This window comes from Diadema setosum, chromosome 20, assembly GCF_964275005.1.
Source record: "Diadema setosum chromosome 20, eeDiaSeto1, whole genome shotgun sequence".
Taxonomy (NCBI): Eukaryota; Metazoa; Echinodermata; class Echinoidea; order Diadematoida; family Diadematidae; genus Diadema; species Diadema setosum.
Window position 1 is genome coordinate 30224162 of NC_092704.1, and position 105524 is coordinate 30329685.

Below are 105524 nucleotides of genomic sequence, written 5' to 3' on the forward strand. Positions count from 1 at the left end.
TTAGTACCATGTGACAATGAATTACTGCCACTGTGGGTGAAAAGAGTCAAACAAATTTGAACGTCAATCACTATTAGATCAATAAAGTAATCAAACAATATACAACATGGAACTGATTGACAAATTGCTCTACATCGACGTAGTACAGTCATTCAAATACTACACACAGCAATCTTTCGAACACGGGACTTTCTAGACACGATTGTTCGTCTTCTCCTTCCATATCAGTCTCTGATATGATAAAGGAGAGGATTTATTTTTAGACGATGGTTGACTGAAGTTGATGGATATTTGGATGGTGTGACATAGCTTCGAAATGTTGCATTATTGTCTTAGAAGCATAAAAAGGTCCCCTGTATTGTCTTCCTTTGTAATCTTCGGTAATACCATGTTAGGAGTGGTGTGTGTGTGTGTGTGGGGGGGGGGGGGGGGGGGGCAATGCTATTTTCTCAACTCCTACCCCTTACCCGTCTTTTGATCATGCAGTATAAACAATATAGTGCACAGCGTCACTGACAACAAACATTACTTCCGCATCAAGTTTTAGCTGTCGTTTTGTCAGTTAATCTCCTTAAAACTATCACTTTTATCATGTATGAGGATGTATTTAGGGTACCTAAAACTAATATCATCTTCAAGGAAGTCTAATTTGCGAATGTTTTAACAAAAACACAGATGATACTTGGTAATGCGATAATTAAAAACGAAAGTATTATTTCAATTCAAATGGGAATGTTCTATTTTCAAGAAAAAAAAAATGGAGAGAAAACAATAAATGGTAAATGACCCCCCCCCCCCCCAAAAAAAAAAACAACAACAACAACAAAAATATATATATATATTCATTCCATTCTCAGATTGTTCAAGATTTGCTGTGATTTTGCAGTCTTGGAGAGAGCAATTTAAGGGCAGAGCAAAAGTCGAAAGGATGCAATGGCCACACACAAGTATATCAAAAAACAAATTCTTCTGTGAAAGGAAGATGAGAGCTTTGTATGACCTTATCAATGTCTATAGACCAGTGCATGACTGCAAATTATGGAACACTTTGAGTACCTGAGAAGGAAGACCATTTGAGAAGCTATTCTTCTTTGCTGCTTGTTCCAAAAAAATGTGCATGAATTCAACAATCTGTGTACAGCACTGGGTGCAGCACAAGCAGGGATTGGAGAGTATTTTATAATCAGCATCAACTGTAAAAAAGAAAAAAAAAGAAAGATTAACACAAATGATTTGGCTATGGCGTGGAAAAGATTGAGATATGAAGTCCAAGTTTGGTCCAATAGATCGTTACATACATAGCATTGGTAGAGGGATATATATATATATATATATATATATATATATATATATATATATATATATATATATATATATAAAGAAAAACACACACAAAAAAGAAGAACTTGACTGTTGGCCATTATCGTGCAGGCACAGGTGGCAGAGGATTTTTCTCGTGAATTAGGGTTAGAATTCCCATAGCAAAACTGGCAATGTCATCAAAACAAAATCAATTCTTTTTATTTTTTAAAGTACACACATAAGCTATCATAATAAACAAGGCCAATTTAGAGTAGCACTACTTTTCATTACAAAACTGGTTTCATGATATCAACCATTCAACCAAACCAGTCCATAACAGGTCAAATAACTGACCACTGGATATCAAACAACATTCATTTTAATGCCCAAACCCACCCCTTTGACGTGAGCGTGTTTGTTTGTTTGTTTGTTTTTAAGAAAAAAATAATATCTATTAAGGGCTTTTTACACTAGCAAATTTTTGCTTAGTCCCGTTTTCTTTAGCCCACTTTCTGTTTACACTTGTTTTTGCGAAAGTGGGCTAGCCCCACCTATAATCCCGTACTATCTGGCCCTGCAAAATAGCAGGGTTAGCACCGCAATTGCGGTGCTAACCTCGCAATTGCGGTGCCAAGCAAGCGAATGTAAACAGAACGAAAAAATAATCCGGGGCTAAGCGACGGAGACGAAGTTCGACCCCCCACTGACCAATCAGAAACGAGGTAATCAAGTGCTGCCGGTGCGTGCGTGTACTTGTATAGTGCACAGCGTAATCATGAATATTCATGTGGTTTGGAAAGTACGTGGCTAAGAAATATGAGTGTAAAAAGGTCAGTTTTTTCCTTAGCCCAGGACAAGAGCTTAGTACGGGATTTATTGGCGAGTGTAAAAAGCTGAAAAAATTGGTACGGGACTAACGATAGTCCTGGGTCAGAGAATGTACGGGGTTAAGAAACACAAGTGTATAGATCTCTATACATATCAAACGAGTAACAAAATAAAAAACAAAAACAAAAAACTAGCTAACGGTTAACTATAGTTAGATCTAGAGCTTAGAGGTTAGATTTTGTTAATATTAACATAAAAAATCAAATGCATATGACCTTCATGTATAGTTCACATCGAATGATCTGCTACATAATTTGCTTCTACAGAACATAGAAAATTGGAAAGTGCAGCATATACAGTTATAACGCCCTTTCCTTCAATTTCAACAGCCCGACGGAGCGGCCGGCCACCTTGGCCGGCCGCTTGGCTGGCTGCTCCCTGCCGCCCGCGCCACGCCGAGCTGGCATGGCGCTGCTCAGCTCTGCCACTGTGAGCAAGCCGATGGCGAGACCGGTGCGGATACGGCAAGTTTGAATCATGCGAACAATTATCAAACATTTCATCAAACATGCCCAAAATTAGACTTCCTCGAAGAGGAAATTAGTTTTAGGTACCCATACACCTTCATACAAGGGTCATGATAAAAGTAATAGTTTTATGGAGATTTACGGACAAAACTACAGCTAAAATTTACTGGGCCCAGTTCGTACACCGCGCAGAACGTCATTACACCCACCCAAACGTTGTGAAATATCTTTAAAAGAACTGACTGAAGACAATTCCATCAAAATTACTGTTAAAAAGGACGTCATAAAGACAAAATGAACACAAACACAGACAAACGATTACAATACTACCAGCGGGACACAACTCGGCCCACCTTTGACGGGTGGTCCGAGTTGTCCCGTGGGCCGAGTTAGCCCGCATCCGTTGTAAATACCCATCCCTCATTCTGACATGACCAAACGACACAATGTAAATAATTGGACTGTCCGAATTATGACATGACCAAACGACACAATGTAAATAATTGGACTGTCCGAATTACGACATGACGTCAATTCATGTTGCAATTCGAAATACCGCATGACATAGATATTTGCTAGATGTTGTAATTCAAATTACAACATGACGTCAATTCGGGGTCATGTCGCAATTTTGTGCAGAGGCAAAGTTACATTTAGCGTTGTGTGGTAATTCGAATAGCTACGAGACCCTGGAATTAACTTCATGTTGTAATTTGAATTACCACATGTAGTAAATATTTATGTCATGTTTTAATTCGAATTGCAACGTGACCCAGGAATTAAAGGGATGGAATAGTATTGGCGGAAATAAAAATTGGGCTTTCAACTTCTTGTGATATACCGAAAAAAAAAATCTGTGAAATAGAACAGACCATATCATTCTAAGAGGAATTCAAAGTTTATTAGAATGATATCAGTGTAGCAATGGCTGCGCCATCTAAAAACAAAGTAAACAAAGCGATCGTAATAAAAGGTGGGTCCCAACTATTATTAGATCGGCTCTGTTTTGGATATCTCAACCATTTCAAAACCAATGTTCATAAAATCAAACATTGAATTCCTCTTGGAATTACATGCTCTTTCATATTTCATAGGAGGCTTCTCCTTATCTCACCAAAAGATGTGAGAAACGTGAAGTTAGATCTTTAACCAAAGCTATAGATCCCTTTAACGTCATGTTGTTATTGTAATTGCAACCTGTAGCATAGGAAGTGGAATTGCAATATGTCGGAAAGTGATGTCTTTGACGGGTTCCTGCTTCCATAGTGGAGCGCCCAATGTTCGCGTGATTGTTATACCTACAGACTTCAATATACGTTTGTATCCTCACAACGTTCACAACGTACTACTTATGGAAGGCCGTTGCGGACATAATTCGTTTGGGGCATACGTATGGAAACGAGCATACGTATGCAACTGCCTTTAGCAAACGTTTGCTAATTGACCAATCAGCGAGTGTTGTTTGGCAAACGTTTGCACGGTGCGATAGCATCACTGAACTCTATAGTGGAAGGGGCGCTGTACGCACTTTGCGCGCACTACACACCGAAAAGCCACTACGCTCGTGTTGCACTGTGGGTAAAAGCTTGAAGCCATTGGAAGTGCTGGCCGGTGGCGGCCATTTTGGGACTTCGTTATGGGGCACAAATAAGGTGCCAAGAATCACATGACTTTTTCGTTAGTAATTTGAGTAAATGAGTAATTTTGTTCACAGAATTGCGTTTTGAAATCAGTTATTTCGTTGAAGAAATGCTCATTTTGTCAAAACACAGTTGTTTTGTTAGGACATGTTCATTTTGTCGACTAAATAGCCATTTCGTAATGAAATAGCCCATGCCATACTTGGCGCCCCATAATTTACACCAGAGTGACTTTCCACCAAAGAGATTTTCCCCAGTGACTGCTTTCCACTGAGGATCGCGCGCTTCTTTTGCGTACCATCTGCACAACAATAGTGTCAATAGCGTAATGTAAAGTGGGCGGGGCCTAAAGGGGGAGTCCTAAAATGGCAGCGCCAACTAAAGCCTTTCCGGTGGCTTCGAGCACTGCGCGTAACGTCACTTCCAATATAGAGTTCAGTGGATAGCATACGTTTACAAGTTTTTCTTTGGCAAACGTATGCCTTTTATACGTATGCGCAGAATGCCAGTAAATTGATTTTCAAGGCAACCAATGAAGTTAGCTGTCAGAAGGTATGGTGTGAGATTTCCACGTACACTTATACGTACACTTAGTACCTCCTTGCTCAGATCGGGCGTGAGTACCTACAGCGCGCACTAGTATACACACACGCAACACACACACACACACACATACACACACATACAAACGCATATTAAATGAAGTACTTGATTGGTCATCAATTGCATAAATGCGCACTGAATTAACATACGTATCGAAACCCAACGGGGCATACATATAATAAATAACATGCAAACGTTTGCTAAACTACGTACAAACGTATGTAATCACTGTACAAACGTTTGCCAAACAACACTTGCTAATTGGTCAATTAGCAAACGTTTGCAAAAGGCAGTTCCATACGTATGCCCGTTTCCATACGTATGCCCCAAACGAATTATGTCCGCAACGGCCTTCCATAACTACTAGGAAGACGCATTGCATGAGATCTAAACCAATTCTGCTGTTTTAACGCCGAGTGACAGCAACTCTTTAGTCAATTCCAGTGTTCTAAAGATCGCCTCTTCTGTGATGACGCCCAAGTCGATAAAGACGGTACTTTCCACAATCGGCAGGTTTTGGGTACTTGTCGTTTTTGTGCTTCCACTGGAATTTCATAGTGCTGGTAAGAACGTAATGAATTTCGGGGGCATTTTTTGCGAGATTTGCACATCAAAGGAGATGGGGAATACCCAGAAGACAATTTGTTTGTTAAGCTATTTTTCAGTGTTTCAACGAAAGTTAGCTTTGGCTGACATTGTATGCGATAAAATGACTTCTATTACGTTTCAAAAAATGTAATGTTACAGAGGAATCTTAAAAACTAGAAGCTTAATTATCAACATCATCAACATTTCCATTATCCATGCACCTTGATATTCACACACTGTCAGATTCGAAAGTCAGATGTTATAGTTTCGTTTAAAAAAGGGAAGCATTCAGCTTCCAAACCTGTTTACCTTTCAGTTGAATGAATATTCTACTCAGCCATTTGCAAATAGTTCCAAAACTGCTTTAAAGTCTCGAAATAAAGCTTTGCTATAGAGGTAGGACGCAGTTTAATACTAGAAGATTACAAACAAGTATACCATATCTTCTTCTAAAGGGGAAATGCAGTCTAAGAATAAGTTAGTCTGATACAAAAGAGTAAAATCTTATAATTTCAAATATAAACAGAATCGGATGAAAATAAGAAAGCTATGAAATTTTGAGCTTTTACTTATCTCTGCACAACAGTTCTTGTACAGTGGATATGAATATGCAAATGAGTGAGCAGACCATGTCATAACCTCGCAATATTCCATTGATCGCGTACAAAAAAATGCCGAAAATTCTATGTTTCTGCCATTGGAGTCTAAAACGTGATGTTATTAGTGGTTGAATAACTTTAGAATAGCGATCAGTTAGATATATCAGGATTTGAGCCTCGGGCATAATTGCGTTTGAATGAAAAACTGGAGTAGTATTATCACCTACCAGTAGACACATTAAATCCTGCCGTTAACACGGGAGTCTATGGCAGGATTCAGGATCGTGACGTCATTAGTCCTACCGTTAACACGCGAGTCTATGGCAGGATCACAGAGGTTCTATAATATATGTAATAGACCGCGCGCTCGCATATAGAAGCGGGGCCAGTTGAACGACCCGCCGCCATTTTCAAAGAGGTCGACTACCACAAGCCTGAACCCGGAAGTGCCTATAGTAATACACGTAAAGTACAGCTTCGAAGATGGGGTTGGGTTGGAAAAATCATTCTCATTTTAAGGAAAATCAATATTTGTCCATATGCCTCCGGATTTTATCAGAGAGATATATTCTTAACACAGTATACGTGTTTTGATGAAAAAAGGACTTACTCTAATGTGTCAAATATGTGCCTTAAGATGAAGCCAAATGGCCAAATAGGCATTCATGCATTCATACTACATATAAAGATTGCAGAAAGGTACAGTGTATACTCTTTGGTATACAGTCAACACCATGAAAAGCCTTCGCATTTATCGTACGCGTATGCATGGACCTCACGGACATGAATACGTAATGAGCTGGAAAACCATATTTTTAGAGTCCCTGTAAATCTAAACGACATTACCAATCTACATGATTTATACATTGATAAAAAACTGAAAAATTGTACTTTGATGACATCCGACCACTTGAAAGGTTGTGACATATAAGATATACTGAACAAGGAAAATATAAAACATAAAATTTGCATATTTTCCATTTTTCTTAGGGGGAACATTAGAACAATGAAATAAACGTGGACCAAAATGAAAGAGGAATGAATAAAAGAGGAAATATCATACTATGAAAAATAATGACTTCATGTGGACTGATTCTTGGAACGGGTCAGGTGATCGAATAACTCATTGCGTTGTACAATTAATTTTTGACGAGATTTCAGTTTGCCGCGAATACGCGTTTCTGATTGGTTAATTCCCTCTGAGTGGAGAGTTGAACGGCGCGGAAGGACAGTAAACGTGTACTGTACATACAGTATTACTCTGTGTGTAGATGAAAGAGTAGGACCCTATGTGTGTGTGTGTGTGTGTGTGTGGTGTGTGCGCGCGCGCGAACAATGTATGTATACGCGCTCGGGCTCAGGCAACTGCAACTAAGATCTCCACGTAAACAACAAGAACAACACTCCACTCTGATCGACAGCTCAACTTTGGCTTGGATTTTATTTACTCAACTAGATACTGTAACTGTTGCATTAATGAAAAGCTTATCATTAATCAAAAATAAAAGATCTAACACTTACTTTGCACACATAGTTCTTTGGGGCTCTCTATTGTTTATTACAATAATTATTTCATATCAATCCACTGTATACATCGCTGAGTAATTTAACTAATGATACCCTGGGAGCGCATGATCCTGCATGTATCTCAAATTGCCACACCACGATTTTTACTCGACGAGACTTTCAATTTTTATAGCTTTCTAAGCGAGGGACCAATTCAGTTCTTACTGTGCTATTATAACAAAAATCTCTAGAACGTTGGGTATCAGTAATGAGGTGATTCAACCTTGGAACGGGTCGGGTGATCAATAAATAGAAAGCCTCGTCATAATCTGTCTTAGGATCGTTTTAAAAATGTCAGTAGGATGCTGTGATGATAATGATGGTATCATAAGTTCATTTTACATGATGTAAGCATTAAAAGGTGTGGTTTATATCAAATATTCACAAATCATGTCAATTAGTCACGGAGAGTAGATCTTAACGTCGTCCTAAGTGAATCTCGTCGACCATGCACTTCGTCTCTGAATATCTCGCAGAATCTCGGGTGCCGAGAACGACATGCGCAAAAACCTGCGCGTACGATACATTTTTATTTGAGCTCATTAACAGCGGGCCGCATTGCGGTCTGATTGTATAGGAGTACTATGTCACTTAGAAACATCAGACACACATACAACACACACTCCACACACACCCACACACACACAACAAACACACACACTCACAACAAACACACACATACGCACACACATGTACACACCAAACCACATTTTTTCCCAAATTCCAGCACACACACACACACACACACACATAACACACTGTGTGTTGTGTGTGTGTGTGTGTGTGTGTGTGTTGGAATTTGAAAAAAAAATGTGGCTTGGTGTGTACATGTGTGTGCGTATGTGTGTGTTTGTTGTGAGTGTGTGTGTTTGTGGTGGGTGTGTGTGGGATTGTGTGTTGTATGTGTGTGAGAGTGTGTGCTGTATGTGTGTCTGATGTTTCTAACTGACATAGCTTGAAATCAGTACTCCCACACCAAAGAGTATACACTGTACCTTTCTGCAATCTTATATGTAGTATGAATGCATGAATGCCTGTTTGGCAATTTTGGCTTCATGTTAAGGCACATATTTGACACATTAGAGCGCTAGTCTTTTTTTCATAAAAACACGTATACTGTGTTGAGAATGTATCTCTCTTATAAAATCAGGAGGCATATGGACAAATATTGATTTTCCTTAAAATTAGAATGATTTTCCAACTCAACCCCATCTTCGAAGCTGTACTTTACGTGTATTACTATAGGCACTTCCGGGTTCAGGCTTCTGGTAGTCGACCTCTTTCGTGCGCGCGCGCCACCGTTCAATGGCCCCGTTTTCATTTGTACGCACCAAAGAGATTATACCACAAGAGGGCGTAGTCCAGTAGAGAGGCAGCCGCGCGAGGGAGCTGCCATTTTGCGTTGTGGGAGCCGCAAAGAGATTTTCTGGGGAAAATCCACCGAACTAAAACATAGTGGAATGCGTGTTCACCCAGGAAATGCGCAGCCACCAAAACTTGCTACCACCGCCATTTTGTTAGGTCAATTTTTCCTTAGTGATGGAGTGCGGGCTGTGTCTCCGAAGCGCAAGACCATTGTCATGTACAAACGTGCATTGTTATGTCATAATCACTAGCCACTGGACGGCGTACTCTTGCTTGCGCGCGTACCGGTGGCCCAGTCTGACCGCGCCTAAGCGTGCACTCCATATAAGGAAAAATTGCCCTAACAAGATGGCGACGCAACACGTTAATTTGGCTGCACGGTCTCGTGTATGTTGGGAATAGGGACACGCATTCCACTATGTTTTAGTTCGGTGGGAAAATCTCTTTGGGGAGCCGCCATTGCACGGATTCTGTTCAGAAGATGGCAGCGCACTGTTAAATGCGCTCGACTTGAATATTCGGCACAGTGACCTTGCGTTGTTTTATTGTGACGTCACAATGGTCATGTTTAAGCGTCATAATGGTGCTGATGTTGTTTGATTTTATGGCGTGAGTGGGAATGTACGCGAAACAAACGTCATAGTGCTCAACTACTGTCTAGTCTACACCCAAGTTCCCACTGTTAATTTTGCGAACAACAAAAACGTCTGGACTCTACTAAATGGTTCAAATGATATGGTATCATCGCAGAAACTAATATTTAAACAATTAACCACATTGCGATTCTGAAAATGAAAATGTGTAATGAAGAATAACATATCACTCCAGATATGATATGAGAAGATATGACTTGAACGTAGACTTAGATCCAGTGCCAGGAGCTGAGTGTGCGCTCCCCAAAGAGATTTTTCTCCTCCCCACCACTAGAGGGCGGACTCTACAATGGAGTCAGTGATTTCATGGGGGCCGCCATAGCTCACTTAACAATGGCGGACTTTGCGTACTATGTATACATTTCTACAGCGCGTATTACGCAAACTTCTGAACTTTTACGCGAGTACGCACTTGATTTTGGCTGCTCCTCGGTTGCTCCTTTGCTAGCGTGTTAGCACGAGGGGTGAGCCTACGTTGTACCGCCTCGTTGTCATCCAATGCTCCCCTTGCGCTCACAAAACAATAGTACAGGGCGTATGAAGACTCCGCACTCTAGCAGTCACTGGGGAAAATCCAAAGAGATTATACCTATAGAGTAAGTAGTCGCCATACGCGTGCGTACAAATAGTGCGTCCAAAATTGAAGAGGGAGCGCACACTCAGCTCCTGGCACTGGATCTAAGTCTACGTTCAAGTCATATCTTCTCATATCATATCTGGAGTGATATGTTGTTCTTCATTACACATTTTCATTTTCAGAATCACAATGTGGGTAATTGTTTAAATAGTACTTTCTACGATGATATCATATCATTTGAACCATTTGGGAGAGTCCAGACCTTTTTCTTGTTCGCAAAATAAACAGTGGGAACTTGGGTGTAGACTAGACAGTAGTTGAGCATTATGACGTTTGTTTCGCGTACATTCCCAATCACGCCATAAAAATCAAACAACATCAGCACCATTATGACGCTTTAACATGACAATTGTGACGTCACAATAAAACAACGCAAGGTCACTGCGCCGAATATTTAAGTCGAGCGCATTAAACAGTGCGCTGCCATCTACTGATTAATAACTGTACAGGATCCGTGCAATGGCGGCTCCCACAGCGCGAAATGGCAGCTCCCTCGCGCGGCTGCCTCCCCACTGGACTACGCCCTCTTGTGTTATAATCTCTTTGGGAAAATCTCTTTGGCGCTCCCTCTTCAATTTTGGACGCACTATTTTTACGCACGCGTATGGCGACTACTTACTCTATAGGTATAATCTCTTTGGTACGCACTGAATGGTGAGCGCTTACCACCGAACTAAATGGCGCTTACTCTATTACATATTGACCAAAGAGATTATACCTATAGAGTAAGTAGTCGCCATACGCGTGCGTACAAATAGTGCGTCCACAATTGAAGAGGGAGCGCACACTCAGCTCCTGGCACTGGATCTAAGTCTACGTTCAAGTCATATCTTCTCATATCATATCTGGAATTATATGTTATTCTTCATTACACATTTTCATTTCCAGAATCACAATGTGGTTAATTGTTTAAATATTAGTTTCTACGATGATATCATATCATTTGAACCATTTGGTAGAATCCAGACCTTTTTGTTATTCCCAAAATAAACAGTGGGAACTTGGGTGTAGACTAGACAGTACTTGAGCATTATGACGTTTGTTTCGCGTACATTCCCACTCACGCCATAAAATCAAACAACATCAGCACCATTATGACGCTTCAACATGACCATTGTGACGTCACAATAAAACAACGCAAGGTCACTGCGCCGAATATTGAAGTCGAGCGCATTACACAGTGCGCTGCCACCTACTGATTAATAACTGTACAGGATCCGTGCAATGGCGGCTCCCACAACGCAAAATGGCAGCTCCCTCGCGCGGCTGCCTCCCCCACTGGACTACGCCCTCTTGTGGTATAATCTCTTTGATATTGACCGATTCGGGTTCGTTGAGGGCAGCAGACAATTTGCGGCAGAGCGGGTTGATAGATATCTATCAACTCGCTCTGATTTGCGGCACTGGGCGCAGCCATGAACTCATTTTGCGGTATCTCAGCCGACCCCCCCCCCCCCCCCCCCTGCTCTCCCCGACCCCCGGGCAACATGTTTATCGCGCACTTGTAACAAATGTTCGCGCACTAAGCAAGCATTCGCGCACTCAGTACGACACGCCCATTGGCTAAAACAACCATGCATCAGTTTTTCATTCTGCGCGCGTGCTAATGTACGGAGGGGGGGGGGGGGGTGGGGGAGTGGGAGGGTGGGGGGGGGGGGTCGGCTGAGACACCGCGTAATGGCGCTGCCCATGCCAAAAATACACACAGCGCGTCACAGAATCGGTCAATAGAACTTGTTTGGCGCTTACTCTATTACATAGAACCTCTTTGTGCTAGACACGTTTGTCAGGCATCCCTTTGCATCGTGTTTTCAATGTACTTTATGATTATCATATTTGTTCATACATGTATGTATATATGTTAACATCATGTTTGTTGTATTTTACTGTTACAAAGACATTGTAAATTTCTCATACTCCGACAGGGGTCGCTAGAAATTGTTCAAATAAACTTCAAACTTCAAACTTCATGTGCGGGTCGTCCGCGGGGGGGGGGGGGGGGACCTCCGGGCAGTAAAAAATCGTTCTTTGCAAGTCGCACGCAAAGCTAGCCCCGGAAAGGTGTGACACGGCCTTTCGCAAGGTCACCTGTGTAGAATTTATGCATGCCTTCTTATGTTCTGCTTCCTTGAGCCGCAACTAGTGTATTCTTACAGTCTTATGATGAGGCTGCCATGTCGATCATCCTTGTTCATCCTTGTATAAATTTAGAAAACATTCATATTCCTCATCCCAATCACTATTGCCGAAACTCTGTGCTCAGTATAACTAATTTATAGTCGTTCAAATGTAATGAAAGTTTGAAAATCACCCGGAGGTCTCCTTTTTTGCACGATCTGTGTAAAATAGGTTCATAAAGTTTGATGTAGACATGGTAGATGCAAATTTTATGCAGGTGTATTACGCAAATAAAAATGTCAGAGTCACAGTAAGGTTAATTTCGTACCTCGGCCAATATCCATTTCAAGCATTAATCTATTTCTTTCTCTTTAGCCACATAAATCATCACACGGAGTCGTGGTACATGTACAGTATTGAAAGTCCACCGCAGTAAACCTCAAAACGTAATCCTTTGCTTTCGCGTCTTTTGAAATGATTGTTCTGTCAAGTCGTGTCATGCTTTTGTGTTCCTCCTGTTTTGTTCCGTCCTGTTTTGAGTAATATTTGTGCTAATTATTTGCACATTAGTACTTCATAATTTTTTTTTGAGTGGTTCACAACATACAAGTTTGCTTTTTAGTGGACCTCTCAATCCCTTTTTTTTTTATCAACTAAAGCATAAGTTTGTATTTTCGCCAGTATGCATGCATATCTACATGTATATCTGTATCATTTATCCTTTGCAAAGTCGAATGTTAACAATATGATTTTCATCACCATTGTACTGGGTTCTTTACTTCCGTAATTTCAATGAATCAAAGTGACATAAGAAACATCAGACACCAAATAAAGAGAAATGTAGGTACATGATATATTCACGCGAATTTGGTGGGAAATGACCCTACAAAGTTTAATCTATATAGCTGTTCAGTATATATATGGGATGGTACAGAATTCATGGATGCAGTAACTAGAGATGATTTCAATTACCATTACAAAAAGGTTGAAAATACATCTATAACAATAATATGTAGGGTTATCTCATTGTCCCTTTCATTTGGATTTACTCTTATATGCAAATGAAGGCATGTTTCTCTCCCAACTTCTGTTATCTTCCTTGTTTATTTTCATGTTTATTTCGCTTTTTGTTGGCTATTTGTTTAATCCTTTTTTGTCACTCCAAATTTGTTCTACCCCAACATTACAAATCTTTTCACTTGTGGGAATGGAGCCCAATAGATCAAATGGTAATGGCTGACACAGAAATCTTGGTGAAATGGTATAAAATCTAACTGACAAAAGAGGCACATTTATCGTTATTGGTAATTGCATATTTTGACATAAATTCTGCTTCTTTAACCAGGCGCAACAAGTCCAAAATTCACGAATTGTGTCGGAAACATCGGGAAGCAGTACACCATATCTACCTGTCATTTTGTGAGCTGGGTTGAACCAATTGCAGTGGACAACGATCAATTCATTCCTGTCAGGTTTGGATACCACATTTGGGCATTCTCTTGTTTCCTCCTTCGGTTCTTTTCCATTCTACGAATATTGTAATTATTATGATTAAGATGATCATGAATATCGACATTGTCTTTATCACTGGTATCTTCACTTCCACAAATGACTTCCATTATCTCTGGAGGACACCTACGTAACATAGCATACTAGTTACACCAAACTTGCTTAAGGTTTTTTTTTTTTTTTAACTGTTAAGGCCATGTTGAGCAACTGTTGAGCACTTTTCCATAACTTGGGGACATTGTCGTAAATTCGCTACAATCGGGTAAGCTGTCAAGGCTTAGTGTGAGGAAGTTGTAAAGAGAAAAACGATTAGATGGAACAGTCCCTTGTATCTAGCCTAACCCCTCAGCAAAATCTAACGTGCAAAATGTTGCTCAATAGGATACAAAGAACATCAAATCAAGTTGCTCTCCGCCCAGTCTCAAGAGGAGCGTACAACCTAAACTTTTTTCATTGTTATTCTTTCTTTAATGATTTTTTAAGACAATGTTGCCCGTGACAGGCCATCCCATCCGATTCGCTCCGTCAATTGGAATCTTTATTGATATAATTGAAAAAAAACAACATAATCGTAATTTAAGTGTTGTTTCGAAGCGTTATTATTATTCGGCTATGCTGCGTGTATTTTATTAAGAATTTAATGTTTCTCTTTAACCGTTTCAGTAGCGGATCCAGGCGGTGGCGCATCGGGCGCGCCCCCTTAATCTTTTTTTTTTTAACAAAAGAAATAAAAAAGAAAGAAATGGGGGAAGGGAGGGGCGAGTGTGCCCCTTTAATTCCGTTAAGGCGCCTCTTACAGAATTCCTGGATCCATCCCTGCGTTTGGCAGCAAAGTTGGTGACACGATGTCAACTAAAAGTCATTGTTGAAATGTTAGTGTCATTTTCATGCTTTGCTGACTATCATAGTATTTTTTTTTGTATGTTTGTTTGTGTGTTGTTGGTTTTTTTTTTGTTTGCCGTAAACTGAACAACAATCCTGTTTTTATACCTGCAACAGTCGAGTGTCCGGGGAAGGTCCCGGTTCTACATTCCCTGAGGGCTCGCACAAAATTGAGTACCTTGCTACTGATGACGAAGGAAACTATGCAAGCTGCACTATTCGTTTTGAGGTGGTCAGTAAGTGTAATAACTGCTTCCATTACATGTCATTGTTTATGACAATGATGGCATTTCAATGAATAAAAAGACGCCTTATTCCTTCATACATACGGAACAGAGGGGAGTTAGTAATCAACTTGATATGATAAAAAAGTTAAATCCACATCTTCACATGGGACCAAAACCTAAAGTAAAATTGAACAGTCAGCCTATATACGAAGGCTTGAAGTCGGTGAGTATAACCGTCAAGACCGTTGCACCTTCATTGCGCCGCCTGCTTTTCGATAGGGTGTTTCACCTTAAATATTTGGAGCCTATTTTCTGCATTGTTTATGGGATCTTGAGACTTGGATGAGATTACATTCGCGTGTATGCAAACATGACGTAGGGTCCCCAGGTATAAAAGCTGAATTGACGAATATGATTAAAAACTAAAGTCTAATGGAAAGCTGTAGAAATCACAGCCCGTTGGCCATGCGGTGATATTTTCTAGCCTTTTCTGCCGATTGCGGATGGTCTTTCCCCAGGAACCTTATCCATTTGTGACAGGAGAGTGATATGTTGTCGGCCAATGTTTTTTGTTTGTTTGTTTGTTTTTACGAATCCAGTCAAAGCTATGGAAGCTCCGTCTGTCTTTTTTTTTCCGCACGACGTGTTCCAAAAAAAATCTCATCCTCCAAAACACGGTTGGAGTTAATTTTTATTCACACTGTCGTTTCGTTGCTTAATTACAATCGTGTTTTAAACTTAGAGCAATCTCTGTACATGCGAATGCTCGTATGATATTTTCACCTTTTTCTGGATGTTTTCCCCGTCTATTGCTCAGTCTCCAACATCCTGTCTTTTTTCGTGTCATTTTTTGGTTCATTTGTTTTGGTATTTGTTTGTTTATTATTTCCTTGAAAGTGATTCGTTGTCCATCTCTGCTGGCACCATATAATGGACACGTGGCGTGCTCCGACATCAATAATGTGGATTCAGTTTGTACGTACATGTGCTTCACCGGTCTTTATCTCCATAACGGATCACCGTCTAGGACCTGTCAGCTGACGGAAAACAAGACCACGGCCAGTTGGACAGGATCAGCGCCGGCCTGCTCAGGTGAGAATGGGAGGGCACTATTGCGTACGCCAAGTTCAATATTCTCTGAAAACAAAGTGCCCAAAGTCCAACAATCAAGGATATGAAAGTGTCTTCTGAATATTAAACCAAAACCCAAAGAGAAAAGTGGATTGAGTAAAAGCAGCAGCAACTTAAAGTAGAACACATCAGTTAAAGTTTGAGGAAAATTCGATGCGTAAGTTATGACTTTTCAAAGTTTTGATGTTGGAACTGCTGGATGAGGAGACTACTAGAGGTTATGGCGTATGAGTGAACAAAATTTATAAAGAAAATATAAAGAGAATTCCACATAATTTCACTTTTGAGCACTTGACTTACCGCTGTCAGATAACATGGGAAATAATTGCTACCCTTAAGATTAACTTTCACCATTTGTTTTTTCTAATCGATAAATCGAATTAGGGACTTTTTTTGGTCCCTTTCTTTATTTTTAATGCAACCAAAATACAAACAAAATATACAATGTAGAAATGACCAGCCTATAGCAATAAAAAGGGTTTTGTTAGAATAAGTCACCTTAAACTATCTGCCATAATGGAATAACAAAATAACTTTGATGTCTGTGATATATATAAAAGTAGAGGATCAACCATTACAAAAGAATGGACCACTTCTTCAAATGACATTGCAATTTACCTTTCTTTTGTGCTATAACATATTCAGTTTTCTGTTTATACTTATCTGAAGCCATGAATGCGTCAAATACAGAGTTGAAAATTGAAATCTACATCTATAAATATAAAACTTAAGACAAAGAAACTAGAAAAGCACTCTGAGAGTGCAGACCTCCGCCAAGCAGCTACTTTCCACCGATGATCTTGCTCTTCCCTAAGAGATTTTCTCCTCTTCACCACTGGGGAAAGGCTCTTTGTTTGGCTGTTTCAAATTCACTTTCTTATTCACCATTAGTATAATCCTGTAAATGAAAATATGAAAGACCAAGGTCTTTCACAATACCTTCTCTATAAATGTACCATACTTTTAAGGTTTCAATTAACTGAGAGTTCTTAAGCTTTCTTCAAAACACAACCTGGGGCGTTTGCTCTCCAGAAAACTTAGAGCTATGTTAATGAAAATTCAGAATGCCATTATCTGCTCAATGTGTTTTCATGTATTTGAATAATTAGGATGTAAGGATCTTGCAACCCATGCCATCTTCTGAGCCTGTGCATAAACAGAAGGATCAATCAATCGCAAACCGCCTGAATCATAATCATTACACATTAACTCTTTCTTCACTCTATCTCTACCCCTTTTCCATATTAATTTAAAGAGTATACTTTTCAGTCGTTTGAAGAACGACTGAGGTATATTTAAACAAAGCACAGTGAACATAAAAGTCAGCTGAGGTAAGAGCAGTGCTTTGACCACAGCTATCTTTCCTGAAAGTATTTTTTTTTTTTTGTTTCCAACAATCATAATTTTGTATGCTCTATTTGTAGTAATTTGGGTACATAATTTAATTCACACAGAGACTTTGTATTCAGCGAAAAGAGAACACCCATGCTTTAAATGAATTCTCCTTCCATTGTTAACTTTCCAACTGAAGAGGATGAAAGGTAGACCCTTTTAAGGATACAATCTGTGCAGCTTCAGATTTTGATAAAATTATTTTACATCCTGAGAATATTGCAAATTTGTGTAACAACTCAAATAAATTTTGGAAAGACTAAGCATCACCATTCAAAAATACTGTTGTATCATCTGCATACATACTCAACCTTTTTTTTTTTCATAATTCCCAATGGGTATACCTTTACTATGTCTACTGCTACGAATAGCAATACCAGAACTTATGGCTAAAATGAAAAGTCGTGAGGATATTGGGCAACCTTGGAAAATACCTCTAGACATGGAAATTTAATTGTTGAAAAAAAAAAACCCAAACAAACCATAGTTCTTCACAAAACTACTCCTCTCATTATAAAAAGTTTTTATCTACTGAATGAAGTTGTTTCCAAGGTTAAATTTCTGAAGTATTTCGAATAAATAATTGTGTTCAACCATGTCAAATGCCTTTTCAAAATCTAAAAGCAAAATCGTTCCTGGTATCTTCAATACGTCAGTATATTCAATCATGTCCACAATGGTCCGAATATTAGCACTTATATTTCTACCTGGCATGAAGCTAATTGTTGATCTTCCTTAATTATGGTATGTGAACTCAATCGTAATCTATTTGCAAAAAAATATATATGTATATATATATATATATATATATATATATATATTGCTATCATTTTATAATCCTCATTCAGTAGTGATAAAGGTCTTTAATTTCTCACTAAATAAGGATCCTTATCTTTCTTTGGTAGCAACGTTATGATACCATGTCTCAGAGATTGCGTTAACAAAGAATTTGTAAATGAGAAGTTATACATATCTAACAATAAATCAATAATGTCGTTAAAGGACACCTTCATAGACATGTGGGTTGAGTGAATGCAGCAACAGTAGTAGAACATATCAGTAAGAGTTTGAGGAACATCGGACAATCCGTGCAATTGTAATGATTTTTTTTAAAAGTTTCTGCTCAGTCACAGCTGGATAAGAAGACTACTATAGCTTGTGATATATGTCATATGTGTACAACGATATAAAGAAAGTATAAGGAAAATTCAACATATTCTAACTCTTCTCGCATTATAAAAGGTCACTCGACTTCTCTCTTTTAGAAGGCAGGGGTAATAATATTACCCTTAATATACGTCAGTAACAAGTTGAGAAAATATGCACTTTATTCAAAAAGGTGAATTTTGTGAAATTCTCTTTTTTATTTTCCTTATATCGTTGTACGCATCTGACATCATACACTGTAGTACAGTCTTCTCATCCAGCAGTGATTGCGCAGACACTTAAAAATTCATAAATTTTGAACAGATTGTCGGATTATTTTCCCCAAACTTTCACTTATGTGTTCTACAGATATTGCTGCATTCACTCAACTCACATGTCTATGCAGGTGAACTTGTCCTTTACAGAAAACAATATAAAATTCGACCGGAAGCCCATCCAGTCCTGGTGTTTTATTGGACCTCATTGCTTTCAAAATAGCCCAAATTTCTGATTTTATCACTGGGGCATTTAGTTTAGTTTTATCTGCTATCTGGAGAATATCTATATTGTTCAAAAATTCTGATATCTTTTCAAAGGAGTTCTGATCATTTTCAGAAGTGTAGAGACGAGAATGAAAATTTTGTAATTCTAACAATACCTCATCTTTTTCCTCTATTGTTTTGTAGTTTTGTTACCTTAGTTTACGAATTACTTTTTCACCAACCCTTTTCTCCGAATTAGAGAAGTATTTTGTGCTGCGTTCTCCTTCCTCTATATACCCCCTCACTCTTGATCTCACTATAAGACCTGCTGTTTCTTTATCTTCCATTTCAGTGATAACATTTTCATAACTCGCCAATTCTTTAGTTAATTCTACTAATTGATCTAGAGCTCCATCCCCATGAATGGTTATAATGTCTGATTTTTTTTTCACATATTCAAATTTATCTTTACTTCCTTTTTGACTTTATATTTTGACTTTTTCTTTCTATCACTATGATAATAATAATAATAATAATAATAATAATGATAATAATAATAATAATAATAATAATAATACAGGGTACTTATAATGCGCCAGTTCCACATAGTTAATGGTCATGAACAAATGGTCATGAACAAATAAGTCTTGAGGGCAACTTTAAAGGAGTCAACATTCGAAATGTGACGGATAGTTTGAGGCGACTGATTCCACAGGTAAGGTCCAGCATGTGCAAATGACCGATCCCCCCATGATTTCTTCGTTTTTGGAACAACAAGCAATCTACAATCGGATGACCTTAAACATCTGGAAGGATTATAAAATGTCAGTAGATTAACATTGTACTCTGGGGCAGATCACGTGTATGCAATGAAAAACAAATAGTAATAGTTTAAATACAATGCGAGATTCAACAGGTAACCAATGTAATGAGGACAAAACAGGGGTAATGTCAGTATTTCTCCTGGTAAGGGTAACAATGCGGGCTGCTGAATTTTGCAATTTTTGTAACCGTGAAAGTTGAGATTGTGGTAGCTGAAATAGGAGTGCATTACCAAAGTCAAGTCTTGATGATATAAGAGCATTTAATACATTTCATTCATTTAAATGCTTCCCAAATATCATTTTGATTGCAATCCGAGTCTTTATGGTTTTCTTTAAGTTCTTTAATTCTTTCCTTTATAAACAAACCAAAATCCGAGTCATGTTTAAGGAGCATAGTATTACACTTTCAATATCCTTTACCACGAATATACTCATTACACAATAATTGCAAGGAAACCACTGAATGGTCTGACCCTACACCAGAAACAATATCACTACTCTTAGCATTGTTAATAAAATCTGTAGAAATTAGCATATTATAATCCAAACGTGAGGAAGCAACAGGGTTTGACTGGTATCGAGTAAAAGTCCTCTCGTTTAGGTGGTCTTTCCGCCATAATATATCTACCAAATGAGAGTCTTCCATGAAGAGCCTACAGGCTCTTTGAGACTGAATATTAGAGTGGTGTGGTTAAGAACCATAATAATCTAATGAGCCTAATACCAGATTCGTGTCTCCTGCTACTACCAGGTGTGAAGATCCTACCTCTTCTAGTTTTCCATGTAATTTCCCCCCCCCCAAAAAAAAAAAAAAACCAAACAAACAAACCAAAACAAAACAAAAACAATCTTATCACAACCTATATAACAAAAAATCTCCCCTCTGGGTCCTCCCAAGAATAATTTATAGTTTAACTAATTTTCCTTCTCCCCTGCGTTGGAGGTGTAACTCGCAAACCATGCATTACCTCCCCATTGTGTAGACCAAATATTTTCATCTTTTTTATGAGAATGAGTCTCTTGTAAAAAAATATAATATCATCACCTCTCTTATGAAAATGATTAAATTTTCACTTTAAAAAAATCATGGATTCCTCTACATGTAAAAGAATTATGACGACATAAGACAATCCATAATAATTCAAAAGTATGCGAAAGTCTGGCTTCTATCTCTTGACACATAAGAACCAAAGTACCAAAATACGAAATGAGAAAAATTAGTGGCTGGTTGCAACATGAACAATAAATAACAGACACGTGACAAAAAAAAAAATCCTACAATCGGTCATAGACAGCGACTAATTTTCAAATAAATACCGAATCAGTGACTTTATGTACCGTTCCTGCTGCTTTCGTCACTATATGTGACGAAAGAGGGGGAATATGAACAAAAATATAGGAGGACAAAAGCTTTGATATCCTGCACAGCTCATGTCTCTTACATCTATACTGTTTAAAGATAAAATGGTTATAATAATGAAGCACCTCTCATTACGCCAAGGTAATCAATGATTTAACAAATATGTATCCCGTGTAAAAAAAAAAAAAATTACTTCGAGGCCAACCACAGTTATACACTCAGCAAAAAGAAAGTAAACACTTTTCAAGTTTATCTTTCTCATAGACTATCTAGCTAAAAATGGTGTTTTATATACCATGCTAAATGCAATTCAATTAGCTATCAACCTAGTAGGTCAATAGAAATGTCTACTTTTACCCATGAGTGAACACATTCGTTTTTCTCTTCCAAGGCACAAAAGTAAAAAATTTGCAAAATGGACAAGGTGTTATTCAAGCGTATTGGCTCTTCCTAATAATAATGAGAACAGAAGACAAATTCAACACAATAGAAATGCAAATTAAATTACAAAAATCAACCTATGATCTTTATTATGTCTCTGTAACCCTCCAAAGACAATGAAAGGCAAACAAAAATAATGGAAGAAAATGAAGAATCTTCTATCAAATTATTAGTCAAAAGAAATGAGAAAATAAATTGTGGTAACAAGGAAATTAAATTTGAAACGATATTCCAAATTAAGCATATTTGAAATGATTTGAAATGATTCGAAATGAGTTTTTGACTTTTTCTCATGCATTCTTATATATCTTAATTAAAAGTTAAAATGAAGAAATGCTGTTATCTCCTTTACGACTTACTCATTCTCTGACATTTAAAGTTTGAATTGATGGAAAATACTTATGTTCCACCTTTAGTTTCCCCACTATGTTTTTGTTTTGAATACAAAGGGAAACAAGGGAACGGAAACTTATTTCTGCTGTTTCATTCATGTCTCTCATTCCTTGTAATTGGTCTTTCGTTATCAATGCTATCTTGGAGGGCATTGTCAGATGAATTTCACTATGTCCAATTCTGCAGTTGTTACTTTTCTGCCTTAGGGTGGGATTTCACGGAGCACGCGAACGATTTGCGAAGGACGCGAATGGCAAAATCCAGCATTCGTATTTTGGTCTGCAAAAGATCGCCAAACGAACGTGAGGGTTCGGAAGCGTCGTCAATTGTTCGCGAACGTCGTTTTTACTTCGGCGAGAATTTCAAAAAAGTTTGAAATTTTCTGCGAACCTTTTCCGCACATGCACTTGGTCGTGATTTGCTCGTGAATTGTTCTCGAAAGTGTCTTTAAAGCCTCGTCATATGCGCAAGACCTTCGCAAGACACGCGCGATGTTCGCAAAATGTTCTTTTTCCCCAAACAGACTCCGAAACTTTGGAGAATGTCTCGCGTATGTTTCGCGAAATCTGCGAAGTTTTTCCGATCATTTTACGACGTAATCGCAAACTGTTTGCGTACCTTTTGAGACATTCTCGCGAACGTTTAGCGCACGTTTGGGGGATGTATGACCTATACGTTTTCTACAAATAAAAATCGTAGCATACATCAAACAATTATTAACAACTATAGTAACAAAAGAAATTAAAGACTAGCAAAGAGAAAGAAATGTTTGATATACAAAAAAAAAAATCGCAAATACACTTAGAATTAATCTTAAGTATGTAAAATTTCATTTGAAGTATAGAGATTATGTGTTGGAGGAACTGCAAAAAAAAAAAAAAGGAAGAAGATCAAATGCTTTACTAGTGGAGATACGTCCTAGGGAAAAAATGTAGGCAAGCACACGATAGAGAGATGAGAGAAAAAGAAAGGAGAAATAGAGGAAAGAAAAAAAAAAGTCAACTCAAGACAGCTTCCACCTCTCCTTGGGCACATTTTTTCCCATGATTATTGAAAATTTTTCGTTGTTCGCATTTCCGTCGCGTGTTCTTCGTGTACGTAACATGCTGTACTTTAGCAATGATACACACGACATTCGCACAATTACGTCGTGGAAACTTCGCACAAATTGCGCAAGAATAGTTTTCGGCTTCATTGTCGGAAAACATTCGGAGAAAAACTTTTCCGAATGTTGGATTTTGTCATTCGCGTCCTTCGCAAATTGTTCGCGTGCTCCGTGAAATCCCACCCTTAGATGACAAAACGATTGTGTTCACTCATGCGTAAAATTTCCCTTTGTATGAACCTACCAGCTTGATAGTCAATTAAATAATCTTTGATATGGTATATAACACATCGATTTTTATCAAAATCTTCTATGAAAAATATTAACTGGAAAAAGTGTTTACTTTCTTCTTTTGCTGAGTGTATTTTACATCGGCTTTACACTGTAAAGACAATGATAATAATAATGATGATAATAATCACATTAAATTGCGGGGGGGGGGCGCTCTTTCCATTTACACCGGCAGTAGTGTGTGTGTGTGTGTGTGTGTGTGTGCGTGCGTGTATTTATGTGTATGTGTGGTGCTTAGGAATACGTTGGTATGTGAAAGGCATATTTCCAGTCACGTAACAAAATGCGTCGTAACCCTCCCCCCCACCCCTCCCCCCCCCCCCCACACACACACACACATCCAATTACTGGGGGTAAACGATCGGATGTATCGGGATACTAGAATAACGAAGAAAACCAGTGTGGAATGATGCATAAATTAGTAATGATTTCATTCTTTCAATAGATTTGGATACCTGAAATTGATAGATTAGCAGTAACAGGCTATGTCTTTTAGTCTATAGACTAATAGACATAGCTCAACAAACGTATTTGGGCAATTCCATGATTTAGGAGTTAACCCTGGAAAAACTGTAATGTAACTAACCATAACGTGACTAATATGCTTTTTAGGTCTAGGCACACTGCTTAAAATTAATATTGGGTGGAACATTTGTCAGGATTCTGAAGTTGAATAAGTGTGACAATTTGAAGCATCTCACATTACTTCAGCAAACTTTTGTCTGAAGATAATTATATTTTTTTCTCATGTCCTTTTTTTTAAACGTTACTAACCGACCTTTCAGGTTACCATGATAACTCTGATATTTGTTTGATGAGTTGATAGCGTTCATTCTTTTCTTTATCAGATTATATAAATTAATTATATAAACTATACAATTCTTTGTTGTTCCTTGTTCTGAATAAAAAACTGTCCTACTAAAGCCATGGTTCAGTCACTCAATATACCACGTTGAAGCATCATGTTCAAAAGTTAACCCTATGATAATCAAGACCAACATTGATTCATTTTGTCATGCAAATAGATTTAGTATTGATGCTCTAAAAACTATGGTCTTGAGAAGGTCTTCCAATTTTTGTGAGCATAACGTGTGCAAGTTTGTAACGTCACAAGATCTAGGGGACATGACACCTTTCTTGTATTTATAAATTATGAAACTGTATTCGAAAGTGGGAAGAGCAAAGTATTGTAAGTTAACTAGTGATGATCAAGGTTGCAAACCAAAACAGTCAACAATATTTCCTGAAATGTAAGTGTAAAGTGACACTGAATTTGTCACAAGTTGCATAATAGTGGAAAATTGAGCAAAGAAAATGGGATTCCATCGGGTTTCGAACCCGAGACCTCCGGATTGCTACCCCGGTGCTCCACCGACTAGTCACGACTGAGCTATAGAAAGCCCTAGTTCAGCGTTCGTCCCAGAGACCCTAACTTCTCAATGCTCGAATGGTCAGAAGATATGAAGAGTTTGTTCGCAAAAACCGATAAGTCCATATTTGCCAAATGGAGATATTTGCGATTAAAGGTCAAGAAAAATAAAGAGAATAATAAGAACATTTTTGCTTCTTTTGACCATAACTGCAAAAATGTACCTTCATATGTAGTGACCAATATATCATTCAAAAGGTATTATTTTGTACTTTATGACAGAGATCTTACTTCAAAATCTTCAAAAATGGACTTATCGGTTTTTGCGAACAAACTCTTCATTGAATAGCAGTGTGTTTTGTGTATGACACACACGAACGCACTTGAACCTGGCATAAGCCCGAAGGATAATGCGAGGGATCACCAAAGTGATGCAGCTTTTTGAGTATGTAACGAACGCAAACAGAATTTTTCCACTAATAGATAATATTCATTCTGGTCGGTTTTTCTGTTTGCGTAAGTTGCACAATAGTCTTAAACTTTACGCATGAATGAACACATTAGTTTTTGTCCTCCAAGGAACAAAGGTAAGAACTGTAGAAATTGACATCTCGTCTCTCAATCAGAAATGCCTTTTAACAATGAAAACAAAAGACCAGTTTAACACAAGGAGAGACATGAATGAAATAGGTTCGAATCCTGCTCGAGTTTGTGCGCCAATAAGTTTTTTTTTTTTTTTTTTTTTTTTTTTAATCATGGTTACTACTAAAACACTGGTCAATTCAGTGCTTACTTATACGTCGATGTAGGGCAATTTGTCAATCAGTTGCAATGAAAACATCTCGACTGAAGAATTTCATGAATTTGAATAATTACGCAGTACCCACTGCATGCTATAAGGATTAGAACCGATTAACACTTGCTGTCGGTCGAAAGTTCGGTGGTCCAGTGGAGATGACGCCTGTCCGGTGATCAGGAAGTCGTAGGTTCGAATCTTACTTGAGTATGTACGCCCTTGATTTTTTTTTTTATCATGGCTACTACTAAATCACTGATCAATTCAGTGCTTATTGACATCTATGTAGGGCAATTTGTCAATCAGTTGCAATGAAAACATCTCGACGGAAGAATTTCATAAATTTGAATAATTTGGATGTGATTTGATTTGATTTGATTCATTAGTTTCTGTATCATCATTGTACATACACATTCATGTATAAACATAAATATATTTGAAATAAGTCTCTTCATTTTCCTCCAATGATTTTAACTTTTAAGAAATTCATCTTATGTGCTTCAAGGAATATTATCGAGTAAATAGATTTATTTTTATTGACTTAATTCAGTTTTTTTTTGCTAAATTTATCGTTTGTTCTTATAGTTACATGGAAGAGTATTTACGCATGAATGAGAACTTGCTCAGTTTTGCAATATTTACTTATATGTCTTGAAAGAGAAATATAAACGTGTTCACTTATGCGTAAAGTTTCCCTTTTTATTGACCTACCTGGTTGATAGCAAGTTAAATTACCTTTCATATAGTAACTTTTAGCCAAATATTTATGAGAAAAATAAACTTGCAAAAGTGTTTACTTTCTTTTTTGCTGCATATATATATATATATATATATAATGTGTGTGTGGGTGTGTGTGGGTGTGTGTGTGTGTGTGCGTGTATACATATCTCTGCTTCATCAGATTTATGCAATCACTGTCGATAACTCACAAGAATTATTTTCGTCATTGCTGTTGCATGCTAGTATGTTATCTTGGAATTGCATTTCTCTGGATACACGACAGTATGTAGAATGCAAACATATTCTATATACTGTCATAATTGCATCTTGATTTTGGTTGTTTATAACATTAATAAAGTAAGTTACATGTCAGAAAACACTTCACACAATAAGCAGTTGTATATACATACTTAAAAAGTTATCTATTTCATGTCTGCCACATGCCTTTGTATTTCCATTAGACCCGATCGCACCCAGTGTCAACCCAACTCCTGCCGAAACAATTAATGTGGACCGCATTTTGCGTATCGTGTTTGGAGTTTTTGGAGGGATCGTACTTGTAGGGATTTTGATTTGCATCTGTTGCTGCTGCTGCTGTACCGATTAAAGCAGTTGTTCATATGAATCTAGATAACAGTGGTTTGTATAGATTTTCCCACGATTCGATGATGCTTTTTGTAGTCGACGAGTTCAAGTACGAATTTTAAAAGAGAACTTCTTCAGATATCGTGTGGAAAAACTGTCGGGACAGTTCATGCGTTATTGTATTAGCTTGAGCTTTAGTTTATAGTATTTGCCATTTACAGGCAATATGAACTGTCTTCATATTGGCTGTAAAATAAAGAGTATAGGATATAAAGATCGTGAATGTAATGCTGTTTTTCGTAACTTCTAGTCCCAATAATTTTTCTGCGGTAATGACATACACAACGTCATTACTAGAAAGCATCATCAGCTGATCATACTGTATTTTTACAAAACGCAAAAACTGCAACTTTGGTCGATATTTTGTATTTAAGTTGCTCGAGGTGCTAAGAAGTGGAGTTTACTCTTATTCCTATTTTTATATAAACATCAATATAGAAAACATAATTTCTGGTCAGTTTGGACAAACTCATCACTGCCTAAATTTCTTTTCAAATATATGACCTTATATCATTCTATGCGTAAGAAAAAAAATGGTAATTCATGTCATCACTGTCTTGACGTGCTGTGAACAAACAAAAAATTAGATTTAATGACTCTTGTTTGTTAACAATAAACCTTAATGAGAAGAAATGCAAATGAGACAAAGTGATCCTTATTTCAAGGGAATAAGTATTCTTTTCAGCATTAGAAAACAAAATATATTTTCAGCTCAAGTAGACAATAATGTCTGGGAAGGTTCACTTGCGGCATTTATCAGTATGCAAGTTTCCCATTGGAATAAAATAATCATTACTTATTTCTGTTTACTTTATTGCAATTCAATATATTCCAGAATTTCTTTGGTCACCAGTTTAATCTTTATTCAGCAAAGTGTTTTCACTGATGCTGACCATGGGTATATTGAGATATATCAATTCTTCGTTTAGACAGATCTGATGATGGTAGACAAACTCTCAGGTAAGGCTACGCTACAACGAATTGGTTTTCATTATAGGTCAGAGAAAGAAATTTCTAGATCACACATGGAATGAATTGTGTCATAGAGCACTGAGATGAAAAGATCTTCGTTTAACCTGTAATCTTTCGCATGAGTAGTGAGAAGATAAGAGGTAACATAGAACAGAGTCAATTCCGCACTGTTTTAACAGTATTGACACGTATTCACATTTCATTCAATGCAAAAACATCACTTGTGCATGTGTGTATATGTGCTGGAGATCAAATCATTTAGAACAGCCGTTCTATTGAAGCGTAAAATGGCAATCAATGTATGATCTGTACATATTTTGGGAACATTTTCTGTGGAAAATGTGGGAGTTTATGATTTTGATGGACTATCTCGATAACTAACAAATACATACCTTTAATCAGCTGTTCAACAAATTCAGTATGATGTACGTGATTTTTGATATGTTAGAGCACTTGAAAAGTGTACTGTATCTGATGCAAGGAACTTGTACTATTTGTCTGGTTTGTCTTAGATCTGTGAGTGTTTAAACGAATCTCTTTCATGTTGCTTCAAGATTATCTATCTAAGCACTGCAAAAACCTGTATTACATTCGTGAAAAGTGTCTTTGTGTTTGTACGGTTTATATAGGTGAGACATTGTTTGGAAGCGAAACGTTTAGAAATATTATTCTTTTCCTTTCTTGCATTCCTGTCCTTAATTGCTAAGATCATGCGAGACAGATTTATTGGGTTTAAGCTATATCATATCAAGACTTAGTAATGATAATTGAAATGTTTTGCTGTGTGCAATTCGTCAGCTGTGTTTAATACGCCAGCTCAAGTGCCCTTATGTACAATTTATTGTTGTGTTTTCCCTGTCTTTTTTTTTGGGGGGGGGGGGACAATTAAAAATGAAAGGTAACTGATATTCTCGGTTTGTGTTTGTGTGTTTTGATAAAAAGCATTATGCCGATGGATGTGTGTATCAAGATATGATATAACAGTCAGTCCGCAGCGCGTGCGATAATGGGCCGGATGCATAAACGCCAGCAATTGCTTGTGCTAGCCTTTTACTCGAATCCGTATGCATAAAAACAAGCAATTGCTTGCGAGCAGAAGCTCTTGCTAGCAAGTACAAGCAATTGCTTGCTGTCCGCAAGCAATTGCTTAGAGACCAAGCATTTGCTTAAAAACGTATGCATAAAACATACCTTTTGCTAGTTCTTGCTAGCAATTGCTGACGATTTTCCAAGCTCTGTAAAATGAACTTGAGCTTTTGCTTATCTGGGACGTTCCCTTGTAAGTATCATTTTCATATTCATGGAAGAAAGAAAACAATTGTGAAGGAGTGGTATAAATCTACAAGAAATTACTCTTAAGTAGAGTAAGAAATTTTTCATTTCAAGAACGGGAATGTCCAGTGGTTAGCACGCAAAATTTGATGAAAAACGGGTAGGATGTCTCACTTCGATGGAGAGCAAGGAGACGTCTCTCCACGTGCGATCTGGCAGATGCGGGCTATTGTAAGCAGTGGTGGGAATCAGCCAGTAATACGAGCGTGTGTACAGTTGTGTGTGTGTGTGTGCGCGTCTGTGTGTGCATTTATGAGTGTCATTTCATAGCTCTTCTGCTATGTCAGGAAATGTTTCTGTACACACATGCCCTTTCAAATGCATGCTGCCACACTCGCCTTTGTTCTTGTGTTCGCACAGGCGTGACGTCCCTTTTGTTGAAAACGCAAGCAATTGCTTGTGCGGGACAAGCAAAAGGTACAAGCACTAGCAAAAGGTTATGCATATGGATTTAAGCAATTGCTTGAGCTAGACCTTTTGCTAGACAAGCTTGTGCTTTTGCTGGAAGCAATTGCTTACAAGCAATTGCTTGTTTTATGCATTCGGCCCAATGAGGCACGAACGACAATTTTGTTCAGAATCACGTTTGCGCAGTTTGTGCCCTTGACACTGACGAGATTTCGCGATACTTTGCGAGAGTTTTTGCAGAGGTCGCAACAACAGCTTTCATAGCTTTCGCAGTGCATTGTTTGACCCAGGATGGTTGGTAAGTTATAGAGCTGATTATGCTCATTAATTTGATACCTAGTTTCCCTATTTTTGAGCTCAATATAGTAGTACCATTTTAGCATCAAATTAAACGATTATTTTGCCAGTGTTCAAGAAGCTTTTAGATCATAGTTTGATGTTTTGCTAGTTCCTGACTGGTATTGAAAAAAGATCTCCGTAATTTCTTCGATTTCACAATCGTGAAACTTGAGCGAGTATGATCAACTAAAAAACGAAGAGGGGCACCAATTTTAAGGTTGTGAATTTTCCTGTTGAAAACAAGGCAAATTATGTTTTCTTACCGGAAGTTGGGTAGTGAATGAACACGCGTGGAGTGTTTTGTTGATACCCAGACAATGGTCGTGGACAATGACCAGGATTGGAATGCTTCATGAGGAATTCCACTATCGCAGCTAGTCTTTGTTCATTCTGAAATGTGGTGTGTGCAAGCACATGGAAACATGTGCTTACTTCTTTCATGTGCATGCATTTGTGTCAAGAATTCAGACTAGCAGTGCTCAGGGCAATCCACATGAATAATTGATAAAGCATTCATGTGCCTTGCAGCAGATCTCGGGACAGATGGTAGCCAGGTCCGTTGTTCAGGGTCATCGTAAGTGCACACTCACATACACATCATTGGTTTCTGTGTAAAGTTCAAGTTTTGTATAGAGAGTGAAAATTCGATCACAATCTGGAACCTAACATTTAAAAAAATTATGGATTTCATGAAACAATGATATAGGCTTTCATTTTCAAATTACCTCCAACTCAATTGTACACTATTCAGCTATTACTCATATCAATGACACTTTTATCTGATAAATATTTTTTGAACTCACAGCATTGAGTCAGCAGCCAATGGATACTACGCAATGCGACAGATTTCGACCAATCACAGACCCGGAATTCCGGTTTGAACGGAAGGATAATCTTTTTTAAACTCGACGCTTGACATGTCTCTGAATTTTGCTAGTTCCTGACCCGTATTGAAATGAAGATGAGAAAACGCGCCCTTATTGTGATACTATATACTTTAGCGGACATAGTCTTCACCATATTTTAGAGGGGCATGAAAGATTTCAGGTTAGTTTTTTGGCGTCAAACGTGAAGGAATATTTTTGAATACAATACCGAACTTCGAGAGAGATTTTGATATTCTATATTCTTTTTTTTACGTTTTATTTTGATCATGAGCATATTTGCTAATGTTTTCTCTTTCAGTCTATACTAAAAGTGTCGAAAACTGACAAGAAATACTCGTTCTACACGGATTTATTCATGACCATGTATCTGGGGCCCGTTGCATAAAACTCCAACCGGACTTTTTTCCGGTTGAAATCACAAAATTCCGGTTGGAAGCTCCCAACCAGAGTTTTTATGCAACGGATTTTACATTCTTAGATTAGCAACCTTAAAAAATTCAGGTTGGGCAAATCCCACCCTGAATTTTTTAAGGTTGCTAAAAAAGTTTTATGCAACGGGACCCTGCTCATTACGTATGTAAGCACCGCTCAGCCGTGCATACGACTTGAATAAATACGTGCGTTTTCGCTCGCGCTGCGGACTGACTGATAATACAGCGTGACGAGACACAACTGTACACGAGTTCGCACGTTATTCTTATTAGGTAGTCTTTCGGAGGGGACTTAACCCAGTCGGTTCAGCAGAAGCTTGCTCCTAAGTGTCTCCTTAATTACACACATAAAATAAAACAAACGAAGCGAACACACACACATATTTTAACACATTTACAATTCGAACGATGCATGATAAAGACACCGTAACATGCGATGAATTGACCTAGGGAGGCGTCATAAAAAAACCTATTACAAGCGTTAAAGTTGTCACGAAAGGTAAGCAAAATTTATAGTTGACAAGGTCGCACGTCATAAGCATTCCAAAGCGGAAGGCAGCAGTCGAACCTGGATACAACGTTTGATTGATGACCATCGGCGCCAGGCCAAGGATCAAATCGATTTGTTTGGTTCGCAACTGAAGAAGTGGGTCATCAAAATCTGGAGATAAAAACAGTTCTTCTCCATACGAAAATGTAAAAAGTGAGTTGATGATGGCATTTCTTCACAACTTGCATATGCAGTTTTTGCACATCTTGAACTGTTAATGCAGTATTTCGTTAAAGTGCTATTATGCCAAATTCACAATTACTAGATATCAAACTATTCATTACTTTGAAGTTATTCGGCCACGAATGATATTACATTTAACATTTTTGTAGCAGAAAATTTGAATTTTCTTCAATATTCGACCAAGAACTGTTTTACAAAAGTTAGCGAAGTCTAAAGTTTCATAACTTTCTAACAACTTTCACGACAACTCAAGAAATGAAATTCAGTTCAAGATACGTTACGATCATGCTAATATGTGACATAAACTGTGACAGGGCAATAGACAAGAGGAGACTTTAGAAAAAAATAAGATGGAGGATGGCTTGGCCAGCTGTAGCTACGTGTCGTAAATTTGCCCAAATGACAACATGTAATTACATCATGTGAAATTTTCCCTACAGCTTTTCAATCCTGTGATATCATCAAGATTTTCGCCGTGTTTCCTTCAATTATGATAACAACTAGTTCGAATGGCTAAAAGCTCCCTCAGTGAATATGAGGAATGCTAACATTACACGAAAATGGATACTAGTAAACGAGAAAGAGAAAACAAGCAGATGCAGTTATGAAGAAAACCAAGGGTATGCTTAATGCAGCTGAGTCGTGCAAAAGAAATACGCGTGAAAGAGCGTTGTTGTTGTTGTTTTTTTTTCTGTATTAAAATGGGGTATTTCTTTATGTGAACTTTTTTTATGTTTCGCTACATCATTAACCTGCTGTAAGACCGACTTGGAATTACCACACTCTGATGTTCAGCCTGTTACGTCAACATTCCACACAAGCACACACACACACTTTTTTTGAAAGATATTTTTTATTGGAATTGCGTTTGATGTCACCATTGTTTTCACAATGAAAGGAATACTAATTTTCAACGTAATCAACGTAATTAAACTAAAGAATACTAAAAATTTTAATCGCACAAGATGTGCAAATGAAATCACAGCATGACATGCAGGCCTGCTTAAAGAGACATTCCAGACGATTTTCATAATTTCACATCATGTAGTACATAAATCGACAACTCCATGTACAGATTTGTGGAATTTATTGTGGTTCTTATTTAGCAGAGAAACAATACTTTGAAAAACCTTAAACAAATTACACTGAACAAGGATGATGACATAGGAGGTTCACATATTTCAGAAATGTAGCAGTGTAATTCCATTACAATACCGCTTGCTTGCGAGTTCACCTGTGCATAATCTATGCATGTCTTCTTCTTTTGTTCTGTTTCCTTGAGCCCCAACTCATGCATTCTTATGGTGACTCTGCCATGTCATCATCCTTGTTCATTGCAATGTGTTCTAAATGTTGAAAATATTCTTATTCTTCATCCAAATTATTACAAATTCTGAAACTCTGTCCTCAGTATAACTAATCCATAGTTGTTCAAATGAAAAATCTGAAAGACAGATGAAAGGATAGCATGGCATGAGAACCTCAGTAAACTAAAATCTTGTGAAACATCCTTGAATTTATCAAACTGATTTTTTTTTATTACATCAAAATCATAACCTATGTCCCTAAATCAACCCTAACCACCAATCCCCCAACCATCACCCTGCCTACGTAAAACTCATCGCTGTCCACACATAGTCACACGCATACACACACTAACACACACACACACACACACACACTCACGAATACACACATTTTCCCTCTCTCTCACACACACACGCACATACGCACAATATCTAAAATAATACTACACCAACACTATGCATATTACAGTATATCTACATTCCGAATATCCTTTTTATTCCTTATATCCCCTCATGCACATACATACACTCGTACCCTTAAGGCCCAGTCCCACTGCACTTACGGATGCAAAGAGGATGTAAAGCGTAGAAAAGATCTCGCCATCCGTTGGAAAACGCTACGCATCCGCTGTATACTCATCGCATACCTGTTCCATACGCTCTATCCATCGAGCATCCGTCCATGGTGATTTCATCCGCGCAAAAAGTTTTAAGCTGCTCAAAACTTTTAGAACGGATGAACTTTCCGCCGTGTACAATGTAAATCCGCGACATATACGAGCAACAAACGTTGTACGTCCGTTATCATCCGTTAGACGTCCGCTGTGCATCCTCGCAACTCACATCCGCTGCAGCTGAAAACGGAAAGAGGGAGGAAAGATATGGTACATGGAACGTCTCTACATCGTTAATGGCACGGAAATAGAAAGGATGTAAGCGTATGCATCTCGTATATAAAGTATTTAAGACGGACAAAGCGTCTGTATCTGGGATGTATCTCGTATATTTAGGATGTCTTGAGTATGTCTTGAGTATGTAGAAGGACAACTAGCCAACAACCGATATTTTGTATAAAAAGGGGGAGAACAATCATCTGGATCTCAGTATGAGTCGTGCAGCCGTGGTGTACAGGCCTCATCACCCTTGGTCTCGGTCTTCAACATCATCAATTGTTTTCCATCATGGATGATCAAAGAGTCCATATGATAGCTGCACTCATTCAACAGCAGAACCACAAACTGTTCAGACTGTATCAAGTTTTAGACAGAAGGAGAAGAAGGAGAAGAAGGAGACGTCCAAGAGCTGTGTGGGTCCGAGGATGGATCGTGAGAAGAATGGAGTTTGGACTGTATGACCAGTTGATGGTGGAGCTGAGGAATGGAGACCCTCGTGCATTCCATTACTTCATGAGGATGCCACCAGCCATGTTTAACGAACTTGTAGAGCGTCTAAGACCCAGGTTGACCAAGCCTAGCATCAACTTCCCTCCCAACCTGGACCCTGGACTGAAGGTGGCCCTGACTCTGCGGCACCTGGCCTCTGGAACCACATACAGAAACATGCAGTATGCATGGAGGGTGCCACACAACAGCATCAGCAAAGTCGTCAGAGAAGTGGTAGAGGCCATCGTTGAAGAATACGTTGACGAGCTCCTCAGGTGCCCCGCCACTGAACAAGGCTGGAAACAACCTGCAGAAGATTGGTATCAGAGGTGGAACTTTCCTCACACCGTAGGAGACATAGATGGGAAGCACGTGGCCTGCAAAGCTCCAGCCAACTCAGGGTCCATACTACAAGGGCTTCTTCAGTAGCATCCTCTTTGCCATAGTTGATGCTGACTACAAGTTCATCTACATCGATGCTTCAGGCAACGGTTCGCTTCAGATGCCCAGATATACAACGCAAATGACCTCAAGGATGGACTGGAACGCAACCTCATCATGGGTTTTCCTGGTTCAGACCCCCTTCCACATGACAGACATGATGTGCCCTACTTCATCGTTGGTGATGACGCGTTCTCCCTCAGAACCTACCTCATGAAGCCGTACAGTTCAAGATACCTCACCCGTGAAGAGAGGATCTTCAACTACAGGCTGTCCAGGGCAAGATGGGTGGTGGAGAACGCCTTCGGTATCCTGGCTAACAGGTTCCAGATACTTCTCACCACCATGCAGCATGACCCAGAGACTGTGAGGAGCATCGTGGAAGCTTGCTGCATCCTGCACAATCTCATGCGCACCCGCTACCCAGTGTTGCAGCACAGACTTGTCGACCGTCAACAGGGGAATGGGGACATGGATCCTGGTAAATGGAGGCAAGGACTTAGCCTGATTGACACTGTGGATGTACAAGGCCACAACAGAGCTTCACGTGAAGCGAAGAAGCAGCGCAACCTCCTGAGACACTGGTGCAACTCCCCAGCTGGATCAGTGGAGTGGCAAGACAGGATGATAGATGATTAGAATGGATGCTTCCTTGAGACTGTTGCATAAGACTGATGAGATTGTGCCATAAGAACACAGCGCTACAATGTTGTATACTTGCAGCTGTTTATTGTTGAATGTACGTTGTGGGGTCCTACAATGAATAGGGCATTAATAAACGGCTTTGTTTAATTCAAAATGTGTTGATGGCTGAATAAATTGTATTGATAATAAAGGTTCATAATATGTGTGGCAGCTGGGATGGTGGACCATACTGTCCCAGTATAGTTACACTGCCAGCGTAAGTCCGGAGGCTTCCCTATCCCACAATTTTCCAGAAGTCCAAAAGTCCTTTATTCCCCAGATAATAGTAAAGTACAACATCACTTCAATCATAGTTTATTTCCAATCAACGAAAATCAAAACGTAGTACAAAGTATACATGTCATGAAATGATATTGTTCAAACATTTGCAAAAGATTCATGTAGTATACGAGATAAATTATATAAAAACATATATAAGAGGAACAATTGTTTGAACAATATCATTTCATGACATGTATACTTTGTACTATGTTTTCATTTTCGTTGATTGGAAATAAACTATGATTGAATTGAATTAAATTGAACATCACTTGTGTAAACGTCCCTTTTTGCCCATCAATAAAAAAAATAAAAACCAAACTGTGGCCAACTGATCCCAGGCCAGACTATGTTGGTGGACCATAGCATGCTGTCATGGTTGCACTGTTAGTCAGAATTCCCTGTGTCCAATTATTCACAGATAGTATATGACTTAACTGTTTTGATAAATAAGGTAACGGAAAACAACAACAACAACAACAACATTATAATCTTTGGCCACATAACTAAAGTATCGTGCAACGTAGATGGGAATCAGCTCATCAGAGGTGCCTCGTCGATGGGGTGAATGAGCGTCTGCATACCGCTGCCTATGAACGGAGCTGGGGTTTCATTGACAACAGCAGCATCGGTGATAGGCATCTTGGGCGAGATGGGGTTCACATCAACAAGGCTGGGCAAGCTGTTCTTGCTTCGAATATGCGAAATTTCATCAGGCGACCCAGAGAGCAACTGAGAGCAACCCACTGCATCTTCTCAACAGAGATCGTATGCTGAAGTGATGGGATCCTCAACACGAAATTTCAGGATGATTCCACCTCGAGGGCGGCTGAAATCGACCCCCACCCACTCGTGGCTTCCACTGACAAAAGCTCAACAGGGGTGGCACGAGCATCTACGTCTCGTGACGGCAACATGCTGTTAACTTTCCGCTCTAACTTCGGTGAACATCGTGCGGGTTCTCGTTTATTGAAGTCAAAATCACAACCAATTTCTAACAGTGCTTTGAAAGTTTGTACCGAAAATTTGAATTGCAATGATAATGTTAACACTGGCGAAGCATAAAATGCTCTTCAGGAGCGACCACATGAACAAATCAAAAGTAAAATTAATAATTTGATGAATGGTTCAATTACTCCACTCAGAAAGAGGGGTCTAAAATTTGCCCATTTGAATATTCGTAGTTTAATTTCTAAAATTGATGAACTTAGATTACTTCTGAGACATACATCACTTGATGTCATTGGTTTGAATGAGACATTTTGTGATTCCATGATTGATGATTCTGAATTGCATATCGATGATTATGTCCTATTACGTAGAGACCGTACAAGACATGGTGGCGGTGTGGTTGTATATATTTCCAAAAGATTCAACTATAAAATAAGAGACGATTTGAATTCATCTACTTTAGAATGCCATTGGTTTGAATTGCATTATCCAAATAAGCCTTCCATCCTTGTAGGGGAATTTTACAGACCTCCGAATTCTCACGTTGATTTCTTTGACGAATTAGACAGGACTTTGGACTCTGCTCTTTCGGAACATATGAGTTGTATTATATTAGGTGATTTCAATTGTAATTATATGCCACACCAACATGATGTGAATGCCGAAAAAGTTATGTTTTATACAAATATGTACGGACTAAGTCAGTTAATTACTGCCACAAGAGTTACAAATACTGCTTCTACTTTAATTGATTTGATATCAGACAAAGAACTTTACAGTGAATGGGGAATATTTGAGACTAGCATTAGTGATCATTATTTGGTATATGCTATTCGGGACTTCAGTGCAAAGATCCATCAAAAATCTGAATGTGCGGACTTTCGCTCATTTAAAAATCTTAATGAAGAGGAATTTTGTAGTGATTTGAGAAGTGCTCAAAAAAATAAATAAATAAAAGATATAAAAGATATAGACGACGTTGATGATGCGTGGGATATGTGGTTGACTCTTTTCAATGATGTTATCAACAAGCACATACCTTTGCGCAAAAAGCGGATAAGAAAACATGCATGTCCATGGATATCTGATGAGATTGTTAAGCTCATGGCGGAACGTGATAAAGTTCTCAAAGCTGCTAAAACTAACAATAGTGATGATCTTTGGAATACCTATAAATATCCAAAAAACAAAGTTACTCATCTCATGAGAATAAGATAAAAACAGTATAACACTGACCAAATTTTACAAAATCATAACAACAGTAAGAAAATGTGGAAGAGCTTGAGGGAACTTACGCCTAAATCATCACCCATTTCTCCCAATACCATAAAGGTTGATGATGCAGAAGTATCGGACAACGCAAGTATTGCTGAAGCATTCAACAATTTTTTCATATCTAATGCTACTAAAATTACAAAAGACCTGCAGAGGAATACTTCTCAAATGATATTAAATGAGGACAAAGGCTTTGTTCCATCTCATTCTCAATTCAATTTAAGTATGATAACGAGAGATTTGGTATTGAGACAGATCGAGCTTCTTGGCGTAGATAAAACAACCGGAGAAGATCACATCGGCTGCAAACTTTTAAAGATGACTAAGAATGTTATTGCAGAATCTCTTTGCAATATTATCAACAAAATTTAATCCCTGTCTACGGGAGTTGTTCCACGTGAATGGAAAAAGGCTCGGGTAGTACCAATATTTAAAGCAGGAGATATTTCTTCGTTGAATAACTACCGCCCCATCCCAATCTTACCAACAGTGAGTCAAATTATCGAAAGGACCGTACATCAACAACTGAGCGAATTCATGAATGCGAATGATTTACTACACCCTAATCAATCTGGTTTTAGACCATTTCATTCCACATCAACTGCTCTTGCAAAACTTGTGAATCAGTGGTCTTTGAATATAGATAATAATCAAATTTCTGGAGTTGCCTTCATAGATCTTCGGAAGGCATTTGACACTGTAGATCATGACCTACTTTTACATAAATTAAAGTGTATAGGGTGTAGCAAGACGACTGTAGATTGGTTAAAATCCTATTTAAGTGACAGACAGCAAGTGACGCAATTCAAAGGAGCCAAGTCCCACCCTTCAACTATTAAATTGGGTGTACCTCAAGGGTCAATACTTGGTCCCCTTTTATTTTCAATTTATGTCAACAGTCTACCCGAGTGTACTTCAGAAGGTGTTATAGATATGTATATGCTGACGATGCGACCCTCACTGTCAGTGCTAATGACGCAACAGTTTTAGAAGAAAAGATAACTGTTGCACTAAATAAAGTAATGGGGTGGATTAAGAAAAATCGGCTCGTCCTTAACACTGACAAAACTTCTGTCATGATTATCGGCTCCCGTGCTAATCTCGGGAAAATTGAAAATTTCAGTGTTTCATTAGATGGTAGTCGGATTAAAAGAGTTCAGTTCACTAAATGTTTAGGTGTTTTAATAGATGAAGAACTGAAATGGTCTAAACAAATTTATGTAAACGTACCCAAAAAAGTGTCTGCATGATAAATAGAGCGAAGGCCTTTTTGCCCCAACAATCCCTAGAATTACTTTATAATAGTCTAGTGTTACCACAATTTGATTACTATTCTGCTGTTTGGTCAAACAGATTTCAATCCCATACAACTAAGCTAGAAAAAATACAAAAGAGGGCAGCAAGAATAATTTTGGACAAAACATATGACACACAGTCGGTTGATTTATTCAAAAATCTTAAATGGATGACACTAGACAAACGTTTTGATTTCAGCCGCGTTAGGATGATATATAAATGCGTCCATAACTTAGCACCTTCGTACCTTCAGGTGCACTTAGTTAAGCCTAGTGATGTACATGAACATCATACAAGACTAATAGACAGTAGAAATCTACGTGTGCCAAGATTTCGCTCTGATTGTCACAAGTGCAGCCCAATCGTATCCTCTGTACTTGAATGGAACAGGCTAGATCATTCAATTAGATCAGCTTCTTCCATGTATTCATTTAAGAGATTGTTTTAAGGAAAGTTGCTATTTGTAAGTAACACACGAAATTCATTCTGGGCTTTATCATTCCTGTATAATAGCGTTTTAATTGTTATTTCGGCATTCTGGTGAACTCTTGCTGTGGCATGTACTTTTTAATGTTACTTTGCAATGTACAGTATGCTGGTATGTATCTACACTGTATATGTCATCTTCTGCATATACGTTTTGCTATTAATTTTAATGTACATATGTTCATCAATATTATTCAGGGCTCCATGGAAGACCACCATGTATTGGTGAATGGACTAAAGATTAGAAATAAATAAATAAAATAAAATAAATAAAATAGATAAAAAGACAAAAGATTGGAAATAAATAAATAAAATAAAATAAATAAAATAGATAAATAAATAAATTACACCACCTTTCCAGAGGTATCAATAAACTGAAATCATACATGTCATATGTACGTACATAGCTTGGAGAGCCGAAATCATTCTTTAAAATGGCCTACCGTCAACCACATCCTGCCATTTTATGCACAGTAAGCACATGCCAGTTCCCGCCACCTTTTAACTATGACCCCGTTTACAGTGCGGGGCCGGGCTCGGCCGCGGCTCGGCCGCGGCCGAGTCCGGCCTCGATTGCGCGGCCGAGCCTCGCAATTTTGTCCGTTTACACTGCTGGGCTCGGCCGCGCTTTTGATTCAAACCTTTCAATATTTTGTCGTAAGTGGCGCTCTGCTTGTAAACAAACGCAATTTGGAATTGTCTGGTTTTCAGACCCTTTGCCAAATGAATTCCGTGGCGACGAAGTCGCCGTTCGGGCAAAGGCCTTTGCCGAAGGAAAAAATCCTTTGCAGGACAAAACCACCTTAAACTATACTAGTTTTCCACGTTGAGGGGGTTAATATCCTGAATAGCGAAAGATACAGGCAGAGGGTTTGGAAGCCAGACTAAAATTGGCCGCGCAATTGGCCTCGCATTTGGCCCAGTTTGCGTTTACACCAAGAAGAGGCCGGGCTCGGCCGCGGCTCGGCCGCGGCCGAGACCACCTCCAGAGCGAGGCCAAATGCGAGGCCAATTTTGGCCTCGCATTTGGCCTTTTGCGCGTTTACACTGAAGCGGGGCTGGGCTTGGCCGCGGCTCGGCCGCGGCCGAGCCTCGCACTGTAAACGGGGTCTTAGTAGGCCTACATCGTGACAGTTAGTTAGGTGCCACCTCGGGTCTGGCAGGTAGAACCGTTTACATTCACTCCGAAATTAAGGAGGTGCAAACATGGTGTTCAATTATTGCATAATAGGGCTGCTGTAAACAATCCATCGGGACTCCCCGGTCTGTTAATTTTAATTCCAAACAATTACACATTGTCAAAATTTCCCTCTATTGTTACATTGATGATTCAGTTTTCCCAAACACTGATTTCCCACTTTATACATGAATGCCAATGACAAAGACAGGAACTCAAAACACGTGGACAAAGCATTTTGCACTGAAAACCAAACAAATACCTAACTCTGGACCCAATTGAAGAAGAGATAGGAAGGATTGCATTGTCAAACATTCACGTATTTGGATCTTGAATCATACAGTTTTTTAAATTTTACTCTTGTCAGATGACAGTTGTCGATCTATATATCTCACTTCGATAGCATTACTCCTCTAGGTAGATCATTAGAAGGCAAAACGATCAATTGTAGTAAAAATCCATCAATTACAGACGTCTTGTTTTTCCCTACTTCTTTTATGCTTCTTGTTTATTTCTATGTTTGTTTCGTTTTTGATGATTATTTGTTTAATCTTTTTTTTGTCACTCCAAATTTTTCCCACCCAAACATTACAAATCTTTTCGCTGGTGGGAATGGAGTCCAATAGATTAAATGATAATTGGTAACTCAGAAATCTACATGTATCATGTAGAATCTAACTGAAAAGAGGGGCATCTTACGTAAATTCTTCGCTACTTGCATATTTTGACATAAACTCTGCTTCTTTGACCAGACGGAGCAAGTCCAAGATTCAAGTACTGTACCGGAAACATCGGGAATCAGTACACCACACGCACCTGTGAAATTGTGACCTGGAGTGTACCAACTGCTGTGGACGAATTCATTTCTGTCAGGTTTGAAGACCACATTTGCGCATTCTCTTGTTTCCTTCTTCGGTCTTTATCCACTCTTTACGAATATTTAGATTACTGTTATCATTGTCAGCATTGTCTTTATCATTAGTATCTTCACTTCCATTATCTCTGGAGGACACCCTACCTGTCATAGCATACAGATACATCAATTTTGCATAAGTTTTTTTTTTAACTGTTAAATATCTAAGGCCACGTTCAAGTTCAAGTTCAAGTTCAGGTTTATTTTCATATTTCCACTCTCTCAATGATGAGATTACAAAATGATTTGACAGTAAAACAAGAATACAAGATATGTACAATCATGTCTGTTGATTGAAGAAGAAAAGAAACAAAACAAAACATACTTGACACAATGTATGGTCATATCATCTGAGAATGCCACAAGTATGATGGGGCCTAAGCTATACGCTTGGGAAGCTGTAGGTTCCCTAATTCATATAGGCATGGAATGAACGTTGAACACACTTTGAACGCATTTTCATAACTTGGGGACATTTTGTCTTAGATTCACTAATTCACATCGCTTAGAGTGAGGAAGGGAGGAAGAGAAAAATACAGACCCTTGTATCTAATATTTCCTAACCCCTCAACAAAATCTAAGGTGCAAAATATTGCTTTATAGGATACAAAGATTATCACATCAAGTTAGTCTCCACCCTGTCTCAGGGGATCGCACAACCTACACTTTTGTCATTGTTATTCTTTCTTTTATGATTTTTGAAGACGATGTTGCCCTTGACAGACCCCTCCATCCGATTTGCTCCGTCAACAGGAATCTATATTGACACAATTGATATGATTGGAAAAACAGAATCGAATTTTAAGTGTTATGCCGAAGCATTATTATTATTCGACTATGCTGTGTGTATTTTCGCGTCAGAGGCGGATCCTGGCGGTGGCGCACCGGGCGCGCCCCCTTTATTATTTTTTTTTCCGTTAATAATAATAATAATAATAATAATAATAATAATAATATACAATTTCTATAGCGCCATTCTCCACTTTAATTAAATGCTCAAGGCGGTTTAAATCGAAGCTAAAAGACTGAAGATGCAAGTACAACACCGTAATAGAAGAAGATGAAGAAGCAAAAAAAAAAAAAGGACATGAAAGTCTGTCTTCAAAAGGGACTGGTCTTCAGAATGCACTACTAAACAAATAGGATTTTAGATTTTTAAAACAAAAGAAACTAGAGAAGCACTCTGAGAGCGCAGACCTCCGCCAAGCATGCGGCCCATTTCCATCCGCACTTATCTTGTTCTTCCACAGAGATCAGTGATTTCCACCAAAGATAGTAGCAAGCGTCTTTGATTTCCGCCCATACGTATACTGCATTGTGCAGTGCCGTATATAAAGAGAGTCTGGCCAATTCGGTTTTCGGCTTATGAGATTTGAAGCCTGTGATTGGTCAAAAGCTGATCCCATGATCTACAGGCGCCATGTCGTTACCAAAGTCAATTACGCGGGCGCGAGCATAGCTCACACGCAGTGCCCATTGTTCATTTTGCGCAGCTACGCGCTAATATTGCTTGCCTTTAGGACGTCCCCAATATTGGTCACGGTGCAGTGGGGATAATAATTGTCATTGCCGTTGTCTACTTTCTTGAAGTAGAAGGTATACACGAAATATATTTTGATATTATTATCTTACCGCGATAAACTGAAGATTCGTCATGCCTTCCTGCGCAGCATGGCGTTGCATGAAACGACCTGGCACAAGTGTAATGGCACACCGCTTTCCGACAGATCCAAAAGGAAGGAAAAAGTGGGAAATCAGAGTGCGACGAGAAAGCAGATCCAAAAGGAAGGAAAAAGTGGGAAATGAGAGTGCGGCCAGAAAACTGGTCATCGAGTAGCAACTCGTTTCTGTTCCAGGCGAGATTCATTTTACAGGTCAAAGAATCAATGTCAGGAAAATGTTGAAATTCTATTATCTACAGGTGTGATCTATTGTTGAAATATTATTACGCAGTTCCTCCTTACCTTGGGGATTACCCAATGCATAAAAAAAAAAATAGTATTTGCATGTCACCATCACTCCACAATGACACGTACGGACAGATTTTGGCTATGATGGTCAAAGGTCAAGTGAAATACTAACATGACAGGATTTTCCCCATATTTTTAAAATGACCGCTCAAAGTATTTGAATTGTCATAAAAAGAGATTAGTCGAAGTGAAAATGCTCAAATTCCTTAAAACTTGCTCAGTCTGCGAGTCTTTAACAATAAAAGTCCATCCATTCACACCTAGATTAAGGAAATTAAACACTCGACGCATTAAATTTTGTGACAAACACGCCATTTTTTTTTCTACCAAGTATGTGAAACTGTCGTGTAACATTGGAAAGACGTACTCCAGACCTGTTAAGAGAACAATATGGCGGAGGTCTACCAGTCGCCATTATCTTGTATAGGACATTTTCATTTGTTTTTTTTTTTTTTTTTTTTTTACTTACTTAATATCCAGTCAATGATCATGGCAATATAGTTCTAATTTGGTGCGGATGCCACCGAGGATATCCCTCATAATGTAATCCAGGTACTGTCTTGTGCTTAGTTCAATTTCAGATCTTTCTCTTTAAATCATTTTAAAACAATTTGAGATGATTTTACATACCTTAATACGCCCTTATCGATGACGTTGTCATGTTGTACATTGTACATAGGTGTATTCCTTTTGAATTACTAGTAGGCCTTCATGTCAGTTTCATACATATAGGAGTAAATAGGAGGGTAATTGATGGTTATGTACGTGCGAATCATTAACAATTGTGGAATTCGTCTATCGTCTGTGCACAGCTAGAATTGTAAATTTATATATCATTTTGTTATACAACAATCTTGTTACCTGGACAACTTGCTAAATACAATGTATAGCATACAGTCTGGTGATAGTTATTGACACGGCTCACTGTAACTTCTTATTTTTACAGCAATTTATCATAATATTCCTATAAAGGAATTATGCGTATTATTTATCATGTTTATGTACCTCTGTCTTTGTGTCTACTTGAATGTGTAAGAATGATTGCCATGATAGTTGGCTTTGTTCAATATGGTTGGAATGAAAGAATGTCCCTCCCCCAACCTACCCCCTTTCTCTCTCTCCCTCTCTGAGAAAAAAAAAAAGTCAAGCATTGCAGACAGTTAAGTAGCCGGGTTCACACGTACAAAATAGCGGGATGACGATCGCGATCCACATCTCGATTTTTTTTTTTTTTTTTTTTTTTGCGAGCGTCCACACGTACCAAATTAGCGGGATAGCGATCGCGATCGGTATCCCGCTAATTTGGCGAGCGTCCACACGTACCGAATCATCCCGCTAATTGCCGATAGAGATAACAGCAAAGCCTGCAAACTGGGTCACGCAGCGCCCTTCTCTATCACTGCCTGCGCTCACTTTTCTTTGCCCATTGTCTTTTACGCGTCAGTGGTGTGGTTCGCGCGCTGTTGTTTTGGTGCGCCAAAGAGGTGAAGGACCTCTTCGCAGAGGCCTCGCTGTTGTGATGTGCGCATTGCATGATGGGATATAAAAACTCGAGATTCTAATCCCGACCGTTCACACGTACCAGCGCGGGGCCAATTATCCCGCTAATTGACGAACCAGCGCAAGATTTCTTGGGATTAGCATCGCGATGCTTATCCCGCTAATTTTCGGGTTTTTTCTGTCCACACGTGCAAAAAACTCGGGATGACGATCACGATGCAAATCTCGAGATTTGTATCCCGCTAATTGGTGTACGTGTGAACCCGGCTAGTATGTCCCTGGCGCCTTTGGGACGCCTGCGCGTACAAGCTAGTCCCCCAAGCGCACGCGCTAAAACCTTAAGCGCACTGTCCGCTGGGTAACGACATGGCGTCCAATTCATGAGTTGGCCAGACTCTCTTTACATACGGCACTGGCATTGTGTGCTGAAAGCCGCCCAATTTCCCAATATAGCAGCCTTTGTTACGTCATGAACCCTCAGCTGCACCGCGCGCCTCGCCCTGGCAGAAACTAGAGCACGCACTTTAGTGCGCGCATGCAAACCTCAAATACGCGCAGCCTTAACTCCCAAGTTCATTGACCCTTCTTCTTCTGATTAAGTCTGCCTCCTTCAATAGACTGAAGATTCTTGCAGACCCTACCTGCCAAAATATAAAAAATCCTTCATAAATTCCCCAAAATTATCGGATCACTGCCAAAAGTTAATCGTTTGTTACTTGTGTCATTCTCAACCTTTCCTGCAAGTTTCATTTCAATCCGTTAACTACTTTTTGAGTTATTTTGCACACGGACAAACGAACGAACGGAAGAACGAACCAACCAACTAACAAACTAGAGAAGCACTCTGAGAGCGCAGACCTCCGCAAAGCATGTAGCCCATTTCCACCCGCACTGATCTTGTTCTTCCACAGAGATCAGTGATATCCACCCACACGTACTGCATTGTGTGCTGAAAGCCGCCCGATTTCCCAATATAAAAGCCTTTGTTACGTCATAAACCCTCAGCTGCACAGCGCGCCTCGCCCTAGTTTAAAGTGAAAACAAAGTTCTGGTAAGGGCCTGAGAACCCGTCTGGCACCATTTCATATTTGCTTGCAATATATCGAAAGAGTCTACAAAGAAACTTACCTGGCTGACGCGGTTTGCCGGAATGATGAGTCGTTTTGGAGTATTTTCAGAAAAATAATAAAAGTCGGTAGACCGACTTTTATTCCAGAAAGCTCCAGACTAACTCGGTCTCAGGGAAAACTCGACCCTATTTCAGACAATTTACACAGTTCGTGATCGCCATGTTCATCAGTATACAAATGACGCACAGGTCTGAGTGCGTCAGTCGGAATTGTGTGCATAAGGTAACTATGGAATGCTTAACCCACGAGGCGAAGCCGAGTGGGTTTAGGCTAAATTCCATAGTTACCGCATGCACACTATATTCCGACTGACGCACGAAAAGACATGTGCGTCATTTGATTTATAGAATGGGTAATTTTCTTGTCAAAAACCCAGTTTTCTATCGTGTTACCCGATGACAAAATTACTGGATGCATTTCCTTTTGGCTTTCCGTAAAGGGCATGCATACCCGTACTTACCGTTTTTACTGGATGCATGGCAAGCCATGCATAAGTTTTTACTGGATGCATGGCCAAGCTGAGTGCGCGAACGCTTGCTTTATTGCGCGAACCTTTGTTACAAGTACGCGTACTCTTGCTAAGTGCGCGATAACATGTTTACCACTGTGACTCAGCGTGCAGCCAGTAAAAATGAACACATAGCTCTCGACCAATCAGATTGCAGGATTCTCGCTACCCATTCTATAATACTCTATAATACTACGGGTACCAAACGAGGCCTTACTGAGCAGACAGGAAAGTGCGTGCTAATCCTGTACAAAACAAATGGACAGCGCAATGTCCTCAAGCCTACTAAATACGCACATCACCTCAGTTGCTGAGACGCGCGGTCTTTGAAGTTTTTGTTGTTGTTTATCAAGCGTCTTTGATTGTTTTTAGAGGTGCTTGAGAGGCCGAGGCGCACACTAATTTTGCATGCGCGCCAAAGAGGTTTTTGATGCGCGCGTTGTAACAACTCGGACCATTACTGCGAGTAGCCAGAACGCTATGTACAATGTAGTTTATACAGGCCGCTCCCATATGCATGGTACAACGCTGTACAATCCAGAGGGACAACCAATACAATTCATCCCGCCGTCAAACAAAGCGAGGCCGAGTTATCCCCGAGTCCGAGTCTAGCCTGACCCCGTTCGGGTAAGTTCTGAGCAAAGAGATTATACCTATAGAGTAAGTAGTCGCCATACGCGTGCGTACAAATAGTGCGTCCAAAATTGAAGAGGGAGCGCACACTCAGCTCCTGGCACTGGATCTAAGTCTACGTTCAAGTCATATCTTCTCATATCATATGTGGAATGATATGTTATTCTTCATTACACATTTTAATTTTCAGAATCACAATGTGATTAATTGTTTAAATATTAGTTTCTACGATGATATCATAATCAATTGAACCATTTGGTAGAGTCCAGACCTTTTTGTTATTCGCAAAATAAACAGTGGGAACTTGGGTGTAGACTAGACAGTACTTGAGCATTATGACGTTTGTTTTGCGTACATTCCCACTCACGCCATAAACTCAAACAACATCAGCACCATTATGACGCTTCAACATGACCATTGTGACGTCACAATAAAACAACGCAAGGTCACTGCGCCGAATATTCAAGTCGAGCGCGCATTACACAGTGCGCTGCCACCTACTGATTAATAATTGTACAGGATCCGTGCAATGGCGGCTCCCACAACGCAAAATGGCAGCTCCCTCGCGCGGCTGCCTCCCCACTGGACTACGCCCTCTTGTGGTATAATCTCTTTGGTTCTGAGACTGAACGTTTTTGGTTAATATTTCCCATTTTCGTCGTTACCCATCGAATATCTTGTTATGACAGCGTTATTCCGCACATTTCCTAGGCATACGTTCACATTTTGGAGCAAAATTTGACAACTTTTGCAGGCGTACCAGAACTTTCTTTGGGCTTTAAACCAAAGACGCTTAACTAATAAGACACGAAAGTGCGCGCTAATCCTGTACAAAACAAATGGACAGCGCGCGGTCCTAAAGCGTATACGCACATCACCTGAGACGCGCTGCCTTGGCCTTGACGCTTGATAAACAACATTATAAAATGGGTTCAAGAATGTAGCCAATTGGAAGCGCTGAAATGAGTCACGTGTGCGTGCATTAATTTCTTCAGGTATGCACTCTAAGAAGAGTCTCTCTTCCACCTCCCTGGCCTGACGTACGTCACAATGTTTACACTAGCAGTGCGCACTCAATCAGTTGTTACAAGTGCGTCACGCGCTACTATACGCGCTGTCAATCCTGTAAACAACTTCTAGTTCGGGCCGTGGGCTGCCACAACAGCCGGCGGCCTTTCTTGTGCATACGTACGTGGCGTACGTATACTCTTATACGTACGTACAGTACTATATGTGCGGGATTTCCGAGTGCGACGTGCGTTGAATGTTTGGGACGAACATCTTCGGACATCTTGACTTTTGAGCGAGTGCTACATGTAGCTGACTGGTATTGTCCCACAAAGGTACGTGAATAATGCTGTTAGTTTTCGACCCATTTTATAAAACAAATGATGCACAGGATTATTTCGTGGCGTTAGTGAAGGTGCGGCGCTCTCTCGAGTATTGACAACGGTTGCAAACATGCACTCGGCTGCGCCTCGTGCATGTCGCACCATTGTCAATACTCTCGAGTGCGCCGCACCTTCACTAACACACTCTATCCTGTGCATCATTTGTATAGCAGCGGCTTCAGGGACAGCGCGTCTCAGGTGACGTGTGTCTTTGCCTGAGACGCGCTGTCTTTGAAGATGTTGTTATACAAATGATGCACAGGATAGAGTGTGTTAGTGAAGGTGCGGCGCGCTCGAGAGTATTGACAATGGTGCGACATGCTCGAGGCGCAGCCGAGTGCATGTTTGCAACCGTTGTCAATACTCGAGAGTGCGCCGCACCTTCACTAACGCCACGAAATAATCCTGTGCATCATTTGTTTTATAAAATGGGTCGAAAACTAACAACATTATTCACGTACCTTTATGGGTCAATACCAGTCAGCTACATGTAGCACTCGCTCAAAAGTCAAGATGTCCGAAGGTGCTCGTCCCAAACATTTACGCACGTCGCACTCGGAAATCCCGCACATAAGTACTGTACGTACGTATAACAGTATACGTACGCCACGTACTGTTATGCACAAAAAAGGCCGCCGGCTGTTGTGGCAGCCCGCGGCCCGAACTAGAAGTTGTTTACAGCATTGACAGCGCGTATAGTAGCGCGTGACGCACTTGTAACAACTGATTGAGTGCGCACTGCTAGTGTAAACATTGTGGCCATAGGCGTACCCAGGATTTTTTAAAGGGGGGTGTTCAGTGGCGTACCGTGGGTCAAGACATTGGAAGCAACATCAGAATTGCATAACTGTACAATTAAATGCGAGCGAGCGGAGCGAGCGAGCTTGAAAATTTTGACATTTTACAGTCCCCAAACTGCCGTTTGTAGCTATATATAATAATATATGTATATATTATATATATATATTTGCTTTGGAAATTAAGGGGGTTGCACCGGGTGCAACTGCTGGCAGTTGCTGGCAGTACCATCAGGAGAATGGCATAACGATTAAATGCGAGCGAGCGAAGCGAGCGAGCTTGAAAATTTTGACATTTTAAGTCCCCAAACTGCCGTTTGTAGCTATATTTTTTCGCTTTAGAAATTAAGGGGAGGGGGCGCACCGGGCGCAACTGCTGGTAATTACTGACAGCAACATCAGGAGAATTGCATAACGATTAAATGCGAGCGAGCGAAGCGAGCGAGCTTGAAATTGTTGACATTTTACAGTCCCAAAACTGCCGTTTGTAGCTATATTTTTTTCGCTTTAGAAATTAAGGGGAGGGGGCGTACCGGGCGCAACTGCTGGCAATTACTGACAGCAACATCAGGAGAATGGCATAACGATTAAATGCGAGCGAGCGAAGCGAGCGAGCTTGAAAATTTTGACATTTTACAGTCCCCAAACTGCCGTTTGTAGCCATATTTTTTCGCTTTAGAAATTAAGGGGAGGGGGCGCACCGGGTGCAACTGCTGGCAATTACTGACAGCAACATCAGGAGAATTGCATAACGATTAAATGCGAGCGAGCGGAGCGAGCGAGCTTGAAAATTTTGACATTTTACAGTCCCCAAACTGCCGTTTTTTTAAAAATATTTTTTTCGCTTTAGAAATAAGGGGAGGGGGCGCACCGGGTGCAACTGCTGGCAATTACTGACAGCAACATCAGGAGAATTGCATAACGATTAAATGCGAGCGAGCTTGAAAATTTTGACATTTTACAGTCCCCAAACTGCCTTTTTTAAAAAAATATTTTTTCGCTTTAGAAATTAAGGGGAGGGGGCGTACCGGGCGCAATTGCTGGCAATTACTGACAGCAACATCAGGAGAATTGCATAACGATTAAATGCGAGCGAGCGAAGCGAGCGAGCTTGAAAACTTTGACATTTTACAGTCCCCAAACTGCCGTTTGTAGCCATATTTTTTCGCTTTAGAAATTCAGGGGAGGGGTCGCACCGGGTGCAACTGCTGGCAATTACTGACAGCAACATCAAGAGAATTGCATAACGATTAAATGCGAGCGAGCTTGAAAATTTTGACATTTTACAGTCCCCAAACTGCCTTTTTAAAAAAAATATTTTTTCGCTTTAGAAATGAAGGGAGGGGGCGCACCGGGCGCAACTGCTGGCAATTACTGACAGCAACATCAGGAGAATTGCATAACGAATAAATGCGAGCGAGCGAAGCGAGCGAGCTTGAAAATTTTGACATTTTACAGTCCCCAAACTGCCGTTTGTAGCCATATTTTTTCGCTTTGGAAATTAAGGGGAGGGAGCGCACCGGGCGCAACTGCTGGCAATGACTGACAGCAACATCAGGAGAATTGCATAACGATTAAATGCGAGCGAGCGAAGCGAAGCGAGCTTGAAAATTTTGACATTTTACAGTCCCAAAACTGCCGTTTGTAGCTATATTTTTTCGCTTTGGAAATTTGGGGGGGGGGGGGGGGGCGCACCGGGCGCAACTACTGGCAATTACTGTCAGTAACATCAGGAGAATGGCATATAACGGTTAAATGCGAGCGAGCGAAGCGAGCGAGCTTTAAAATTTTGACATTTTACAGTCCCCAAACTGCCTTTTTTAAAAAAATATTTTTTCGCTTTAGAAATTAAGGGGAGGGGGCGTACCGGGCGCAATTGCTGGCAATTACTGACAGCAACATCAGGAGAATTGCATAACGATTAAATGCGAGCGAGCGAAGCGAGCGAGCTTGAAAACTTTGACATTTTACAGTCCCCAAACTGCCGTTTGTAGCCATATTTTTTCTCTTTAGAAATTAAGGGGAGGGGGCGCACCGGGTGCAACTGCTGGCAATTACTGACAGCAACATCAAGAGAATTGCATAACGATTTTCATAAATGCGAGCGAGCTTGAAAATTTTGACATTTTACAGTCCCCAAACTGCCTTTTTTTAAAAAATATTTTTTCGCTTTAGAAATGAGGGGAGGGGGCGCACCGGGCGCAACTGCTGGCAATTACTGACAGCAACATCAGGAGAATTGCATAACGAATAAATGCGAGCGAGCGAAGCGAGCGAGCTTGAAAATTTTGACATTTTACAGTCCCCAAACTGCCGTTTGTAGCCATATTTTTTCGCTTTGGAAATTAAGGGGAGGGAGCGCACCGGGCGCAACTGCTGGCAATGACTGACAGCAACATCAGGAGAATTGCATAACGATTAAATGCGAGCGAGCGAAGCGAAGCGAGCTTGAAAATTTTGACATTTTACAGTCCAAAAACTGCCGTTTGTAGCTATATTTTTTCGCTTTGGAAATTTGGGGGGGGGGGGGCGCACCGGGCGCAACTACTGGCAATTACTGTCAGTAACATCAGGAGAATGGCATATAACGGTTAAATGCGAGCCAGCGAAGCGAGCGAGCTTGAAAATTTTGACATTTTACGGTCCAAAAACTGTCGTTTGTAGCTACATGTATATTTTTTTCGCATTGGAGGGAGGGGGCGCCCGGTGCGCCCCCTGGATCCGCCACTGGTAGTCAAGGGTGTCGGTTTATGTTCATGATTGGGGGAGGTATGACCAGCTAGGGGGCGTCGAAGTGACCAAGCGGGAGAAGGATGTCCAAAATCTGCACTTTATAGAGCATCCCCTAATTTGTTTGTGTTTGTGAGTGTGTGTGTTTCATATAGATGGAAAAGTTAGGAAATAGCCAAGGTCAAGTCTTATTATTGGCAATGCAAGGCATTTTAATATAGACTAGTATGTAAAGCAACACTGCAAAATCAATGATCAAGCTTTGATAGCAAATGTGTACAACCTATCAAACATTGCGCAACATTGCAGAGACTCTTTTTGCCATTCCGATATTCTGAGTACACTGCGCACATCCTGCTTGTATTCAAAATGCCAACCAGGAATCACGCTGAATCACAATCTTTTGTCGTCTCCGGGCATTTCGAACAATGTTATACCTCTTTAATTATATGGTTAAAAGAAATCTTAGAAAAATATTTTTTTTTTCTTGATCATCCTTTCATGTCGATTTCAAAAGCAGTTTACTAACCCTTGAATTACCATTTTCGTAGGTTTTTTTTTCTTTTTTTTTCTTTTTTCTTCTTTTTTTTTTTACCAGCGGATTGGGGGGGGGGGGGACGTCCCCATGCCCCCGTAGTTACGCCACTGTTCCTAGAACTAGATATCTAGTGAATTTTAGGCGCAATAAAGTCATCCAACCACAATTTGTAGACTCACACTCAGTTATCTTTCAGTTTTAACTTTCAGTCATTGAAAAAATTCATAATTATTACTAAAGATTACCAAGTCCATGTGCTATTACTAATTACATTGAGTAGCAAGTAACTTGCTACTACCAGAGCTTCCAGAGCTTGCTGCTTCCAGTAGGCTACTATAAGTGAGGTTCACACCTAGGTCCCTTTACCTTAAGGTTTTCTAAACCTCGAGGTTTTGTAAACTACGAGGCACTAAACTCCAAGTTAGCGTAGGTGTAGACGCATGTAGTTTAGAAAACCACGACAAAACCTTAAGGCGAAGACACCACGACAACACCACAAGATTTCTTAGGGTATTGTCGTGGTTTAAGCGCGTAGTTTAAGCGCGCTGTGGCAGCGCACTTAAACTATGACAGATGTGAACGGAGTTTTGTTAACCACGACGCTCAGTTTTTTCCACAATAGTGCGCAACCCTATGGGCAAACTAGGCGCCCTTTATTTTCTATCGTAGTTATCTTTACCTCGAGGTTTTGCTAACTGCATGTAGGTGTGAACGGCATCGAAGTTTTGTCGTGGTTAGGGGAACGCATTTTGCGCTCGTAGTTAGTATAACTACAAGTTTTTGGATAGGTGTAGACATGGCTAAACTGACTGTACTTGGTAGTCAGTGGCGTATCTAGGGAAAACGGCGCCCGTGGCAAGCGCGAAAATTGCGCCCCTAATTTCTGAAAAAGTGTTCAACCCCAACCCCATCCCGGTAGGGACTTTAAAAAAGTCCTCATGATATGCTTTTTGAAGCACTTAAGAGGGGTCTTTTGAGGGTGATTTAAATGTGATAGGCAACCCTAAATTTTGATATATTTTGGCGAGCGAGCGCAGCAAGCGAGCCGAAAATTTTTATATTTTAGCTTTTTACATAACATGGAATTCTTGTCATTTTTTGTTATTAAATCTTCGAATTACAATCCTAATCATAGTGACGGTCTTATAGATAACGATTTATGCCAACAGTGTCCAACCCCATCCGGTAGGGACTTAAAAAAAGTCCACATGATATGATTTTTCAAGCACTTACAGCAGAAGGGGTCTTTTTGAGGGTGATTTAAATGTAATAGATATTGAAGAATTTTGGCGAGCGAGTGCAGCGAGCGAGCCGAAAACTTTTATATTTCAGCTTTTTACATAACATGGAATTCTTGTCATTTTTGGTTATTAAATCTTCGAATGACAATTCTAATCAAGATATAATGACGTTCTTATAGATAACGATTTATACCAACAGTGTTCAACCCCAATCCCATCCCGGTAGGGACTTAAAAAAAGTCCACTTGATATGCTTTTTCGAGCACTTAAAAGGTTTTTTTTGAGGGTGATATAAAATTGATAAATTTTGATAAATTTTGGCGAGCGAGCGCAGCGAGCGAGCCGACAATTTTTGTATTTCACCTTACAAAACATGAGATTCTTGTCATTTTTTGGTTATTAAATCTTACAATTCTAGTCAAGATATAGTGACGGCTTCATAGATAACGCTTTATGCCAACAAACTAAGGACTTGGAAAATACTCTAAATTACTACGAGTGAGTGAGCCGAAATTTTTATATTTCCACGTCATCATTACGTTTTGTTCTTCTTATTTTTTTTTTTTTTTTTTTGGGGGGGGGATAAATTTTGGCGAGCGGGCGTAGCGAGCGAGCCGAAAATTTTTATATTTCAGCGTTACAAAACATGGAATTCATGTTTTGTTTTTATCTTGTTTGATTTGGTTTTCTGCCCCCCCCCCCATTCTCCTTCCCCCCATCCGGGCGAGGGTTTTTTTCTTCTTCTTCTTCTTCTTTTTTCTCGTTTTTTTTTTCACGTGCCCCCCTTGCCCCCCCCCCCCCCCTAGATACGCCACTGTTGGTAGTTGATACTACTAACTTAGCATGTAATGTGCCTATAATAGGCTGCAGCGCAGCATGCATTGTACACACATAATATTATGCATCATTTATTTACGGTACCGCGTACGGTATAATACCGGTAAACGGTGAACATTATGCGCAATGTATCTTCGCGATTCCGTCAGAAAGCAAAGCAGGGATCGGGAATACTGTTTGCGCGTCAGCTTCGCGCGCGGTGCAGTAACGTAGTATTAACACGTACTGTACACGAGTTCTTTAGTGCGTATGATATTATGTAACTCCATAATGTATCATCATCCACACAAACATTAAAACAAGGAAGAGAGAGAGAGAAAAAAAAAATGAACGCAAAGGAAAGGAAAGGCGGAATTCAAACGGAAATAAAAGCGGTAAAGACAGCTTTTGTTTCATTTGTCAACATCTAAACATTGATGAAGAGGGGTGTTGAATAGCTCAAACACCTCCCTTTTGCCCAAGGGAGGTGTTTGAACACCTCAAACACCCCCCTTTTGGCAAAGGGGGTTGTTTGAACACCCAAAACACCCCCCCCCTCGGTACGCCCTTGATTGTGACATACGTCAGGCCAGGGAGGTGGCAGAGAGACTCTTCTTAGTGCATACCTGAAGAAATTAATGCACGCACACGTGACTCATTTCAGCGCTTCCAATTGGCTACATTCTTGAACCCATTTTGTAATGTTGTTTATCAAGCGTTTTGATTGTAAGATCATGTTGTTGCCAAATTTTTACCTCCACGAAATAATCCTTATTACTCTAAAATCTCGTTCTTCAAAATAATCCCCTTACTCGAAAAAAAGCTACGACTATAATTTTTTAATCTTTTTAAGATGATAAAAATACCACTACCTTTGGAAATGAATGATGTTTCTAGGTGTACTGAGTTTGTACTTAGCTCTCTTTTGTATCGTCATGTAGGGTAGCCATTTTGTGTCCATTGTTATCGCGCGCCTTCGTATCTTGTTATCTCTACTATCTTTGGTTTAAACTAGAGCACGCGCTTTAGTGCGCGCATGCAAACCTCAAATACGCGCAGCATGAACTCCCAAGTTCATTGACCCTACCTGCCAAAATAGCAAAAATCCTTCATAAATTCCCCCAAAAATTCTCGGATCACTACCAAAAGTTAAAGGTGCATGGCCCCGGTGTTTTAGTCAAATGCGTACGCGGGCGCACGGCGCAGGTTTCCTATAGAGACCTACGCTATCGACTCCTCTTTAGCGCTTACGCTTTGGCCCACTTCCCCGAGTCCAAAGAAGTCCGATTCACTGTAGTCAGTGGTCGGATCACAGTTCGGTTCATGATTCGGCTGAGGGGGATGACAGCTTTAGCAAACTTCTTTTGTGATGTCATAATAACAACCTCATATGCACGCACCCTGGCATTACTACAGAATGTGCGATGCGCAGAGAAGACAACAAAGGCAACGTTACTTAGCAACACCTACGCACTTTACTCTTGAGGACAGCTCAACTTCGGTAATCTTCGTATCAATGCTAACGGTGATCGGCAGTATCATCAACAGCGCCCTCTACACTACCGGGACTATGCCCCTTTAATCGTTTGTTACTTGTGTCATTCTCAACCTTTCCTGCAAGTTTCATTTCAATCCGTTAACTACTTTTTGAGTTATTTTGCACACGGACAAACGAACGAACGAACTAACTAACTAACAAACAAACCAACGGTAACGAAAACATAACCTCCACCTTGGCGGAGGTAACAAACCAACGGTATAGACCGGGGGCCCAGAGCATTTATTCAGCTGAAAAGGGTCACACTTTTTGATGGTCTCATCATATAAGGATGTGGCCAAGGGTCAATAAAATGAATTGCTGGCAAGTCACATCCTGTACCGTAAGCCTAGGGGCCACAAAAAGGGACCCCGAAAAATGGATTTATTCAGCCGAAGGGGGTCACGGACAAAAGTTGGTGGATATTGTTCCTTTGGGTGTACTTATCATGAAAACAGCAATGCCAGCTATTTTATCCTGTACGGGGCCCCAGATAGTAGCCCCAAAGGGCCCCACAAATATGGTGTTATTCAGCTGAAAAGGGTCACGGCTAAGTTCTTTTGCAATGGAAGCAGTTCCCATCAGAGATATCCAAAACACCAATGCCAGCTATTTTATCCTGTACGGGGCCCCAGACAGTAGCCCCAAAGGGCCCCACCCCCCCCCCCCCATAGGCCCTACGTACAAACACACACAAACATTGATTTTATTCATTTGAAAAGAGTCACGGCTAATTTCTTTTGCAATGGAAGGAGTACCAATCAGAGATATCCAAAACACCAAAGCCAGCTATTTTATCCTGCACGGGGCCCCAGACAGTAGCCCCAAAGTGCCCCCCCCCCTTACACACATACTCACACAATAGTTTCATTCAGCTGAAAAGGGTCACGGCTAATTTCTTTTGCAATGGAAGTAGTACCCATCAGAGAAATCCAAAATACCAAAGCCAGTTATTTTATCCTTCACGGGGCCCCAGACAGTAGCCCCATGTTTATTGCCCCCTTACACCCTCCCCCTCCCCCCTCCCCCACACACATTGATTTTATTCAGCTGAAAAAGGGTCACGGCTACTTTCTTTGGCAATCGGAAGTAGTACTCATCAGAGATATCCAAAGCACTAAAGCCAGTTATTTTATCCTGCACGGGGCCCCAGACAGCAGCCCCAAAGTGCCCCCTGCACACACACACACACACACACACACACACACACACACATATTGGTTTCATTCAGCCGAAAGGGTCACTGCTAATTTCTTTTGCAATGGAAGTAGTACCCATCGGATATCCAAAATACCAAAGTCAGATATTTTATCCTGCACGGGGCCCCAGACAGTAGCTCCAAAGTGTTTTGCTTTATTCTCTTTATTGTTTGCATCTCTTCTTCTTCTTAAATATGCGCTCCTTCGTCTTCATTTTCGCGACAACGACAACGTCCTCCTCCTCATCATCAGTTTTGCTGTTCTGGCAAACATTTTCCAGCGTGTCGGCTACGCTCGATTTTAGAGCGGCGAGAGCGGAAGACATGCGTAACGCTGTTGGCCGCTTTAGCTACGCTGTTCCTACGCTTTCCCAGACTTAATTACGCTCGAAGTAAGAATGAAGCGTCGTACGAACAGGCCTTGATTTTATACGAGAGTAGAGAACTTTAAAGTGAGAGCGTCGTTAAAGCGAGAAGGTCGTGCTTTGATCAAGAAAGCGGCGCAGCAGCGGGACCCAGTCGTCGCTGTCTAGTTTAGACTACTTCCCGTTCTTGTGCCGCTGTTACTACGTCAGAAAAACCTGGAATTGTATACGCTCATCCCGCGGTATTTACACTGTCACTGCTCTCTCCCCGTTTGAGCTACTATTCAAAATAGGTCAATCTTGATGGGGAGACGGGGAAGAAATTTTGAACCAGTTCAAAATTTCTTCCCGATCTGTAAAATTGCCAGATCCAACCCCATCACCCAAACGCTGCTGCTACGATGCTCCCGGTCCCCGTACACTTTTGCCGCTCTCTCCCGATCTGACAGATTGAATAGATCGGGATGCAGATCTTGATAGTGGAATTACATGTGGGGACACTAGGAACACTCCGTGGGGCCCCGTACAGCTATATAACTGGTTTCGGTGTTTTTGATACCTCGTTGAGTACTACTTCCATTGCAAAAGAAATTATAGCAGTGATTCTTTTCACTTAGAATAAAATGATACGGGAGCACTTTCCAGCTACTGGCTGGGGCCCCTTAAAGAATGAAAATAACTGGTGAATTAAATTCACCAAAAAGTTCGCCTATAGAGATGACATGGCAGTTCAATGTCATAATCTCTTCATTCAAATTCATTTTGAAACATTCACATTACCTCTAACCTTATTCTTAATATCACTTTTTCAACTGAAATCCATATAAAAGACAAACACCATTCCACTATGCGTTCATTCATAAATTCATAATGATACAGTCACGCGATCACATGCTGCGCTCGTTCATTCAAATTGATATCTGGCCATCTAATTTATCATGTTCTGCAGTCAATTAAACAGATATGTTCATGCTTGACCTCTTTCCTTATTTTCTTTCATCGTAGTTATTGTTTTGTAGGCATCGTAACATTTCATGTTTTCGTATTCGCTTAAGAGACTTTGACACCATTTTTTTTTTTTTACGTGCTTTTTGAATCCGAAGAAGTAAGAAGCCACAAATTATCTGGCCGTTACGAGCGCTTTATTGCGAGCGGTCGGCCAGTTCCAGGTAGTCGAGGTTATGATCCTCAAATGTTTTTTTTTTTTTCTAAATAAATCTTTATATGTCTTCTATAGATATACGTCTGTATCTATTGTGCTGCCATGACTATAAAAAATGAAGTTAATCTCCATTACTGGTACACGTATAGACCTATAATGACATGTATATGAAAGAGAAGGAGCGTTACAGAACAACCAAAATCCAGTTATACTAGATAAGAAATATGATACACTTGCTGCTTTATAACAGTAATTTATAGATGAAACGAAAACACACATAGAAAGACACGTTAAAATGATCTGGAACAAAGAAATAGCATGATTTGAAATTGAATGAACACGTTTGGAATTTGACTGTCTTTCGCGAAATTTAATGACTGAAATATCCTTTTCGGCAAGTCAAGGCGAATTTGAATGAACGTAGGGTACCAGCCAATTTGAATACCCATTTTACGAATTCGAACTTTTTATCAAATGAACCGACAAAAGTGCGAAATTGGCTGGGAAAACCTAACTGGCTTTGATTTTTGGGGTATCTATGATGTAAACTAAGGCCTACTTCGATTATAAAAGAAAAACAACTATGCCTCTTTTCAGCTAAAATGATGTCATAATATTTATTTTGGGGAAGGGCTTAAAAAATAAATGCAATACTTAAAAATAATTGCAAAAGAAATTAGCCGTGACCCTTTTCAGCTGAATAAAATTAATGTGTGTGTGTGTGTGGGGGGGGGGGGAGGGGAGGGGAGGGGCATTTTGGCCTACTGTCTGGGGCCCCGTGCAGGATGAAATAACTGGCTTCGATATTTTGGATATCTCTGATGGGTACTACTTCCATTGCAAAAGAAATTAGCCGTGACCCTTTTTAGCTGAATGAAACTAATGTGTGTGTGTGTGTGTGTGTGTGTGTGTGCCGGGGGGGGGGGGGTTCCTTTGGGGCTAATGTCCGGGGCCCCGTACTGGATAAAATAGCTGGCTTTGGTGTTTTGGATATCTCTGATGGGTACTCTTTCCATTTCAAAAGAAATTAGCCGTGACTCTGCTCAGCTGCACGAATAAAATCAATGTTTGTGTGTGTTTGTACGTATGGCCTATGGGGGTGGGGCACTTTGGGGCTACTGTCTGGGGCCCCGTGCAGGATAAAATAGCTGGCATTGGTGTTTTGGATATCTCTGATGGGAACTACTTCCATTGCAAAAGAAAGTAGCCGTGAATCTTTTCAACTGAATAAAATCAATGCTTGTGTGTGTTTGTACGTAGGGCCTATGGGGGTGGGGTCCTTTGGGGCTACTGTCTGGGGCCCCGTACAGGATAAAATAGCTGGCATTGGTGTTTTGGATATCTCTGATGGGAACTGCTTCCATTGCAAAAGAAATTAGCCGTGACCCTTTTCAGCTGAATAACACCATATTTGTAGGGCCCTTTGGGGCTACTGTCTAGGGCCCCGTACAGGATAAAATAGCTGGCATTGCTGTTTTCATGATAAGTACACCCAAAGGAACAATATCCACCAACTTTTGTCCGTGACCCCCTTCGGCTGAATAAATCCATTTTTCGGGGTCCCTTTTTGTGGTCCCTAGGCTTACGGTACAGGATGTGACTTGCCAGCAATTCATTTTATTGACCCTTGGCCACATCCTTATACGATGAGACCATTAAAAAGTGTGACCCTTTTCAGCTGAATAAATCTTCTGGGCCCCCGGTCTAGTAACGAAAACATAACCTCCCCCCCCCCCCCCTTGGCGGAGGTAATAAAAAGAAAGAAATGGGGGAGGGGAAGGTTCGAGTGTGCACCTTTATTTCGTAAAGGCGCCTCTTACAGAATTCCTGGATCTGTCCCTGCGTGTAACAGGAAAGCTGCTGAGACAATGTCAACTGAAAGTAATTGTTGAAAGGTTATTATCATTTTCATGCTTCGCTGACTATCATCATGATCATACTAGTATCATGTTTGTTTCTCTGTTTGTGTGTTTGTTTGGTTTTTTTTTTTGCCGAAAACCGAACACTAATCTTGTTTTATAACTTCAACAGTCGAGTGTCGGGGGAAAGTCCCGGTTCTACATTTCCCGAGGGCTCCCACGAAGTTCAGTATCGTGCTACGGATAATGAAGGCAACTACGCAAACTGCACTATTCGTTTTAAGGTGGTCGGTAAGTGTGATAACTGCATCCATTACATGTCATTGTTTGTTTGTTTGTTTGTTTGTGACAATGATGGCATTTCAATGAATAAAAAGACACCTTAGTCTGTTTCTTCAAACATACGGAACAAAGGGGAGTTAGTAATTAACTTGATGTAATAAAGAGTTAAATCCGCATCTGCACGTGGGACCAAAACCTAAAGTAAAATTAAAACAGTCAGTCTACATACGAAGATTTTCGTTAGGGTGTTTCACCTTATAAATTTGGATTCTATTTTCTGTATTGTTTATGGGATCTTGAGACTTGGATGAGATTACATCCGCGTGTATACGAACATGACGTGGGGTTTCCAGGGATAAAAGCTGAATTGACGAATATTATTAAAAACTACCACCTTAATGTCGAAGGTTCAGCTGTGGACATCACAGCCGTTGGCCATGCCGTGATATTTTCTAGCCTTTTCTGCGGATTGCGAATAGTCTTTTGCCAGGGACCATATCCATGTCTGACAGGAGGGTGTTATGTTAACATGTTTTTGTTTGTCTGTTTTTTGCCGTCTATGAATCCAGTCAAGACTATGGCTGCTCCCTCTGTCTTTTGTCCGCACGTGTTCCAAAAAATCTCAACCTCCAAAACACGGTTGGAGTTGATTTGTATCCACACGGTCGTTTCGTCGCTTAACTACAATCGTGTTTTAAATTAAAGGCATAATTTAGCATATGCAGATGAAACAAAATCCCAGCATTAGTACTTTAAAATAGTTCTAAAATGTGAGTTAGAGATAGAAAAAACCACTGTGAAAATCGGAATCAGTAAAATCGATGCTAAGTATTGTTAAATATACAAAATGTGAACAATAGTTATAATAAAAAATTTCAGACTAAACCGTCTACAGTTACGGTTTATTTAAACAAATACTGACATCTCCTTATATTTTAGGCTATATCGTGAAAATTTTATATGAGAGGATGTTTTGTGGTACAACATTTTTATATGCATGAAAGGCGATATCTTGAATTTTCTTTTTAAAATCACTGCTTCCAAGGGTAAACTGGACCTTAAGCAATCTCGGTACATGTGAATGCTCGTATGACATGTTTATCTTTTTCTGGATGTTATCCTCGTCTAATGCCCAGTCTCCAACATCCTGTCTTCTTTTGAATCACTTTTATGTTCTTTTGTTTGTGTTTGTGTTTGTGTGTTTGTTTGTTATTTCCGCGATAGTGATTCGTTGTCCATCTCTGTGGGCACCATATGATGGACACGTGGCGTGTTCCGACATCAATAATGTGGGGTCAAATTGTACGTACATGTGCTTCACCGGTCATCAGCTCCATAACGGATCATCATCTAGGACCTGTCGGCGGACGAATAACACGGCCAGTTGGACAGGAACAGCGCCCGCCTGCTCAGGTGAGAATGGGAGGCACTACTGCGTACTCCAAGGTCAATATTCCCTGAACACAAAATGCCAATAATCAAGGATATGAAAGTGTCTTCTGAATATTACAAGAAACCAAAACCCAAAGAGAAATGTGGATTGAGTGAAAGAAGCAACATTAGTAGAACACATCAGTGAAATTTTGAGGAAAATCGGATAATTTAATCGATGCAAAAGTACTGAATTTTAAAGTTTTGGTGTTGGAACTTCTGGATGAGGAGACTGCTAGAGGTTATGACGTTGTGTGGACAACAATATAAAGAAAATATAAAGGGAATTCCGCAAAATTTCACTCTTCTAGCATAATGAAAGAGCACTTGACTTACCGCCTTTCAGATAGCAGGGGAAGTAATTGAAGAGTTTGTTCGCAAAAACCGATAAGTCCATATTTGCCAAATGGAGATATTTACGATTAAAGTCAAGAAAAATAAAGAGAATAATAAGAAAATTTTCGCTTCTTTTGACCAAAACTTCAAAAATGTACCTTTATATGTAGTGACCAATATATCATTTAAGAGGTATTATTTTGCACTTTATGACAGAGACTGTACTTCAAAATCTTCAAAAATGGACTTATCGGTTTTTGCAAACAAACTCTTCAATTGCTACCCTTAACATATAAGTTACAGACGACTGACATTAGAAAATGTATGTGATCTGATGCTGAATATCTCTGCAAAAAGATTTTATCAATCTTTTTTTTTTTCAGCAAAATGTAGCTGTATCAGAATTTATCTTACTCTTCATGCATAGATACGAATAGTCCATTACATAATTATATACACTGTGGGTAAAAAAAAAATGATTTTTTTTTTCACAGCATTATTATCTTGAAATTAGCAATGACATTTATTGTGCACATTACCACTAAACTTTATCATTCTAATGCGGATATTCAACGTTGATTTCAAGCCATTGTCAGTATCTTTTACATAACGAAATAATGTAACAAAAAATCCGTTAAATCAGGACAATGACATGTCTTCTGTATTCCTCATTTCTCGGATGAAACTTGAATGCGATTTGGTGGTGTTGTTGATTGAACTCACATGGATCTTCGAAGGAAGCATTGGAGGGGTTTCATAATTAACACGTTTGTCTTCCTGCTTTGGAATATGTTTAAATGCTCGCTTAGGATACCTTAGAATTAATCACATTATGTAGACCTATTCACGTCATCGTGGTCATCAGTACCGCAAATATACAATCAATCAATTTAACTCGACACCAAGACTGGCAAGATTTTCTCGTTTAGCTGTGCATGATGCACAAAGGAGATAAAATTGACTGTTCGCTTAAAATCAAAATGCGTTATGATTGGATAACAATTAATCAAGTCAGTCGCAGAAGTTTTATGCATGCTCGGAACACTGAATTGTTTAATGTAATGCACAGAGATATTATGTGCTGATGCGGAAAACGTATGGAGTGAATATGTGAACGTCAGAAGTGCATCATTATACCGATTGCTGAAATTATGCTCACGTAAAGAAATAGTGAGATGCATCATTTCTTTAGTGTTAATTATACTTGCAGATGCATGGGTTTCGAATTTTCCAAATAGGATAATGGTACAAACTGAAATCATTGCATCTAGACATACTATTTTAAATTCCGAGGATGGTTTCACGTCCGATCCTGAACGCTTAATCAGCTCAAATTCCCTCCACCAAATTAGACGAGCTGATGAAGCGGCCCAGGATCTAACGTGAACCGTCCTCTGAATTTAAAACAGTAAGTCAAAATACAATGATTTAATTTTGTACCATTATTGAACGTTACCTAGATGAATCAGAACTTACATTAAATTTGCAAATATAGGCAATAATGAAATTGAGATTCATTTGTGTGTGCACGTCGAGAACTAGACACACAAGAAATATAGAGCCCACAAGCCATAATGCTCACGAGTCATAACGTCCTCGAATGTGTGTCTATGCTCTATAGCGCTTGATATTTTGGAGTCACTTGCTGAGGTGGATTGTGCTAGATAGTTGGTTCGCGGCGCGCTGGGTTAAAATTCTCCTAATTAAGCCTTATGGTGCCTTAGGGGACACATTATAGAAAAAGTGTTCATATCACAGAATGAGAACCTATTAAAAGATTCAATGAGAAATGAAAGAAGGAGAACACGTATCCATAGCGTAATGAATTGGAAGAGATGATAGGACAACACAAAGAGAAACAAAAATTGTCAGAGAAAGGATAGAAGGGTAAAAAAGACAGAGCAAGAGATGGAAGGACACAAATGATGATAACATAAGGAAAGGAAAGGTGGTAATATAACTATGACAAAATAGAATGAAGAAAATATTGTGGAAAGGAGCAATTTAAATGAAACATGGATAAAGATGAACAATTACAAAATATTTTGTGTTATTTTGAATAACTTTGCAAGAAATAGCATGATCGATGAATTCTGCAATTTTCTGAAGAGATTCCTCCATCCCCTAGATAACCCCATTTAATCGAAATCAGAATAAAATCAGATGTGGAAGACGAAGAAATTATGACTGAATAAAGATTAACATTAAGGACAAAAAGAGAAAGAATTGAATTTTCACAGATTAGACACGAATTATTTGAAAACGAATCAAAAGAAGGTTGCTTTGTACATTAAACATTATAACTCTTGTTTAATTTCGAATGATATTGCGTAAGATGATAAAAAGGTGGGTTTTATTGCACAAAGAGAGACGTTACAGTAATTTGTTCATGCATGAGTTGTCACTGGTTGTTTACAAAATTGCACTCTGGTTCCGCATGAAATAAAGAACATGCGAATGTAAAACTAATAAGTTTGGTAACAAAAAAAAAAAGAATATTTGAGTTGACACAAAGGAAAAACGGAATCAACAAAAATATTTATTATTATCAAACATATTAATTATTACAAACAGAATTGTAAAACTATCCCCCCCCCCCGCAAAAAAAAAAAAAAAAATAAATGAATGTCTGGACGTGAAGACTACTACTACGAGGAACTTCCCCTTGGTATCAAAATTTCTTAATGCAACATAGCCCCTTCGTCCACTTTAAGTCAGTTTTTTTTTCTTATCTCAACCTGAGCTTAAGAACATGTGCTTCTCCATAACAGCTTTGAATTATTAAACCCTAAAAAGGAGAAGGATCTCCATGTGTTACACGACTCATCTTTGAAACATTTCTATTACATTGCCACAACGATCCCGATTATGCCCGTATAATCTGCGTACTTGATTTTAATGGTCTTATATCCTTTTTGCAAACGTCACGAAATTTTGCATGATTGAAGCATGATGTATCCCAACAATGTGTAAGAAATCTTATGGTAATGCAACCCAGTTAAAAAAAAAAGAAAATGAAAAACTAATCCCATGTCGCAACTGATTGACAAATTGCCCTACATCGACGTAAATAAGCACTGAATTGATCAGTGTTTTTTAGTAGTAGCCATGATAAAAAATCATGGGCGTACATACTCGAGCAGGATTCGAACCTACGACCTCCTGATCACCGGACAGGCGTCATCTCCACTAGACCACCGAGCTTTCGCCCGACAGCAAGTGTTGGTTCTAATCCTTATAGCATGCAGCGGGTACTGCTTTGTTATTCAAATTCATGAAATTCTTCCGTCGAGATGTTTTCATTGCAACTGATTGACAAATTGCCCTACATCGACGTAAATAAGCACTGAATTGATCAGTGTTTTTTAGTAGTAGCCATGATAAAAAATCATGGGCGTACATACTCGAGCAGGATTCGAACCTACGACCTCCTGATCACCGGACAGGCGTCATCTCCACTAGACCACCGAGCTTTCGCCCGACAGCAAGTGTTGGTTCTAATCCTTATAGCATGCAGCGGGTACTGCTTTGTTATTCAAATTCATGAAATTCTTCCGTCGAGATGTTTTCATTGCAACTGATTGACAAATTGCCCTACATCGACGTAAATAAGCACTGAATTGAATTTAAAAAAACACTGATCAATTCAGTGCTTATTTACGTCGATGTAGGGCAATTTGTCAATCAGTTGCAATGAAAACATCTCGACGGAAGAATTTCATGAATTTGAATAACAAAGCAGTACCCGCTGCATGCTATAAGGATTAGAACCAACACTTGCTGTCGGGCGAAAGCTCGGTGGTCTAGTGGAGATGACGCCTGTCCGGTGATCAGGAGGTCGTAGGTTCGAATCCTGCTCGAGTATGTACGCCCATGATTTTTTATCATGGCTACTACTAAAAAACACTGATCAATTCAGTGCTTATTTACGTCGATGTAGGGCAATTTGTCAATCAGTTGCAATGAAAACATCTCGACGGAAGAATTTCATGAATTTGAATAACAAAGCAGTACCCGCTGCATGCTATAAGGATTAGAACCAACACTTGCTGTCGGGCGAAAGCTCGGTGGTCTAGTGGAGATGACGCCTGTCCGGTGATCAGGAGGTCGTAGGTTCGAATCCTGCTCGAGTATGTACGCCCATGATTTTTTATCATGGCTACTACTAAAAAACACTGATCAATTCAGTGCTTATTTACGTCGATGTAGGGCAATTTGTCAATCAGTTGCAATGAAAACATCTCGACGGAAGAATTTCATGAATTTGAATAACAAAGCAGTACCCGCTGCATGCTATAAGGATTAGAACCAACACTTGCTGTCGGGCGAAAGCTCGGTGGTCTAGTGGAGATGACGCCTGTCCGGTGATCAGGAGGTCGTAGGTTCGAATCCTGCTCGAGTATGTACGCCCATGATTTTTTTATCATGGCTACTACTAAAAAACACTGATCAATTCAGTGCTTATTTACGTCGATGTAGGGCAATTTGTCAATCAGTTGCAATGAAAACATCTCGACGGAAGAATTTCATGAATTTGAATAATCCCATGTCACTCAAAAGTACGCTCCACGTTTGTACCGAGGATACTGGTCCGAATAAGTTACTGGAAATCTACAGCACTATTTGTGCCTCCATTAGAAAGAAGTTTCAAAATTTATTGTCCTGTGAAAAGGTCTGAATTACCTACCTTGGCAATATACCATGCAGCCTGTGAAAGGAATCCATACTTTTCATGGTTGCAAAAGGTACACGCAAACTTTAACCTTAATCTAAAGGTTAATGAATTCAATATTTGTAAATTCTGTTCTTATTCGTCGAGTGATTCCCGTCGAATTTACGTTCTCTGCTGTTGCCAAAACCGCTTTTTCCGAAACATTTTCCAAAGCAAATATAAATGGCATATACGATCGTAGAAGGCCGGTAGTGGATATGGACACCTTCTTTCAATGTGTCTCATTGAAGAAACGATGCAGCTTTTGGGGTTAGTTTGGACCAAGCTCCGCCACTGATAGTTATATGGAGATCAGTGGGCTCCGCGACTGAACGGCGATGCCATCCGAGACTTAAATTTCAAGTTAAAACGGAGCCAAATTTTAACTTTATTAAATGAAAGTAAAGGCCGTGTCACACCTTTCCGTGCAAGCCTTGCGTGCTACTTGCGAAGAACATTTTTTTTTTTTACTGCGCGGAGGTCCCCACAAATGACCCGAACATTATTAATGATCAAAGCTACAAAAATAAAACAGTCAATAACGCTTTCCAAACACGCTGCAGAAAGAAAAAGAAGAAAATCCTACCAAAGAGAAAGTCAGTGGTGAGGTGCTCTTTTCTCACTTGAACTTGTACCTGAAATCATTAGAGTACCTCGATGTGGTTTGTACTGTACCTGTTGACGCTTGGTAATCTACCCAAATAAGCGATAGTAGAAAAAAACTAGAAATGTCGCTATGGCGACTGATGCCTCCGCCATAATGCATGATTGTCCCAATAGGCGTATAGTACAATGTCTTCACAATGTGTGATCCATGACAATTTCATATATCTGGCAAAATATTGAAATGACAGGTTGTCAGAAATGTCTTGAACTGGGTTTGCTATAATTTTCTAAGAGTGCAGGTACACATATTTGGGGAATTTTGGGAAAGTTTAAGCAATGAGTAATTTCCAAGGTACGAAGAAAGAGTGTGATGACGGTACAAAATAGATTTTTTTTTTTTTTTTTTTGGGGGGGGGGGGCATTGAAACCTGGCCTTTGACCCTTAACCTTTGACCTTCTGGCTGGAAATTTCCCGGAGAATCTCCATTAGGTAATGCATGTATTAAGTTTTGAAACTAATAATGCAAGCATTGCATATACTAGTATATGAGGGAAATAGTAAAATTTTGAGGAGTTGACCTTGACCTTTGACCCCTGACTATTGACCCATGACCCCTAAATTCCCTAGATAATCCCTGCCAGACAGTACATGCATATGTACCAAGTTCCACGAAGATACATTGAAGCATTTGAGAGAAAAGTAATATTGCAACATTTTCACCTAACCTTTGACCTTTTGACCTTTGGCCTTATGACATGAAACTCTCTCTGGAGAATCTTTACGCAGTAGTACATGTCCACACCAAGTTTCAAGAAAATACCTTCGGGCATTGCATAGATATGGGGGAAATTGCAACATTTGTAGCATTTGACCTTGACCTTTTGACCTTTGACCTCTTGCCAATGTCACTAAAATCTACTCAACTAATTGTCCCATCATACATCATCCTTGGACCAAGTTTGGTGAAAGCTGCTTCATCCAGTTTTGAGTTATCACGTAAACAGATAAATTTTAGGATTTGACCTTGATCTTTGACCTTTGACCTCTGTCCGATTTCATTGAAAAACTAATCAAGTAATTGTCCCATCATACATCATCCTCCAACAAAGTTTGGTGAAATTTGCTCCATCCAGTCTTGAGTTATCGCGTAAACGGATACAATTTCATGATTTGACCTTGACCTTTGACCTTTGACCTTCAGCCGATTTCACCCAAAATCTTATCAAATAATTGCCCCATCATACTTCATACTTGGACCAAGTTTGGTAAAATTCCAGTAAATATTACTCTAGTTATCGCGTAAACGAAAGCGGACGGACGTACGTACGGACGTACGGACGTACGGACGGACGGACGGACGGACAACCCGAAAACATAATGCCTCCGGCACCACTTCGTGGCGGAGGCATAAAAAGAAATAATAACGGAAACAAACAAATAAAACGTGAGAACATCAGTATTCCACCCATAGAACTGCATTTACATATCGCTAGAGGGCGTACTCATTTAAATTGCTGTGATCGCATGGAGAGCTCGCCGCCAAGAGTGGCAAGTGAGAGTGGCAAGAAGTGCATTTCATGCAGCGCACTGCATCTGCCAAAATTGAGCATGCAGACGATATTGCCAGTGCGTACTTGGGCTTTAAATAATTCTGTATTTTGTATTACAGATTTTTTAACAGCCATTTATGATGTATGTCGAATAATTTGAGAATTAATATCCCATGACAAGATTACATGCGTAGAATATATTTAACCCCGTCGCGGGGCGCTGTAATACCCCGTTCCCACTGCCGATCAGATCAACTCGATCAAGCGAGATCAATCCCGATGACCTATTTTTACCAGAGCAATCCCGACCAAATGCTCGATCGTCCTTCAACACGATCCCTTCCCGACCGCTATTCGATCTTGTACGATCCACACCCGACCATTCTCGACATCTCCAGAATCTCTCCTCGACAACCACATAGCTCTCTACTCGAACATCCCGATCTACACACAATCAATACACGATCGCTACACGGTCAATACTCGATTTCTACTAGACTTCTTAGACCAGCTCGACATGACACGATCTGTGTAAGATCTTGCATCGAACGGGTCGGCAGGTTCGTACAGTGATCGAGTGAAAGAAGAATTGGTTACAGTTATTCGTTTGGTTATATAAGACAATTCAGTATTTACACTTGAATACGGCATGGCCCAAAAGAGTGTTATAAAACTGACTATTAATTGCAAAAGCATGAATGAACGAAAGAAATAATTATCTTTAGCATAGGTTTTCCCGGCCAATTTCACACTTTTGTCAGTCCATTTGATAAAAGGTTCATTCAATTTAGCGAAATCCTCGTCACTGCACATTCTGTCATTCAAAATTGCAAGTTGCTCGTTCAATTAGCATTCCGATCCATGAGATTTGCATACGTGCCTTTCGAATTCGTGAAACAGGCATTCAAATTGGCACGTGCTCTTCAGTCATTCAAAATCGCCAGCACTGGCGAAAGGGGTACTTCAGTCATTTAATTTCGCATATGGGCAGTCAAATTCCTAACATGTTCAATCAAATTAATGTCATGTTTTTCTTTTTTGAAAGGTTGATAACATTTAAACGCGTATTTCTATGTGACTTATTGTTTCATCCACGCACTGTTAAGCAGTAAAAGTATCGTATTTTTGACCATTACTCGAGTCTGCTGTTCTGTAACGCCCCTTTTCTTTCATACATGCCATTTAGGCCTACATGTACCAACACTATTATATAGTTTAACTTCATCTTCTTCCAGTCATGACGGCACAAGTTAGATACACACGTATTACAATTTTCTCAAGGGGACAGAAAAAAGAATTATAGGAATATTTGATGATCATAACCTTGACTTCCTAGAACTGGCCGACATACGGAATAAAGCGCTCAACGGCGAGATAAGTTGTGGCCACGCACATATTGCATTATCTTCGGACTTGAAGAGTCACTAAGCACATTAAAGAAAGAAAATGTTGCCAAAATGTCTAAAATGAGTACGAAAATATGAAATGTAATGACGCTTGGAAAACAATAACTACATAAAAAAAAATAAAGAAAGAACCAGACCATAAACATGCGTGCTAAATTGACTGCAAAAGATGTTAAATTGATTGCCAAAAATGAATTTGAATGAACGAGAGCAGCATGCCCGTGATCACGTGACTATCATTCTAAACTGAATGAACGAATAACGAAATGGTGCTTGTTTTACGAATTTCAATTGAAAAGTGTTAATTAGAATGAGGCTAAAGGTAATTTGAATGCTCCAACATGAATTTGAACGAAGAGATCATAAAATTGAACTACCGAACATGCGGATTGTCATCTATGCTATAGTTTGCTAAATTGAATGCAGCAATTAGGAACTGGACTGACAAAAGTGCGAAATTGGCCGGGAAAACCTATAGTTGATAGAAGAACACTTCCTATTTTGAAACCGCAATCATCAATTCTCGCGCAGGCGTTTCGATTCTGTAGTCATTTTTCCTGAAAAAACGATGATAAAGACTGATCACTCTGTTTGTGAGCCACTCAAAAAGGTACCCCAAAAAATGCATTCACTTGCATTCATTCATTTTATCCGTTTTCAGTAGTTATTTTGGACGCATTCGTTATCGTTATCGGCTTCACTATCGCTCAGTCAAGTAGGATATCAGTGCCCAAAAGTTACAGATTTTGTAAATCACAAATTTTCATGGAGATCAAAGCGCCTGCACGAAGATTGATTATCATTGTGTCAAATAGAATTTGAGGTGTTTTTTCCTATTGAATAATGTAAGGATTTCATTCAGTCGCTCATATCTTTTTAAATAAGAGACAATTTTGTAGCACTCTGTCTGCCGGGACACCATATTTTAATAGGTTCGTTCATATTATACATTCAATATTGGCATTGGATGTGAAGAATAGCAAATCAAAGTTTGATGTCTCATAAAAAAAAAAAAAAAAAAAAAAATGTTACACCGCCACGCTTCGTAAGTGCATTACATATAGGTGGGCTGAAATTAATTTGGTCTAAAATGAAACATAGGCCTATATGCCCATAAATGCACCATTATATAGAGTTAAAAAAATGACTGTTCTACAACCCTATTGAGTCGTGTTATCTTTGTCATTATTGTTCTCATTATTTAAGAATGAAAAAGTGAATGAAAAATATGTATGTATTCATTGATAAAGTATAAGCCCAAGAGTGTGTAAAAGAAAATGCATGTATCACATTAATTTCTAAATTCATGAAGTGTGCTGATATGTGGAACAGAGTACATTATTATGAAAATTAAAACAGTATAACATTTTGTATTAGCAAAAATGATGAAAATCTTGGTTGTTTATTGTTTTTTTTTTGTCAACTCATCCCAGCCAATCGATATCAAAATGGACTTCAAGCAATGTACATACAACTCTCAATAAAAATAACATTATTAAGCGAAGCAAAAGTGTAATATCTACGTAAATAAAAGTAAAGTAAGTCACTGAGCATTTATGAATCTAAGTTACAACTACTGTTTTAACACGTCAGCGTAAGAAAAAAAAATTATATCAACGTAATCAACTTCAACTTTGAAACAGACAAGCTAGCAAAAGAATTCAAGAAACATTTCTCAGTTTATAACTAAAGTAAATAATTTCTTTTCACGTTACAGTCATATTGCCAGAATACCGAATTTTTTTCAGTTTCAGTCGTGTTTCCTTTCTTTCTTCTGAAATTTTTGTCTGGAAAGTCTAATTCTGCCATGTCTGTTTAGGATTTGTTGTCTTTTCTCTCTTCGTGGCCCTTTTCTTACATAGTAACACCCTGGAATGGTACGTTCCCACTGCCGATCAGATCAACTCGATCAATCCCGATCAAGCTTTTTTGGACTGGTCGGGCTCGCTCGGCATTGGTATTCGGGGTCGATCTACCTTGATCGGCATCGCTCCGGCTTCCTTCACGATAATTTTGGACATGTCCAAAATATTCGAGTAGGAAGCCCGAACACCAACAGCTCGGGTAGTGATCGAGAAGAGATCGAGCTGATCGGGAATCGGTCGTATAGAAATCTAGTGTGGTCGGGACCGATTTTTCCCCGAGCACAGTTCCCGATCATCTCGAGTTATACTCGAATGCTACACGATTGATTTTAGATCATCTCGATCCAGGATTCATCAGTTTCATGAATAACTCGACCGCTACACGACCGATACAGGACTGCTGTCGATTGATACTCGACTAAACTCGATCATGCTTCGACCGGCACTCGATCAAATACCGAGCACTTTTTTTCTTTAACACTCGTTTATTGTTCATGAAAAATATAATCATTATGCAGTCCTTGGTCACGTTAAAAAGTTAAATGTCGTCAGTATCTTCAGCCACTCCTGGCCCACTGAAGAAAAGAAAAGGGCCACGAAGAGAGAAAAGACAACAAATCCTAAACAGACATGGCAGAATTAGACTTTCCAGACAAAAATTTCAGAAGAAAGAAAGGAAACACGACTGAAACTGAAAAAAATTCGGTATTCTGGCAATATGACTGTAACGTGAAAAGAAATTATTTACTTTAGTTATAAACTGAGAAATGTTTCTTGAATTCTTTTGCTAGCTTGTCTGTTTCAAAGTTGAAGTTGATTACGTTGATATAATTTTTTTTTCTTACGCTGACGTGTTAAAACAGTAGTTGTAACTTAGATTCATAAATGCTCAGTGACTTACTTTACTTTTATTTACGTAGATATTACACTTTTGCTTCGCTTAATAATGTTATTTTTATTGAGAGTTGTATGTACATTGCTTGAAGTCCATTTTGATATCGATTGGCTGGGATGAGTTGACAAAAAAAAAAAAAATAAACAACCAAGATTTTCATCATTTTTGCTAATACAAAATGTTATACTGTTTTAATTTTCATAATAATGTACTCTGTTCCACATATCAGCACACTTCATGAATTTAGAAATTAATGTGATACATGCATTTTCTTTTACACACTCTTGGGCTTATACTTTATCAATGAATACATACATATTTTTCATTCACTTTTTCATTCTTAAATAATGAGAACAACAATGACAAAGATAACACGACTCAATAGGGTTGTAGAACAGTCATTTTTTTAACTCTATATAATGGTGCATTTATGGGCATATAGGCCTATGTTTCATTTTAGACCAAATTAATTTCAGCCCACCTATATGTAATGCACTTACGAAGCGTGGCGGTGTAACATTTTTTTTTTTTTTTTTTTTATGAGACATCAAACTTTGATTTGCTATTCTTCACATCCAATGCCAATATTGAATGTATAATATGAACGAACCTATTAAAATATGGTGTCCCGGCAGACAGAGTGCTACAAAATTGTCTCTTATTTAAAAAGATATGAGCGACTGAATGAAATCCTTACATTATTCAATAGGAAAAAACACCTCAAATTCTATTTGACACAATGATAATCAATCTTCGTGCAGGCGCTTTGATCTCCATGAAAATTTGTGATTTACAAAATCTGTAACTTTTGGGCACTGATATCCTACTTGACTGAGCGATAGTGAAGCCGATAACGATAACGAATGCGTCCAAAATAACTACTGAAAACGGATAAAATGAATGAATGCAAGTGAATGCATTTTTTGGGGTACCTTTTTGAGTGGCTCACAAACAGAGTGATCAGTCTTTATCATCGTTTTTTCAGGAAAAATGACTACAGAATCGAAACGCCTGCGCGAGAATTGATGATTGCGGTTTCAAAATAGGAAGTGTTCTTCTATCAACTATAGGTTTTCCCGGCCAATTTCGCACTTTTGTCAGTCCAGTTCCTAATTGCTGCATTCAATTTAGCAAACTATAGCATAGATGACAATCCGCATGTTCGGTAGTTCAATTTTATGATCTCTTCGTTCAAATTCATGTTGGAGCATTCAAATTACCTTTAGCCTCATTCTAATTAACACTTTTCAATTGAAATTCGTAAAACAAGCACCATTTCGTTATTCGTTCATTCAGTTTAGAATGATAGTCACGTGATCACGGGCATGCTGCTCTCGTTCATTCAAATTCATTTTTGGCAATCAATTTAACATCTTTTGCAGTCAATTTAGCACGCATGTTTATGGTCTGGTTCTTTCTTTATTTTTTTTTATGTAGTTATTGTTTTCCAAGCGTCATTACATTTCATATTTTCGTACTCATTTTAGACATTTTGGCAACATTTTCTTTCTTTAATGTGCTTAGTGACTCTTCAAGTCCGAAGATAATGCAATATGTGCGTGGCCACAACTTATCTCGCCGTTGAGCGCTTTATTCCGTATGTCGGCCAGTTCTAGGAAGTCAAGGTTATGATCATCAAATATTCCTATAATTCTTTTTTCTGTCCCCTTGAGAAAATTGTAATACGTGTGTATCTAACTTGTGCCGTCATGACTGGAAGAAGATGAAGTTAAACTATATAATAGTGTTGGTACATGTAGGCCTAAATGGCATGTATGAAAGAAAAGGGGCGTTACAGAACAGCAGACTCGAGTAATGGTCAAAAATACGATACTTTTACTGCTTAACAGTGCGTGGATGAAACAATAAGTCACATAGAAATACGCGTTTAAATGTTATCAACCTTTCAAAAAAGAAAAACATGACATTAATTTGATTGAACATGTTAGGAATTTGACTGCCCATATGCGAAATTAAATGACTGAAGTACCCCTTTCGCCAGTGCTGGCGATTTTGAATGACTGAAGAGCACGTGCCAATTTGAATGCCTGTTTCACGAATTCGAAAGGCACGTATGCAAATCTCATGGATCGGAATGCTAATTGAACGAGCAACTTGCAATTTTGAATGACAGAATGTGCAGTGACGAGGATTTCGCTAAATTGAATGAACCTTTTATCAAATGGACTGACAAAAGTGTGAAATTGGCCGGGAAAACCTATGCTAAAGATAATTATTTCTTTCGTTCATTCATGCTTTTGCAATTAATAGTCAGTTTTATAACACTCTTTTGGGCCATGCCGTATTCAAGTGTAAATACTGAATTGTCTTATATAACCAAACGAATAACTGTAACCAATTCTTCTTTCACTCGATCACTGTACGAACCTGCCGACCCGTTCGATGCAAGATCTTACACAGATCGTGTCATGTCGAGCTGGTCTAAGAAGTCTAGTAGAAATCGAGTATTGACCGTGTAGCGATCGTGTATTGATTGTGTGTAGATCGGGATGTTCGAGTAGAGAGCTATGTGGTTGTCGAGGAGAGATTCTGGAGATGTCGAGAATGGTCGGGTGTGGATCGTACAAGATCGAATAGCGGTCGGGAAGGGATCGTGTTGAAGGACGATCGAGCATTTGGTCGGGATTGCTCTGGTAAAAATAGGTCATCGGGATTGATCTCGCTTGATCGAGTTGATCTGATCGGCAGTGGGAACGGGGTATTACGGTACGTATTTGTGTCCGTATGGGGTCGCTGCTGCGGTTAATGCTCTGTAGTACATGTATTCATTTTGTGCGATATGTTCAGGACTTTGTGTGTGTGTGTGTGTGTGTGAGAGAGAGAGAGAGAGAGAGAGTGTGTGTGTGTTTGTGTGTGCAGGCATATTCACTGTGTCCCATTCAAATTATTGTATTCCTAATTAAGGTTGAGGTGGGGGCCTTCAGTAAGTGTGTGTGTGTGCGTGTGTGTGTGTGTGTGTATTATTTTGTGTTTGTTATGGATGTGTATGTGTGTGTGTGTAGGCCTACTTGTGTTTGTTATGGATGTGTTATGGATGTGTATGTGTGTGTATTTATGTTTGTTAGGTATGTGTGTGTGTGTTTGTGTCATCCGTGCGCGTGCGCGCGCGCGCGCGTGTGTATGTGTGTGTACAAGTAATGATCCTCTGATCTCAAAATACACCAAATTCACTCTGAAGCTACCTTTTTTTTCAAGTAGCCTAGCTATACTTCTGTAAAAGTATGGCCATTTCCTCTGATTTCAGCGATTTTGCTACCCTTTTCACTATTCGCGCGTACATCGCCCGTCCGTGAAAAACAACCCCTTTTACACGTATTGTTTATACAGGACTTTTAATGGCAGTGTCCCCAGGGCTGTAGGTATGGGGGACCTGCCCCCCCCCCCCAAAAAAAAAAAAAAAAAATGCTGAATGAAAAATAATCACAGTATAGCAGTTCAGGGTGCCCCCTACAAAATTGCGAGGCCCCCGGTGCCCCCTACTGGAAAAATCCTAGCTATGCCATTGATTCCCGCCCCCGGGGTTATCTCCAAGTCGCGTTCACCACTCGATCAATCAGAGAGCTCCTAGTAATTAGCTGCGTAGCTGCACTTGAATTATCCGCGATGAACAATCAGCGCTCAGCGTATTAAAATTGATACACTACTGAGGAGATAATTATTTAGCTTTAACTTACGTTAAAAATAGCAATTATATTGCGTAACGCGTGGTTTTGTGAATGAGATTATCAAATTATCACTCAAATCGTTGATTTTCATCGCGTGTACGTCTTGCAAAGGAGCAAATGCGGCGTTGTCAACCCCGGTTGTCAACGCAACGGAACATTGCTAATACACAAGCGATTCGCACAGCACTGTACAAAGTTTTGCCACTCTTAGCAATGGCGGATCGGGCTCCATGCGATCACAGAGCCTTAACATGCGCGCGTATGACGAGTCCGCCCTCTAGTACGTATAATACAGCTCTATGATTCCACCCCAGTCACTGCCGACGCAATCTCATCTTGATTTTGGTTGCTCATAATTGACCAGGCAAGTTCCACGACAGAAAATAGTTGACACAATAAGTAGTGGCAGATGCATTTATACTTTAAATGATACTTATTTCATGTCAGTCACGTGTCTTACATTTTTTCCTTTAGACTTTGTGATCGGATCCAGCGTCAGCCCAACTCCAGGCCAAACAAAAGGTTTGTGCATTGTTGCAATCGCTTTCTAAATATTATAGTAGTAGTAGTAGCAGTAGTAGTAGTAGTAGCAGTAGCAGTAATTATTTGCAGCGTTTTTTTTTTTTTTTATGGGAATTCCGGTAGTATAATTCAGATCTGTCCTTGGAAAAGAAATAAAGAAAAACCAAGGCCGCCCAGATAAATAATGGACAAAATTAGTCACATGGGTTTACACACTCAAGTTCTCTAAAAAGTTTGTCTTGTCTGGGAGAGAAATCTTTTCTCAACCTACTGTCACAATTTGGCAGCTGGTTTAAAGTAAAACCAAACTTGAGATACAGCTGTACTAGAAGTTTTACTGGATCATATTTTGGGCACAGGTGTTGCTTTTGGTATAGGGTTAGAGTTTGGTTAGGGTTTAGGTTGATATTTGTGCACACCACACTTGAGTGACCTTAATTTTTCAAGGGGAACTTTGTACAAGACAAACGTTAGTCCGAAAAGACGGAGTGACGTTCAAGAAACTCAAAAGTAAAAATTTGATTGAAAATCAGATGAAAAATAAAGAAGTTATGAAATTGGGATGGATTTTTTTAAACGAAAATAGTTCTAGAACAGTCGATATGAATCATGCAAATAGCGAGTTGATAATGTCATAGCCTTACAAATTGCCATAATTATACTGATATATGGTTACTACCTAAATTCTTGAAATTTTCAGGTTTTCTGTTCAAAGGCGATTATATACCACAATATAAAAATCCGCATGCATAAATCGGCTTTGATATATCAGTTTACATATCGTTAAGTATGCTAAGGCTTAAATACTTGAGCTTAGATACTGAGTAAATTGCATGCAAAAAATAAATCCTCTTAAAGGGAAAGTTAGTGTCGAAGTGCTCATCTTTTGAATTACCTGAGAACATCACTGCACCTTGACGCGATGTGCATTTTAACGTAGTCGGTTGATACTAAGAAATCGACCCAAAATACGCGAAATTATGATACAAAGAAGAAGAAGAAGAAGAAGTTGAGTACATTCTCTACCCAATCAGACATATTTTATGACGTCACTGCCGACGCCTCACTAAGATAACTTTTGCTATTGACCCTGTTGCGACACGGATTGTCGCCCCTACACGGATTGTCGCCTCCTGCTCGGGGCGACAATCCGTGACGGGCGTTGGCGGCACGGATTGTCGCCCCCTACACGGATTGTCGCCTGGCGACAATCCGTGACGCTTGTGCAGTTCCCAGTTTTTGACCTCGAAGGCGACAATCCGTGTGGGCAAAAAAATTGTTGCGACACGGATTGTCGCCCCGTCACGGATTGTCGCCCCGGTCGCGGGGTGCTTCCTCCGGTGTTAAGCTTTGGTGGGATGGGTATGACTGTTAAGTTATGCGTATGTGTGTGTGTGTGTGTGTGTGTGTGTGTGTGTGAGTGTGTATTGTGAGCTGCATGATATGTGGTGTGTATGATTTGTTGTGTGTGTGTGTATGTGTGTGTGTTTGGAGTTTAGTAATACAATATGTAGAAACTGTGCATGTGTGGTGGTTGTATAGTGGTAGTGGTTTGTTTGTCTGTGTGTATACGTGTGCCTGTATGCTTACGTGTGTATGTGGAATATAGTGGCGCTACTGTGGCAATACAAACGCCTTCCCAGTGTATGAGCACGTGTTTAAAGAATTCACACCCGCGTTGATCTAAAAATAGTATGGGTGTGTCAAACAATATCAGCGGTGAGGCGGGCTAGGCGAGAGAGAGACCGAGAGAAAATAAATACGAGGGAGGTACCCTCCCCAAATGTTATTTGTCTTTGTTCATTTTTCACTGCAGTCATTTTCTTCCATCAGTCTTATAAACTAGAACGTCCATGCCACTATTCTTTGTCCCAGAATAGGTTTGGCATGCTTTATGCATGAGCGAATAATTTCCACACGCCGTAAAAAAATTGTCAATCGTTACTTGATTTTAGCACAAACGAACTGCCATTGCACACCGCTAATACATACGTAATACAAACAAACACCAACAAACACTCAAACAAACCTCATCATGCAAATAAACCAACTCAACACTTTTTCCCTTGATATTTATTGATTTCATTCAAATCATTCATAAATCGACCCATTCTGGGTGCAACATGAACAAAAAAAGTTACAAATGGCAATTCGAAACACAAACAAATCCATTTGTCAATTTATACCACAAATAATCTCACTTCAACATAGATAACTCGATTAAAGACCAACCCTACTAATAATTTCTTCACGAGAAAGTTTTGACATGACCTGATTGTATAGGGCCCTACCAAACCTATATTCCTTGAATATATTGGTTTGGATCATGTAATACCTTCTTACTTACAAAGGCATATATACATAAAAAAAAAAAACACACACAAATACATTACACAAATCTAGAATGAAATCAGTCATAAAAAACCCGACCACCCCCTCCCCGCCCCAACCGAAACAAATCTAGAGCCTACATCTATCCTAATATCAAATCCTACCAACATCCGTCATACCATTTATAACTATCCTTCTTCAAATCCAATCCCCAACCCACCAACCCCTGATTAAACAAAACCTAAATCATCCCACACCCACATTCACCGACCCAAATACATACATACATACACACACACACACACACACACACACACACGCTCACGAAGGTTCGTTATTCCGAAGTTTTGTTTTTTCCGAGTCATATCCGAAACACACAATTCCCTATACCTAGTGGTTCGTTGATCCAAAAATGAAATTTGGAATAACGAACTTTCGGAATAATGACCCTTCGGACGAATGAGCCTTCGGACGAATGAGCCTTCAGAATAACAAACTTTTGCAATAACGAAATGTAACCCCCTTCCCACATACCGACGCACACCCGAACCGATACCACATCCTTCCTGATGAAACGATTTCCCAATAATGATAAATAAGACATAATGGACCGTATGCAGAAAAGCAGCATCCGCCCGCACGCAAGCTCCACTCCGAATTCATATACAAATCTGCCAAACAAACTCATCAAATTCAAAGCTGCTGATAAAATCAATATCAACGTTTATGCCAGCAACAGCTTACTAGGTATCCCTCCCCACGCGCAGCTAAAAAACACATACGCAAAAAACTGACATAATAAACACATTCTTCCATCACACACACACACACACACACACACACACACACACGCACACACACACACGCACAAACGGACACTAAATTATCATGTGCACGCGCACATACACACTTCCTTGAAACCTCACCATGACTTTTTACATGGCATGTTTGCATGAATGTAGCCATGTAAGTTATGTGTTAGTATTTCAATGATTATGTCCAGAACGATATTACCCAGCAAAATGTGCTTCGAGGGCGGGCGACAATCCGTGTAGGGGGCGACAATCCGTGCCGCCAACGCCCGTCACGGATTGTCGCCCCGAGCAGGAGGCGACAATCCGTGTAGGGGCGACAATCCGTGTCGCAACAGACCCTTTATCAAATTAAGATACCATCCTGAACTCACTTTTCTCTGAACACATAACGTATAGAAAACAGTCACACCAAAGTACAAAGGGCAATCATACCCCATACTAATCGCATCTTAATTTTGGTTGCCCATAATTGACAAGGCAACTTATACACGACGGAAAGTAGTTGACACAATAAGTATTTGCAGATGTCCTTTAAAAGTTACTTATTTCATGTCCGTCACTTGTCTTATATTTTTCCATTAGACTTGGTGATCGGATCCAGCGTCAGCCCTACTCCAGCCGGAACAGAACGTTCTTCCCCTTTTACAATTGTGCTTATATCAGTAATAGTAGTAGTGGTAGTAGTAGTAGTAGCGTTGATTGGAATTGTGTTAATAATCAGGAAATGTAGAAAATAAATGTGACCGCTCAGTACAAACCAGCAAAAAAAGACGCAAACAACAGCGCCACTATACGAAGTGAAAAAATCTTCTTTTCGCCATCATCGAGGCCACTGTGTGAAGTAAGGGGCCAAATTCACTACTTAAAGTGTACATACCTAGTACATACATACTGTGAGATTACATTGTTGTAATATTGTGTTGCCTTTTTTTGCCACCTCCTGTAACATTCCGTTTCCCCTGTATATCTTATATTTATGATAAAGTTGTAGAGGTTCCCCCATTACTATTCTTACATACATGTAAACATCAGTACAGAAAAAAGTTATGATTTCATGCCAATTTAAACGTGCTCGTACTTCTTTCAGATAGGTTCCTTAGTATCATTCAATGCTGAAGAAAACATAACAATCTTGCTTTTTATACGGCATCATGCCATCACCTGACGTGCTGTAAAAGACAAGTAAGTAGATGAAATGATTCATATTCGTTGCCAATAAGCTTCAAAGATGGGTCCGCTGATGGGGGCGCTGATGGGGGCGCTGTGGCATAGTGGATAAGACTCCCGACTCCCGTTCGGAGGACCTGAGTTCGAATCCCGCCCAGTGCTTACGTCCTTGTTCAAGATGTTTTACCCACTCTCGACCCAGGTGTATAAATGGGTACCTAGCAACGCTGGGGTAATAATGATGGCAGGGCCCTCTGGGAGAGCAGTGGCAACACTGAAGAGGCTATACCCTGGGTAAATAAAACCTAATTAGGCCTATTATTGTTATTAAAGAGAAGAAATGCAAATGAAACAAGATTGGTCTTACTGGAAATTTTATTGTGTATTCTGTTCGGCATTAGAAAAAACAAATTCTTTTCAGCTACAAGTAGATATGTTTTGTTTTGGAAGGTTCACTAGCTGCATTTACAATGACTGACCAATCAGTGCGGAAGTTCTCCTTGCGGTAGAATGTATCTTCAGTTATTACTTTTTTACTTTTTTCCATTCAAAATATTTCAGCTGATTTTGAGCACCAGTTAATTCTTGATTTATCCAATCAAAAGAACTCACTGATGCTGACCATGGAGATGTAGACATGAATCAATTCCTCGTGTAGACAGATGTTAGACAAATTCTCAGTCAAAGACCAGTCAAAGAAATTTCTAGATTACACAGGGAATGAAATGTGTCATAGAGCGCTGAGATAAAAAGACCTACATCTAACCTGAAACATATATTGCGTTAAATAAGCAGATAAAAGGTAGCAAAGAACAGAATCAGTTCCGCACTGTTTTTAATAGTATTGACCATTATTCCCATTTCATTCAGTGCAGAAACATTATTTCTGTACATATGTATATGTACTGGATATCAAAGAATCTACAATAGCCGTTCTTAGCATAAAATAGAAATCATTTATGATAATCTGTACATATTTTGGGATTTTTGGAGAAAAATGAGGGGGTTTACGATTTTGATGCACTATCACGATAACTAAACACATGCATCATAAATACCCTTAATCACCTGTTCGACAAATTCAGTATGATGTACGTGATCTTTAATATGTAATAGCACTTGAAAAGTGTACTGTATCTGATGCAAGGTACTTGTACTATTTCTCTGGTTTGTCTTAGATATGTGAGTGTTTAAACGATTCTCTTTCATGTTGCTTCAAGACTCTTTATCTAAACACTGCAAAAACCTGTATATACATTCGTGAAAAGTGTCTTTGTGTTTGTACGGTTTATATAGGTGAGATATTGTTTGGAAGCGAAACATTTAGAAATATTATTCTTTTTCTTTTCTTGCATTCCTGTCCTTAATTGCTAAGATCATCATCATCATTGGGTTTAAGCTATCATGTCAAGACTCAGTAATGATATTTGAAACGTTTTGCTGTGTGCATTTCGTCAGCTGTGTTTAATACGCCAGCTCAAGTGCCCTTGTGTACAATTTATTGTGTTTTCCCTGTCTTTTTGTTTTGGGAACAATTAAAAATAAAAAGGTAACTGATATTCTCGGTTTGTGTTTGTGTGTTTTGATAAAAAGCATTATGCCGATGGATGTGTGTATCAAGATATAATAATACAGCGTGACGAGACACATCTGTACACGAGTATACAGGAGGGCACGTTATTCTTATTACGTATAGTCCTTTGCAAGAGTTTAACCCAGTCAGTCCAGTATAAGCTTGCCCATAAGTTCCTTAGTGTTTCCTTAATAACCCACATAAAATGGAACAAATGAAGCACTCACACACACACACACACATACATGTATACACACACACACACGCACACACACGCACACACACATATTATACAGGGCTGTCAACATTGGAAACTAGTTGAGAGTGAGACTCCTATAGGCCAATGCTATTTAGGAGTCAAAATGAGCGAGATCAATAAAAATGCATGCAAATGAAATAAAGTTTTAGAGTGAGAAAGGACAAAAATGAGTGAGTCTCACTCTCAATGAGTGAGAGTTGCCCTGATTATAACACATATGAAGTTCGAACGATGCATAAGGACAGAGTAACATGCGATGAATTGACCTTGGGAGGCGTTATAAGTGAACCCTGTATCACAAGTGCTGAAGTTGTCACGAAAGGCAAGCAAAAATTCATAGTTGACAAGGTCGCACGTCGTAAGCATTCCAAATTCTAATTCAAAGTGTCTGAATGTAGCTTGATTAAATAACACAAACTGTATTTCATCTTCGAAGAGTTTAACCTCATCGGCAAATCTCTTTTAGAAGCGGATTTCTTTTTTTTTCACCTTGAGAGTTTGATTATACCTTCGTGACCTTTCACCTGCTGTTTTCTGCAGACTTCTACAGACTGGCGATGACTCGTTTGGATGGGTTGTTACATTATACTTTGGATATGATTTGTATTATGCCACCAACAAGATTAAGTGGCTTCCTAGTTCTTCAAAATTTTTGAGAAAGAATCTCTCCGAAAGGTTACCAAAAACCCAGTCCTTTGTGGAGAAGGCACGGGAAAAGAAAAAAGAAACAACAACTATCACGTATTATTCTTCTCTCCCTGTGATAAATATGAAGTTTACTAGATATTAAAGAGTGGTGACTGTAGTTTCAAGTTTGTACATGGCATATCCAGCTAGGGGTGTATGTCTACACGTATCGAATACCAAATACCAAAGCGCGATGTCATAGCCATTCATTGACATGGAAACCAGTTCTAAACAACTTTACCAGGCCCGGAATATGAACACTATTGTTGCTACCCACGCTCCTACTTGGCTCCATATTCCAAGCTATGGCAATAGACTACGACATTACCACCGCGCAGGGCCTCCTCATTTTTCTCCCGCCAAAGAAGTTGTTGAATGTGACGTGCAACACGCGATTCATCTGCCTGATGCCACATTTTTACGCCGCCTATTAAACAGCGCCGCTGGGGCAAAATCATCAATGCGGGAGACCGTTGTTGGTTTCTGTACGAAGAGTTGTATTCATCATCATATCCATAAAGGTCACTTGACAATAGAGCGCACCGAGCCAACGGATGCTCAGAGCGATATCGAAATTTGAAAATACGGACACATCTATTGCTATTATTTAAGTCTCCTAGAATAGCTCGTAAAGTATTTGACGTTCTTTTTATTCAAAACGATTCGTAGGGATTCGCAGAGAAAAACACTGGAGTCTATACTCTCTAAAAATATCGAGTGAAAATATTCACTCTTAAAGGAGTGAATACAAAAAGAATGAATTTAGAGTGAAATTGGAGTGAATTTTGAGTGAAAATGTTCATTTTCACTCATTTTGGAGTGACCTCAAGGATCACCCGAAGATTTTGGAGTGATCCCTGAGGTCACTCTAAACCGAGTGAAAATGAACATTTTCACTCAAAATTCACTGCAATTTCAGTCTCAATTCACTCTTTTTTTGTATTCACTCCTTTAAGAGTGAATATTTTCACTCGATTTTTTAAAGAGAGTATTTTTGTTAATTATATTGGACACGCTCAAAATGTTGTTGTTGTTTTTTTTTCAGAAGCTTCTTATCTTCAGGATTCATGTTTATCCGTACTTGATCAAGACCCCACCTCTCCTCACACCCCATTTTTTAATTGTATTATATTTACACTCGGGATCTCTTATGATCCCATAGGATCCAAACTCTCTGTCCCGACGCCTTAATGTGTAAGAATAACGCGTATAAAAATCCCTTCCCCTCAACCCACAGGTACATCCTCTACCCACAAACGACACCTAACCACACACTCAGTCACGCCATGGCGCGCCATGTAACCAACACACAGCTCATAGTAATTCAAATTACTAAAAGTTCCTTTATACTCGGTTCGACTGAAAATCCAAAATGTTACAACGTGGTTTATTTGTACGCAGAATACTTCATATTTTCTGTAAGAAATAAACAGAAATCGTTACATTTTAGCCAATTTTGTCAATTCTTAAAACAAGCAAAGAAAGTAGACGAATATATATCTGAGAAAACCAAAGGTTTTGTATCTAATATTAATTGGAATCGTATCTACATTATTTAACTGTTTTGCAGTAACCTGTCAATTTTCGATCATTTGTCTTTATGTACTGCATGATGTGACATTATTTTATTTTGTACCTGAATGTATTTATGAATAAATTTTCTTTGTGGAAAAAAAACCACACACAGCTCATCACCAACAACATTTATATAACGCATGACTTTTATATCATTCTAAAGCCTTTAAGTAATTATATACTCTGATCATGTGACTGCATTATCATCTAACATGGGTACAAACCATACCCATATCTACGTGAACATGTTTGTATCTATGCAATATGTCATATATTTTCTACCCGTTACATAAACATTTCTATTGCTATACTGACAATACCATTGTCACCAACACACTGTCTGAGATTCTGAGGAAGCACTAGCGTTAAGAGCACGGAATAAATTCAGGAATTGAAAGAAGCTTCGTCTGGATCGACGGAACTCTCTTTCACATGACTATACGTGTAATGTATCTAATTACATAAACCATTCTTTCGTTATTTTAACGATGTCTTGTTTTCTGTCAATTGATCAGTCCGAGCGAATCCTTGGTTCTTGGGTTCCCATTTGAACCAGAATCTCGCAACGTTGAGAAACTCGCGACTATAAAGCCATCAAAGAAACAGGCTGAAATCCTTTGAAAAAACACTTGCCATACACATCACACATTGTACATCCCAGCATTATTACGAAATACATCGTACATCACTGTACTTGAAAACCGGCTGATAAGAATAACAAGCTAATGGTATGGCATTTTTAATTCCGAATGACCGTTTACATCGACATAAAGCTTAATTTCCACATCAATAATCTGTAATGATACGCGGTACATAATGTATACAAAAATACACATAACATCCAAAATATGTTATAATGTTATAATAATCACGCATTACATCGGTTACAATGATCAAATATGATAACCATAGTATAGGCTAATGGTATTATTTGACAAGTGTAATCAAAACAACTAGAAAACGAGAGATACCGACCACACGTGGTTCCCGATGTAAATGACTTATCATAGACAGCAGACGATATTTGCCACACACTTTGTGTTACATGAGGAACCTCCCCCAAAGATTACGAACAATCTAGGTTTAATAATAGATCATGATTATGATCCACGATATATGCATTACGATATCATCTTTAGTTACACATACAGGAAAGAAGCGTCACAGCATTACAATACGTATTTTTTATTATGAAAAATTAATGTGGTCAACGCCGTAAATGGGAACTTGTCTCCAGAAAGCCTAAAGTATTCCCTCTTGCCTTGTAAAGTTTTGTAACATCATATTTTCTCATTTAAAATACATTCATATTAATAATATTATATTAAGTCACCTTCCAAATGATTTTCATAACTGAAAATACGCGATATTTGCGTAATATGAAAAGTAGGCTGTATTATGAAAGTTAACAAGGAGGGGGACAAATGTCCCTCCTGCTCCCTGAATGTGGTCCGTTGTCCCTTGAATCACATTGTTTCATTAGAAGTGATATCGCGACGACACGATGCAGGGGAAAAACCCAGGTATGTTCTACTATCCCCACCGATCCGAGTGCCCGATCAGATTGGTCGAAGGCAATTACTGCTTGACGTACTGTTGGTCGTTCGCTGAAATGAACCAAGGAAAACCAGCAATCATCGGCCAGCGGTAAACTGTACAACGTATTTGTGATGTGCATTATTTTATTTCCGTTGTTTTACAAAAAGTTTTCGCAAAAAGGATGTTGCAGTCCTATTCATAGTACATTTGTAATCATTGGAAATTGGCAAATAAATAGCATTTACGTATAGCCAGTGGACGTAGAACTCACAGCTTATCTTCAATTGACCCAGTTTACGATTACGAAATATTTTCATTGAAACGCAGACCTAGTGAATATAATAAGAATAGCAGAGTATGCTGCTTAAAGGGGCCCTGAAATCCAAATGCACGTTTATTTGTGTTGATTTATGATACCCTCTACGTCACTTTTGCGGTGAAATGAATATCTTGAAACATTCCATACATATTGACATGGGTGTGAGGCTAGCTCGTAATGCCATCATATCACACTTAACAAGAGAAAGAAATGTCGCTAATATGGTCCACAAGGGCAGGGGCCAACCCTGGAATTCCGTAAAGCCAAGGGGAGGCGCCTTTGCAAAATTAAAGGGGGGGGGGGGGAGGGGTGCACGCCATCCAATTTTTCATTTTCATTCTTTTGTTTTAATCAAAAAATAAGGAGGGGGCGCGCGCCCGGTACACCCCCTATATGGATCCGCCACTGCAAGGTTGTGGGTAGAACAACTCATGTGCCAAGAAATTAAAAAAAAAAAACATGATTGTGTAGGAGTTTCACAAAATAATGTGCTTTTCCTATCATCCCCTTTGGCGTTTTTTTTTTTTTTTTTTTTTTTTAATCCAGTAGCTATAAGCAGTAATTATCTGGTATAGGCACAGTTGTAACGACCACATCCTGGGGCCGAGCCTGGTATGTCTGCATTAGATGAAAAGAATGATAATGAATTATTACAATGACAGGAAAGACCATGGGTAATCAATAACTCGGGAGTGTTTTTTTTTTTCAAATTGGCTGTCATACTTCTCACTGAAAGAATTTTGAAATCTGGGTTGCGATCAGGGTCGCATCTTCTTGATTCATACCTTTCCTTTACATTTGAATTTGGGCCGCAATCATTAACGAAGGGGTGACCTGTTCATGGACATGAATAATAGTATGCTTATGAAGTCGCGGTGATGGGCAACACAGTTGTCGCGATTTGCATAGCGATCCAAATCGCGCGGGATTATTTGTCTGTATGTGTGTGTGTGCGTGCGTGTGTGTGTGCGTGTGTGTGTGTGTTTTGTTCACAATGTAAACATGGTAAAGTTTCGAAATGTTGGATGCGATTCTTATCGCTGCCTGAAATAAGGTGCATTTTTTAACGCAATGAAAACGTGTTATTGTCAGTATGGTTCAATAATGCATGTCATCTCGTGATGAAATTGACAGAACTATAAACTTGGCGTCCGGACTTTTGAGATCATATTATTTCCTACCGTTGCTGTGGTCGTGGCGGTGGGAGGCTGGCCAGCGCAGCAGCAGGCGAGGCATCCGCAGCAGTAGGCCGAGGCGACGATGGAGACGACGAACTCGATCAGCGCGAGGATGGCGAGCATGGTGTGGACGACGACGGCTCCCTGATCGAAACAAGCAAGCAAAAATGACTGACAGGAAATTGTGCTCAGTTCAGTTCAGTTCAGTTCAGATCAGTTCAGTGAAGTTCACAGTTCAGTTCAGTTCAGTTCAGTTCAGTTCAGTTCAGTTTATATTATCTAATCACGGCAAATTTACTTTAGCAGATCTGTTCTTCTGCAAATCAATGACATAAAACTATCGTCCCGGACCAAATTAGCAGAAATAACAGCTACCTCATCAACCTTCTTGGTTGCCACTGAACGTCACCTCAATCTTAAAAGAATACATATTCACAGCCACTCAGTTGGTTACAGTTATAGTTCATAAGAGAACAAAATGAATAAAGCCTACAGTAAAACAGCAATGAAATCATCAATATCCCGATTTCTTTATTTGCCATATTTCCTGCCACTGTATAAGTTTACAAACCTTGTATAATTTGTCCCAAATCATCTACGAGAAATACAGCCAAAAAGAAAAAGAAAAAAGAGATAAGACAGCAGTGGTTGAAAAGTCGACAAACGAAGAAGCATACTCTTGTGAGAAACTCCGCTTCGAAAAAAGAGAATATAACTTTAATTGTTGAAAATATTTTCATTGCTATAGACGATGTGTCGCCAGCTTTCACTTGCGACATCAGTTCAGTTTGATTGTGAAGTCAGCTGAAGACTTGCATGTGGAAAAAATACAACAGCAAAGATAGAACAGCAACAACAATTTATAATCTCACCGTCGACAGTTAATCATAGCAATTACTGCGCCACGAGTAACCATCAAAGTAGGTATAGCAGCTGGAAATGTACGCGTAGACAGCCACGACCACAGCCGAGGCCACTGACTCGTACGCAATCATTCCAAAGCTGTTAAAAGTAGCCAGGATGCTCATCACCATGTATGAAATGATCTGAGAAAAAAACACAGATAAAAAGACAGGTAGACGGATGGGTCATCAATTTACACACACACAAAAAAAAACCCAGACAAGCGGAAAGCTAGAAAGGTGTGAATATTACTGAAAATTGTAAAAAGGAGAGAACTCTGTATGGACCATATTATTTTGATATCAATTTCATGATTTAAACAGAATCCTACCCTGATGAAAAATGGATTATTTCCATGAAAGTCATTCTCCGTTTATGATATGGTGTATCGAGGGGGAAATCTTCAAAGGAGGATTGGAAAAGAAATTTAAAAAAAAACTACAACAATAACGCACTAAGAAACAGGATCAAAACAGCTTATTAGACAAAGGCACTTCGAGTGAGTACAGTCTAACTTACCAAGGCAGTCTTTTTGCCCTTGCTCACAATGCCAAGTATTCCAGCTGAAATGAAGAACTGCAGAAAAGAAAACGAGTAAAATGGGAAGCTTTGTCAATATTTACATATTCTTCAAAAAAAAATCCTCTAACCAATCTAAATCGGTTTAAAATTTGGGGATTTTCAGACACGTATCTAAGATAAGACACTTCTTCATCAAAGATACTGCTAATTTTTTTTTTCGAGTAGATTCGATTAACCCAGTGGAAGCCAGACAAATTACAAGGCCATGGGTTTGTGTAAGAAATCTGTTCAGATTAACATGACTCATTGGTATTAAAGCATTAAATAAATTAGATTTTATATTACTCTTGGCACGACTAATCACTGCTTGCAGGACAATCTCATTCAGAAAGAAGACATGGTGACCTACACACACACACACACACACACACACACACACATAACCAGAAGCACAAGCTCAAAGCATGAAATAACAACATTCAAAAAGCACATTCTACCAACCATGTTACCAATTTGAATGCTGGCCCAACAGTGAAAGCCTGACGTTGGACCGACGCGTCGCGACGTTGGTTCAATGTCAGACCGACATTATACCAACCATGTTACCAATTTGAATGCTGCGTTGGCCCAATGTTGGTCAACGTCATGCGTGTATGTTGGCACAACATCAGAATATGACGTTGGCTCAACGTCATTTTGGTCGTCGGGCCAACACTGGTCAAACAGTGAAAGTCTGACGTTGGCACAATGTCAAATCAACATTATATCAACCATATTTCCACTTTGAATACTGCATTTTTCCAACGTTAATCCAACTTGAAAGTGTGTATGTTGGCACAACGTTGGAAATATGGCGTTGTTCCGACGTCATTTTGGCCATCGGACCAACATTGGCCCAACAGTGAAAGCCTGACGTTGGTCCAATGCTGGTACAATGTCAGACCAACGTTGTATCAACCATTTTCTACTTTGAATGCTGCGTTGGCCCAATGTTAGTCAAACGTCATGCGTGTATGTTGGCACAACGCCAGAATATGACGTTGGTTCAACGTCATTTTTGTCGTCGGGCCACCACTGGTACAACAGTGAAAGTCTGACATTGGGCTGACGTTGGATCAATGTCAGACTGACATTATACCAACCATGTTACCACTTTGAATGCTGCGTTGGCCCAATGTTGGTCAAACGTCATGCGTGTATGTTGGCACATCGTCAGAATATGACGTTGGCTCAGCGTCATTTTGGTCATCGGGCCACCATAAGTCCTACAGTGAAAGTCTGACGTTGGACTGACGTGAGTACAAGGTCAAATACATCATACCAACCAAATTTCCACTTTGAATATTGCGTTTGTCCAATGTTAATCCAACTTTAATGTTTGTATGTTGGCACAATGTTAGAAATATGACGTCGTTCCGACGTCATTTTGGCAATCGGACCAACATTGGCCCAACAGTGAAAGCCTGACGTTGGTCCAGTGCTGGTTCAATGTCAGACCAACATTACATCAACTTCTTTTCCAGTTTGAATGCCACGTTCGTCCAGTGTTGGTCCAACGTCATGCGTGTATGTTTGCACAAAGTCAGAAACGTGAGGTTGGCCCAACGCCATTCTGTCCGTCGGGCCAACATTTTTCAAACAGTGAAAGCCTAATGTTAGACCAACATTGGTACAATGTCAGACCCTCATTTTATCAACCATTTTCCACTTGAATGCTGCGTTGGTCCAACATTAGTCCAACGTCATGCGCGTAAGGTGGCACATCATGAGGTTGGCCATACCCTTTGCCTTCGGGCGAAGAGTGGTTCAGGAGTGGCGGCTTGATGGTAGACCAAGATTATGTCAAAGACTTTTCCATTTGTTATGACGTTATCCCAATGACAAACCAATGAATTTTCCAGCTTGAATGCTGCGTTGGCCCAACGTTTGTCCAACATCAAGGTGTAATGTCAGAAACATAACTTTGGTCCAACGTCAATTTTGCCGTCGGCCAACAATGTGAGCCTGACGTTTGATCGACGTTAGTACAATGTCAGACCAATGTTATATCAACCATTTTCTACTTTGAATGCTGCGTTGGCCTAACGTTGGCTCAACTTTGTTCAACGTTGTGCCAACGTACACAGTGATGTTGGGCCAACATTGGGTCAAGGCAGCATTCAAAGTGAAAAAATGGGTGATATTACGTTGGCCTGACAATGTAGGGTCCTACCAACGTCGGTCCAACGTCATGCTTTCACTAGACGGCCAAAATGATGTTGGGCCAACTTCACGTTTGGAAGTTTGACGTTAAATCAACGTTTGTATATAAATCACTCTTTCACCTTCTTATTGCGTTATCCCAACATTGTGGCAACCACTTTTCCACTATATTATGACATTATTACAAAGGTAAACCACCCACTTTTCGACTTTGTAACGACGTTATCTCAGAGTTTGGCCAATGTTGTACCGACTACTTGTTCAAAGAACATTTAATCCTCCGTTAAACCCAACATTAGAAACATGACATTGGCCCAACGTCATTCCAACGTTGGCACAATTCGAGACAAATCTATATCAACCATCTTTCAACCGTGACTGATCCTGTGGCACTGGCGTAGCCGGGGGGGGGGGGGACGATGGATGCGGTAGCCCCCCCCCCCCCCCTAAGATTTGGACCGGGGATTTGCGAGGCGGAAAAAAAAATGCGTGTATACTGTATGCATGCACATGAAGCGGGTCTCCTTTTTAACCTTTCATCAAATAAGATCATAATTTTTTGAATATTTCACTCAAAGTGTGCACCAGATCGTTGAATTTCAGTTCAAAATATGCAAAATCTCTCGTGCTTGGGAGGGGGATACCCCCTCCCAGACCCTCCCCCTCTGTGCCTCTTTCCCTAGCCTTAGTACACTTTTAGATTTACAAAAAATTATGAAAAATTCTGAGTGCACATGACTTATCACTTATATTCCGAAAACTCAATGTTCCCTCACGTACAAGGGGAATTTCCCCCTTTTATCGACCCTTTCCTCCCTAACCCCCCCCCCCTCATTCTTTTTTTATGATTTCCCATATATTCCATCAAATATGCGTATACGAGATATCTCAATTTCAACCTTAAAAAAGGCAAAAGCTCCATCGTACGGGAAGGGTGGAGATAACACTCGCCCACACCTTCTTCCTGCTCGCCCGCCCCTCCCCCCCCCCATGAATGTAGACTGTGGCTACACTTTGAACATAAACAGTTTTCCAAATATGACACAAAATGTGTGCACCAAAACGTTTAACTGCAATCAGAAAATTATATAGAGTCTCCTTCCACAGACTTGCTACACTTCTCTTCTGATTGAAAAATTTCCAGATATTCCAACAAAAGTGAACGCCAGATTGTTGAATTTCAGTTGAAAAAGCTTAAACTGAAAAAAAAGACTCCCTTGAATATGGGAGAGGTATCTTGCCACCATTCCATTGCTTGTTACCCACTTTAGACCTAGTACATTTTTGGGAATGACAATTTCCGAATTTTCCACAAAAAGTGTGCTCTAGATCGCTTTATTTCAATTCTTAAAACACAAAAGCTCCGCCGAGCGGGAGGGGGAATCCCCCTTTCCCTAAACTCTTCCTCACTATACTTTGTACATATACACACAGATGATCCACATTCGGAATAAGAGCTAAATTCCGTGATTTTAACACTTCGATGAAAAAGTATTGCACCAAAAATTTGCACCAGATCGCTGAATTTAAGGTCTGAAAATGCCCCTCGTGTGCATGCTTTTTCTGTTTGATTGCTGAACAGACAGCGTTCATGATATTCAGTGTAAGAATTAATACAAGACGTTTATCTAAATACCACCATTTTATAGCCATAATGTTCAATAATAATCGACATGAAAATATATTGCTACCTTAAACAAGTGGGACTGTTTCAAGTCGATAAAACACTCAAAAACACGCAAAAACATGTATCAAATTGCACCATTTGCAACATTGCACCATTTGCAACATCAAAATGCAAAAAGTTCTCACCGTGGGAGGGGGACACCCCCCTCCCACACCCCCCCCCTCCCTCGCTCGCTCCGCTCGCTCGGGTTCAGTCGCGTTCATGATATTCAGTGTAAGAATTAATACAAAAAGTTTATTTTAATGATAGCATTTTATATATATTATTGGCAAATTGTGCAATAATAATCTACACTAGAATATACTGCAACCTTAAACAAGTGGGACTGTTTCAACTCGTTAAAACATGCAAAAACATGCATCAATTTGCACCATTTGCAACATCAAAATGCAAAAAGATCTCACCGTGGGAGGGGGACACCCCCTCCCACACCCTCCCCTCCCCCTCGCTCGCTCCGCTCGCTCGGGTTCAGTCGCGTTCATGATATTCAGTGAAAAGAATTAATACAAGAAGTGTATTTAAATCATACCATTTTGTAGGAAAATTGTTCAATAATAATCTATATCAAAATATACTGCTACCTTAAACAAGTGGGACTGTTTCACGTCGATAAAGCGCGCAAAAGCCTGCATCAAATTGCACCATTTACAACATCAAAATGCAAAAAGTTCTCACCGTGGGAGGGGGAAACCCACACCCCCCTCCCACCCCCCCCCCCCTCCCTCGATCGCTCCGCTCGCTTGGGTTCAGTCGCGTTCATGATATTCAGTGTAAGGATTAATACAAGACATTTATTTAAATGATACTATATCATAGCCAAATGATAATCGACCTGAAAATTGGTACCTTAAACAAGTGGGACTGTTTCAATTCGATAACACGCGCAAAAACATGCATCAAATCGCACCATTTACAACATCAAAATGCAAAAAGTTCTTACCGTGGGAGGGGGGACACCCCCTCCCACACCCTCCCCCCCCCCTCGCTCGCTCCGCTCGCTCGGGCTCGGTCGCTTCGCTCCCTCGCAGACTAACCGCCCCCCTAAAATCAAATCCTGGCTACGCCGTTGTCCTGTGGCCCAACATTGGTTCAATGTCACGCGTGTTCTTTGACCCAACGTCAAAATGATTATGTTGGCCAATATTGACCCGACTGTGAAAGCTGTTGTTAGAACAACGATTGTAACCATGTATTGTTTATCCCAGCATCAGAAACATGACATTGGACCAACATCATTTGTGTCAACAATGGCCCACAGTGAAACTTGAATAGGACCAACGTTGGTACACTGTCAAACCAATAGGTCCTATGATATACCAACCCCTTTTCCACCTAGAATTATGCGTTGGCCCAACTTTGGTGCAAATTCAGGCTATACTGATGGAGCGTGCTTAATATGACGTTGGCCTAACGTCATTTAAGTCGACGAGCCAACATTGGCTCAATAGTGAAAGCTTGACGTTAGATCCACATTGTTGCAATATTAACCCGACGTCAGAAACATGACATTAGACCAACATAATTTTGGCCGATGGGCCAAAATTGGGCCAAAAGTGAAAGTTTGACGTTTTTACCAACAATGATACAATGCTACATTAATTTCACATCAACCATTTCCTCCTTGATGCGTTGGCCCAATTTTTGTCAAACGTCAGAAACATAACTTTGGCCCAGCGTCATTTTGGCCAGTACTGTCATTATTGAGATATTTGGTGATTTTTGGTGTACTCTTGGAATGATACTACATATAACTTCACTATAGCTTGGTCTAAAGTTGGGATAAACGTCATTTCCATCATGATACATCATAAGAAAGAGTCTGTAAATTGAAAACTAGTGAAGATAGACAAAAGAAATTAAATGTAAATGTATTGATGCCAAGATTAAACTTAGATTCAACAGTTTTATTTTTATTTCCACCCGAAGGAAAAAAAATGATTTAAAGCCGTACATGTTGTCAATTTGACGTTCATTTATCGAATGAGGATGATTCACCGAACAGAATATAAAAAAGGCACGAATTATATTAAAAAAAGACAATGCACACTTTGTCATGGTTACAAAAAAGATAATGAATCATAACAACGGAAAAGAGAAACTTTAAACTGTTAAGCTATCTAAGTGTTTACTGCTTATATTATTGTAGCATGTTCATGATATAGAGACATTTTTCAATACACTGTATTTGGATTTTTTGACAAGTCACAATCATGTGAAAAAGCGGTTGGGACAACGTTGGCCCAGCGTTGGAATAACGACATACAAAGATCATGAATATTAATGAGAGAAATTGCAATTCAAATCTGGCGAAAATATTTAAAAAACGTTAAATTTAAAAGTATTGATGCTGGGATTAAACTGTAGACTGTGTTAGAAATTGTCATCAAATTATTGCTGATTCATGCACAATTTCCACTCGCGTTTGAAAAAGTATTCCGATGTTTTGATGGAATTTTGATGAAAATGTAATGAAAGTGTCATCCAGTTAGTAACCATGTCTTGAAACATTATCATTACGCGGGGGTTCATAAAGAAAATCTGTACTTTCAGCTAGGAAATAGGAATAGGTCTAGGTAGAGGTCTAGGTATAGGAATAGGTATAGGACGTAGAAGCTTAGGAATAGGGTAGATTGTAGGAATTATAGGAATAGACTCTAATTCAGGTGGCTTCTGCCCAGAAACAAGACTACGATGGCCTAACGTCAGAAACATGACGTTGGCATAAAAAAAACTTTTTTTTTTTGGTCATCGGACCAACGTTGGCTCAGCAGTAAAAGGATGACGTTGGACCAACGTTGGTACATCGTTGGCACAACGGTGAAAAGTTAATGATAAACTGTTGGTCCAGCGTTGGGACAACGTCATAATAAGGTCGGAGGGGAATTTTTATGACGTTAGTTGGATTTTGAGATTGCATTATCATATGGTGAAAAATTGTTGGTATAAGGTTGGTCTATCGGTGGGATAACATCACAACACTTTTACAAAAGTGGTAGGTATAACGTTGGGATACTGTTATAGCATGGTAGAAAAGTGGTTGCTACAACGGTGGTTTAACATTGGGATAACGTGATAACAGAGTGGAAAAGTGGTTGGTATAACGTTGATCTACGGTTGGGATAACGTCATTACATGGTCAGAATGCGGTTGGTATAACGTTGGTGATAACGCCAAATGACAGTTGAAATGTGGTAGGTATAACAGTGGGATACTGTCATAGTATGGTGGAAAAGTGGTTGGTACAATATTGCTTTAATGTTGGGATAACGTCATTTCAGTGGGAAAAGTGGTGGGTATAATATTGGCCTAAGGTTGGAATAACGCCATAACACGTTTGAAAACTGGTAGATATAATGTTGGGATCATGTCATAGTATGGCGGAAAAGTGGTTGGTACAATGTTGCGCTAACATTGGGATAACGTCATAACACGGTGGAAAAGTGGTTGGTACAACGTTGGTCTAACATTGGGATCATGTCATTTTGGGGTGGTTGATACAACGTTGGTCTAAGGTTGGGATTACACCATAACACCTTTGAAAAGTGGTGGGTATAACGTAGAGATAATGTCAACATATAGTGGATCAACGTTGGTCTGGATAACGTCGAAACAAGATGGAAAAGTGGTCGGTGCAACCTTGCTCTAACAGTGGGATAGCGTTATCACGTGGTGGAAAATGGTTGGTATAACATTGGTCTAACACCATGACACAGTTGTAAAGTGGCAGGTATATTGTGGGGATAATGTTATAGTATGGTATGAACTTGGTTGGTACAATGTCGGTGTAACGGTGGGATGCCTGATTTGTAGAAATATACCTCTACGTATGCATGTCAGCCAGAAAGCTGTCTTTTACACTGTCGTGATTTATATAATAGGTGTTACAAAAAATAATCCCATTTTTCATGCTCCATAGTTGGAAAATTATATATCAGATAACACTGTATACAATGAGCAAAAGCTGAATGGTGTACAGTTTAGTTGGAGATGATTTGAATATGAAAGCATAAATCAGTGTCATTAAATCCATTATTGATTTTAGAGTTAAGTTCTAGATTTTGGTCAAATATGAACCCTCTGTACAAAATTGAACTTTACACAAGAACCAATGATGTGTATGTGAGTGTTGCTTACAATGACCCTGAACAATGGACATGAATACCACATTTTAGAGCTCTGCTGACTATAGGCTTCTGGTCTCTTGCTCCAAGGCATATGAATGCTTTATTGATAATTCACAATGGATGCCCCTGGGCGCTGCTAATCTGAATTCATGGTTACAGTAAAGGGTAAAATGCACGCACATGTATAGAGCAAGCACATGTTTCCATGTGCTTGCATGCACTACATTTCAGGGTGAATTATAAGGACTAGCTGTGATAGTGGAATTCCTCATGAATAGGTAGAGCATTCAAACCCTGGTCATTGTCTATTGGGTGTCATCTACACACTCCCATACACACCAATTGACCCCTGTGCAAACTTAAAATCTTGTACAGAGGGTTGAAAATAGAGCAAAATCTGAATCCTTACGTAATAATTATTCTTGAATTCAATTAAACTGTTGTATGCTTTCATTTTTAAATTACCTCCAACAAAATTGTACACTATTTGCTATTGCCTATATCAATGTCAGTGTTATCTGATATACAGTTTAGGAACTATCAAGGATCAAATGTGGGAAATGTTTTTGTAACACCCAGTGGTATTTAGCTGTGTAATAAAACGAAGATCTTTACGATATTGTTCACAGAAATGGGCGCAAACAAACACACAAGTGAACGAATATTATGAAAAAGGATTTTCCCTATAGAAAGACGCACGCTGCTATCCCCTAAAATATAAGTTCTACATTCTCTTCCAACCTCTTCTCCGACAAAATCCTCCTATCCATGGGCCCAATGAATATGAATATTTCAACAACAAAAGCGATTGCTTTTTCCCCTATGCTAATGAAATGTGAATGAATCGTTAATGATTCTAGAGTGATGTAGAACCATCTGTGGGCATTTTTTGTCAATAAACTTTAGGTACTCTTTTTTTGCGTGAACTAATTCTAAACAAGTATTGTAAGCAAACTTATACCTTATTCTTTGTTAATTGTTTACTGTTTAGAAACACACACACACACACACACACACACACACAGGCACACACACACATCACGCACCTGCATGTTGTAAAAATGTATCCATGGTGTGATCTAGCGTAGCTGTTATGGGTCCTGTGTGCAGCTTTTCTTTCTCTCTCTTTTCTGTAAGGTTTTAGTTGATAAATTTGATAAACTTGTGTACTGACATTCAGTTACTATTTCTCTGAAAATAAGGATGAGGATATTTTTACACCAGTCGAGGCGGAATCACGTGCTTTATAAACACAATTCACAACTGGGCATATCGGCACAAGTATTCTATGTGATCGTATAACAAATCTTGAAAATGTGTTCGACCACACCTAAATATGTTTTCTCCTGTAATCATGAAAGATAGTTTACATCTTTTGTCCCACGAGCAAAAAGAATGGGGGAAGTTTTCTGCTTGAAAATATGAAGTCCCAGTGAGGGAAACCATAACTTGCATGTTCCCTCGCCATGTCTTTTGTTAGTCACATTAATATCACAGAAACATGCAAACTATGCTGAATCGAGGGGAAGGTGCATTCCAATGTCTTTTGTTAAACATTTCAGTACTTTAGCAATGATTGACAGATGAGGTCATCTTAGGAATATTGGTTTGGAAGCATTTTTTTTTTTTGTGGGCGTTCCCAAGTAATCTGAAGAAAAATGGAAGAAAAAAATCTTTAAAAATACATGGACTTTTTCTAGATATTCGTTTCACCGCAAAGCCGATGTTGAGGGTATCATAAATCAACACAAATCAACATGCATTTGGATTTCAGGGCCCCTTTAATAGGTAATAGTCGACTGAATGTGTTGTGGTGAACTTGAGATTCTCAGATGAGAGCTAGGCCCCTGGGTCTCTTCTGATGTTTAGGGCAATATCACAAGAAGCGACTTCACTGTCACATGCACATCCAAACTTATGGTGACGATGATAAATTCTACTAAACCTTCAATCCCGGGTGGTTGGACATAATTTAGGTTGATTCTCCCATGTTTGTTTCCGAAGTTCTTTGAATTCCAACTAGAAATATGATATATTCAACAGACTTATTTACGTGTATCATTATCCTACATTATTATGTAAAGGCCATTCTGTTTATACACGGGATTTTCTTAATTAATGTTTGATCTGTAGATTTATGTTACGAATGTAATTTGTGGATAACTTAATGAATGGAAATTGAAAAAGATGTCTTGGCCAAAGTAATTTGCTGCGCTGAAACGCTGATATAAATTTAGTTTGCTATTGGGCGATCTGCATCACATTGGCGCCTTCGAAACTGCCCTCTTACACATAACAGAAACTCCTGCATGCTCTGCCCCCTGTCTTGTACTCAGTCCATCACATTGCGTACGTGATTATTTTGGCTCTATGCCAGCTGGAACATTTCCGTAATTGTGTCGTGATAGAGAGACAAAAGTCTAGTCAAGACGTATGAAGTCTTCTACGCTATTACCAATGATTATACATATAAAAGACAGAGCGTTCACTATTAACATAGTAGTTCGAACTCGTAGCATAAATTGATCACTTCATTGGGTGCTGTTCGTTATTCCGAAGGTTCGCTATTCCGAAGGTTCGTTATTCCGAAGGGTCGTTAATCCGAAACACGCAAATTCCCTATACCTAGAGGTTCGTTAATCCGAAAATGAAAAAGGATTCGTTAATCCGAAAATTTGTGGCGTTATTCCGAAGGTTCGTTATTGCGAAGATTGGTTAATCCGAAAATGAAATTCGGAACAATGAACCTTCGGAATAACGAATCTTAGGATTAAAGAGTCTTCGGAATAACGAACCTTCGGAATAACGAGCTGTAACCACCTTATTTACCGTATTCAAAGGCCAATAAAACGTATTTGTGAATATACGACTCTCTTCCTATAGGTAATTATACCTCCCATTTTCCTCTTCTGTCTTTGTTTATACATTACCGTTTACTTGTTCCAGTGAACAATGTATTAGCGAATTAGCGAATGTTTTAGCGAATTTTGTTCGCTTAACAAAAATACAATTACGAAAACAACATTTAAATGACTTGTAAGACATATTAAAGAGAGGCATCATTTTGCCAACATGATAAAACATGGACAAAATATCTTATAACATCAACATCAATGTTCAAACATTTAACTTATTGATTTTTTTTTTAATGATTAAACTGAATATAACAAAAGTTATAGGGGTGGTTTATTTCCGTTTCTTGAAGATACAATGTTGCCCTTCACTGGGGCGAAATAAAACGACCTATATACATCATTTTAATACCTATGCTTTGAGGCGGGCAAAATCTATTTCGCACACGTATACATATCATGTACCTTCTTCGCTCGCAAATGCAGCTTCGTGTTATGAACCCTTTATCAGCTTTGATCTCCTATACTTGCTTTCTTACCTAAGATATTGGTGTCACTGATTTTAAACCTTCCGCCTAAGCCATTTATCATTCGAGAACATTGTTGAACAATCTATCGGTCAACTCGAACTTCCTGATTCATGGAAATGATTCATGCAAAAACTGTATTTTTTTTTTACTTCCTCCTGAAACGGTCTTCTATGATCACATAATAATTCATTTCTTACTTCGTAATTTGAACCTTATACTTCAAGAATTATTAACTTTCGTGGTACATACCGGATTACCGTGTGATCTGCTCAGGTAGAGGGACCGTTATCACTAGTTTATATCCCAAAAGACCATAGATATTGCCACAGCGGTACCGTGTGTTGATCGAACGGGCGTGTGGTATGTCTGCACTGGTACACACTTGCGCCAAAGAAATCGCTCACTGTATACAGGTATATACAACATGCAAGGAAGGTTCCACCTCCCTTATGTGATGGCAGAGAAGCCGCGTATCGTTGCTGGGGAACAAACGTCAATGTGGAGACCATGATAGGCTGTATACGCAAATTGGATTCGCAGTATGGGTTATGCTCATTAATATCCATAAGCAGCCGACTGATCGGTTGAACGATCATGAATGATACCTTTATATGTTTACAATGCATGTATGTGATTGTGTGTCTACTCATGACTCTCGAGCACAAAAGATCATGAGTTTGATCATTTGAGCGCTCCACTTGAGTGGTGAGAGACGGTAGTTCAGTCGCACAAGAATGTAATATGCATGGGGGCCAAAGACGTTTCGAAATGGTCCAAAGACGTCGTACAAGATTTATCCTACATTCCATTTCATTTCATAATATCATATTATTGTTTCTGTATATACGGTACAAATAATTAACTATGATCACTTTCAAAAATATACACATTGTTCACAATAATTCATGGCTGATTAATTGACACATGAAAGGTAAGCAAATGAGTGTGACAGAGAACGGAGACAAAATACAAGAATTAAAAAGTCAAGGTACCATACGGAAGGATCACCAGTAAGCCGAGCTTAATGTTGGGGCCTCATGCACAAAGAAATGAATAAACAGTTATAACCTATACTATCGAATTATTTAACTACAACAAAAACAAACTATTTCACACAACAAAACATACACGGTCATATGCACAGGTGAGCCCCGAAAATATACCACTTTCCCGACAAATCGGGAACCCGCATGCGGTATGGATGACCACCTGAGTGTGTGTGTGTGGGGGGGGGGGGGAGGAGGACAGTCGGCAGTTGTGATGAGATCAAAGCACGAAAGCATGTATTAAATGTTACTGTGACGCTTTTGATAGAAACAGGTGTTTGAATTAATTTAGCTAAACAAGTTCTAGGATTTATTATGTGAATTGGCTCAGTCGGTAACGCGTCTGCCTCACGATCACGCGGCCCGGATTCGAACCCGAGTCTGGACTGAGCAATGTTATGTGTAAGCATACCATCCCCTCTAGTAAGAGGCAAAATACTCTGTCCCTCGGATAGGACATAAAATGGCGGTCCCGTGTATGAGACAGTAGCAACTCATGCACGTAAAAGATCCCGCTTCATTCATTCATCGCAAAGAGCGGGGTGTTTAACCCGGTGAAGTGGTCCCACCTCACATCCAACTGGACCCCATCGAAGACCAGCTTAACGTAGCTGAATATGGGCTATCCAGCCATCTTCTCAGATGGAAAATGAACAAGCAATATTGGAGGCATAATTGTAGGGTTAGAGCGGATTTGTTTGAGAGTTAATACATTTATGAAATAAGAAGGTAAACACTGAGTATTCTAGCAAAACATGAACGTAGCAGTCTGTAAGAAATTAATGTCGTCAACTTTCAAAATATTATGCCTTTGAAATACATCTATTGGATCTGTGTGAGCTCTATAATCAGTCCCAACATGGATACGCATGGTTTTCTTTTGGAGCGAAAATATTGAATAATATGTACTACTGTATAAAGTTGCAAAGACAATGTTACAATAAGAATTATAGGGCAAAACGAGTGAGTTATACAATACAAAAAGAGTTTCCACCGGAAGATAATACCGTAATTTACGTAGAGCACCAATGTTGCGTGCAATGGGATTAGATATACATTGTAGTATATGTCTGACATGATCAGACCAATGTAAATATTCATCTATATCAACACCCAA

General features: G+C 39.5%; 1 protein-coding gene across 2 annotated transcripts; it reads left to right on the forward strand.

Annotated features, from left to right (window-relative positions):
* Positions 1-5369: 5369 nt before the first annotated feature.
* On the forward strand, positions 5370-83069 carry LOC140243351 (sushi repeat-containing protein SRPX-like). 2 transcript variants are annotated; one of them, XM_072323025.1, is made up of 8 exons: positions 5370-5463; positions 13772-13898; positions 14935-15053; positions 15942-16136; positions 42272-42392; positions 61980-62098; positions 63314-63502; positions 82827-83069. In XM_072323025.1, exons 1-8 carry the CDS (start codon positions 5370-5372, stop codon positions 82979-82981), a joined length of 1119 nt encoding a protein of 372 aa, XP_072179126.1. In that variant the 3' UTR covers positions 82982-83069. The 2 variants fall into 2 exon arrangements, 1 of the variants encoding a protein (XP_072179126.1); XR_011902234.1 differs by lacking the exons at positions 5370-5463; positions 13772-13898; positions 14935-15053; ... (2 more) ...; positions 61980-62098; positions 63314-63502 and adding an exon at positions 79060-79098 and having other exon boundaries at positions 82827-82938.
* Positions 83070-105524: the final 22455 nt, after the last annotated feature.

Excerpts from the sequence above, each read along its gene's own strand:
- LOC140243351 (XM_072323025.1), top strand. The coding sequence starts at position 5,370 with ATGACGCCCAAGTCGATAAAGACGGTACTTTCCACAATCGGCAGGTTT. Across the intron at positions 15,054-15,941 it reads TATTCGTTTTGAGGTGGTCA|TGATTCGTTGTCCATCTCTG; the intron begins GTAAGTGTAATA and ends TTTCCTTGAAAG. Across the intron at positions 16,137-42,271 it reads ATCAGCGCCGGCCTGCTCAG|ACGGAGCAAGTCCAAGATTC; the intron begins GTGAGAATGGGA and ends TTCTTTGACCAG.